The sequence below is a fragment of the Chiloscyllium punctatum genome, chromosome 32, assembly GCF_047496795.1.
Source record: "Chiloscyllium punctatum isolate Juve2018m chromosome 32, sChiPun1.3, whole genome shotgun sequence".
Taxonomy (NCBI): domain Eukaryota; kingdom Metazoa; phylum Chordata; class Chondrichthyes; order Orectolobiformes; family Hemiscylliidae; genus Chiloscyllium; species Chiloscyllium punctatum.
The window spans coordinates 27,295,557-27,439,735 of record NC_092770.1 but is presented as its reverse complement, the minus strand read 5'-3'; the positions used below and the strand labels follow the sequence as shown (position 1 = coordinate 27,439,735).

Sequence of the window (144,179 nt, the reverse complement as noted above, 5' to 3'; positions counted from 1 at the left end):
GTATGTTTTCTGCAAGTTGTCTGTGGTCTTCATTGAAGTGTTGTGAGGTTTTTTAGTGGCTGGAAGGTATCACATTCTCACCACACTGTTCAAAAATAGCTTCTGACCTCTTAAGAAAATGTTACCTTCACAGAAGTAAAACCAAAAATGTTTCCCGCTAAACTGAAAATTTCCAAATGGTTGTATTGTATATAAAACTTTATCATAACAGTAAAATAGCTATGCTTGATAAATAAAGGTTGTCTTCCTGGCTCTATGAAAATCTGGCTGTTTTCATTAAAGAATCAGATCTTTTAAGATTGTTCAATGCTGTTTTCTCTCAGAGAGTTGTGAGTCTTAGGAATTCCCTTCCTCAAAAAGGAGTGGGTGCAGAATCTGTAAACATTTTTAAGGCAGAAGTAGATAGATTTGTGATATTCACGAGGATAAGAGATTATTTGAGAGACACAGGAACATAGAGTTGAGATTAAGATCAGATCAGCCATGATCTGGTTGAATTGCAAAGCAGGCTCGATGGGTGAGTGGCCTACTTTCCCTCTTGAAAGTGTTTTATACATTGAACTCCCAGGAAAAGAGGCACACTTTGCTTTCAAATGAAAAATAAATTGAAATTGGAGTCACTATTGTTGCTTCTAATGCATGAAGTCCTGGGAAGTCCATGGGATAAGGTGATTGGAATGTCAGATGCCAACAATCAGAGGAGCAAACTGACTGCCCTTAAAGCAGCACCTTGTGTTCTGTTTGCTGAGCTATGGGGCATTTAGAATTCATTGAAGAATTGCCCACTTGGAAACTTAGCCCATATGAAAAAAGAAGTGAGCAATCAAGGGGGGTGTAAGTTTGCATTCTGCAACAGGAGGTGAGTGAGTGCCTATTTCCATTTGTGTGTTTTACTGATGCTCACAGGAGCACTAGCAAAAATATACAGTTGTGGCTTAAATATTGCCAAATTTAAGATTGTTGCACTTTGAAACTAAAAGTTTGAATTTTACTGAGATTAAATATTCCTGTTCTGAAAATTTGTGTTAGCAATGGAAATCTGATGTGAAAATTAACTTGGATATGGGCTGTAATGGTTCCTGAAGGCAATTCACCACCATATTCTTAAGGCGAAAGTGAGGACTGCGGATGCTGGAGATCAGAGTCAAGATTAGAGTGGTGCTGGAAAAGCACAGCAGGTCAGGTGGCATCCAAGGAGCAGGAAAATCGATGTTTTGGGCAAAGGCCCTTCATCAGGAACCTGATGAGTTCCTGATGAAGGGCTTTTGCCCGTGTTGTGGGAAGAAACACCAGTCTTGGAGTCAGAGTCGGGGTTCAATGACAGAGTTTATTGCACAAGGAAATACCGGAGCTGACGGGAGAGCAAGACACCAACAGCACAGTGATCAACTGCGAGTCTTCTCTCGACCGAAGCACATGTCAAGAAACTCATACATCTTGTGATATAACAGGTCAGTGATGAGATTATTGCCAGTTTCAATGTCTGTGTGGGAGTGGCTATTAGCATTTCGTATTGAGTCTGTATCAAGCTGTTAGCATTTCTATCAGAGGTGTTGGCTGGACCCAGACACTGCGGCGGGCAGTATTCGTTACTCATGTGTATTCTCTCCCCCACCCACCTTAAGCTAATCAGCTGGGTTGTTAGTGCATTGTGCTGGCATTTTGGTGCCCCCGGGCAGTGTCTGTAACTGCTCTGCTGTTTCTCTCCATATTGAGATCCGGTGGCCATCTAGTGTGTCAAGTTGGCCAACTGATGACTCGGCAGCCATCTTGTGTGTCCGTGTGCCTAGTGTCACCCTGCCTCATGCTATCTTCCTCTTCAGTCCCCCCTTTGTGGTTAAGGACGCAACTTCGGAGATCTCCTGCAGACCACCCAATTTACATGTAGAGGTAGGTTATCTCCAGGAGCTCCCCCTCCCAAGAGTCATCATGGAGTGCCAATTTCATTGTGGGCTCTTCTGTGGTGACACTCGCTGCTGGTAAAGTTCTCATCAGTAGTGCCTTACAACAGAGCTTTAAACACGCGAGGCCCACATAGAATACCAGCATGAGTGCAATGAGGAGACCTATCCCATGTGCCAAATGGGGTCCCCAAGATTTAACTAGTAACCAATTTAGCCAGCTGTCTGTAATCGTGGTTCCCTTTCAAAAACTGTCCAGCTGGTCTCGGATATTCTTGATGGTTTCTGTATTATTATAACAGGCATCAATAACATGGGTGATACAACTGTCGCCAATAATTGTACAAAGTCCCCCTTGCTGTGCTCATTGATAATCCGCTGAGCAACGTGTAGAGTCTGAGTTCAGCCAGCTCTGTGTTAATTGCTTCTGGAGCTTTCGAGGTACTGTTGTCTTGGATAGTCTGGCCACATACAGGATCATTTCGGTTTTTAAGTGCTGACGACTCCTGCTGTGCCCCATATCCCAGCGGTGACCCCAAAGTGGTGGGGGCCTGCCAGTCAGCACAGAACTCCTGACTGATGGGACGGGTCACTATCTTTCTCCGAATATGTCCCCTGCTAGGGCATGGTACAGTAAGGGGTGCGATTGTCCCTACTGCGAACAGTTTTGGGAGTTCTGGGGTATCTGTCATGTAAGTCCCATTAAATAGGAAAACAAATTCCATCGCTGCTCGGAAACAGACATTGCCCTGTCCTTCTGTTTATCTGTCCACCCTGTCACCCCCTATCCCCCGTTGCTGGTGAGTATCAAAAGGGTATGTCCATGAGGCAGAGCTGACATGGGTGCCATTGCACTGACCACATATGAACTGTCTGCCCGCGGTCACATTCAAGCATGCCTGCTCACTGCAGGTGCAGGTAAACTATCCCCAGGTGACTGTACAGTGCTGATAAGTGCACTGGGTCTGGACGCATGAGTTGTTTTTGGGAACCAAGACATAAACACACCCCATTCCTGCCCTGTGAAACAGAATGAGTAGTTACTGGGTTTTAAATGGTCTTCCCTTCCCTAGGCTGGGGGGCCCAGCCCCATGGGCTGGTGGTCCTGCCCCGCTGCACACATCTACCCTGGAGTCCCCGCTTGTATTTCCCTATCTGCCCTTTACATGGGTCTCCCGAGGTGTCTACAGTACACAGGTCGACAGGGGTCCACACTGAGGTAGCCACAAATAGGCATTCCACTGATCGCGCCAGTGGGGAGCAGACAATTCATCTCTCATTGCAAGCTTAGGTGGATTTTATACAAGAGGTTATCCTTAAAACCTGACATGTTCCCAACAGTTGTGACACTCAAATATGATGAAATACAGATAAATACCTATTTGTTGCTGTTAAAATAGAGTTAACAGTTAAAGTCTTTGCTCCCGATAGGAGGTGCAGTTATGCCTTGTTCTGTTGTGTTTTCGGTACTCTCCCCGGGATGACTGTCTTGTCCACCTTTGCTGCTTGCACCTGGGGAATGGTCAATGACATTAGTTTGCTCGCAGGAGTCTTTAAGTAGTTTTAGTTGGGTCCAGTACTTCTACGTGCCTTTCCCTTTAAGGTCCAGGCAGGCACAGGGTGCCCCCACTTATTGCTTCCTGCTGCTGGGACCTCAGGGAAGATTCCGAGTTTCCCTGCCCTGCTTATCAAGTACAGATTTCCGCATCCCTTTCAATAGGGCTCTTAATTCTATGACATATCGTCAAATTTTGTCTTTTCGTGGACCCACATCGGTGCCACCTGTGATTATTGTCTCTGGCAATTGCATTGCTCGCCCGGTCATTAATATGGTATTGGCCCGGTTGCCTGATTCATGGTGGCTGTTAATCTCATTAGTTTGGTTGGCAGCACTTCAGCCCATGTTCTGCGTGAGGTTTGTATAGGCTTAGCTAAAGCATTTTTGAGCATTCTATTCATTCTCTCTACCATCCCTGAGCTCTGCGGGTAATAGGGAATGTGGAATTTTTGTCTAATGCCAAGCAATTGGCATACAGTCTTCATGACTTTTCCTGCAAAATGTAATCCTTGGTCGGAGTCGAACTGGAGGGGCACCCCCCCCCACCTCGGGATTACCTCCTCTGCTAATATTCTGGCTACAGTGGTTGCAGTGCAGCTTTTGGTTGGAAATGCTTCTACCCATCACGTGAATTGGTCTTTTATGACATGTACATTTTCCCACAGAAAGCTGGTAATGGCCCTGTAAAATCTATCTGAAGGTGTTCCCAGGGTCCCCTAGGGCTGGGCTGGTGTCCCATCCTAACCTTTATGGGTGTCCCTGGGTTATGTTGTGCACAAATCATGCATCTGCGGCAGTACTTGGCCACGTCTCTTCCCATTCCCTTCCACCACCACTCTTTCCCTAGGCTTGCTATCATGGGAGAGCACATGGTGCAGTTCCAACAATGTGTTCTGTATACACGCTGGTGCTACCACCTTGTCTGCTCACCTCCAGACACTATCCTCCCCTTTGAACGTCCCCTGCAATTTCCATTGTTCTCTCTCTTCCTGCAGGGTGTCCTCCTGTAGCTATTGAATTTGGATAGTGTCTTTTGCTAATTCAGTAGTGGCTATTGCAGTCTCTTTAATGGCTTTTTGTTCTTGCTTGGTCTGTTGCTTGGTTTCCTTTGAATTGTAGCCAATTTGGGCTCTCTTTTACTGGCTCTTTTTGATGGGCCTTTATTTTTATTACTGCAGCCTCTTTTGGCTGTTCACTGGCACGCAATAATGCCTGAGTTCTTAATTGGTGCCTGATAGGAGATCCCCTGCAGTGATGAACCGTCTTCTGCCCCATGCCATCATGTAGTCATGGACTACACCAAAGGCATATTGACTGTCCATGTATATATATCTACACACACAGTTTTCCTCTTGCTAGGTCCAGTGCTTTATTGAGTGCTACCAGTTCTGTTACCTGTGTGGACTGACTTCTGTCAATCCTTCCGAACATAAATGTTTCTAACTTATCATTTACCACAGCCCATCCTGTTCGGGGTGACCCTGCTACGTATTGTCATGACTCATCCATGAAGAGGGTCTCCTGGACTGTGTCTAGGGGGGTATTTTTTACTTGCCCCCACCCCCGTCCTCATTCCCATCTATTTTCCCACAGTTGTGCGGTTCCCCTGTGTCTAGAATTCCCTCAGCTGGGTTTTCTCCCGCATCCCTGAGTATTACCATGGGCTGACTTGGGGGTGAAAGAACTGTCTCCCATGTTGCCCTTCTCATATTGGAAACGCCCGTCAGTTTCCCTGTGTTTAACATTTCTACTAGGGTGTGTTTAGTATGGAGGATGACATTCCCAATCATTACTATGGGCTTGCTGACCCTAGCGACCCAAGTAGCACAGTCTACGGTTGCTAAGCACCTGGGCAACCCGGTGACTACTGTCCCTTCTGCAGTTAAATAGTACCCTACGGGCCTTCTCCCACTACCGTGGTCTTGGTCACCACTGCAGAGTAAAATCCTCCCTCGTTATTACAGTGGATGTGAAAATCCTTGCTGGGATCTGGCAGCCCTAGCTCGGGGGCAAAATTCATAAAGCCAAAGTACAAAGGGATCTGGGAAAGCGAGTCCAGGATTCTCTAAAGGTTGACTCGCAGGTTGAGTCCGTGGTTAAGAAAGCAAATGTAATGTTGTCATTTATCTCAAGGGTTGCAGTGTAAAAGCACTGATGTGCTACTGAGACTTTATAAAGCTCTGGTTACGCCCCATTTAGAATACTGTGTCCAATTCTGGGCCCCACACCTCAGGAAGGACATACTGTCACTGGAGCGTGTTCAGCGGCGATTCACATGGATGATCCCTGGAATGGTAGGCCTAACATACGATGAATGGCTGAGGATCCTGAGATTGTATTCATTAGAGTTTAGAAGGTTGAGGAGAGATCTAATAGAAACCTACAAGATAATGCATGGCTTAGAAATTGTTGGGAAATTGTTTCCATCAGGTGGGGATACTAGGACTCATGGGCACAGCCTTAGAATTAGAGAGGATCAATTTAAAACGGAAATGAGGAAACATTTCTTCAGCCAGAGAGTGGTGGGTCTGTGGAATGCATTGCCATGGAGTGCAGTGGAGGCTGGGACGTTGGATGTCTTCAAGGCATAGGTCGATAAATTCTTAATCTCACGAGGAATTAAGGGTTACGAGGAGAGTGCGGGTAAGTGGCGTTGAAATGCCCATCAGCCATGATTGAGTGGTGGAGTGGACTCTATGGGCCAAATGGTCTAACTTCCACTCTATTTCTTATGGTTCTCATGTCTTATGAGCTGAGTTTTAAGCTGACTGTATGCCTCCTCCTATCCTGGCCCCCAGGTTACAGGTTCCAAGGTGGGCTTGCCTCCTTTAGTTAATCTCTGGATCGGTTCAGTCAATTTTGTGAACTCAAGTATAAAGCTCCGACTATAGTTGAATAGCCCCAAGACCTTTCTGACTCCCCTGACAGTGGCAGGTCATGGCATCGGTTGGATTGCTTTCTTGTAGTCATTGGGCATTCCTATGAGTCCCTGGGATATAAGGTGTCCCAGATATAAGACTTGTGTTTTGCCAATCTGTGCCTTTGTTGGGCTGACTTTTAACCCTGCGGTTGCCATTTCCTGTAATACTAGCCCTAAAGCTTCCTGGTGTCCTGACTCGGACTCTGAGGCAATTTGGATATTGTCTACATGTTGGAGGGCAGTACTAACCTCTGGTAAATCTACTGTCTTTAGGATGTCGCTCATCACCCTGTGAAAAATAGTGGGGCTGTTGTTGAACCCTTGTGGCAGGCGAGTCCATGTGTACTGTCTGCCCCTTACTGTAAAAGCAAATTTGTTCTGAACACATTGGCTATGTCTAAAGCAGTAAAAATCTTGATACTTGGGAGCCAAGCCGTTTAAAGTGGTGGAGGGCTCTGCTACAATGGGGTGCAATTTGGGGGTGACCTTATTTAGTCCTGGAAAATCAATGGTGAGCCTGTAGCTCCCGTCAGGCTTTACTACTGGCCATGTCAGGAAATTAGTTATATTTGTGGTTTCTTTCAGGATTCCCTGCCTCACGAGTCCTTGCACTGTCTCCACAGCTGCTTGTTCTGCTTTGGATTTTATTGGGTATTGCTGGTGGGGCTTAAGCTCTGGTCTGGGAACCCTTATCGGGTCTATGTTAACGTGACTTGTGTCTAACTTTGTTTCTGCCCATGCTCCAAGGATGGAGGCTCAGATGGCTCCAAATCCCTCTCCCCCCTCCCCGCCCCCCATCTTTTCGAGGTTGAAGTCCCGTACTGTAGCCACTTTAATAGTTTCAAGGTGAGTTGTAAGTTTCCCAACCTCAGTCTTCCGACTGTCCTGTCTGGGCCAAATCAATTTCTCTTTTACACAATTGATTAGGACATTATATTCTTTCATGGGACCATTGACCATTATGGTCCCCTCGTTATTTTGGCATACATAGAATCTCATGGGGATATATATATTGTTTATTTCTACAAAGGTAGTTTCACTTAGGTAAGCTGATGTTTTATCCCATCCTGCCCATTTAAGTGAATCATTTTGTTTGTGTGGGGTAAGGGTAGGTTTTTGATGGATACAGCGGCTCCTGTGTCCACTAGCATTTCACATTTCCTCCCTCCTATTACTGTGGGTACGTAAATTCTCCGCTCTCCCTTATCCTCACCAATGGGAGCAGCTGGTTGTCAGCTCTGCTGACCTCAGGACTCCCACGGTTCTGTGATGTTCCTGGTGGTATTTGGGGGTGCCCCATGCTTTTCCCAGCACACTGCTTCTGTGTGTCCTGTTCTTTTGCAGTGGCTGCAGTATTTTACATTGTTCCCTGGTCTATCTCCTGCTCATGGGACCCTACATTCTCTAGCAACGTGTCAGCCACAGTTATAACAGGATCGTTTTACTCTATTCACGCTTCCATTCCGGTTGGCTGTTTTGTCAAGTCTTGCCTTTATTGCAGGAGCTTCTGCCTCCTGCACCCTGCTAGCCCATTTGACTGGGTCACCATAATCCTGGGACATTATTACTCTCATTTTCAGGATGGCTTGGTGGGTGTTAGAGAGCACATCTTTAAAAGCTTGGTCCCCCTGATCTGGGTTTGCTTGCCCTGAGCATTCCTGATAGACCCTCAATAATCATTCCCCAGACACCGAGGCTCCTTCCCCTTTAAGTTGCTTCGTGTTCATGATCCTGCTCCAGTTTGTGGGAGCATTTCCTCACACCCTCTGGATTTCTTCTTTAAAGTGGGTGAAGGGGGCCTGCTGGGCATCTACCTCAGCTGTGAGGGCAATGGCATGTGTGCAGCATCCTCCCCTAAAGTCTCGGGCTACTATGACATCAGGTCGGCCAGCTACCTGCCCACACTTATCTGCTGGGCAATCTGCCCAGACCAGCTGGTGTATGTTCCTCAGGTGTAGTTGGTGCCCTACCCATACACTATCCAGCTCTCCCCAGAATCTGGTGCTTGCACTCTGGGGCTGTCATTTGCCCAGGGAGACTATAATCTGCTGCCTCTCCCCTGGGGTGAGGGGTTTATCATTCGCTTTAGGTGCCTCCTCTGGTAGCGGGTGCTAAGTTGTACTCCTGCACAGTTTGTCCAACAGAGGAAGCAGTTGGCTCCTTCTGGACAGTTTTGTAGGAGGGGAGATAGTCTATTTCTCTCCCCCCTTACATTTTTTCTAAGGTGAATCCTAAATTTTTTATTCCGCCCTTAAGTTCTCTAACTTGCTCCTGGTCCTTTCTCCACCTACTCATGGAGGCGCTCACTTGTTCAATTGCTAATTGGTGAACTAACATTACCCGTATCTTTTTAGTTTTATTCCGAAGCTGCTTATCTATCCACTCTCTCTGTTGTGCTAATGTCTGGGATGCATCCCAACCACTTTTCTTCATTTGCTCTGTCAGCCCTTGTCTGTCTGCCTTGTATTTCTCAATAAGGGAACCTGCAGTCTCTCCCTTAGAACTGTAGTCTGCCATTTAGCAGATTGTGTACCCCCAGATATTACCAACAGTAAAGTGTTCCCAATTTAATGGGGACTTCTCTACCCCTGGCCAATAATACTGTCCCAGCACTGTACGGTCGTAATAGGCTCCTAGTAAGGTGTGCTCTCTACCAGTGGGACTTCTCTACCCTCCTGGCCAACTCTACTGAGCCAATCCCTCCTGATAAGCCCATAAACCTACCTATACCTCCAGGCCACCATCATTATTCCAGCTCTGTCATTCTACTACGGACTGACAGGGTATGACGGTTACTCACAGTGTCTGCGCTCCCCACCTTGGTAACATGTGCACCACTGAGGTTTGGCTCTTGGCCAGAGTGATCAGATCCTCTTCCTCACCACAGCAGCACCCAACCTTTAACTTAAACTCTAACTGGACTCTGCATTGTTCGTCCTGATAGAGTCCAATTTTATCTGACTGTGCCACTTGTGCTTTACAACTCCAAGTGCCCTTGGGGCCTCAATTGCCACTTCAAATCCCAACCTCCATGTGGGGGAGCTACCCCTCTTAACAACTGGGCTTTTAAGACAGGCACTACCTTGTCCTCTGGCTGTTTCAGCACAAGCAGCAGGTTCTTACAACAATTAATACAGTTAAACACTTATTCTCCACAGACATGCACTTTAAAAAATTTACTTCGGTACTGTAGCGAGTTAGACATTACAATTGGTATATCTTTTAAACGATGTCTTTGGCCTGGTCTGACTCGTCCTGTTTACAGGGATAAGTTGGTTCTTACCCCAACCCCCAATTGTGGCCTTCAACCAGGGCACCAGTAATAAGCACCCTGCTCGCAGCGCCAATTGTTGTGGGGAGAAACACCAGTCTCAGAGTCAGAGTCAGGTACAACAACGGAGTTTATTGTACAAGGAGATACCGGAGCTCCAGGGAAAGAGAGAGAAAACCAACAGCACAGTGATCAGCTGTGGGTCTCCTCTCAACCGGAGCACATGTCAAGAAACTTTTGTACATCCTGTGATGTAATAGGTCAGTGATGAGGTTCTTGTCTCTGTAACATAATTTGTTTGTTGTAAACATTGCAGAATCATTGATAATTTTGACACAGTCATTGTCAGTTCCAGCGCAGCCTTTGTTAATTTCAGCATGGTCATTGTCAGTTTCAGTACAGACATTGTCAGTTTCAATGTCTGTGTGGAAGTCCATTGCTGTAGTAATGGGTGCGAATCGCTCTTCCTGAGAAGGACGATTACTGCAGCCCTGGCTATTAGCATTTTGTATTGAGTCTATACAAGCTTTTAACATTTCTATAAGAGGTGTTGGCTGGACAGTGTTCATTACTCATGTGTATTCTCTCCCCCACCCACCTTAAACTGGTCAACTAGGTTGTGGGTTGCACTAATCCCAACCTCACCATGAAGCCAGCGGATAAAGGGGGCGCAGTGGTAGTCTGGCGCACTGACCGCTACACCGCTGAAGCCAAACCCCAACTCGAGGACACCTCTTCCTACTGCTCCCTCGACCGTGACCCCACCCCCCATCACCAAACCATCATCTCCCAGACCATACAGAACCTCATCACCTCAGGAGATCTCCCACCCACAGCTTCCAACCTCATAGTCCAGGAACCCTGCACTGCCCAGTTCTACCTCCTTCCCAAGATCCACAAGCCTTACCACCCTGGCTGACCCATTGTCTCAGCATGCTCCTGCCCACTGAACTCATCTCTACCTATCTTGACACTGTCCTATCCCCCCTCATCCAGGAACTCCCCACATATGTTCGAGACACCACCCACGCCCTCCACCTCCTCCAAGACTTCCGTTTCCCCGGCCCCCAACGCCTCATCTTCACCATGGATATCCAATCCTTCTACACCTCCATCCGCCATGACCAGGGCCTCCAAGCCCTCCGTTTTTTCCTCTCCAGACGTCCCCAACAGTATCCTTCCACTGACACTCTCATTCGTTTGGCCGAACTTGTCCTCACCCTTAACAATTTCTCCTTTGAATCCTCCCACTTCCTCCAGACCAAAGGCGTAGCCATGGGCACACGTATGGGCCCCAGCTATGCCTGTCTCTTTGTTGGCTATGTAGAACAGTCAATCTTCCGTAATTACACCTGCACCACTCCCCACCTCTTCCTCCACTACATTGATGACTGCATTGGCGCCACCTCGTGCTCCCGCGAGGAGGTTGAGCAATTTATCAACTACACCAACACATTCCACCCTGACTTTAAATTTACCTGGACCATCTCTGACACCTCGCTCCCCTTCCTGGACCTCTCCATCTCCATTAGTGACGACCGACTTGACACTGACATTTTTTACAAACCCACCGACTCCCATAGCTACCTGGATTACACCTCTTCCCACCCTATCTCTTGCAAAAATGCCATCCCGTATTCCCAATTTCTCCGCCTCCGCCGGATCTGCTCCCAGGAGGACCAGTTCCACCATAGAACACACCAGATGTCCTCCTTCTTTAGAGACCGCAATTTCCCTTCCCACGTGGTTAAAGATGCCCTCCAACGCATCTCGTTCACATCCCGCACCTCCGCCCTCAGACCCCACCCCTCCAACCGTAACAAGGACAGAACGCCCCTGGTGCTCACCTTCCACCCTACAAACCTTCGCATAAACCAAATCATCCGCCAACATTTCCGCCACCTCCAAAAAGACCCCACCACCAGGGATATATTTCCCTCTCCACCCCTTTCCACCTTCCGCAAAGACTGTTCCCTCCATGACTACCTGGTCAGGTCCACACCCCCCTACGACCCACCCTCCCATTCTGGCACTTTCCCTTGCCACCGCAGGAACTGTAAAACCTGTGCCCACACCTCCTCCCTCACCTCTATCCAAGGCCCTAAAGGAGCCTTCCACATCCATCAAAGTTTTACCTGCACATCCAAAAATATCATTTATTGTATCCGTTGCTCCCGATGTGGTCTCCTCTACATTGGGGAGACTGGGCGCCTCCTAGCAGAGCGCTTTAGGGAACATCTCCGAGACACCCGCACCAATCAACCAAACCGCCCCGTGGCCCAACATTTCAACTCCCCCTCCCACTCTGCCGAGGACATGGAGGTCCTGGGCCTCCTTCACCGCCGCTCCCTCACCACCAGACGCCTGGAGGAAGAACGCCTCATCTTCCGCCTCGGAACACTTCAACCCCAGGGCATCAATGAGGACTTCAACAGCTTCCTCATTTCCCCTTCCCCCACCTCATCCTAGTTTCAAACTTCCAGCTCAGCACTGTCTCCTTGACTTGTCTGGACTTGTCCGACCTGCCTATCTTCTTTTCCACCTATCCACTCCACCCTCTCCTCCTTGACCTATCTATCACCTTCATCTCCTCCCCCACTCACCCATTGTACTCTATGCTACTCTCTTCCCACCCCCACCCTCCTCTAGCTTATCTCTCCACGCTTCAGGCTCACTGCCTTTATTCCTGATGAAGGGCTTTTGTCTGAAACGTCGATTTCGCTGCTCGTTGGATGCTGCCTGAACTGCTGTGCTCTTCCAGCACCACTAATCCAGTATTTGCTTTCCAGCATCTGCAGTCATTGTTTTTACCGCATTATGCTGGCATTCTGGTGGCCCCAGGCAGTGTCTGTATCTGCTCTGCTGTCTCTCTCCATATTGTGATCTGGTGGCGATCTTGTGTGTCAAGTTGGCCAACTGATGGCTCAGCGACCATCTTGTGTGTCCATGTGCCTCGTGTCACCCTGCCTCGTGCTATCTCCCTCTTCATCTGAAACGTCGATTTTCCTGGTCCTTGGATGCTGCCTGACCTGCTGTGCTTTTCCAGCACCACTCTAATCTTGACCATCTTCTCAAGGCCATCTAGAGACAGGCAATAAATGTTGATCCAGCCAGCAACAGTCACATAGCACAAGACAATAAAAAACCTATTCACCAAAGTCTGTTACAAATCTATTAATGAATCATATAATAGAGGAAGCACCTTGAAAGATGCTTCATTACAAACTGGAACTGAATGAGAATACAGACCAATAGTATTGAATTAGTTTTTATTAAAGCAAATAGCAATAATGCAATCTCATTTCATGGTTGGTGTGAATGGATTAAATTGAGCTGTGGGAACAGTTTACAAAATAAGTTTGAAATTAAGAATGTGCAAGGAAGATCAAAAGCTATTTGATTAGAAGACAATTAAGGGATTTTCTTTAGTAAAGTATCCCGTGGAAAATAGCTCAAGAACTACTAGAACCGTTCACTATCTTATAGAGTCGTAGAGATGTACAGCACGGAAACAAACCCATCAGTCCAATTCATCCGCACTGACCATACATCCGAATCTGACCTAATCCCATTTCTCAGCACTTGGCCCATATCCCTCAAAACGATTCCTATTCATGTATCCATCCAGATGTCTTTTAAATTTCTACCAGCCTCCACCACTTCCTCTGACAGCCCATTCCATACACACACTACTGTCCATGTGAAAAAGTTATCCCTCAGGTCCTTTTTAGATCCTTATCCTCTCATCTTAAACCTATGCCCTCAACCTATGGTCTCCCCTACCCTGGGGAAAATGATCTTGGTTATTCACCATACATATCCGCGCCCCTCATGATTTTATAAGCTCTATAAGGTCACCCGTCAGCCTCCGATGCTCCAGGGAAAATTGCCCTAGCCTATTCAACATGCTGAAAAGTAGAGTTAATCAGGGATGACCAATGTGCAATGGATTAGTTAGAATAATATAAGAACATTTTACTTTATTTACCTTGTAATGCACTGTGATGTTTGAGATTACTTCTCTATTGTAAAGTGCATTCTCACTGTTACAACACTGCGGTAGCAAATCAGACTAAAATGGTCCATTTAATAGAGGATTTGCACCACAGTGAAATTAAAACATAAAACATGACCCACAAAATTACCGAATTATTTCTATCCAGATTTTAAAAGTAACAGATGTGAAACACTTACAATTTGACAGAAATTAACAATTTATTTTTAATGCTGTAACATTATGTGTATTTAACCATTGAGATTGGTTCTTGTTAGTCAGGGGATCAAGGGTTACTGGGATAAGGGAGGAGAATAGGGTTGAGAAACATATCAGCCATAGATTTAGACAGTGGGTCAGATGCGATGGGACGAATGGCCTAACTCAGTTCTTATACCTGCCAGACTTATGGTCTAAACAATGAGTATTTCTATGATTTAAATCCTTTTTTTAAATCAAAACCCTCACTCACATAGATAGACAATTGCAGTTAAGGGATAAATTGAAAAGGAAACAAAGGGCTGTAATTTACCAAGTCATTATGAAATTCTTGAATAATGCATTATATCACAGGCACATGGGATGTATCTCACTTGAATTCCTAAGGCGATCGTCAGTGCTTCCAGTGAGCTCTAAGGAATATCACAGCAGTTTTAAAGGAATATTCACTTTTTTTTTATAAACAGAGATTCCGTTCTTAGAACTTTCAGTAATTCTTTAACTGGATATAAAACTAGAGAGAATAATAGTCAAATGCTACAGTTTCCCAGTCCACAGCTTCTGAACACATCATTTCTACCTAAAAACAGTCCAAACCAGTAACACACCCAGGCGCTGAAGCAACTATAATGTTCTCCGGACAATAATTAGCCCGTGATTATCTTTCCAGGCCAATTCCTGTAAACAAACATCAATTTGTTGCTCTCTCTCTCATTCAAACACAAGCTGTGCTGCTTAATATTTGATTCTCTTCAGCTCACAGTCCCAAATCAAAAGTGAGAAACAGAACGAGAAACAGTTTGGGTTTCAACACTGGTCACAACACTGTCATATGAATGATCATGGTCTCATAATCAATTGTGCAGCAAGAATTGATAAACAATAAACACAGAGTCCTTAAAGGTGAACTCTCCTAAATGTGTCATGATTTGGAGATACCGGTGTTGGACTGGGGTGTACAAAGTTAAAAATCACACAACACCAGGTTATAATCCAACAGGTTTAATTGGAAATTAAATGCAATAACATTCACCATAGACACAGCGGCTTGACACTATCTTTGCTCTTGGTCGGGTCAATGGGGTTCTGCTTCACTGTGTGGAAGAGTTAAAAAAACACCTGATAGCCCAATGAGAAGAAGTTTTTGTCTTAAAGTAGTCATAACTTATTCTATAACAGTAACTAAGTACAAGTCATATTGGCATGATGGGCATTGTTACTGAAACTATAAGAGAGATCTCAAAGTTAATCCTTAGATCATCAAACCCAAGTCAACATAACATTATCATTTTGGATGGCGATTAATGCACCCTCAGCATTAACCCTTTACACCACATCTTCCCCGAGCCTTTTTCTCGTTATTAGCATTATTATATATTTGGGCACAGAATTACATTTGCTATTATCCCATCTCCTCCAAAGTATCAACTTCACAAATTCATGTGATCTGGAAGTTCAACTCTTTTCCCAAAATACATCTCCTTGAATCTGGAAGAACAGTAGGTCTCTAGTTTGAGGAGTGTTGATGATGTTGATTCTCTTCTTGACAGTGTGAGGTCTATAAGTACCTTTAAACTGGAGAACCACTTCCCTTGTGGATGTCCTTCACTGAGGATATCTTCCTTGCTGGGACAGGTAGAACACTTAACATAGCTAATCAGGCAACATAATCCACCAGGGAAGATTTACTTCCACCACACTCTTTTGTGGTCAGGATTTACATGGCGCTGTTTTGAAAAATGCTACAGTATGGAAAGTGGCCAATCGGCCCATTGAGTCTGTACTGACCCTCCAAAGGATACCTTACCCAGACCCAGCCTCCTACCCTCATAACTTCATATTCACCATGGCCAATCTACCTAACTTGCACATTCTTAGATGTGAAAGCAAGTCAGAGCAACCGGATTAAACCCACGCCTACCCAGACAGAACATGCAAGCTCTACACAGACAGCCACCCAAGACTGGAATCAAACCTGGGTCCCGAGGGCCATGAGGCAACAGTGCTAACCACTGAGCTGCTGTGTCACCCCCACAGGGAAGACACCTGAATGATACAAGGCTCTTGCCGTAAACAAGGTGTAGTTTATTACATTACAGCAACTGGGTACAAACTGCAGTAACATGATTAACATTAGCCCAGATTTTCTATTAGCCAGCCTGTCATTTCCGTGGTATGGACTGGGCCTGTTCATTAGAAATCAGAGTCAGTGCAGACTCGATGGGCCGAATGGCTGCTTTCCACACTGTAGTAACATCTGAGACCCGCCCAGGAAATTGGCAATTTTGATGGGCAAATCTCCTGTGGCCAGAAACTACTGAGAATGTCTCTTCAAATAGAAGCCAGAAGATTTGGAAGGTGACAACTCCTTTAAGCTTATTAACTACCCAGAAGATGTTACTGGGTCACTCCTAAATTAAAACCCTGACTCACTACTAACTTTATCCTTCCAGTTTTACCTTTACCCTTTGTCACCCTGCCCACCCGTGACAGATGACACCTCACAAACAAACTGACACTCCTCAGAAGTCACACCCTCCCTGCCAGGCCTAACACTGTCCCGTCACTGACCTTTCAACGTACCCAAATTACTTATCCACCAACTTGGCATCCTACCCACTCAGTCACCGGGCCCCTCACTCGCCTTCCACTCTAACCCTCTTACCCCTTCTGCCAATATACCCTTCATTCCATTCCTTTGACCAATTCCCATCTTATGCGCACAGTTATCTTACATAACTACCCTTTCCCAGTTCAAACAAAAAACCCAAAAACTGCAGATGTCGGAAACCATAAACTAAACCAGAACTTGCTGGAAAAATTAGTGGGTCTGGCAGCATCTGTGGAGAGAAAGCAGAGTTAATGCTCAGGTCAAGTGAAGCTAAGGGTCACTGAACTCGAAATGTTAACTCTGCTTTCTCTCCAAAGATGCTGCCAGACCCGCTGAGTTTTTGCAGCAACTCCTGATTTTGTTACCCTTTCACAGTAGCTGTCTAAGTGGCTGGCTGAACATTTAAACTTCAGAGCACTGCTGAAAAGGGACAGCATGGTTTTGATGATGATTTTCTCATCTGCTAGTTCCAATATTTCCTGGACAGATCTGTGCAAAGGCTCCTGTCCAGAAATCTGCAGAGCAAAACGTATCTAAAACGCCATGGATACATTTTAGCCCATGCAGGTTAGGAAATAAGATTTCTCAATCTGATGGGAATATGTGGACCAGTGTTACTGAGATGATGAGGGAGAACGCAGGGGAAGTGAGGTCTAACTCCCTTGAGATCCAAAGCTGCTCTCCTGCCCAAGACCGTGTGACAACACCATATTGACATTTAATGCATTCCTCAGCATTAACTCTTGCAAATCCTTACAATCTATGACAATTTTCCCTTCGGAAAATTAATAACGGTGGGAGAGCATTCCATTCAAAGAGTGGGAGAATTACCATCAAGAAAATATCCTTTTCATCAAAACATTCTTAACCAGCACATGGGGATATTCTTCAAGTGGAAACATTCCAGCAATGATACGTTTATTCTCCATGACTAGAACCTATGTGCTGTACTCCAAATTTCCAAGCTAAGTTTGAAGCATTACCCTTGCAATGAAGCTCAGCGCAAATTAAAACACATTTATTATAAATGAATGGCCACATTACCAATCTGTTGTCTTTATGCAAATGACTTCCCAGAAACACATCCAGGGACGTTATTTTGATGGAACTGAGAAATATGAAAGGGATAATCACTTTATTGGGATTGTATTATAGACCACCTAATAGTCAGAGGAAAATTGAGAAACAAATTTGTAAGGAGATCTCAGTTATCTGTAAGAATAATATGATGGTTCTGGTAGGGGATTTTAACTTTCCAAACATAGACCGGGACTACCATAGTGTTGAGGGTTTAGATAGAGAGGAATTTGTTAAGTGTACACAGAAAATGTTTTGAGTCAGTATGTGGATGTACCTACTAGAGAAGGTGCAAAACTTGACCTACTCTTGAGAAATAAGTCACGGCAGGTGACTGAGGTGTCAGTGGGGGAGCACTTTGGAGCCAGCGACCATAATTCTATTACTTTTAAAATAGTGATGGAAAAGAATAGACCAGATCAAAAAGTTGAAGTTCTAAATTGAAGGAAGGGTAATTTTTATGGGATTAGGCAAGAACTTTCAAAAGCTGATTGGGGACAGATGCTCGCAGGTAAAGGGATGGCTGGAAAATGGGAAGCCTTCAGAAATGAGATAACGAGAATCCAGAGACAGTATATTCCTGTTAGGGTGAAAGGAAAGGCTGGTAGATATAGGAAATGCTGGATGATGAGAGAAATTGAGGGTTTGGTTAAGTATATGTCAGGTATAGACAGGATAGATCAAGTGAATCTTTAGAAGAGTATAAAGGCAGTAGGAGTATACTTAAGAGGGAAATCAGGAGGCAAAAAGGGGACATGGGATAGCTTTTGCAAATAGGATTAAGGAGAATCCAAAGAGTTTTTACAAATACATTAAGGACAAAAGGATAAGTAGTGAGAGAATAGGGCCCCTCAAAGATCAGCAAGGTGGCCTTTGTTGGAGCGGCAGGAGATGGGGGAGATACTAAATGAATATTTTGCATCAGTATTTACTGTGGAGAAGGATATGAAAGATATAGACTGTAGGGAAATAGATGGTGACATCTTGAAAAATGTCCATATTACAGAAGAGGAAGTGCTGGATGTGCTGAAATGCATAAAAGTGGATAAGTCCCCAGGACCTGATCAGGTATACTCTGGAACGCTGTGGGTAGCTAAGGAAGTGATTGCTGGGCCCCTTGCTGAGATATGTATATTGTCGATAGTCACAGGTAAGGATCCGTAAGACTGGAGGTTGGCAAACATGGTGCCACTCTTTAAGAAGGGTAGTAAGGTAGTAAGGTGGTGGGCAAAGTTGTTGGAAGGAATCCTGAGGGATAGGATGTACATGCATTTGGAAAGGCAAGGACTGATTAGGGATAGTCAACATGGCTTTGTGCATGGGAAATCATGTCTCACAAACTTGTTTGAGGTTTTTGAAGAAGTAACAAAGAGGATTGATGAGGGCAGAGCAGTAGACGTGATCCTTATAGACTTCAGTAAGGCATTTGAGAAGATTCCCCACGGGAGACTGGTTAGCAAGGTTAGATCTCAAGAAATACATGGAGAACTAGCCATTTGGATACAGAACTGGCTCAAAGATAGAAGAGAGACGGTGGTGGTGGAGGGTTGTTTTTCAGACTGGAGGCCTGTGACCAGTGGAGTGCTACAAGGATCGGTGCTGGGTCCTCTACTTTTTGTCATTTACATAAATGATTTGGATGTGAGCATAAGAGGTATAGTTAGTAAGTTTACAGATGACACCAAAATTGGAGGTGTAGTGGACAGCGAAGAAGTTTACCTCAGATTACAACAGGATTTTGATCAGATTGGCCAATGGGCTGAGGAATGGCAGATGGAGCCCAATTTAGATAAATGCGAGGTGCTGCATTTTGGAAAAGCAAATCTTAGCAGGACTTATACACTTAATGGCAAGGTCCAAGTATGTGTTGCTGAACAAAGAGACCTTGGAGTGCAGGGTCATAGCTCCTTGAAAGTGGAATCGCAGATAGATAGGATAGTGAAGGCGGCATTTGGTATGCTTTCCTTTATTAGTCAGACTATTGAGTACAGTTGGGGATCAAGAGTGTGATGCTGGAAAAGCAGAGCAGGTCCGACAGCATCCGAGGAGCAGGTGAATCAAGGTTTTGGGCATTATCCCTTCATCCTGATGAAGGGCTTATGCCCAGAACGTCAATTCTCCTGCTCCTCGGATGCTGCCTGACCTGCTGTGCTTTTACAGCACCACACTCTTGACTCTGATCTCCAGCATCTGCAGTCTTCACTTTCTCCTATAGGAATTGGGAGGTCATGTTGTGGCTGTACAGAACATTGGTTAGGCCACTTTTGGAATATTTTATGCAATTCTGGTCTGCTTCCTATCGGAAAGATGTTGTGAAACTTGAAAGGGTTCAGAAAAGATTTACAAGGATGTTGCCAGGGTTGGAGATATTTGAGCTATAGGGAGAGGTTGAACAGGCTGGGGCTGTTTTCCCTGGAGCGTTGGAAACTGAGGGGTGACCTTATAGAGGTTTACAAAATTATGAGAGGCATGGATAGGGTAAATGGACAAGGACTTTTCCTTGCAATTGTGGAGTCCAGAACTAGTGGGGAATAGGTTTAGGGTGACAGCGGAAAGATATAAAAGAGACCTAAGGGCAACTTTTTCACTCAGAGTGTGGTATGTGGTATGGAATGAGCTGCCAGAGGAAGTGGTGGAGGCTGGTACAATTGCAACATTTAAAAGGCATCTGGATGGGTATATGAATAGGAAGGGTTTAGAGGGATATGGGCCGGGTGCTGGCAGATGGGACTAGATTGGATTGGGATATCTGGTTGGCATGGACGAGTTGGACCGAAGGGTCTGTTTCTGTGCTGTACATCTCTATGGCTCTATGACTGCATGACACTGCGCAAGAATCACAATGCAGGGGTGTTCCCTCCCAGTCAGGGAACACTTCAGCGAACAGGGACATTTGGCCTCAGACCTCCGGGTGATCGTCTACAAGGTGGACTTCGGGATGCGCAACAACACAGCGTTGCTGAGCAGAGGCTGATAGCCAAGTTCGGTACCCATGGAAATGGCGTCAACCGGGACCTTGGGTCCATGTCATTCTACAGGTAACCCCACTACACTATTCTCTCTCTCTCTCTTTCTCTCTCACACACACACATTTGCACACACAACTAAGTCTACGGGATGAATTTGCAGAATTGTGTTTGTAGATACATTCTATTTTGTTCAAAAAGCACACAATTTGTAGGCAGTCAGTCCATGTAACATTTTATAAATTCCTACTTTGGAATAGAACCAGTCTGCCTCAAGGTTAGGATACAGACAGACTCTAACCTCGCACCTGTCATGCATTATCTGGGCTGAGATGTCACTTTTTTTTATATAAAACTGTAAGTTATCTCGGGAACATGACTTGAAAGAAGTTCTGGAATTTACATATTAATGAATTGAAAGCTGCAACCCATTCTAAAAGATGAAAGACTTAATAGCAATCTAGGTTTGTTCAATACATCGCATCAGTTGTATGACAGTATGATCCTTCGCTATAAATCCTGTGTCACACGATCCTGTCCCACTAGCTACCTGATGAAGGAGCAGCACTCTGAAAGCTTGTACTTCCAAATAAACCTGTTGGACTCTAACCTTGGGTTTTGTGTGATTTTTAACTTTGTCCATCTCAGTCCAACACCAGCACCTCCACATCATTGATCACAATAAACATCTTGTAAGTGATTGGAAAAACGTCTAGAAAATGTGTGTGGAATAATTAAGTTGTTGTCTGAGCCAATAGCATACAAAATTAGAAACAAAAAAACAAAAAAACAGAAGTTGTCGGTCAGGAAGGGTCACCTGATCCAAAACGTTAGCTCTGAGTTTTCTTCACAGATGCTGCCAGATCTGCTGAGCTTTTCCAGCAACTTCTGTTTTTGTTTCTGATCTACAGCATTGACAGCTCTTTCAGTTTTTAATATAGAAAATTACATTTCTAAATATTTTATACAAAAATTAGGGAAGAGCTTTATTAATTGGACTTAAACAGATTCAGATTATTGAACTAAAAGATTTATTTTCCAATTTAGCATTGCTTTATTCCTTGCCTTAACTACAGTAAACAGAATTACTTAAGAAATTAAATACGTAATTCGGAGGCATATCTCCCATTTTCGATATTAGCGGATTTAAAGTTGGGTGAAATTCACAGACAATAAAACACAACACCCATGGGGAGTGTTGCTGTAGTTGTGTCCCTATCTCTGAGCCAGGAGACGCATTTACCCGGTTGTGTGGAATAACAATTCTGAATATGTTGATTAGGAAATATCTACACCGGCCAGCATTGCTAATATTACTTTAAAGCAGTTTTAGCACTTGGAAAGGAGTGGCAATGTGAGGTTATCTGAATTAACTCTGCACTAGTTACATAATGACTCATACTGCTCTATCCTTCTATCTTATGTTTGAAAGCCCTTGCCATTCTAACCTGTGGAATTATTTGGCTTCAGGGAAAATCCCACACTCTCTGGAATTGTTTTCTCCATGTGAGGAGTGATCTTTTGGATGACATTGTAAACATCCTTTGACTCCAATTTTCACATCTTGAAGGGTATCCAAACCTACACTGTAATCTGGATAGCATTCACAGATCTACACTGCTCTTACACCAGCTACGCTGTACCTGTACCTCAGCAACTGATGTAACATCAACACACACAGAGATCATGAAGTTGTAAAACCGCCAACTAGATATCCATATCAAAGAAGTATGAATTTGTAACATCAGAATTACCTTCATCACTGTCAAACAAACAAGCTGGACCCTACAAATGATTCCATCAGAATTGAACCGTTGAGTCATAGAGATGTACAGTATGGAAACAGACCCTTTCTTCTAACTCATTCAGGCAACCAGCTATCCTTAATAAATCTAGTCTTAATTGCATGTTTTTAGCGCATATCCCTCTAAACCCTTTCTATTTATTATTTTCAATGTTGTAGTTGTACCAGCCTCTGCCAGTTCCTCTTGCTCCATACATGCACCACAGTTTGTGTAAAAAACTTGTCCCTTAGGTCACTTTCAAATCTTTCCCCTCTCACCTTACACCTATGCTCTTTAGTTTTAGATGCCCCCACCCTGGGGAAAAGTCCTTGTCTATTTACCCTATTCAGGATGTAGAGGTGTTGGACTGAGTTAAAAATCACGCAACATCAGGTTATAGTCCAACAGGTTTATTTAAAAGTACTAGTTTTTGGGGTGCTGCTCCTTCATGAAATGCTCTGAATGCTTGTACTTTCAAATAAAACTGTTGGACTATAACCTGATGCTGTGTGATTTTTAACTATCCCTTACCTGTGTCCCTCATGATTTTATAAACCGCTTTGTTAGATAATTTTAATAAAATTACACTTCATTTCTACCTTTAACTTTTTCAATTCCAATATTTTCCCTTTCTATTATGTGAGCTGTACATTATTTTATATTGGATTAAATCTTGAGATTCAGGTTTCCACCTTTCGACTTTGTGTGTCTCAGTGAAAATTGATCAGTTCTGATAGCATGAAGAGATTTGCTGTTGTATTGTCTGCTGATGCTCTATAGGGGGCAGTACACTGACAAGGTTCTCCAAGAACTGCAAGGCCTCATGTTAATCAGGTGCCGATGCTTCATTATTGACTACAAAGTGCATGTCAAATGTAAGCTCAAAACACCCCAAGAATAAACCCACAATTCCCCCAATACTTGTTAAAATTTGGCCGACTTGCTTAGTGATTTCATTTCTCTCCATTTTGTTTCTGTTTCTGTTTTTACCATTGGAGATAATGAAATTTGTCATCAAAGGCCATACGATCGATTTCTGATTATTAAGCTTTCATTCACAGGATTTCATCAGCACTGAATGGCTTTATCAGTCACCCGGATTAAGGAGATTAAGGTTTGCAGCATTTGCACATCGCATTTTCCCAAATGTGCTACAAAAATAGCTTGATAAATCTGGTGGCAATTATGATGAAAATGCCCCAAAGCATACTTGCTTTCTAACTATCATTGTATAACCCTACGTGACCAAATAGAAATGACATGGGCACATGCCACTTTGTTCTGCAGTTCACAAGAGCCCCAGGCAAATGTTCTGGTAATAAGAATGAAGATATTAACATGGTGAACGTATCTGTGACTAAGGCTGAAACATTACCAAATAAAAATTCCACACCTTACAGCAATTGTTTGACAGTAAACATTGTCCATCCTCAATCTATAATAAAATGCAATTCAGGAACTAAAATAAGTCATTATGTAATTTGATCATTTGGTCATGGGAAGGTAAGCTTGCTTTTGAAAACACTTTATAGCTTGGTTTATTGTTAATGGAAAATTATAGGTATTACTTAGTTTTTGTTATAGAGAAACCTCATTTGAAAACATGATACTTTGCTTGTGCATTATTTTATGGGCATTACCATCTGTACCCATCCAAAAGTACCTTCCTGAAACAGTTCCTGCTTTTTTAATGTGATTGCAGCTCCTTCTCTGGAGATGGTTTTGAATGCCTGTTAAAACAAAACAAGAACATTCAACTCAGTAATTCAAGTCCTGTTTGGCTGACCTTCATTAAACCTTTCAGTTAGCACAACGGTTCCACATTCTGCATTCATCAAACGCCATTTTGAAAGCTCTTGTCATTATCTTTTGTGAATAGTGTCCCTGCATTTTACTTGATTACTTCGAAACAAATCATCGCCTATCATGTGCTCATGTCGCGCAGTCCCTCAGGCAATGGTTTTGAACAGCAACACAAGCCTTTCTAGCAAAGCACTTTCTAATCAATGCTATTTAACTCTTTCTTTCCAATTCAGTTTCCACCAAAGCAAAATAGAGCCATATAGTCATACAGCGTGGAAACAGACCCATCAGTCCAACCTGTCCATGCTAACCAAATTTCCCAAACTAAACTGCTCCCATTTGCCTGAGTTTATCCCATCTCCCTCTAAACCTTGGAGAAAAATCAGAGTTAACATTTCAGGTCGAATGACCCTTCCTCAGAGCCCACTGTCAGACCTGCTGAGCTTCTCCAGCAATTTCTATTTTTCTCTTTGATTTACAGCATTCATGGTGCTTTCAATTTTTATTTAGTATTTCCCTTTAATTCTTTCCTGTTTGTTTACCTGTCCAAGTGTCTTCAAATGTTGTAACCGAACCTGCATCTACTGCTTTCTCTTGCAGTTCATTTGTGTAAAATGTTGTCCCTCATGTCCTTTTAAAATCTTTCTTTCCTCACCTTAAAATTATGCCCCTGAGTTTTGAACTCCCCAACTCTACAGAAAAAAAGCCTTTGCTGTTTACTTTATTGATGACCGTCATGATTTTAAAAATCTCTTTCAGGTCACCCCCTAACCTCTTATGCTACAGTGAAAAAAATCCTCTCCCTATTAGTCAAACCTTCCAGTCCCAGTAACATACTGGTAAATTTTTTCTGAACCCTCTCCAATTTAATAATATCCTTACTATAGCAGGGCAGCGAGAACTGCACACAGTACTCCAAAAATGGCCTCACCATCATCCTGTACAACCCATGATGTCCTAACTCTTATATTCAAAGATGTGAGCCACGAAGGCAAGCATGCCAAATGCCTTCTCTACTCTGTCTACCTGTGACACAACATTCAACGAACTGTGTCCCTGAACCCTTAGGTGTCTCTGTTCTACACCACTCCCCAGGACCGTGCTATTAACTATCCTGCTAAGTCCTGCCCTTCGTTTTTTAGCAAAATGCAAAACTAAACTAAAGTCCCAACTAAAGTCCATCTGCTACTCCGAGGCCCTTCGGCCCAATGGATCAAGATCCTGTTGTAATCTTAGATAATGACAAATGATACCTTGTTCTTTTAAAGCCAGCATTGCCAAAGTAAAGGATCTTCTCTTTCATTGTTTTGATTTTCAATGGGCAAATACTTAATCCTATGGAAATATGTGAAGCTTCGAGATCGATTCCAGGAAGAAATTGTTGTAAAGACTTTGCAATCTTAGCAGATCTTTTGAACAGTAATAAAAAATTGCAAAAAAGCAGAAACCCCCTTAAGAAAGAATGAAGAATGACTTTTTTTATTAGCAAGGGGATTAAGGGTTATGAGGAGAAGGCAGGAGAATGGTGTTGAGAAACATATGAGCCATGATTGAATGATGAAGCAGAAACCAGGAGATAAATGGTCTAATTCTGCTCCTATACCTTATAGAGTCATAGAGATGTACAGCATGGAAACAGACCCTTCGGTCCAACACGTCCATGCTGACCAGATATCCCAACCCATTCTAGTCCCACCTGCCATCATCTGGCCCATATCCCTCCAAACCCTTCCTATCTTACTTATCTCAAGAGGGTTGGAATATAAAAGGACCATTGTGCTACTGAGACTTTATAAAGCTCTGGTTAGGCCCCATTTGGAATACTATGTCCAGTTTTGGTCCCCATACCTCAGGAAGGACATACTGGCACTGGAACGTGTCCAGCGGAGATTCACACGGATGATCCCTGGAATGGTAGGTCTAACATATGAGGAACGGCTGAGGATCTTGGGATTGTATTCATTGGAGTTTAGAAGATTAAGGGGAGACTTAATAGATACGTACAAGATAATACATGGCTTGGAAAGGGTGGATGCTAGGAAATTGTTTCCGTTAGGTGAGGAGACTAGGACCCGTGGACACAGCCTTAGAATTAGAGGGGATAAATTCAGAACAGAAATGCGGAGACATTTCTTCAGCCAGAGAGTGGTGGGCCTGTGGAATTCATTGCCGCAGAGTGCAGTGGAGGCCGGGACGCTAAATGTCTTCAAGGCAAGATCAATTGATAGATTCTTGTTGTCTCAGGGAATTAAGGGCTATGGGGAGAATGCGGGTAAGTGGAGTTGAAGTGCCCATCAGCCATGATTGAATGGAGGAGTGGACTTGAAGGGCTGAATGGCCTTACTTCCACTCCTATGTCTTATGGTCTTATGGTTTATTCATATACCCATCCAAATGCCTCTTAAATGTTGCAATTGTACCAGCCTGCACCACATCCTCTGGCAGCTCATTCCATACACGTGAAAAAGTTGCCCCTTAGGTCTCTTTTATATCTTTCCCCTCTCACCCTAAACCTATGGCCTCTAATTCTGGATTCCCCGACCCCAGGGAAAAGAATTTGTCTATTTATCCTACCCATGCCCCTCATAATTTTGTAAACCTTTATAAGGTCACCCCTCAGCCTCCGACACTTCAGGGAAAACAGCCCCAGCTGTTCAGCCTCTCCCTGTAGCTCAAATCCTCCAACCCTGGCAACATCCTTGTAACTCCTTTCTGAACCCTTTCAAGTTTTGCACCATCTTTCCGATAGGAAGAAGACAAGAATTGCACGAAATATTCCAACAGTGGCCTAACCAATGTCCTGTACAGCTGCAACATGACCTCCCAACTCCTGTACTCAATACTCTGACCAATAAAGGAAAGCATACCAAACACCTTCTTCACTATCCTATCTACCTGCGACTCCACTTTCAAGGAGCTATGAACCTGCACTCCAAGGTCCCTTTGTTCAGCAACACTTCCTAGGACCTTACCATTAAGTGTATAAGTCTTGCTAAGATTTGCTTTCCCAAAATGCAGCACCTCGCATTTATCTGAATTAAACTCCATCTGCCACTTATCAGCCCATTGGCCCATCTAGTCCAGATCCTGTTGTAATCTGAGGTAACCCTCTTCGCTGTCCACTACACCTCTAATTTTGGTGTCATCTGCAAACTTACTAACTGTACCTCTTATGCTCAGATCCAAATCATTTATGTAAATGACAAAAAGTAGTGGACCCAACACCGATCCTTGTGGCACTCCACTGGTCACAGGCCTCCAGTCTGAAAAACAACCGTCCACCACCACCCTCTGTCTTCTACCTTTGAGCCAGTTCTTTATCCAAATGGCTAGTTCTCCCTGTATTCCATGAGATCTAACCTTGTTAATCATTCTCCCATGGGGAACCTTGTCAAACGCCTTACTGAAGTCCATATAGATCACATCTACTGCTCTGCCCTCATCAATCTTCTCTTTTACTTCTTCAAAAAACTCAATCAACTGGTTACACAACCAACTGGTGTTACTCACATGTGGTAGGAGTGGTAGGCCATTGTTCAAATTAATTCTCAGCCATTGAAAGTTTTGTTTTATGCACTTATGCAGATTTTGCTAGCTAGGACAACATTTTGTGTCTATCCCTAACTGCCCAGGAGGAGGTGGTAGTGAGCTTCTTTGTTGAGCTGCTGTAGTCACTGGAGTGTAGGGATACACATTGTGCTGGATAGACGTGAGTGTCAGGATTCTGACCGAGCAACGGTGAATGAACTGGAATACACCTCAAGTCAGAATGGTGAATGTTTCAGAGAAGAACTTGCAGGTAATGGTGTTCCCAAGCATCTGCTGCTCTCATCCCTGTTTGTGATAGAGATTTTGGGTTTGAAAGTTGATGGATGAGGAACATTGATGCATTTCTGCAGTGAAGCTTGTTATTGGGATGTAGACTGCTGTTATTGAGTACCAATGGTGAAGGCAATAAATGTTGAAGGTGGTGGATACAGTGCCAATCAAGTGGGCTGCTTTGGCCTGAATGGTGTTAAGCTTCTTGAGTGTTGTTGGAACTGCACCCATCCAGGCAATTGGGGAGTTTCTATCACGCTCCTGATTTGTGCCTTGGTGATGGTGGACAGGCACTGGGGAGACAGAAAACAATTTACTTGCACAGAACTCCCTGACTGGCTCTTGTACGCTCAGAATTATATGGATGATCCAGTTCAGTTTCAGGTCAATGGCAACCCTTAGAATGTTGAAAAGGCTAATTGTTTCCTCAACTCCAACCTAAGCTGAATGCAATGTCTCCGGCCTATGCAGAGGGGAGGGAAAGAAGAACTTTCATTTTGGGCTACCAGTTTAGTAGATAAAACATAGAACAGAACAGCACAGGATCAGGCCATTCAGCCCACCATGTCTGTGCCAGCCATGATGTCATTCAAAATTAATTCTATTTGTGCAAGATCCATATCCCTCTATATCTTGCCTGTTCATGTATCGGTCTTAAATATTGCCGTTGGATCTGATGTTTACTAAGTCAATGTGCTGAGCTCAATAACACCGCTATTACAATGTAGTTCATTAAGTGAAGCTTCTCTCCACTGACATCCCACATGGTCAAGAAAGCACTCAACTTGTAAAAAGGAGATGGAGGGGTCTTCTGACCGCTGCTTGAGGAGCTATCTTATTCTGCCCCTCAGCTTTTTCCTTTGGGAATCACTGGCTTGACCAACATTTAGATTAGATTCTCTATAGTATGGAAACAGACCATTTGGCCCAACAAGTCCACACTGACCATCCAAAGAGTTACCCACCCAGACCCACTCCCTATATTTACCCCTGACTAATGCACCTAACATTATGGCAAATTGTCATGGCCAATTCACTTGACCTGCACATTTTTGGACAGTGGGGAGAAACCAGAGCACCCAGAGGAAACCTACGCAGACACGGGGAGAATGTGCAAACTCCACACAGAGAGTCGCCCAAGGTCGGAATCGAACCTGAGGTGCCTGGCACTGTGAGGCAGCATTGCTAACCACTGAGCCACGATGCCACCCACCCCTAACTGCCTAGATGGCACTTAAGAGTCAACCACATTGCTGTGTGCCTGGAGTCACATGTGGGCCAGACCAGATGAGGATGGTAGTTTCCTTCCCGAAAGGGCATCAGTGAACCAGATGAGTTTCTTGTTCCGACAATTGACAATGGTTTCATGACCATCGCTAGATTATTAATTCCAGATTTTAAAAAAAAATTACATTCAAATTCCACTATCTGCCATGCTGAGATTTCAATCTGGGTCCTCAGAACGTTTCCTGGGCCTCTGGATTAATAGTCTAACGCTAATACCTCTAGACCATCATCTCTCCTAAAGCTAAATCAGTTCATTATAAGCCCCATTCCTGATGAGGAGCTTATGGTCTAAACATCGTCTCTCCAGCTGCCTGACCGGCTGTCCTTTTCCAGCACCGGCACTTTTTAACTCATTATAATGAGTATCCATCTCCTCGGTCAGGAGTGCGAAAGGACATTAGCTGACAAATATAAGCAGTTTAAATCTCCAGGGAGAAATTGTGCTTTCGAACTGACAAAGGAATTTGCAACTGGATAGCATTTCCTCTTGAACAGGCCTGCAATCAAATTGGATGAAGCCAAAATGGTTTACACTGATTCTATACAGAAACGGTCAATGTGCTTCAAGAACAGACGCTAGATAGGTTAGGTAAAGGACGATAGACAGGTATAAACACCAAATAAAAAGAAATAGAAGCTAATTCAGGAATTTGTAATAAATAGAAGAATAAGACAGATGTGTGAAATGCATTTATTTCAATTATATTTACATACTCAATTGCACCCAGTTTGTGTTATTTCTACCTCCAGTGTTATAGTATTTCAAATCTATCTAAACTATCTTAATTTGCCTTCAGGATTGAATTATTGGTCAGAATTTGCTGCTGCTGCTATTTGTAGCTGCTGCCCTCTGCTTTGCCTTTCTAGAAGAGATCTGTCAAACCTTTAGCTCTAACCAAACATATTGACATTTTCTTGGCTGAATATCAATTTTTAAGAGTCCTTTCTTGTAAATATATAGTTGCAAAATATGGAGTTTTAAGCGCCACAATGATAATGAGTCCACACTGTAGGGACTCTATTCTATAATCAGTCAAAACCTCTTTGAAGAGACCAGAGTGAAGACTGATGTGGATGTTGTCACTGTGAAGAAAGTAATTAAGTTTGTCTACTTAGGAAAATATGATAAAACAAAAAGATGATGTGATGTCAAAATCAGAAAGATAGATAGAGCCAGAAATAGTTTTGCCAAGTGGAAGGATGTGTTAACAATATTAAAACTCAAATGTAATGACAAAAATGCAGAAGATGCTGGATCTTCCTTATATGCCTCAGAAGTTTAAACGACATACAACTACCTGTGGAGACATGCTGCCTGACCTTATGCTCACATCAAGTGGTCAATTATGGTCCATATTTTCACGTAGCTTAAAATTCAATGCAAACTCAGGGGTTGTCAGACAAATGTTTTTTTTCTAACAAAGTCAGCATTGCAAAACAGGGCTAAATTCCCAGGGATATGTTACTTCAGCACAAATTGAGCATTGCTATTTCAAGAAGAGATCATGTTGGCTAGTGCAGGGGATAAAAGAATAAACTGCAAGCTATTCATCTGAAATTAAAGAACACTATTGGACCTGGGTTTGATCCCAACCTTGGTTGACTGTCTGTATGGAGTTTGCACATTCTCCCTGTGTCTGTGTGGGTTTCCTCCGGGTGCTCCAGTTTCTTCCCACAGTCCAAAGATGTGCGAGTTAGGTGGACTGGCCATGCTAAATTGCCCACAGTGTTTAGGGTGAGAGGGGAAACATAATAAAAGGGACCTGAGGGGCAACATTTTCACACAGAGAGTGGTGCGTGTATGGAATGAGCTGCCAGAGGACGTGGTGGAGGTTGGTACAATTGCAACATTTAAAAGGCATCTGGATGGATATATGAATAGGAAGGGTTTAGAGGGATATGGACCCAAGTACTGGCAAATGGGACTAGACTTATATGGGATATCTGGTTGGACCGATGGATCTATTTTCTGTACTGTATATTTCTACAACTCTATAATTCTCTGATGCCACCCTCTGTTCACTTTTGATATTCAGAATTCTTCCAGAAGAGCTGCAAAATGGTATAGGGTTTGAGGTAGAGGATGCAAACATATGGTAAGGATATCTAACATTAGAATCACTTTCCAATGGATGTGACACCACAAAGACATCTGATACATTTGGGTTTTGTTACTCTCTGTGGTTCCGAAGAAAGAGTGAAAAGGTCTCAGCATAAATGTTAGAGACTCTGAGTCAATAAAGTGTAGCGCTGGAAAAAACACAGAAGGTCAGGCACCATCTGAGGAACAAGAGTCAAAGCTTAACCTTTAGTCCTGACGGAGGATTATACCCAAAACGTCGACTGTCTTACTCCTCAGATGCTGCCTGACCCTCTGTGCTTTTTCCAGTGCTACACTTTGTTGACTCTGACTCTTCAGCATCTGCAGTCCTCACTATCTATGAGTTGCTGGAAACTCTGAACAAGACAAGTAAAGGACAGAAGGTGAGGGAATCAGGAAGAATGGTGTCACACCATTCATCTCTCTGAACAACCTGCAGATTAAAGACATGAAGGAAGACCATGTTCAATAGTTCTAGGTCTCAGTCTCTGGCTGAAGTCTTGAGAAAAGGAAACTATAAATCATGGGTATTGTCAAAATGGCAAGGATATAAAGGGCAGCAAAACTGAGACACAGCCAGCAGCAGATAGTGGGGTCTGGAACAGATAAGGCTTGTCTTTGGAATTCCCTTCCTCAGAAGACAGTGGATATAGAATCTTTAAGAATTTCTAAGGCAGAGGCAGATAGATTCTTGATTATTACCAAGGGGTGAAAAGATTATTGGGGATATGCAGGAATGAGGAGTTGAGTTGATCAGACATGATCTTGTTGCATGGTGAGCAGGCTCAAAGGGCCAAGCAGTCTACTCTTATTCCCTTGTTTCTACATTCAATATTAATAAAAAGACAGGAAGTTACATAAAGAAGTCTGGACATAAGGCAGGTTCATCAGTCTAAGTATTTAAGTCTTATTCCAGGAGTACAAGCATTGTCTACACACAATAAGGGCACAGAGTATCCAAATCCAAAAGTTTCCTACTGCGAATCATAGAATCCCTACACTGTGTCAGGAGGCCATTTGGGCCATCAACTGTGCACCAATCCACTAATGGCTAATCCAGCTAACCTACATATCACTGGATACTATGGACAATTAGCATTGCCAATTCACCTAACCAGAGTGAGGACTGCAGATGCTGGAGATCAGAGTCAAAACGTATGGTGCTGGAAAAGCACAGAAGGTCAGGCAGACTCTCCTGCTCCTCGGATGCTGCCTTATCGGCTGTGCTTTTCCAGCACCATACTTTTTGATTCCAATTCACCTAACTTGCACATCTTTGAACCATGGGAAGAAACCAGAGCACCCAGATGAAACCCACACAGACTCGGGGAGAGTGGGCAAACTGCACACAGACAGTGGCCTGAAGTTAGATTCTCCAGTCAGCTTCCAGCTCCTTGCAGCAGTAGGGTACAGTCTGGTGAACTAGGGTGTCCTTTCAATGGCAGCTGGGAGGATGGTTGCTCCAAATAGGATTGGGGAGGCCATTGCTCACCGTAACCAGCAGTGGCCTAGCCGTGACAAACTTGTCCTTTGTTTTAAAAGTGTAAGAAACAATTGAATGGGGAGTGCCTCCATTTTAAGGTGCCCTTTCAAATCTGAATTATATCCTACTGCTGCTTTTCAGCTGGAAAGCTCTCTGATTGTTTCTCCCATGTGTACACACTATTCTGCATTGGATGGCAAAGACTAGAATCTGCTAGCAATCAGTTAATTCAGGGAAAATCTCAGCAAGTGACCATTTCCCAGATAGGTGTTTCAAATATCAATACTGAAACTAGCACCCCTGTCACCTACTAATATTTAGTAGCAACTAAAGCTTATGTGTTTTATTTTTTTTCCTGTTTATAATATTTTATTAAACAAATTACAAAACAGTTTACAAAAAACAGTTAATATTTACAGCTGTACACAACAGCAATTTTACAAGGGAGAGGAGCAGCAAAGCTCGGTCCCAAAACCCAGTTTACAGGGAAATGAGGACAAACCACAAATCCCAGTTTCAAATATAAAATGACAGCAACAATGACCTTTATACATAAGACAATCCAGTTACATTAAAAAAAAGTGCACACAATACAGACACAGCAAGCCCCCGTCCCTCCCACCTTCTGACCACTCTAAGGCAGCCCACCCCTACGCACCTTCTGGCTCTAGATCCACCCCATGCCCCTTCCAGTTCTCTGTCCACCCTGACACACCTTTCGACCACCTCTAGGACAGCCTGCCCCAGGACCTGCCCAGGGTGATAGCCGTCAGGACGGCCTACCCACCTTCCGGCTTTACTAACCACTTTCAGTACCTTTCGACCACCTCTGGGGCAGCCCGCCCTGGTACCTGCCTGGGGTGACAGCGCTGAGGACCAGCATTTATTGCCCATGGTAAGGTGAACTTGAGAGCTACCTTCTTGAAACCACAGCAGTCCACATGCTGTAGGTGAACCCACAATGTTTTGGGGAGGGAATTCCACAATTTTGACCCAGTGATCCTAACGGAATGTTGATACATTTCTTATTGAGGATGGTGAATGGCTCTGAGGGAAAATTGGAGATAGTGGTGCTTCCTAACCTTATGTGCTGCCCTTGTCCTTGTAGATAGCAGTGGTTGTGGGTTTGGAAGGTGCTAAGAATCATTGGTGAATTTCTGCAGCGCATCTTGTAGATGGTACACACTGCTACTGGTTGTTATTGGTTGAGGGAGTGGATGTTTGTGGATATGGTGTTAATCAAGAAGGCTGCGTTGTCTTGGATAGTGTCAAGCTTCTCAAATGTTACTGGAGCTGCATCCATCCTGGCAAGTGGGGAGCATTCCATCACACTCCTGACTTGTGCCTTATAGATGTTGGACAGGCTCTGAAGAGTCAGGAAGCATAGTGTTATTCACTACAGTATTCTTAGCCTCCGTTCTGCCCTTCTAGCCAGACTATTTGGCTGATCCAGTTGAGTTCGCCAGTAGTATCGTTCAAAATATTGATAGTGGAGGATTCAGTGATAATCGTACCATTGAATGCGATGGCTAGATTGTCTCTTGTTGGAGTTGGTCATTGTTTGGCATTTCTGTGGCACAAGTATTACCTGCCACTTGTCAGCCCTTAACCAGATATTATCCTGCTCTTGATGTATTTGAGCATGCTGCTTGACTCTAGCTTTACTTTGGCTCCTTGATACCACTGCATTTGACACCCATCACTTTTTGGAATTTAGCTCCTTTGTTTACATTTGAATCATGTCTGTAATGAGGTCAGGAGCTGTATGGCCTTGGCAGAAGCCCTACTGACTACCAGTGAGCAGTTTATGTTAAGTATTTAAGTGAAGTTTGTTAACAAGATGCATTCAAAGATAAAAGTGATTCTGAATTGCCAACGTAAGCCTCTCACTTGGAATTTTGTGATTCTGGGTTCCCTCAAGTATCAGGAATTTATATACAACTAATAGATTAACAGTATTAACTCAAGGAGAAAGTGAGGACTGCAGATGCTGGAGATCAGAGCTGAAAATGTGTTGCTGAAAAAGTGCAGCAGGTCAGGCAGCATCCAAGGAACAGGAGAATCAACGGGGACCCGAAACGTCGATTCTCCTGTTCCTTGGATGCTGCCTGACCTGTTGCGCTTTTCCAGCAACACATTTTCAGTATTAACTCAAGAACAGAACTGAAACTGGGTTTTGTTAGATAATATTACATGTTGCTTGTAGGAAATGGTCATTGCATGACATTTGTATAATGCAGCTGCTCCTTGCTACCTTTCAGTCCAAGACGACATATTGTCTAAGTCTTGCTGCACTTGGATATGGTCTGCTTCAGTCAATGATGAGGGCCTTAGAGCAGGAGTTACATGTGTGCACAGAGGGATGCAGCATAAGCAAATGAAATAAATTGGCAGATTGAGGTGGTACCTATTCTGGAACTTGAACATTCTCTTCAACATATCACAGTATTCAGCAGCGTGAAGGTCACCCTCCCAAGATACTTTTAAATAATCATTAAGAATTTGTAGCTTATTAATTAACTACCTTCTATTTGTTCAGAGCTTGTGCTGAGAGTTTGGAGTTGGTAACGCTTGTAGCAAGTGATGATGTATGTGGGGAGGGTGTGCCAGCCAGATCTCTTAGTACTCCACTTGTTCCCAGAAATGGGTACATTAGTGACAACTCAAGTTGAAGGAAGCGATAGAGACAGTACACAGCCACAAGTAAGATGACAAGCTGTTATAACAGAACTTCACCATCATCCACAGTGAAATTTAAACTCCTGCCCCTGGAGCACTAACCTGAGGCTCTTTGGATTACCAGACCAGTGACACTACCACTTCTCCATAAATGACTGCAGATGCTGGAGATCAGAGTCAAAAAGGTGCTGGAAAAGCACAGCAGGTCAGGCAGCACCCAAGGAGCAAGAGAATCACGTTTCAAGCATAGGTTCTTCATCAGGGGGCTGAGAGATAAATGGGACGGAGTGTGGGGGCAGCTAAGATTGCGATAGATAGATGTAAGTCGGGGTAAGGCGATGGTGCTAGGTCAGAGCAGAGGGTGGAGTAGATAGAAGCAAGATGGACAGGTAGGATGGTTCAAGAAGGTGGTGCCAAGTTGGAGAGTTGGATCTGGGATAAGGTGGGGAGGGGTGATGAGCAAACTGGAGAAATTGACATTGATTCTCTGTGGTTGGAGGATGCTGAGGTGTGGTGTCCTCAACACTGAAGAGACAGGACACAAACTCACGGAACATTTCAGAGAACATCTCTGGGACACATGCACTAAACAACCCACCACCCTCTGGCTGACCACTTCAACTCCCCCTCCGACTCCGCCAAAGACATTCAAGTCCTCGGCCTCCTCCACTACCAAATCCTAGCCACACGATGACTGGAGGAAGAATGCCTCATTTTCTGCCTTGGGACACTAACTACATGGCATCAATGTCGATTTCACCAGTTTCTTCCTTTCCCCTCCCCCTCCGCCTCCGCCCCCCCCCCCCCCGCCCCCCCCGCCCACCCCCCATGCCCCCGCCCCCCCCACGCCCCCGCCCCCCCCACTTAGCTAACTCGGCACCACTGTCTTGAACTGTCCATCCTCATTCTCACCTATCCACTTCTATCCATCACCATCGCCCCCCCCACCTTCATCTATAACATTCCTATCTACCTTTATCCCAGCCCCACTCGCCACCCATTTATCTCTCAGCCCTGCCCCCAACATTCCTGATGAAGAACAGAAATTTGTGAATGATGCAAAGTTTTTCAAAGATGTTTTTACAGTGGCTGCAAGCTGAGATCAGAGCTTGTGGCATTGAGCAATGGGGGTGCATGAGATTGATATTTTGAATGCAAGGTACTAGTTATGGTTCAGAGCTAATAGGTTGACAAATGACCAGAATGAGGGCAAATGGGGAAGTGTGTAAGATTTGTGCTAAAGTTCATAAGCAATGAGATTTGAAGACACAATCACTGAGCTGGATATTTGTGTGCACTCATACAACTCATCTGTGCCCAGTTCCTCAGGTCACCTTGGACGTTACTGCAATTGTTCACCTACTCCCACTGCCTTCTCAGTTATTTTGTGGAGGGTGTTTCAGACCCCTGAGAAAAGAGGCCCTCCTTCCATTATCCACCTGCAGGCTCCCAGCACAGTTTGAGTCTCAGGGGATACTAATTGGCCTGTTGTGTGACTTTAATCCTGGTCTTCCATTCTTCTTGAGCTTATCTTGCTCTTACTGCACGACTGAGAAAGAACATCTTACCTTTAGGAAGGGCCTACTGGCTCCAGGGAATACTAGTGATCTTCAAGCGATGGTTACCTGGCATAAACTTGCAAGACCTTGAGTTGTGCTAGCAAGCTGCATGATGTTTAATAGGCATGAGGACAATCATGTCATGATCTTCCTGCCCCATTGTAGATGCTACCAAATTCAGCTCCTGCGAATTTCCAATAACTGTTTCAGTTATGTATTGAATTAATTGTATTTAGATTCCTGGTACTTGAGAACAACCCAGAATTACAAACTAACAAGTCCAAGGACAGTTAACAATTCAGATTCACTGTCAACTTAGAGAGTACCTTAGCTAACTAAGTTCACGCAAATACTTAAACTGAGTACCAATGACCAGGTTAAGTTCTGCCATGGCCACTCAGCTCCTGACCTCATTACAGTCTTGGCTCAAACTGGACAAAGGATCTAAATGCCAGAGGTGAGGACAAAGTCACTACCCTGAATACAGAGATACATTGATGGAATGTGACATCAAGGAGCCCAATCAAAACTACAGTCAATGTGAATGCTCAAACGCAGCAAGGTGTAAACAATATTCAGATAAGTGCTAAGAAATGCCAAATAATGTTTGTGCTGCAGACATGCAAAGCAATGGCTATCTCCATTACCAGCAAATCTAACCATCTAATATTGATACTTAATAGCACTACCACCGCAGATACTTGGTAGCATCAACATGTAATATCTCAAAGATGCACCGCAGATATTATCAAGGCTCCTTAGACACAGTCTTTTTCAAAGCATGAGCACTACCATTTTCAATGCTAGGTCTTCAATTGCCTTGAGTCCATATAATTTTGACAGCAGCATGACAGTTATTACTGACCCAAGCCTGACACTCAAGACCATCTCCAACAAGAGCAAATCTAACACTGCCCCTTGACATCACTGAATCCCCTAATGCTGACATGTAGGGAGTTACCATTGACCAGGAACTCTGGACTCACCATGTAAATGCAGAGGCTACAAGAGCAGGACAGAAGCTAGGAATAATTCAATGAATAACTCATCTGTTGACTCTCCAAAATCTACAAGGCACAAATCAGCAGTGTGATGGCGTACTGCTCAATTGCCAGGATTGGTGCAGCTCCAACACCACTCATGAAGCTTGACACTATCCAGAACAAAGCAGCCCGCTTGATTTGCGCTGCATCTAAACACCCACGCCCTCCACCAAATACACTCAGTAACAGCAGTGTGTACCACCTACAGGATGTACTGCAGAAATTCACCAAAAGTTATGAGACAGCGCCTTCCAAATCCAAGATTACTACCATCTAGAAATATAAGGGCAGCAGATGCATGGAAACACCACCATCAGCAAGTTCCCCTAAGAGCCCTGCCAGTAGCAGTGGTGGACTCTCCCTCTTTATGGTCATTTAAGCCGGCATTGGACAAGCATATGGACGTTATTGGGCTAGTGTAGGTTAGGTAGGCTTCGGTCGGTGCAACATCGAGGGCCGAAGGGCCTGTACTGCGCTGTATTTTTCTATGTTCTATGTTCACCATCCTGACTTGGAAGCATATTGCCATTCCACCGTGTTGCTGGGTCTAAATCTTGGAATTCCCTCCCTAATGGCATTATGGATCTACCTACAGCACGTGGGTCAAGAATGCAGCTTAGTACATCCTTTGACAGGCAACTAGGAACATTAAATGCTGGCTAGCTAGCCATTCCCATGTCCCACAAGACAATAAAAGAAATTGCAAAAACCTATCAGTCAGCAAGTAGCACAGAGAACTTGAATACTGCTGAAAAGGGAGACTTAATGGTGAGGATTTTCAACTTGCACTGATCAGGGCAAATCCAAGAATGGGCGGCACGGTGGCACCGTGGTTAGCACTGCTGCCTCACAGCGCCTGAGACCCGGGTTCAATTCCCGCCTCAGGCGACTGACTGTGTGGAGTTTGCACGTTCTCCCCGTGTCTGCGTGGGTTTCCTCCGGGTGCTCCGGTTTCCTCCCACAGTCCAAAGATGTGCAGGCCAGGTGAATTGGCCATGCTAAATTGCCCGTAGTGTTAGGTAAGGGGTAGATGTAGATGTAGGGGTATGGGTGGGTTACGCTTCGGCGGGGCGGTGTGGACTTGTTGGGCCGAAGGGCCTGTTTCCACACTGTAAGTAATCTAATCTAATCTAATGCCAAATTTCAAACAATCGGAACAATTTATAATAAAGAGAAAAGAGTTCTGACTGACAAGTCTCAGCTACAGCCTTTGCAACTGTCCCAACAAGTTGGAGCTTTCACTTTTATTTGTATAAAATAATTATCAGGACACCTGATAATATCAGACAAAAAAATCTTTGAGACAAGTTTATTTGCAATTATTTTGACTAGTCTCTCAAAAACAGTGAAAATAATTGAAGATCTCACACAAATCTGTACATGGAAAAAAACAAATGAAACGGAAAAGAAAAAAAAATCAAAATTGTATTTTATTTGCCAAGGAAAACTTAACTAAGGAAATCTGACCCTCAAATTAATGCCATCAAGGCTCTCCCCAAGACAAGTTCCACAATCTTAGCTGCATTTGAGATCGAAGACAAATGTTGTTATGTAATGTCAAAAACAACTTTCCCAAACTGATTATTAACAGCGATAAAAAACTATAAAGCACTGATGACATATGCAAAATAGCCAAGAAGGGAAACTGCTCATGAGAAATATTGTACATACATGGTACAACTTTACATTAAAATAATTATATTTGAGGAAAATACTATACAAGAGAGGTTTAGGCTAATTATATAAACTGGAATACAATTTTTCCTCTTTACTATACTTATGTCCAGGCCAGAAGCATGTTTCAAACATTGTATCTGCTCTTCAATGATTTAAGTGAATCTTCTTCAACGTCAGATTTCAATAGATGATCAAATAGGTCCTTTACAACTGGAAAAGGGAATCAGACATAGAAGAAAAACATTAATCTTATATTTTATGTTGATAATCATTAAGCAGTGACAAAGCTTAAGCATTTCAGCAGTTCCACAAGGTATCAAATGTTTGACTACTTATGACCTGGTGCAATTGATTAAATCATGAGGCTATAAATAAATTCTTAATAATGTAAAACAAAGCACTTCTACTAAGCTTTCAAATGCAGATAATTGCCCTGTAACACATTAAAAAAAATTCTCAGATTATTGGCACCACTGGCAAGACCAATATTTACTACCCATTCCTGCTCATTATGCAGTATGACTAATACTGGAAGATATTCATGATGCAGCTCGATTTTACTCAATCAGGTGAGTTTTGCCACAATCATGCTCGTTACCAATAATGTCAGTCTTTCATTTGGAAATGGAATGCAAATTCTAAAACTGCTGCTTTGATTATGTTCTTTCAACAACTAGTAATAAAAGCTCCTGAGTTTTTGTACGATTTACAATGGAACAAAAATGAACTTGATACAGAGACAAAAATAAGAGATAGTCGAAGCTGGCCCTATTCGGCAAATGATGCTACAGAATTTCTACAATGCTTTTGATATCTCTATCAACCAATGGGCTAATGCTGATCTGCAAAACAGAAATGTCTTCAAATGATGTGCTACATAAAGGCAAAACCCAGAAAATAATCACGGCATAATACAAGACCATGTTGACTAGAATCTTCAGCCTTATTCCTGTGAATTCCCAGTTCTGTTACTAAAATTATTTCTATTGTACAGAAAACAAATGAGTGAAGTTAGGGTAATAAGTTAAGTACTATCAATATGAGATCTGCTATATAGAGCACAGGCTATAGTTTGCTGCTACTTTTCCTCTGTAACAATTAAAGAGTTTTACATGCAGGTACCAATCCTCCACCAACACCCACTTTTTATTTAGAGACAACACAGGTGAGGGCACCTGCTTCTTTGCAACATTCGCAAAGTTCTCAAGGAGTCCAATGGTCCCATATATTCCTTCATGACAATGAGGCACTGTGTCTGTAGCTATGCTTCAAATTGCTTGATTATAGTGCATACTAGTTGTAATCCAGAGGGTGCAATTTTCAGTTCACGTGAAGTGGTCTAAATAAAAACAAAACTGCTACCTAGTGGACAAAAGTCTTCTCACATTTTCTAAGCGTGTGGAATTGATTTCTGTCCCCTCACATTGAAAGCCTCTTCTGTAATCGTGCACTTGAGGGTGATAAAGGTCAGATGGCTATGGGAAAAGTCTAAGACTTGTGACCAAATAATCAAAGAAGATTCCAGGATTAAAAGCACATGGTTGAAAGAATTATAGTTTAATCCAATCATCATAAAAGAATACAAGTGAATCATAATAAGGACTGTACCTGCTAAGTATAGCTTACCTTTCCTTTCTGATTCCGACATAAACATTACCGCCATATCAAACCTTTTCACATTTGCTAAGTTCCTTAGGACATTTAGAATGAGGGATGGCTCCTCGAACCTACATAATCCAATGGAAGAAAAACAAGGTTTTCTTAATTTGATTTATCATTGTGATTAGTTTCAACTTCAGGAGCATAAAGTAACACTTCATCATTGAAATAATATTCAACGAATTTAAAAGACGTTCCATGATTACATTAGAATGGCGTTAGGAATCAAAGTTGAGTATTATTTTTGACGGTTGAAAAATGTATTCAGTTCATCACGCCTTCTGGATATTGGAGCATCTCACTTCATTAATATATTGACTTTATGCAGCACTTAATATAAACTTTATTTTCCCTTGCTGAAGAAATAGAGCCCTCAAGGCCAACTACAGTATCTTGTGGGGTAAAGGCTTATATAATGGTTTTATGGCCACAGTATACAATACCTTTCAAATTTAAAACTGTAATTTGTTCTCCCAAATTTTATGAAAGGCCTAAGGATAGTTGTCTGGGTCATGCGGAAATGAAAGGTGTAAAGATTCTATTAAAACATGCACAAAGCCTGGGTAAAACAGTGAAAGAACTGTACATCAGCATGCAATGTGTGTGGCATGTATACATTATTCAGAAAAAAACTGCAAAAAATTCAAAATTGCACATTTCATAAGAATTTTCTGTTGATAAAACCAAAGAGTGAGTGAGCAAGTAGGGCTGGGAGAGGAGGGCAGTGGAAGATATGATAGAGTGAAGGCATTTGGATCTGATTATTTTGATTGATAGGTTCAGTTTGCATTTTGTCTTGTACTCATCAGGACAATTAACAAGAGATACCTCGATTAAGGGATAAACCTTTTATACTGAGTGAGAAGATAGTGTTGATTGATATTATACCAGAACCTCTGTTACATGCTTTCAGTTAATTAACAGAATTTGTGCAAAATAAAGTTGAATTTGAACACAATTTCTGTAGAACAAAACATTTCAGGAACAACTGTGATACCAATTTTGTCCAATGCTTTCCACTATATTTCCACACTTCACAACGATTGTTTTTGTTGTTTCTTTAGAATGAAATCGCCAATCTAATGCTACCTTACAGGAGGTGTGTCATGTGAATTTGTGCTCTTTTCAGGATGGGCAAATAAAATGTAATTTTATGTAATTACAATGTAATTTAAAAAGTAAAATCATAATAACACTAGAATAAATCAATAATAATTACCTGGAAAAGATAATTCTTAAATGTATAACTTAAATAAAGGCAGAGAGGGAGAAAACTAAGAATTACACATCAGTTTGCCCAACGTCAATAACAGGGAAAATAAACATGAGCAAGGAAGACACATCACAGCTGTACAAGGCCTTTGTGAGACCATAAATGGTTTTCTGTGTGCCTTTTTGGTGTCCTTACCCAAAAGATAATAGGCTTGGATCTCCTGATGGCCAGTCAGTTATTATTCTAGTGTAGATAGCAGCTGGGCATGGGGTCTCTCCATCGTAGCACTCTCCAGGATAACTGCCTGGGAAACTGAATTTTACACTGAACAATTCTACTGTGCCCCACCCCTTTTGAAAATTTCCATTCAAATCAGTGACTTTGGATGGTTTTGATGAAATGGAGTAAAATAGTTACTCAGGAGAATTACAACTATTAAATACATGATCTGTCTATTCAATTGATTCTCACCTTTCATAGTCCCTGCCAGGAGTTTATACTCCCAGAGTGGACCTGCCAACCACCACCCCCAATCAGTTAACCCTGCCTCTCCAACCTCAGTTATTGCCCCACCCACCCTAAACACTGTATCCTTGTCATTGGCTCTCTATCCTCCACCTATCTGGTTTTGCTTATAATAAGTGCATATTGGACTTTTTCCCCTTTGTACTTTGCTGATAATATTTTCATTGTCATTAAACCACTGACTTGCAATTAGCCGGAATAAAACCAGGGAGATCTGATCAAAAGCATCAAATTAACAGCCAACTGAAATTATAGTTGATCAAGTGAAAGGAATTCCAGTAGCTGGAATTGTACACGGGAACTATCTGAGGATTTATTGTGATGTTCAAGAAAGCAACTATCAACTCAGAGCAATTGGTTATGAGGATTTCTTTAAGTCTTCCCTTTGATGCAGCTGCTGATTTAGCAAGTGGTTATTAACTGTAAACAAAATTTCACATTAAAATCATACAACTATTTAACTACTGAAGTGACTTACATATCATCTTCTAGAATGATGCAATATCTTTTCATAGCACAGTGCAAGAAATCAGCCCCAAATTACGATATTGTGTTAAATTAATATACTGCTACATCTCAATCTGATGAAGTTTCATGTTTTGGCAATAAAATCTAATACCAGATTATAAAAATAGGTTCTCAAAAAAAACCAATTCTCATTATTGTAGACTAAATGCAATGATTTATAATGCATTGCAACAGGAAATGTTTGGCTGCACGCATCCAAGAATGTGTAAGAACAAACTGCAACAGTTTACATTCACGCAGAGATTGTAACACAGAAGTTGTCCCAAGAGATGCTGAAACTAAGCATAACAAATCAAAAACTAGATGCCAAACCCATGAAGGATATATCAGGGTGATTAATAGTTTGGTCAAAGACTGGGATTTTCATTAAGAAAGAAGGCAACAATACTACATTAAGTGGAAAAGTAGTATTCAGATGCATCATAGAATATCAGCATTTTTCCAAACAATCCAAGTGCATTTATTAAGCAACATGGTTTCTTAGTTACCACCATTCACAGCATGATAGCCAACTAGGCGGAATGGTAAGCTGCAAACTTAAATATTGCTTACCTGATGTATGAATCATGAATAATTCTTAAAATGTGATTTAGAATGTCAGGTTCCAAAGACTTTTGAAATAGTTGTGGATAGACAGAGGGCTCAATTTGCTATTTGTAGGAGCAATAAAAACAAGGAAAAACAAAAATCAGAATATTACCCCGTATCAGAACTAAAAACTTTTACTTTAGCTCTAAAACTAAATCTTTGAACCAAACTTTAATTTTTAAAACAAAAGTTCAAATCATGCTCACAGAAAAGAAAAGCTCACCAGTTGAAATCATAAACACTTGGCAATTTGAATGGTCATCAAATTCTCACATGAACAGCTCAGTCCCAAAGAGGGGCTCAAGATCTAATCTGTAGTTCTTCAGTTAGAGGTGGAAGTTATGAATCTCTCTGCTCTCAGTGGATGGCATGGTGGCTCAGTGGTTAGCATGACTGCCTAACAGTACCAGGGACCCAGGCTTGATTCCAGCCTTGCGTGACTGTGTGGGTTTGCACATTCTCCCTGGGTATGTGCAAGTTTCCGCTGTGTGCTCCAGTTTCCTCCACAGCCCAAACTTGTGCGCGTTAGGTGGATTGGCCATAACAAAATTGCCCCATCATGTCCAGGGATGCTCAGATTAACCATGATAAAAATGAAGTGATTACAGAGGACTGAAGGGTTGAAGTGATTACAGAGGACTGAAAATGAAGGGTTACAGAGATAGGGTGGGTTGGGATGGGATGCTCTTCAGATGTTTAGCAAATTCTCAATGGCGCAAATGGCTATGCTCTGCTCTATAGGGATTTTACAATTCCATGATTCTGATAGCCATTCAGATAACCACTCCAGAAGGTGTTTACATTGGATATAAAATGAGGTTTAAACTGTGTTCTGCTGTGACCTAACACACTCCTTGCCTTCCATAATACCCTGTAATCATTCACAACTAAGGCTCACATACAAATTTTGTTGTGGGTATGGACAGGTCTGAAACTCAATGTGGAAAAACCCTTCACAGAGATAATGGATTAGTTGGCATACTGCTAATGAGCAATTATTGTCCATGGAAAAATTCCTGCACTGGGTCAGTAGGTTGAAAATGTGTTGCTGGAAAAGCGCAGTAAGTCAGGCGGCATCCAAGGAGCAGGAGAATCGACGTTTCGGGCATGAGCCCTTCTGCAGGAATTCCTGAAGAAGGGCTCATGCCCGAAACGTCGATTCTCCTGCTCCTTGGATGCTGCCTGACCTGCTGCGCTTTTCCAGCAACACATTTTCAGCTCTGAACTCCAGCATCTGCAGTCCTCATTTTCTCCTGGGTCAATAGGTTGTCAAGAGAAAATTTGTTGAAGGGGAAAAATAAATCCTAATGATCATTCAGGAAACAAGTTCTTCATATTGGAATACAATGTCGAATTCCTTCAACCCATCCAGCCAAAGCAAAAATTCTTGTTCAAAACAGAAGTTACAATGTTGAATTGCAAAATTAACTCATAACAAAACATTAACTATAATGATTAGTACACATAATTATCAAATAAACTAAATCATCCTTAACATCTAAACAAAATACTCAGCAGAAGAAGAAATCCCAAATAGGTCAATCGAATTGGATGGTGGGGATGGAGGGAGGTTAAGGAACAGTTAAAAGAAGAGGGTGATTTTTAAAGACAGGGAGGGAAGTGGCGAGTGACAACATGGATATGTTGAAGAAAAGATCTCTAGACAACTGAGTTCTTGCAGATACAGTGGCAGCCACTGACTTGCAAAGCATGAAACCTGCTAGCCGGCTTGTCAGAGGAGCACAGAATGTGCACAGGACCATGAAGCAATAACAGATTGATGAGATCTGCCAGGGAAAGTCAATGGAGGCATTTGACAGTGAGAACAAACATTTCACAAGTCTGGGGCATTGGGAGCTTCTCAAACTCCATGAAAACAATCTTAGTGTGGCAATGAACAAAAACATAATCATTAACTGTTTTTCTTCCTCAAAGTAACTTGCTTCCCAGAAGTCCTTCATTAAAACTGTCAAGCTCTGAACAGAACTGCTGATTTGCAGTATTCATCAACGTGCTTTGGTGTTGGCTGATCTACATTACCTTAGGAATTATCACATGAATCTAAAAACAGTAATTCCCCAATAGTGAAATCAATTTAAGACAAGGATATATGAGCACAGGCATATTAAGCAGGTCAGTATTCATTTTTGCTACAAGTGGCAGTTTCACCTGGCAGCCTGATATTTTCACGCAACTCACATGTCACCTGACAGGCACGCCACAAAGCAACCTTTCTAATCTATATATTTCTGTGTTCTCTTTATATTTGCTCACAGAACATGGGTGTTGCTGGTTGCCCAGCATTTATCATTGGACCTTAGTTGCCCCTTTAGTAAGTGGTGGTAAGATGTCTTCATGAACTGCTGCAGTTCATGTGCTGCAGGTTGACCCCCCCACCCCCAATGCCTTGAAGGAGGGAATTCCACGATTTTAACCCAGCAACAATCATATCTGATAACACATACTAAAATTCTCTGAATTAGAAAAATATCCCCTTTGAGTACCAATTCTACATTTATGTGCAATTGTTACCAAGTGAATGCAACTGTTTGCTGTTCATTTTCACAAACCTCTTTATAATGTTGATAGCCTTCTGTTAAATGGCCTTAGTCTCTTCCAAAACAAATACATTTTAAAATAAGACATATGCAGACATTTCTTGAATAATTACTGCTGAATGATTTTCAAGTTAAAATGAATACCACACCAGGGTCAGATAGGGTGGCATGGTGGCTCAGTGGTTAGCACTGTTGCCTTACAGCACCAGGGTTCCAGGTTCAATTCCAGCCTTGGGTCACTGTCTGTGCGGAGTTTGCACTTTCTTCCCGTGTCTGTGTGGGTTTCCTCCCACAGTGTTTAGGCGCATTAGTCAGATGGAAATGAGTCTGGGTGGGTTGCTGTTCAGACGGGCGGTGTGGACTTGATAGGCTGAAGGGCCTGTTTCCACATTGTAGGGAATCTAATCTAAACACTTCCAGATTTACCTTTATGTATTTATATAACATCTCTGGATAGTTTTTCAGTTTGCGGAGGTCTGCTTCAAGTTGAAAGGAATTGGCAGGAGCTTGAGGGACAATCACAGAATGGGAAAAAAGAGATGCCGCAGCTTTCTTCCTTTCTGCTGATTTCTCTACAGTAGCAGCTGTAACGGATTGCTTGTCTGACATGACATGATGTTCCCTGAAAAAGATACAGTTTTATTGAGCAAAACTGTTTAAAAGTCAATACAATCCATTAATGTACTGCAGATGCTGGAGGTCTAAAATGAAAACAAGCAATTGTGTTTCTCTTAAGCAGGTGGTGAATACCAATATCTAAAAACAGATCACTTGATTGGAACCCCATTAATCACCTCAAACACTCAGTTCCTTTATCATCATCCCAAAGCAGCAGCCCACACCATCTTCCTCAAAAACATACCAAAACAAAAACAAAACTCTAAGTCACAAAGTATCCTGACTTGAGAATAGATCACTAGTCTTTTACAGTTACTGGTTCAAAATCCTGGAACTCCAATCAAACAGCACTTTGACCACACTGTTACCACACTGACTGCAGTGGTTCAGTAAGGAAACACACTGTTACCATATAGGACAATTCAGGATTGGCAATAAAAGCTAACTATGCCAAGCATTCATATCTAATGATTACAATGAATATAAAATTGTAGTAGCTCTGCGTTGTCATGAAGGACCTCAAGATCACCAATTGTTATTGTAAATACGAAAATCTAATCAGACTTCTTCAGCAAAGCAAATACCATAAACTTTGAAAGTTTCTGGTAGAACAAGACACTTACTGCCCAAAGCATGCATTGGATATTTTTATGTCATATTTTTTTTTGGTGGGGGGAGATATATGGAGAGATAGGCAGCAAGGAGAAAGAGCACTGCTAATGCGTGCAAAGGTGAATGGGCATGAGAAGGCTTTTGTAGTCAGAAAGCTGAGATTTCTTGTCTGGAACTAGGTTTATGCATACTGCAATGGAAGAGACCGCCTGGGTGACTTCAGGCCCTTTCAATGATGTGGCAAAGCATCCAAGATGTATTCAGAAGCGCAGGTAATTCTTTTTATTTATTATACACACTTCACTGAAAGACCATTGCTCAGCATCCATTTTTGAAGAAAAAAAGGATTAATTAATGATTGTTGGAAATGTATGATAAATCAGACTGAATGAATTCTCAAATATAGCTGACGGTGTATCCAAATAAAATAAGGCATTTTTCAGAAAACTTTCATGATATTAATTTCCCATAGGATAGAACCCTCATGTAGCTGGAAGACTACATTAAATTTTAAATGTTACCAATGGGGCCTCTAAATACAATGTTCAAAAGGCAGCTTCTGATCAAAGAATGCAACCATATGCTTAACATTTATTTAAAATAGCATTTTAGATTCTGAAACAATTACCCATTACAAAAATTTCAAAAAGGAGACTACTGTATAATAGACCCGTTGAAATGAATTTAATTAAAACAGCTGAGATAATTTGTGTAAGTAATACCAGCATGTGGTATTTCCAAGGAAGCTTAACACATTATCGACCCTTGCAAATTGAGAAATAATTCAATTTTAAGACCATGAGGCCCTGCAGTAAATCCATCAATAGCGGGAAAAACATTGATAAATCATAATGAAAGGTCATTGATCTAAAATATTAACTATTTTTCCTCCTGCCACCGATATTGCTTCTGAATATCTCCAGCTTTTCCAGTTTTATTTCATATTGCCAGGATCAGCAATGCTCTGCTTTTAATTTATTAATAGATCTGAGCCACCATTTTCAAAAGAGGCTTTATAATACATTGGGTAGTATCCCTGCCGCTAAGCTAGAAGCACAGCATTAAGTCCCACTCCATGACTCTGACAAAAGCAAGTGCATTGTTATGGACTAGGCCAGACTACTCAAAATGTTCTTAAGCAGGCAGCCCACACTGTAACTTTGCAATTTGTTTCGGTAAGTGTACAGTGAAAATTATCCGGAGTAAGTTAGCTAGGTTGACAACCAAGTTTTAAAACAGACAAAAACTTTTTCACAAAATTACGGAATGAAACACAACGAACAGAATATAGAATACCCACAGAGCTCAGTCTATCCAAACTAGGCTTAATTATGCTGCTCCAAAAATATACAACAGTCCCAATAAACAAACCCCTTAAACACTAAAAAATGAAACAGTGGCTTACAGGTCGAGATTAAAAGGGCAGAAGGAGAGAGAGAGAAGTTCTACTCTCAACTGACTGACTTCAGCAGCCTTTCCCCCATACACCACTGCTGAACTGAACTAAAAACAAGAATTCAGCTTTCAGGACTGACCACTCCCCTTTCATTACACAGGTTACTTCTAAAACATAAAAGCTTTGGCCTGAAGACCCAGTTATTTATGTATAAACAAAAAGGTCTCCCAAAACCCTTTCCATCTCTTTACCACTTCAGCCGATTCGGAGTCTGAGCTGTTATATGACCCCTCTGAGAAAACATCATGGAGACAGTATCCTTAAGAAAAGGGACAGCCTTTTTAAAAAATATGGACCAGCTTTGTGACTCCTCCCCCTTAAAAAATACCATCAATATCCAAAGATGGCTTTGTTTTTAAAATCTCTCAAAAACAAAACTGGTTAGTACTCTAAAACACACATATACACTACACTGGCTATACACATGCAAGCATGCATAACCACATTCGAATTCAGGCCGTGGTACACCCACTACCAAACGCCTCCGTATCTCATTCGAGACTCGACAACGCATCAACCACCACCTTTTCGCGGCCTGCCACATGCACAGTTGTCAAATTGAATGGCTACAACAACAGGCTCCATCTAAACAGTCTGGCATTTTTGACCTTAAATTTCACTACAAATGTCAATGGGTGTACAATTGTCTCAGATGCATTGCTGGTAATATAAACACTGAAATGTTGTAATGCCAACACCAAGCTCAAAGTCTCTTCCTCAACTGTTGAATATTTCTGTTGATGAATGTTCAACTTCCTGGAAAAGTACCCGATGGGTCTTTCTATCCCCTCGTTCTCCTCCTGCAGGAGAACTGCACTAACACCCACGTCACTGACATCAATAGACACTTTGAAAAGCTTTGCATAATCCATTGTGGCTGATACTGGGGCAGTGATAAAAACAAACAAACAGTCTTCAGGCTGTCAAACAGCTTCTGACTGTCCGCTGTCCACTGAAACTTCTTGCCCTTTTTTAACAATTCGGTGAATGGAGCAGCCACACTGCTAAAATTCGGCACAAACTTTCAGTAAAATCCACTCTATTTTAGGAACTGTTGTACTGTTCTTTTCGACGACGGTGTGAGAAATTCCCTAATTACTTTCGTTTTCGCATCCCGTGAGGCCATTTGTCGGTGTCCAATAACATGGCCCAGGAAGGTGACTTGGGCTTTGGCAAATTCACTTTTAGCTAGGTTTACCACCAAGATTGCCTTCCAAAGTCAATAGATCAAGTCCAATAAATGCTGTAAATATTCCTTCCATGAGTGACTAAAAATCACCAGGTCATCAAAATACACAATACAGTTGGGTAATCCAGCAATTACCTTATTAGTCAGTCTCTGAAATGTGGCTGGAGTGCTTTTCATACAAAATGGCATGACTTTAAACTGATATAATCCATTCAGCGGTATGAAAGCCAAAATTGCCTTTGTTCGTTCTGACAAAGGTACCTGTTAGTAGCCTCTGAGCAATTCCAGCTTAGAAATATAAGATGCTTGTCTCACCTTTTTGACATAGTCCTCCAACTGCAGAATTGGATATGCATCAATCTTTGTAATGGCATTGACTTTGCAATAGATCCACACATAACCACTGGGTACCATCTGGCTTTGGCACCTTTACTATGGGCGAACTCCAGTCACTTTGATTATGCCATCTTGGAACATGTGTTCTATTTCCTTTTGAACCTGCGTCAACCTGTCTATAAAGATGTTACTTAATCGGAACAGCATCTCCTATATCTCCATCATGCCGAGTTAGATTAGTACCTCCCAGTTTATTTCTGCAAATCTCCCCATATGATAGTAATAACTCTTTCAAGTTATTTCAATTTTCTTGTGGAAGGTAGCTCAATAAAGTATCCCAATCTTTGAGAACTTCCTTACTGTCCAATTTAATTTGAGGAATGTCCAACTCAGAATCTTCTGAACTTGGTTCTTCTTTCTGTGTTGTAATCATTAACACCCTCTCCTCTTCCTATCCTTCCCTAACAAAATACCTTTTGAGCATATTTACACGACACATTCTGTGAGATTTCTTCCGGTCTGGAGTCCTTATCAAGTAGTTCACTTCACTCAATTTCTTCTCGATTTGATAAGGTCCACTTAACCTTGCTTTTAAAGGTTCGCCTATTACTGGAACTAACATCAATACTTTATCCCCAATGGCAAAATTGTGAATTTTTGATTTCTTGCCTGCTTCCTGTTTCATTGTATGCTGCGATACTTTTAAATGCTGTCTAGCCAAATGGGTGGTCTCTGAATTCTGATTTATTAATTTCCCCTTAATCAATTTTAACAGTCCTCTTAGATCATGCCCAAAAATTAATTCAAATGGACTGAATTTGGTTGATTAATTTGATGCTTCTCTGATTGCAAAAAGCACAAACAGAATTCCATTATCCCAATCATCTGGATAGTCCTGACCATAAGCCCTCAACATGGTCTTTTGTGTTTGATGCCATTTTTCCAGCGCTCCCTGCGATGGTACGCAGTAGATTTGAATTGCTTTATTCCCAAGCTATCCATAACCTCCTTGAATAGTTTGGATGTGAAATTTGACCCTTGATCTGACTGGATCTCTCTTGGTAGTCTGTATCTCGTATAAAATTTGTCTAATTCTTCTACAAACCTTTTAGCTGTGATGTTGCGTAATGGGATTGCCTCTGGAAATCTAGTCGACACATGCATTATTGTTAATAAATACTTATTCCCACTTTTTATTTGAGTGGGGAACCTCAGCTATCAATCAAGACTCTTGTGAAAGGTTCCTCAAATGCTGAAATAGGTATTAAAGGTGCAGGTTTTATAGTTGCCTGCGGTTTTCCAGTTAGCTGACATTAGGGCAGCACGGTGGCACAGTGGTTAGCACTGCTGCCTCACAGCGCCAGGGACCTGGGTTCAATTCCCGCCTCAGGCGACTGACTGTGTGGAGTTTGCACATTCACCCCGTGTCTGCGTGGGTTTCCTCCGGGTGCTCCGGTTTCCTCCCACAGTCCAAAGATGTGCAGGTCAGGTGAATTGGCCATGCTAAATTGCCCGTAGTGTTAGGGGTATGGGTGGGTTGCGCTTCGGCGGGGCGGTGTGGACTTGTTGGGCCGAAGGGCTTGTTTCCACACTAAGTAATCTAATCTAAATGTATGACAAGTTTGGCAAAATTCAACTACATCCTTGTGTAGTCCAGTCCAGTAAAAATGTTTTTGTATTTTCAGTTGTGCTTTTCTCACTCCTAAATTACCTCCAAGTAGTAGCTCATGCACCACTTACAGACCTCCTCTCTATAACTTACTGGCAAAACAATTTGATGAACGTCAGCCCATTTCTTATCTTCTTCAATGTGTGATGATCTCCATTTCCTCATCAAGACATCATTTGTTAAATAATAATAAGGATGCTTTCACTCTCCTTCCATGTATACGCCTTTTGATGCAACTGCTTCAAGTTCTCATCTGTTTCCTTTAACTCAATAAGCTTAGCAGAGTTAAATATACTTGCATTTTTAACATTTGGCTCCTACGCTGTCTCACTTACCTGATCAAAAAAAGTCTTTGATGATGCTATTTCATCATCCTTATTCTGTGCCTTTCGATCTCTCCTGCTTCAGCTTGTGACTCTGTGTCTTAACAAGATTGCAATCTGGGAAGATTCCTGGATAAACATCCTGTGTTGCCTCAGCTGCCTACATCTCCACTGGCTTTTCAACCACAGTAGGCAGCTGTATCATTTGCAAGGACAAATTGTATTCCTGAAGCTGAGAGTTTGCCCAGTACTCCTACCACAAATTCTCCACTCGTTTCTGGACACTCTTGCCTCACTTTACATAATCGACGCTTTTTGTCTCACCATGAATTCCTGTTACTCATACTTTTTCCGGCAATAGTCCTTCAGGAGTACATAATTCCTCATCCTTCAGCATCATAGACTGATGGGATCCTGTGTCCCTTAATATTGTAACCTTTTTACCTACTACTCCTGGCCTATGTGAATAAACTTTACCTTTGCAGGTATATTTTGTGAGCAGATCTGCACTTCCTCCTTAATCAAACTCTGATCAACTTGTGCACTCTGATACAGCTTTCTAGCTTCTACTGTGCTTTCTGTTACCATGCCAACAAAACTTCCAGGCTTGTCCTGTTTTCTTACATCGGGCTTTCTCCTAGCCCACCAACGCTGATTTCATGTGGCCCATTTTATTATAATGAAAACACAAGAGCTTTTCATCTTCTTTGCCCCATTGAAGGGTTTCCTTTTTACCCTGTTGTAAGTTCACCTTCTGATCTTCACGGAGATCTACCTTTCCCTTTCCATGTGAGGATTTCTCTTTGCCCCAATTTCTATCCTGCATGGACTGAAATTGATTATGGAAGCCAAATTGGGTTTGGCTCTTCAGCTTTCTCCAGCTGCTAGCCTTGCCGTTTAACTCTCTGCTCTTCCACATCAGTGTGTGCTGCTTCAGGCAGTAAATTTTTGAATTCCTCCAAAATAATTACCTCTCTAAGGTAATTGTAGGTTTGCTCTATTTTTAAAGTTTTTATCCATCTATCAAAATTACTTTCTTTGATCCTTTCAAACTCAATGTGGGTTTGACTAGGGTCCCTCCTTAGATTCCTGAAATATTGCCTATAGACTTCTGGTACAAGCTCATATGCCCTTAGAATGACTTTTTTCATGTCCTCACACCCCCAGATATGTCCTCTGATGGTGATGTGAAGACCTCACCAGCCCTACCTACAAGCTTGTTTGGATCAACAAAACCCACATGGTCACTGGGCACTGTATTTGTGAAGCCATTTTTTCAAATGAGATGAAAAAGACTTCTACATCCTTCTCATCAAATCTCAGCAATGCTTGAACATACTTAAACAGTTTCTCATCAGGCTTTCGCCCACCATGGGTTTGCTTATCCCCATTCTCTTCCTCATTAGATTTGCCTTCAGCCTTCATCACCACACTTTTAAGCTGGCTTTCCTTTCTAAGGGTCAGTTTTTGAAGTTCAAACTCTCTTTCTTTTTCTTTCTCTTCTGCTAAAGCCCTTCATTCTTTTTTTCTTTCTCTTCTGCCAAGGCCACTTGTTCTTTTTCTTTTTCTTCTGCTTTTAACAGTAAATCAAACTGTTTCAGTTCTGCTGCCCTTTCCTTTTCTCAAGCTGCTTCAACTGCATTTGAATTTTTGCCATTTCTACAGATTCTGATGGATTTTCCAGCAAGTTTAAATGCTGGGCTATTGCTGTAATTATCTGTCCTTTCTTCACAGAAGGAGGCAGCTCCAACCGCTGCTTGTCTGCTAATTCCAGCAGCCTGGCCTTAACCACCTTTTGTAAAACTACCAATTTCACCTCGTCCACTGCCAGAAACCTTTTGGCGACTGAAACAGCCATTGCTATCCCCAAGCTTTGTCTGTCCAATCAAACCAACAGCTGAAATAAAGACATTAGCACCTACCACTCGCTGTTTAAATCCTGCAAAAAACCCCCAATCTGCTATGGACTAGGCCAGACCACTCAAAACATTCTTAAGCAGGCAGCCCCAGACCGTAACTTTGCTATTTGTTTTGATAAGTGTACAGTGAAAACTACCCGGAGTACATTAGCTAGGTTGACAACCAGGTTTTAAAACAGACAAAAATTTATTCACAAAATTACGGAATGAAACACAAAGAACATAATATAGAATACCCACAGAACTCAATCTATCCAAACTAGACTTAATTATGCTGTTCTGAAAATATACAACAGTCCTAATAAACAAACCCCTTAAATACAGAGTAAAAATTAAACAGAGATTAAAAGGGCAGAAGGAGAGAGAGAGAAGTTCTACTCTCAACTGATTGGCTTCAGCAGCCTTTCCCCCATACACCACTGCTGAACTGAACTAAAAACAAGAATTCAGCTTTCAGGACTGACCACTCCCCTTTCATTACACAGGTTACTTCTAAAACATAAAAGCTTTGGCCAGAAGACCCAATTTTTAATGTATAAACAATATAAGGCTTCCCAACATCTCTGTACCATTTCAGCCGATTCGGAGCCTGGGCTGTTCTATGACCCCTCTGAAAAAAAATCAAGGACACAATATCCTTGAGAAAAGGAACAGCTTTTTAAAAAAAGTATGGACCGGCTTGGTGACAACATACCAAAATAAGTTAGCAATCAATCTGAAAATCCTTCCAACACCATGGCAGGGGCAAAAACTGGAGCGAGCCGGGTCAGTCAGGTGGTGGAAAGAATTTAGCAGCCTCTACATTACTATCCTTTTCAAGATGCAAAGAGAAGACTGGCAAAGGTAGTGCTTCTATTTGGTTATGTTTTAGAGATACTAATAAGCAAACCATTCGGATTACACAATGCTGCATTTCAAAAAAACAATGAATAATCATTAATGAAAAGAACCTCTACTGAAAATTATACGTACCCCTATTTTTAAGACAAATTACATGCAAATATACACACAATATTTACATTCATTATGCTCTGAATCCTTATCATTTGCTTAAATCTGCATCTTATAGCACTGAACTAAAATATATGAATACACATTTGTGAATTTAATTCAAATTTTTAAACTGAATGTGTTACTTTAAAAGAACAGAAAACAAAAGGAATTCACACTATAAGTTCTATCAATGCCCTCTGTGGGAAAACTGCATTCAATAAAAGGAATTTTAAAATCTGTTTCTTTTCCCTCTCATGAGGAGCCACCCTTGCCTGAACACCACCTATTTATCGTTCTTGACAAACATCAGGAAGTCAGTTGAATGATAAACTGGGGAGAGAGGGTGATGATTACCTGTTGCACTCAATTCTAGCAAGAGCTGAAGACTTCAATAAGTTATCAACTGTATCAAAGTTTCTTTTATAAATGTCAACATACCTCTCTTCAACTTTAAGTATTTTGGCATTGGGTGCTTCAACAGTTGGCACAGAGCAGTCACCAGGTGTGTTTTCCTCCTGAATTCTATTAGTTTCTTCAACTGCTGGTACCATAGTTGGTGTTTTCGCTGCAAGATCAAAAGGGAAACTGACTGCTGCTGCTTCCTTCTTAGTATTAATCATTGTATCTTCAACTTCTTCAATAGCAACTCTTATAAGGGGTTTCTTGAAAAGAACATACACAAAACATATTAAGAGAAATTAAAAGAATTTAACCTGAACTTGCAATGAAAAGCATTTTTCCTGCAATAATAAAATAGAAGATTACTTCCTCTCTATTGATACAAGATACTCAGGTTTCTGGAAGATATCCCCTTGTTATCTTAATGGTAAAAGGCCTTTAACATTGGAAAAATCACTTAACACCAGGTTATAGTCCAACAGGTTTAATTGGAATCACACTAGCTTTCAGAGCGCCGCTCCTGCATCAGGTGGTTCAGAAGGAGCGGCGCTCTGAAAGCTAGTGCTTCCAATTAAACCTGTTGGACTATAACCTGATGTTGTGTCATTTTTAACTTTGTTACACCCCAGTCCAACACCAGCATCTCCAAATCATGTTTAACATTGGAGTTCTTGTGGTTTAGGGAGGTGACCTGACCTGTGGGTTAAAAGTTCCAGGTACCCAGTCTTCTGTGCATCACCAAAAGTCAGACTCAATCACTATCTTTACAATGTAAAACTGAAGCCTCTTTCAATTTAAATAAAAATCTATGTCCAGATTCCTTGGGACTGGATGCTCTGCTCTGCATCCTCCCCAATGCATATACACGTTCATTTTCCAGTTCTCAAATGTATGGTACCAGGTTCAAACACCCTTACTAATGCAGAAAGAAGGAACCTTGTGACATTGTCTACAAGGTAATTCAACTTCACACAACACTCAAGTTGCTTTTTCATGAGCTTACAGGAAAATAAACTCTAAAACATATTAGCCTCAGTTTGAGTCATGGTTGATTCACATTTAAAGGCAGTATGTCATTTCAAATTTCTCTAATGAAACTTGCAATAATCATATATCTTTTTCATTTTCTCCACTTACTCTTCACATTAGATTTTGCTTTCACAAATGCCAATTCCCCTGCAGTGAATCACTCAACAAATAACAGGAGGCAGGAGACACACATCCTCATCCTCAACAACAGAGCACAGTATAGCATTGCAAAAGACAAGGGTGAAGCATCTGCAACGATCTTAAGCCAGAAGTGCTGAGTGGATGACACATTTTGCCTCATTCCACCATCATGGATGCTAGTTTTCAGCTAACAAGACTCATTCCTTGTGATGGAGAAAGTGAGGACTGCAGATGCTGGAGATCAGAGCTGAAAATGTGTTGCTGGAAAAGCGTAGCAGGTCAGGCAGCATCCAAGGAACAGGAGAATCGACGTTTCGGGCATAAGCCCTTCTCCAGGAATCGATTCCTGAAGAAGGGCTTATGCCTGAAACATCAATTCTCCTGTTCCTTAGATGCTGCCTGACCTGCTGCGCTTTTCCAGCAACACATTTTCAGCTCATTCCTTGTGATACCAAGCACAGGTTGAAGATGCTGAATACGAGGCTCTGATTCTGGTGGTAGAAATGAAGACTTACACCCCAGAACCAGCTGTGAATGTAGGCAAGCTATTCCATGAGTGGGGTGAACACTGGCATCAACCCAGCAATGTAGAAAAGGTAAACAGGTATGTCACATTTTTTTGGACAAGACAAATTCAACCCAGTTAATTACAGTCTATTCTTGATCATCAAAGTAAATAGAGGGTTTGTAAACAGAGGGTTTGTCCATAGGCCAGCTCCTCATAAATAATGTGTTTACTATGGTTCAGTTTGGGTTCCTCAGAGCCACTCATTGTCTTATAGTCATACAGTACAGAAACAGACCCTTTGGTCGAACCAGTCCATGCCGAACATAGTCCCAAACTAAACTAGTCCCACCTGCCTATACAGTCATGGGGTCATCTCCAGATCTTATAACAGCATTAGACCAAACACAGACAAAGTAACTAAATTCCAAAGGTGATGCTAGAGTAGAGTAATGTGAGTAGTTGAGTTTGGTATCAAGGAGTTCGAGCAAAACTGGACTGAACAGGAATTGTGAGGAAAAACCATCTACTGGTTAGAGTCATACCTAGCACAAAAAAAAATAGGGGTGGCTGTTGTAGGTCAACCAACTAAATCTCAGGGCATTACTGCAGCGGTTCCTTAGGCTAGTGCCCTAGGTCCTAACATCTTCAGCAACTTCAATGACCTTCATGCTATCATTCTGTCATGAACATCCACACTTCAGACAAGTGCACATAATCAGCAGCATTCACAACTCCTCAGACACTAAAACAGTCCGTTACATATGCAGCAAGACATGGACAACGTCTAAGCTGGTAAGTGGAAAATAACACTGACACTAGAGGTGGCAGACCAGTGTGAACAAGAGGGAATCTAACCATGTGCTCTTAACATTCAATGGTGTCACCATTGCTAAATCTTCCAGCCATATAAACACTATCGCCATCAACAGCTGGTCAGGTTAGGAATTTTCTAACAAGAAACTCACCTACTGGCTCCCCAGTGCCTGTCCACCATTCATAAGGCACAAATCAAGACTGCAATGGATTATTTGGGTGCAGCTCCAAAGACATTCATAAATCAACACTATCCAATGTGAAACAACCCACCTTACAGGGACCCCATTCATCACCTTCAATATTCATCACCTTCAACACGGACACACAATGACAGCTGGGTGTTTCATATTCAAGATGCACTTCAGCAACTCACTCTGGCTCCTTTGACAGCACCTTCCAAACCTGCAGCTTTTACTATCTAGAAGGACAAGGACAGCAGATGCATGGCAACACCATTACCTGCAAGTTCAACTCTGAGCCACAGTCTCTCTGACTTGGACCAATATCACTATTCCATCACAGTCCCTAGCCCAAATCGATGGAACTTCCATCCAAACAGAATTGTGGATGTCCCAACACCCAAAGGACAACAACAGTCAAGAAGGCAGCTTACCTTCAGCTTCTTCAGCCTGATTAGAATATGCAATAAATGCTGGTCCAGTCAGGGACACCCACATCCCATTAACAATTTTAAAAAAAACTCAACTATTCTTCAAGAAGGGCCTAGGTAGCAATTATTAGTTGATCACATAATCGGTCAACAATTGGCTAGGACATACATAACCTTATCCTTGCCAGCTGTTTGGTTACATTTTTCAACAAACAGCAGTATCCTAGATAGTAAACTCAAGTCTAGAGATGACCCTACTCCTTAGCAGTAATGTTGTTCAGATTTGTAAGGTTCAATTCACCTGCTGCTGGCGTTTGTAAATGTCAACTGAATTCCTGCAATCACACACAGTAAAGGTTGAAAGCAAATAAAAATCAACTCTTTCCTACCATTCCCAAATTGTTATGATAGCAGTATTACAACAAAGACAAGAAAATTACAATGTGTAGAACTATCTATATATCTGTGTGAACACGTACAGCAAACCTGCAGCTTCAAGCAGAGGCACACACTTTTCACATTCATTTCAACAAAAGACCGTGTGATATTTGTTCAGATTGCCACCAGCAACACGTCATTGTATCATCCACCTCTGCTACTATGTGGTAAGTGGTAAGAGTTGTTTTAAAGACTGCCACCAATCCCTGTTTGTCTGTATTGGGTCAAGGACTGCTTTACAATCAATAGCTGAGCTCCAAACAGTAAAAATATTACACCTCAGTTAATAAATTGATTTATTGCATGATAGAAAAATAACTTACATCAGGCATAATTACAGAACGCATCCGATTTCTATGAATGCTAATATGCAACTTAACTGGCTGCACCCAAAGGATGGAAGTAATGCAACTTCTTCATTAACTCTTTCAGACTATTACTTTACATAACAAATAAGCTCTGCGGATTTTCACAGTAAGTGTCTTTCTTTGTTGTAACTTGGGATACAAGACAATTCAACTATAAATTTAGGCTGCTTAAGGTGGCACGATGGCTCAGTGGTTAGTACTGCAGCCTCACAGCATCAGGGACTTGGGTTCGATTCCGGTCTCGGGCTGTGTGGAGTTTGCACATTCTCCCAGTGTCTGAGTGGGTTTCCTCTAGGTGCACCGGCTTCCCCTGACAGTCCAAAGATGTGCAGGTTAGGTGGACTAGCAATGCTAAATTGACTATAGTGTTCAGGGCTGTGTAGATTAGGTGCATGAGTCAGGGGTAAACGTACAGCAATAGGGCAAGGGAACAGGGCTGGGTGGGATACTCTTCGGAGAGACGGTGTGGACTTGTTGGGCCAAATGGTCTGTTTCCACACTGTAGGAATTCTATGATTCTATGAAAGGGAAAGCAGATTGTCATTGTTGCGAGAGATCTTTCAAAATTTAAAATATAGAAGAATATCAATAAGACATGTGACATTAGACCATATGACACAGGGGTGAAAGTAAGGCCATTCGGTCCATTGAGTCCACTCCACCATTCAGTCATGGCTGACGGGCACTTCAATGTTACTTACCCATACTCTCCTCATAGCCCTTAATGCCTTGCAAGATTAAGAATTTATCAATCTCTGCCTTGAAGACATTTAACGTCCCGGCCTCCACTGCGCTCCGTGGTAATGAATTCCACAGGCCCACCACTCTCTGGCTGAAGAAATCTCTCTTCATTTCCATTCTAAATTGACTCCCTCTAATTCTAAGGCTGTGTCCATGGGTCCTACTATCCCTGCCTGACGGAAACAATTTCCCAGCGTCCACCCTTTCTAAGCCATGCATTATCTTGTAAGTTTCTAATAGATCTCCCCTCAACCTTCTGAACTCTAATTAATACAATACCAGGATCCTCAGTCGTTCATTGTATGTTAGGCCTACCATTCCAGAGATCATTTGTGTGAATCTCTGCTGGACATGCTCCAGTGCCAGTAAGTCCTTCCTGAGGTGTGGGACCCAAAACTGGACACAGTATTCTAAATAGGGCCTAACCAGAGCTTTATAAAGTTTCAGTAGCACATCGCTGCTTTTACATGCCAACCCTCTTGAGATAAATGACAACATTACATTTGCTTTCTTAACCACGGACTCGACCTGCGAGTCAACCTTTAGAGAATTCTAGACTAGCATTCCCAGATCCCTTTGTACTTTGGCTTTAGAAATTTTCTCACCGTTTAGAAAATAGTCCATCCCTGTATTCTTTTTTCCGAAGTGCAAGACTTCGCAATTGCTCACATGTTAACCTTTTAGATATGCCAAGGCATTGATCGAGTTTACCAAGGAAAGTATGTAAGCATTTACAGACAAGTATCAGGAGTAAAAATGCACAATATTCATTTAACTGAATAAACTCTACAGCAATGAAAATAAATTTGTTGTAACTGTCATACTGAAACAGGCCACATAGCAAAGTGAAAGTAACTCTCTCTAGCACTGATAATTCCAGCGGCGGTGATACCGGATAAGTTAGATTCCAGAGTAAAGCCTGCTTTATTTTTCATTTTGTTTCCTGTGGAGATCAGTCAATAAATATATTCATAAGAGGCTGCCAATGTACTTTTAACAAAATCACTTACATTTAGTACACGGAAGACAAAACACAAATGATGTTATACTATACAAAACTATCAAGATGATTTTATTACAGACATTAGAAAGGAAGATTCATCATTTTTACCCCAGCAAAACCCTTACAGACATGCAACCCTACCACCAAGCCAAAACATTCGGATGAGGAGCAAGTTTGGTAATTGGCTATTTTTGGACAGATTTTTGTGCATTAAAACAATACTATTTTCAAGTCATTCTCTCCCCCAGAGTACCTTGAAACAAATTGCTGACTTTGCTCTCTCATGAACCTAGGTTCTTTCACATCATAACTTCAACAGTTTTGTAGATGCCTTCCTCTCTGATGCCCCACAACTTCTGCTTGTAGAGATTGCTTCCATCCTCACTTCGAATTCTCAGAACTGCTTAGAGACTGCTCTTAGAAACCTCTCTGCATGAATCGATTTCTGACTACCACTCTCTCAGTTGCAAAACTCAAGTCAGCAAACATCTCCGCAAATACCACCCCAGCCATCTTGCTGGTCATTTAACTAAAATCACACAACTTCTTGATCATGCTGTTTTGAACTTACTGTTCAAAATTACCTTCTGCCTTTTAAAAAAGTCAGACCTTTACAGAACTCCACTTTGTTTCCTCTACAAGTTCCCAAACGACATTGCAAACGTCCATCACACATTTCACCATGATACGCACAATTCTGATCTCTCGTTCTCTGCGAAACTTCTTAACTACATAGTAACAGTAGCACAGACAGTATATCAAATGGGTTCAGAAAAGATTCACAAGGATGTTGCCAGAGGTGGAGGATTTGACCTATAGGGAGAGGTTGAATAGGCTAGGGCTATCTTCCCTGGAGCATCGGAGGCTGAGGGGTGACTTTATAGAGGTTTATAAAATCATGAGAAGCATGGATAGGATAAACAGACAAAGTATTTTCCCTGGGATGGTGGAGACCAGAACTAGGCGGCACAGGTTTAGGGTGAGAGGGTAAAGATATGAAAGAGATCCAAGGGGGAACATTTTCACGCAGAGGTGGTACATGTATGGAATGGGCTGCCAGAGGAAGTGGTGGAGGCTGGTACAATTGCAACATTTAAAGGTATCTGGATGGGTATATGAATAGGAAGGGTTTGGAGGGATATGGGCCAGGTGCTGGCAGATGGGTCTAGATTGGGTTGGGATCTGTGGTCAGCATGGACGGGTTGGACCAAAGGGTCTGTTTCTGTGCTGTACATCTCTATGATTCTATGACTCTATATTTCTTTTGTTAAACCCATGAAGTGATAAATTCACTGTTGTTGCTCAATTTCCTATGGGAGCATTGAATCGGCTCACCCCAGAGGACATGGTTGAGAAATCCCTGGGCTCTATTCAGTGGTGGAACAGCTGAACTATATTCAGCTGAATTCATATTGGCTACAATATGAATTGGTCAGTGTTGCTCTGTTCTGGAACTAAATTCTACATTCCAAATGGGAATCTCTAGTCTTGTGATAAATGAGGAATTATCACTTGCAGAAGAGAATCAAAGGTGCAAGATCAGAAGGTGCTGCAATCCAAAAATGTCATTAGGTCACCAAAGAGATATTTGTTGAACAGACACTGAAAATAATGGAAAGCAAATGGAACACAGGCCTTTAAAACAAGTGGAGTACAAGGATGTTGTAGTTATGCAATATCCTGGTTAGACCTCACTTGGACACTGACACTTGCTCTGCGCATCACAGCTTAGAAAAGAATAACTGGCCTGAGGGGGGAGTACAATGATTCCTGTACTTCAAGGATTAAGTTATGAAGACAGATTGCATAAATTAGGCCTGCATTCTCAAGAATTGAGAAGGCTAAGGGGTGATCAATCAAAGTTGTCAAGATACTAAATAGTAAAAAGCAGGATAGATAAACTATTTTCACTGGTTCTAGATTTAGGGGACATAGTCTGAGAATTAGGGCCAGTTCATTCAGGAGGGACATTAGGATGCAACGGGTATATACACAGGGTAGTAGAGGTTTGGAAATCTCTTCCACAAGCAACAGTTGAATCTACCTCAGTTTATTCAGAGTTTTTGTTTTGTTTAGTAAAGGTATTAAATGATATATGCAGTTAAGCCACAATTTCACTGAACAGTGGAATGGGCTTGAGGGACTGAATTGCCTACTCCCATTTCTATGTTCCTAATTTTGTGCAATGAGTAATCTGGAGGGAGAGTACACTGCTGAAGTAATTACAGAAAGAGTGAAACAAACAGTGAGCGTGATCTGGAAACTAAATCCGAGGGAACCCTACATTAGAGATTGGAATAAGAGAGCTTATTTGTGAACTGAATGAGAAAAATGCTTTTATAGAAGAACGTCATTGAATAGCTTCTGTAGCAAGTTGGACCAGGAGGGAACTGTTGAGAAAGATTTGGAGTCAATGGCAGTCTAATGAATGCAGAAAGCCCCAAATATTTTACATTCTTAATGTCACACGACAAATATAAATTTTGAAATTAGAAAACGTTTTTAAAGGAAAGACATATTCTGTAAAAATATATCATTAATTGGCACTATGGGGTTTGCAGTGCAATCAGTGTTTCTGACTATGTGCATAATTCTGTAATACTGCATGGGCTCCTCACACAATCAGACAAGTACAATGCTATCCGCCTACGTATCCTTCCCATGAACGAGTAATACTAGGAATTTCAATGGAAGACCTTGGGTTAAAGACAAGAATTCAAGTGTACCAAAGTTAGCTGTTGCTGATTTTGGAATAGCAGCGGAGGAGGGAAAACACTCCTTAATTAGCAATCAAAAGAAATTAATTAAATACAAACTATTATGCATTTTTCTATTGCTAACTTGCATTGCAGCATAATTATAACTATTTATATATCTCAACTCTTTTTCTGCTTGCATAAACAAAACCTAATCTTACACTTCAAGAGCAGAAGAAAACTGCTAGGAAAAGGAAGGAAATCATTATGTGCTTCGAAGGGTTTAAAAATAATGCACTATTTCAATGTTAGCTTTCCATAATTATGAGTAATTTTACTTAGATTTTCTCTGAAAATTGTGTCAGAATGCTTTATACTTCTTACTAACTGAACTAGAAATGAAACATTAAATGCAATTTAAAAGAAGTTGAATAAACACCAAACGCTAGCCCACATACATGCAATATGTGCATATATAAACTATAATTGACAACTAACATTGAACACCCGCTGATAATAAACTTAGATGGTTCAAAACTTACAGTAGATCTCAAATGAGGTGGTTTATCGATTGGTTTGATTATTCGTTGACCTTTGTTGCTTTTTGAAGATGTCTGTTGTGTTGAAACTCCTTGCAAAGCCAATTCCTTCAATATAGAAGGTAAATATTTGAAATTCACCTTACACCTCAGTTTGATTTTTACTACAATCCCAACAATTGTCTCAGCCATTTTTGGCATTGGTCCACTATTTATCAGATTTATCACATTCAACTTGACAACATGCTAAAATGGATTTAAATTCAAATTTCTGCATTGCTAATCCAGTACTGCTATCATTCGGCTTTCACACAAGTTTAATCTATTACATTTAGATCTTAAGTTTTCTATTGGGAGTTTTGTTTTTGTTAACCTAACTTACACGAGTCAACACAATACCAAAAACCAAAACAATCATGAAAGACAATCAATGAACACCAACCTCTCAACCTGTCAACTTGGGTAGTCCAGGAAAATTAACATAAGTTCACTGAAAAAAGTTAATCTTCTCATGTTCCTAATGAATTTAATGGATCATTATCACTTTCATTTGGATGGGTATATGAATAGGAAGGGTTTGGAGGGATATGGGCCAGGTGCTGGCAGGTGGGACTAGATTGGGTAGGGATATCTGGTCGGCATGGATAGATTGGACCGAAGGGTCTGTTTCCATGCTGTACATCTCTATGACTCTATTTTCACCAATTAACATCTCACATTTATGTAACATTATTAAATATCCTGGAGTCCGTAAAGTAGAGCATAATAGAACAAAAGATGACATTGATCCACATGAGATATTAGGTCAGAGGAATTCTGAAGAGTTTCTATCTGTTCACTGTGTTTAATCTTTTTTTCTCTTTGTCTGTATTAATTTTAATTGAGCATCCTATTTCTAATCTGATGAAGCAGTTTTAACTTTATATCACTGTCTGTATATCAGAAGTATGCATTCCCCAGACAACTACCTTAACATACAGTGAAGGAATGGACAGGGGTGATGCTTTTCCTTTAAGTGGGACTTTACATCAGGCCAGTGGGTGCTGTGGACAGAAACAAAACAGCTTTTTCTCCCACTCAGTCCCTGCTGTGGTTTAATGTGTACTGGGCTATAAGTATCTCAAGGCAAGACTTCTGCTCCCATATAAGGAAGTGCTCAAGGACTGCTGGCCATATTTGGTCCAGATTGTGCCACTGACAAATTGGAGGAATGGTGATCTCACCAAGGGCAGTTTGCAAGCCTTCAGTGATGATGGGCAGGATGGAGAAAGCAATTTAGCAGAATTAATAGGTTGATTTCCAATACATCAGCCTCAGCTGATGAAACAGTGGCAGGAGCAGGGAGCAGCTATGAACCAAACACTTCAGGGTCACAATTAGCACAACAGTGGGCAGGTAGTCTGAAACCTTCACTACTGTACGTAAATGTGCAGAGGAGTGGAGTGGCTGGACAGGTACCAGGAAAGGTGCTCATGACAATTTATAGCGCCCCATGTCTTACCCCACCCACAAACTTACTTGGGAATGTAAAATTCTGTTTTACTGAATTCCCAATGTACTCAATAGATTCATATTGCTCCTTATTTTACAGTAACAGGTATAGGTTTGCAAACTGCTCGCTTGAAGTGATTTTATTCTCCCATGTAATCTTTATCCAACGATACGCCCATACTTACTTTGTTTATTTTTGCAAGTTCAGTTAAAGCTTGTTTGTTTCCTGGTTCCAGCAACAGTACCATTTCAAAATCTAACATGAGGGAAAAGACAATGCAAGAATAAACTGTCAACATTATTGATATACAAAAATGTAAAGGGCATAAATCTTTTGTTCATTTAAATAAGATGCCAATACATGCTAGTAAGGTGTGCCAGCGCAGATATGATGGATTGAATAATCTACGTCTGTGCAAAGGTATCTCTCTCCAAGTTCTAATAACGCGAGGGCACCACTCGCTAAACTTGGACCAAAGTGAGAAGGACAGACCTCCAGAAATGTCTGCAGCTCATTCAGGGACTGAGCTCATAACAATGGTGTTATCGCAAGCCAACTCAGCCAACTGACTCCCATCCTTCACAAAGAAATACTTCATCAATTATTAATGAACTAAATATTAATGAATAAATTGAAACAAAACTCACAAAGCAAAATAACAACAAAATGCTACTAACATCTGAGAAAGTGATCAAGAAAAAAATAAGAAAATCATTAGGAACTTGAGATTTAGAGGTGTTAACAGTGAACACAACAGAAAATTATAGTTGCAACCAGGCTGAGTATATTATCATGTTTATAAAAATACGGGGCAGATTTTAAGCTAGTTGTATGAAAGGAGCAAAATAATCATCCTCTGAATGATTTATCATGATTTACAATTATAAATTGATGGTCTTAGGTTATTTCATGGAGAGTTCAGACACATTAAAAGAAACATATTAACAGCAAAAAAAGTATGACTGCTAATGGATATGCAGGAGGATTTTCAGCTCAAAAATATCATCAGCATTTAGGCTTTGGCAAGATGTGCATTGTTCATGTGTCATTCTGTAGACATCAGTCCACGCTTGACAGCTGAGAGAGCATGGAAGCATAAAGTCAGTTTCAATTAGTCTCAAAATAATACCAAATGAGAACTGGTGCAGTGTAACAGCATTTATTTCAAAGCACCTATCTTCTTCTGATTATTATCTCCTATCCCCATTGCACCAGCCTTAGATACAATGTAAGATAGGCCCCTTGACAACCTCCTGTACAAGAAAATAAATAAAGTTACAAACGCCACACACTTTTCTCTAACAAATAAAACAAGATTCTGCCCTGCAAGTTTTTTTAGTAATCTCACCTTCTTTTGCTTCCTTCATCTTCCCTAGGCACATTTTAGCAGTTCCCCTTCGTGCAAATGCCTTGGAGTAAGTATTATCCAGTGAGATAGCCAGGCTGCAGTCAGCTTCTGCCTCTGCAAATCTAAAATATTTATAACTGTTTCAGAACTGTCATCAACAACAATGTTTTAAAACATACTGCTTTCATTAACTTTACATTAGGGACATGTTGCATTTGCTAAGGCAGGCCATTTCAGTATTTATCAGGTTTTGTTTGCTCTGTGATGTTCTAGTGCTTACTGCCCTTTTAAGACCTAAATGTAACTTTGTTCATTACTGAGGGACAATTAGCCTTCCTCAGAAATTTAATCATATCATACCGAAGTGTTTATGTGATCTGTGGTTGCTTTGGGGGGTGACTGGCAACAAGCAAATGGGAAAGAGACAGTTAACTGTGAGATTGAAATATCCCTGATCTCAAGAAGCTGTTCAGAGAAGACCTGGTGAAAAGCAGAAAGTAATCTTTGAAAATGGCACGAGGACTTTGTTGGAAAGGAAAGAGCCAAAGACATGAACAGGAAGTGGGATGGGACAATGTTGCTGTTATAATTTGGCCAAAGCCAACCAAATCATTTAAAGAGATCAGTGAAGGAGTCTCTGAGGATTCCGGTCATCATGGAATCATAAAATCTCTACAGCACAGAAAGAAGTAATGCGGCCCATTAAGTGTACACTGACCTTCTGAAGCTCATCCCCCCCAGACCCAGATCCCCACTCTATCCCCATAACCCCACATTTCCCTTGGCCAATCCACCTAACCTGCACATCTATGGATTATGTGAAAACCCAGAACACCTGGTGAAACCCAGGTGGTCACAGGGAGAATGTGCAAACTCCACACAGACAGTTGCCAGAGGGTAGAATCGAACATGGGTCCCTGGTGTTGTGAGGCAGCAGTACTGACCACTGAACCACTGAGCCGCCATGCCACTCCATCATGACTGTTGTGAACCTAGCTAAGTAAGGTCTGCAGGGCTGTACTGTTTGGGCATCAACTGAGTATCTGGGAAATTCACACTGGGAAGTAATAAATGCTACACAGTGGAGGAGGCAAAGATAAAATGACTGTTGAGATTGTACATGGTGCAATTTTCTTGCCAGAAATGATGTGACTATGCAAGATGTATTTTTGGTGTTACCCATTATTTAAAATGAAACTTACCTTCTTATTTCAAGTAGGTTTTGCCACTTTATTTGAATATTACTGTAGAAATTTTAAAAAGTGAAATCACCAAGTGATCCCAATGCAAAGGTGAGGGCAAGATGGAGCCATCAGGCTGAGTGGAGAGAAAGGATTCAGCCTCAAAGACAGGCGTTGGCTTTCAGTGGATCTCTCAGTCAGGCAAAGTGTCTGCTAAGTAATGCAGACCTCCTCCTGCGTACTTCCGATCTCCTCTTCTTCTTTCCAAGTACTTTCAGTTCTTTACTGCAAACACAGGAGAGTTGGCACACCAGTGGTTCAATCTCAGTCACCAGTTGAAAGGCAAATGGTGACTGAGCGTAGAGAGGCTGTCTTTTCAGATTCTGAAGGCTTTCTGACCCTGTATTCTTCACCAAAAGGCTGCCCATCTGCTCAGAAACCTGTCATGTTGATGACTCCTGACCTACACATGGTTCTGATTGAAAAATCATTCAAAAGGCTGTCTCTGAGCAAAACTGTCCTGAATACATACACATGCTCACAGCAGATGAGTCCTGTAACCAGCCACCTACAACTGCTTGAACATAACAAAAGTTAAAATACAACACAAATAATTTCAGTAACTAGTATTAAAACTGCAATATTTCTTTACACAGTTTTTTTGGCCTAAATAGTATCCTTTTCCCATTTGGTTCATGGTGCAAAAATGAAGAAAAGTACAAAGATGTTGTCCTCACACAAGATTTTCCTTTGCAAATTCATCAGCTGGTGAGTATCCCATCCATTACTAATTGAATATCAGTGGCTGCAGGAGGAGGCTCTTAAAGCGACATTTACTATCTTCTACAATTCCTCATCCCAGACCTAGTCAGTGCCAAGACAGAAAGGCAACAAGGTCCCACCTCATAGAACCCATCTGATTAAATGGCTTTCCACTTCCAAAGCCATCTCAGGGGAGGATATTAAAATCTGTCTTTGGCTTACAATATCAACAATTGTAATGGTACATGTTTTATGATTAAAATCTACCTTGCTTGGAATAATGATTATTATTTGAATTCCAAATCAAAACATGGACAAGTTGGGCCCATTTGAGGGAGTAGAACTCGTTTAAGTTCTAATTTAGACACAGAACCTGCTTTCCATTTTCTGTATCTTCTCCCAGTTAAAAATCACACAACACCAGGTTATAGTTTACCTGACTATACCTGACTAAGCAGCAGTGCTCCAAAAGCTTGTAGTTCCAAATAAGCCTGTTGGACTATAACTTGGTGTTGTGTAATTTTTAACTTTGTCTACTCCAGTCCAACACCAACACCCAAACTATTTTCTCCCAAACTACCAACTCCAATTGCAAATTATACAAAGAAATTAAACTGGCTCAGAGATGCATGTGCTGATTTATGCAAATGCTTAAAACATACTTAAAGAAATATCTATTAATAATCATTCAAGACTTGACTGGAATATAATATAAAGACCACTTTGCTTTCAGACTATGGACAAAAAGTGAAAAAGAATACTGCTTTAAACTAATAGACCAAGAGCAAGTTTACTGTATTAAAGACAGGTTACTGGAACACATTGTGAGCTGCATCTACAATGTTGCCCTTTTCAACCAGTGAGGAAGCAATCCAAACAGAACTGCCTGTGTGTGTCCAGAGGAATTTTCACCGCATGGTCTTTTAATTTGTATTTTTTTAAACCACAGCCAGCTATTGTCAGTTAAGGAAGGCTCAGCATAGTAACAAGCACTTGACTGGTTCCTGGACAGTAGCCTTGGATATGGACAATGCAATAGAAATGTCCAGGCTATGAAGAGAACGTACCATCTATCTAACTCCTCCTAGGGAACTAAGAGAAAATACTTAATAGCTAGTTGCTGTCCCTCACCTAAGTTGTTCCCTCTGCAATTTCCTGTTGAAAGGGAAAAGGGGAAAAAAAAACCTTCAAAAGGCACTGAAAGGGTGAATCCTCAGCCAGTGAATGAAAAACTTAGTAACAGTGTTCCCACACCTCTCACCATTGGTAAAGATTCCGATGGAGTTGAAACAGTATCAAATGAAAACAACTCATTGACGTCTGTGATCTGGGCTGGTGCCAGAATAGTGTTTCTGACTGTTCTTTCCCCATTCATCACTCACAATATTTGCTTTCATCGCTTTGTGTGTCTGTTTGCATGTCAATGGGAAGTTTAAGAAAGGCATACAGTTTTAGATTATCAGATCAACTTGCCTTTTTTTTGCTATTACTTAAAAAGGTTTAATTACTGTAAATTGTTAGTTCCTTGTTAATGGAAAAAATCCTTGTGTATATTATTTTGAGCTGAATTAGACAGTTTGATAAAGTTGTACAATTCTATTGTTTAATCAATTTTCACATTTGTGACAGTGTGGAGCTTGATTTTCAATGCATGACTACAGTGAGTCACGGCAATAGTACCAGGTTATTAACACAACTTAATATTACAAATAAGCAGCGTGCTTAAATTGTTTTCATGACCTCAGCTACATAAATGCTATTGCTATTAATAAAATATATTTATTTGACACATAATTAAAATTCAGCAATATTGTGCACCTTCAAAAAAACTTACTTCTCAAGCTTAAGGTAAGCCATGGCCCTGTTGGCAGGTAAAAGTGCATTGGTGCCATCTGCTGCCATCCCTCTAGTATAGCATTCAATTGCTTCCAAATACTTTCCTTCTTTAAAGAACTCATTGCCCTGTCAATGAAAGGATTCAAAAACTATAAAACAGAACTGAAAACTACAAAAACTTTAAAGATCAATTTTTACCAATGGGAATGAACAATGTACATCAGGCCAAATCAACATCATACAATAGAACATAGAACATGAGAGCGCAGTACAGGACCTTCAGCCCTCGATGTTGTGAAAATAATCTGATGCCCATCTAACCTACACAGTTCCATTATTATCCAAATGTATGTCCAATGCCTATTCAAATGCCCTTAACATCAGCGAGTCCACTACTGCTACATACAGGCTATTTCACATCCCTACTACTCTGAGTAAAGAAACTACCCCTAATATCTGCCCTAAATCTATCACCCCTCAATTTAAAGCTATGTCCTCTCGTGTTAGCCTTCACCATCCGAGAAAAAAGGCTCTCACTGTTCATCCCATCTAACCCTCTGATTATCTTATATGTCTCGATTAAGTCACCTCTCAACCTTCTTCTCTAACGAAAACAGCCTCAGTTCCCTCAGCCTTTCCTCATAAGATCTTCTTTCCATACCAGGCAACATCCTAGTAAATCCCCTCTGAACCTTTTCCAAAGCTTCCACATCTTTCCTAGAATGCGGTAATTAAAACTGCATGCAACACTCCAGGTCTGCGGCCTTACCAGCGTCTTGTAAGCTGAGGCATGACGTCAGGGCTCCGAAACTCAATCCCCCTACCAATAACCGCTAACACACCATATGTCTTCTTACAACCCTATCAACCTGGGCGGCAACTTTCAGGGATTTATGCACTAGTTGACACTTCCTAAGGATGCTATTAATTGTTTTAACTGTCCAGGCTTTGCTACAGCTACAATTATGACTCTTGTTATAGTAGATCAAGACTCATTAAAATTTGATAGGGTCCATGCACACATTAAGGGTAGTCTAGTGGAACTAAGTACCATGTAATTTGATGCCTGAAGTTAACATGAACCTTGCTTCAAAGCTAGCTACCTCTGGGAAAGCGTCATGAACAGTCCACAGCACTGTCTTCCCCATGACTGAGATCAAATCCAATCTTCTTCTCTTGAGCCTAGAACTGGTCCACAGTGGACATTAGATGAAGCTATAGCCAAGTGTAGTCTAGCTGAAGTGTCATCAACTTGAAACATTAACTGTTCTCTCCATAGATGCTCCATGACATGCTAAGTATTTCCAGCAATTTGTTTCATTTCTGAGCTAGGTAGTCCACAACAAAATGCAGCAAAGTCCATGCTTCACAAGTTAACACAAATTTTTTTATCAGTTTCTGACTAACATTTTGAATGTCTTGGTTACTTGTCACAGACATACCAAGTCTTTCTCAAAAATTGCCTCCTGTTTTGCTTGGGCCTCAGTCAGTTTCTTTTCATCACTGGTATCCATTTGTTCATCTTTGCTTGATTGGTTCTGATCTTTCTGATCTGGTGCAAGAGCCTGACAAGACAAGTAAATACATTAATCAATTTGCATAAAAAGGCTAACTTTAAAAAAACATGTGCAAACATTATAAATGCACACTTAACACATGAGGGAAAGAAAGGATGATTCAAGCGAGGGCTGAGGGTTGCTAAGTCTATTTAAAGCTACCATAATGAAAGGAAAATAGTTGACACAAACTCATTTGGTCTGTGCGCATAATTATCACCCATCCATTATGGAGGTCAATGATTTCAGTTTGCTGACTGCTGGTTTGCGATGTACAGTGATGCCAAAAATGCGGGTTCAATTCCTGCACCGGCTGAGGTTACCATGAAAGACTCTTGTTCTCAACCCCTCCCCTCACCCACCGATTAAACTACCACCAGTCATCTCTCTCTGATGAGAGAGCAGCCCAATGATCCTGCTGAATTACAGCAACTTTGTCTTTTTTCAGCATACACATATGGATAAGCTACTAGGGAACTATTTTGGATATTGCAAAAAGTGATTATTGGTGACCTTTACAACTTAAGTTTTTCACTGCAGCTTTGGCGTTACTAGCTTACCAATGTGGCCCAATTACTTTGCCAGAATTTACTTGTATTGCTTAAAGTGGAATCTCAACAACACTACGGGCAACTATTAAAACATTTTGTAAGTTCCAGATATCCTTCAGCGGATATAAGCAGTATCCAGTCAAGAGTGTTGCGTAGGAAAAGCACACAGGTCAGGCAGCATCAGAGGAGCAGGAAAATCGACGTTTCAGGCAAAAGCTCTTCATTAGTCCATTTGCCCGAAACTTCGATTTTCCTGCTCCTTGGATACTGCCTGAGCTGCTGTGCTTTTCCAGCAACACACTCTCGATGCTAATCTCCAGCATTACTCACTTTCGCCCATAAACAGTATCCAGAAGAGCCCTAGGCAGAACAGCCCAAATCCTCAATTTTCTGGCTATGCCAGATGAGCTAATGTCATCCCAGAAAACAGGAGATGTGCTGAGGAATTACTTCTTAGATATCTTATATTAGGGAGAAAGCATGGAGAATGATATTTGCCCTCCTTCCTAATCATCATTCAGTGGGATGAGCTTCAGGTGCCAAGTAATGTTTAGGATTGGAGCGAAGTTGAAACTTTTCATGGTGAAATCGTAAGTGTAAAAATGGAAAAAGCAAAGTAATGTGCCTCATAAAAAGAAGTTGGGAGGGTGGGTTGAAAAAAATTTTCAATCAGAAATTTTTCATCCAATTTGAATTTCCAGCTGAAGATGGTTAAAAACATTTCAGTGTCTCTATTGCCACTGATGTGCCAGGATCTCCCATCAATGAAAATGGGGATAACTGTGGAGCTTCCTCCTTCAGCGATTTGTTTAATCGTCCATGACTATCCATGACTGGACACAGCAGGACTGCAGAGCTTAGATCCAATTTGTTAGCAATGGAATTGCTTCGATTTGTTTATCGCATTCTGCTGAATGGCATGCAAGTAATCCTTTGTTTTTAGCTTTGCAGAGTTGGCAATTCACTGTTCGATATGATTGACCCTGCTCCTAGCATGCCGTCCTGCATGCTTCACTAAATCAATGTTGATCATAGAATCATAAAGCTTGGAAACAGACCCTTCAGTCCAACTAATCCATGTTGACCATGTTCCCAAACTAAACTAGTTGCACCTGCCTGCACATGGCCCATTTGCCTCCAAACGTTTCCGATTCATGTACTTATCCAAATATCTTTCAAATGTCTTGTTTTACCACTCACTTCACTTTCAATAACAAGACCTACAGACAAACCAACTGGACACCCTCGGGTGTCCAATGCATGTACCAATTTTCATTTGATAAGTTTAACATTCCTCTGCGTTTAATTGAAAAACATACAATCTTTTTAAGAATTAATTTTTTTTTAAATGTACATAGTAGTAGGCCTTTGAAATATGGATGGAAAGTCTGAATGAATTAAATTTTTACCTCATTTACTTTTCTGAGTTCATTCTGTGCTTCAAAGTTTTGTGCATCCAGGTTTAGCACCATTTCAAAGTCTGAAGTGTTAGAAGTAAACAGATAAACTTACAAGTAGAAAAAGCATGAAAATGTTTAAGGACTGTGCAACTTTTTAATAAATATGATGAACTGAAAATTAAAATCTGAATGGTGGTTTTAAAGAGGAAGCAAATAATACTTCAGGTCTCATAAGATTAAAGCTTCTCCTGTTCTATTCACTATTTAAGACACTTCTAATGTTTATCAAATTTGTTCAAAATCACTAACCTTCTTTTGCACCCTGAAAGTTTTTTAGTTTCATACGAGCAGCGCCTCGTCGAAGGTATGCTTTCAAGAAGGATCTATCCAGCGCAATAGCCAAATTGCAATCTGATTCTGCAACAGCATACCTGTGGAAAGGAAAAACAGGTACTGTCCACAAGTTGTTTATTAAAATAAAATAAAAAGCTCATAAAGCAAGTGAGGCCACACGGTGATACTGCTCCCAAATGTCACCACACTGTAATGTACTCAATTCCCTGTGCAGCATGTTGTTAATCAGATGCACAGCATTAAGGGAGGACAATATAGAAGAGTATTTAAAAAGCAAAATAAAAGCATCTTATCACATGTACAAGTAGCCTGTAAGTCAACAATATTGGCAGAGATCTTGAAGCAGGTTAATGGAATGTTATGATATGGGGAGGTATAAGAAATGGTGAAGAAAAACAAAAACACAAAAAAAAAGTAATATGGATAAAATTCAATCAATAATTTGCAAAATGATGAAAGGGGAAATTCAATTAGCTCAAGAGGAAAAAGCTTACTTGTAATGATCTGGTCCAATAATTAAAATTGGTTATACACATTTCTGCATTGCTTTTAGCATAGTGCAAATATTGAAAATGTTTCCAGAGCTGAAAATAATACCAAGCAATTATGGAAGTCTGCATTAACTGAAAAGAATGGTTTTAAAACTTGGGAAGATGTTTAAATGAGCAAATCTTATTTTATCTACTTTTCTGAGTTAATTAGTCATTGATCCAAAAGGAGAAATAAAAATTAGTAATCTTTTTAAAATGTCTGTAGAAGATGCAATTTTTAAAAATGCTTGAAAATGACTTTGAAGAGGTTTGCATCAATTGTAAAGGGACAATTGCATCTCTCCTGAATAATAGGAAATGCTGGTCAATATGACCTGGTAACCCTTGACTGGAAACAGTACAAACAAGGAGGAGGATAACATATAAAGAAGTCACATTACCAAGGCACAAGGGAAAATTTTCGAGGAGAAAGTGAGGACTGCAGATGCTGGAGATCAGAGCTGAAAATGTGTTGCTGGAAAAGCATAGCAGGTCAGGCAGCATCCAAGGAACAGGAGAATCGACGTTTCGGGCATGAGCCCTTCTTCAGGAATGAGGAAAGTGTGTCCAGCAGGCTAAGATAAAAGGTAGGGAGGAGGGACTTGGGGGAGGGGCGTTGGAAATGCGATAGGTGGAAGGAGGTCAAGGTGAAGGTGATAGGCCGGACTGGGGTGGGGGCGGAGAGGTCAGGAAGAAGATTGCAGGTTAGGAAGGTGGTGCTGAGTTCGAGGGATTTGACTGAGACAAGGTGGGGGAGGGGAAATAAGGAAACTGGAGAAATCGGAGTTCATCCCTTGTGGTTGGAGGGTTCCGAGGCGGAAGATAAGGCGCTCTTCCTCCAACCGTCGTGTTGCTATGGTCTGGCGATGGAGGAGTCCAAGGACCTGCATGTCCTTGGTGGAGCGGGAGGGGGAGTTGAAGTGTTGGGTTGGGTTGGTTGGTCGGTCCGGGTATCCCAGAGGTGTTCTCTGAAACGTTCCGCAAGAAGGCGGCCTGTCTCCTCAATATAGAGGAGGCCACGTTGGGTGCAGCAGATGCAATAAATGATGTGTGTGGAGGTGCAGGTGAATTTGTGGCGGATATGGAAGGATCCCTTGGGGCCTTGGAGGGAAGTAAGGGGGGAGGTGTGGGCGCAAGTTTTGCATTTCTTGCAGTTGCAGGGGAAGGTGCTGTGAGTGGAGGTTGGGTTGGTGGGGGGTGTGGACCTGACGAGGGAGTCACAGAGGGAGTGGTCTTTTCGGAACGCTGATAGGGGAGGGGAGGGAAATATATCCCTGGTGGTGGGGTCCGTTTGGAGGTGGCGGAAATGACGATGGATGATACGCTGTGTATGGAGATTGGTGGGGTGCTAGGTGAGGACCAGTGGGGTTCTGTCCTGGTGGCGATTGGAGGGGCAGGGCTCAAGGGCGGAGGAGTGGGAAGTGGAGGGTATCGTCGATCATATCTGGGGGGAAATTACAACAAAGGAAAATTACAAACCAAGGGACTGGAGAGTGAAGAGACAGATGCAGACTATAAAATCGTGAGGGGCATGGATAGGATAAACAGACAAAGTCGCTTCCCTGGAGTGGGGGTGTCCAGAACTAGAGGGCATAGGTTGAGGGTGAGAGGGGAAAGATATAAAAGAGACCTACAGGGCAACTTTTTCCACACAGTGGCTGGTGCATGTATGGAATGTGCTGCCAGAGGAAGTGGTGGAGGCTAGTACAATTGCAACATTTAAAAGGCATCTGGATGGGTATATGAATAGGAAGGGTTTGGAGGGATATGGGCCAGGCGTTGCAGGTGGGACTAGATTGGGTTGGGATATCTGGCTGGCATGGATGAGTTGGACTGAAGGGTCTGTTTCCGTGCTGTCTATCGCTATGACTAATTGAGAGAGAAAGTAAATCATTCTGAGGAAGAAGCTTGTTTTAAAGGATAGGCTGGGACCTTTTCTTTTAACTGCACCATAGGAGGTTGAGGGGTAACCTTATAAGAAATTTATAAAATCACGAAGGACATAGATAAGCTGAATAACAAAGGTCTTTTCTCTAGGTTAGAGGAGTTCAAAACTAGAAGGCATATTTTAAAGGTGAGAGTAGAAAGACTTAAAAGGATCTGATGGTTAAACTTTTTCGCACAGAGGATGGTTCATGTTTGAAATGACTGCCAGAGGGAGTGGTAGATGTGGGTACAAATACAACATTTTAAAGACACTTGGACAGGTACATGAATAGGAAAGGTTTAGAGGAATATGGTCCAAATGTAGACAAATGGCACTAGTTTAGTTTGGGAAACTTGATCGGCATAGCCTAATTGGACCGAAAGGTTTGGTTCCATGCTGTGTGACAGTAAGGGAGGCAGGTGCTCTTTGAGACAATGTGCTAGCTGACTAAAAAAGCTTGGAAAGCTAAATAGTTCAGAAATATGAATGAGGTAGATGTTTGTCCCAAACTGTTAACCGGGTGTTATTAATTGGTCAATTAAGCTGGTCAGAAAATCTACACCATCAGGTCTGTCATGACCCAAGAGGCTTAGGGCTTATGCAAGTGTAACTTACTGAGGATAATCGTACCTGTTAAACATAAATGTGCAAGTTGTCATCTGATCGGACTCTTGCCCTAACTCACATGAATAAAGGGCAGGATATTGTGGAACTGTGTCTTGCACAGTGCCATATTTGTGCAGGGGGTGATGTAAATACTTGCTGTTGCCCAAAATTGTATCAATTATTTAAAGAGAAATTTACTTTTTCTTTTCAAACCTAATTTTTGTCAATTCTTCTGTAGTTTACTGTGGTTATATATGAACATACAAATGAGAAACAGTCAGCCATTCAACCCCTTGAACCTGCTCTGACATCCAACAAGAACTTGGAATTTCTGATCGCAACCATAAATCTGCATTCCAGCTGACCCAACAACCCTTCACCCCATTGCTTAACAAGATTTGGTGGTGCCAGTGTTGGACTGGGGTGTACAAAGTTAAAAATCACACCACACCAGGTTATAGTCCAACTGGTTTATTTGGAAGCACTAGATTTCGGAGCTCTGGTGGTTGTGGACCATCTGATGAAGGAGCCGTGCTCCGAAAGCTAGGGCTTCCAAATAAACCTGTTGGACTATAACCTGGTGTGGTGTGATCTTTAACTTTGCTTAACAAGAAACTACTTGTGCTTTAAAAATATTCAAGGACTCAACTTCCACCATCTTTTCAGGTAGCATTCCAAAGACTCTCAGAGAAAACATTTTGCCACATAAATTATTTTAAGTGGGCAATCCCTGATTTTTAAAACAACCCCTAGTTCTAGATTCTCCCACAACAGGAAACATTTTCTCTACACCCAACCTATCAATTTCTAATATCTTACATGTTTCAATCAAATAATTTCTTACAATTCTTAACTGCAGCAGATACAAGCCTAACCTATCGTATCATTCCTCGTAAGACAACCACCTCCACTTTATTCCAGGTATTAGCCAAGCAAACTTCATTTTCTGTTTACATCTTTTCGTAAATAAGATGACCAATACTGTGCACAGTATACCAGATTTAGTGTCACCAGCGTCCTGTGCAACTGATACCAGGTTATAGTCCAACAGGTTTATTTGAAATCACATTCTTTCAATGTGGTGACCCTCAGGTGAAACCACCAGTCTTCTTTTCTCTCTAATGAGAGTGTAGCCCTATGGCAACTTTATCTTACCTTAATGCATTTACTACATCTCTGTCAACTTATTTAACCAACCTTTTCTTTTGTAGTTTTGCATCCTCTTCATAACTTACTTTATCTATCTGTGTCATCAGCAAATTTGGCAATCATGCCTTCCATTCACTCAGCCAAGTCACTGACATGAATTATAAACTGTTAAGGCCCTGATACATATCCCTGTGGCACACTAATCATTACATCTTGCATCCTGAAAAAAACCATTTATGCACACTGTCTGTTTTCTGTTAGATGATTAATCTTCTATCCACATCAATATACCATTCTTTACATCATAAACTTTCATGTTCTGCAATAACCTTTAATGATCACCTTATAAGATACCTTCTGAAAATCTAAGCACAGAAATTCACTGGTTCCCCTGTATTTTCAGCACATTACCTCTTTAAAGAACTCCAAAGGTTTGGTCAAACATGATTGTCATTTCACAAAAGCATGTTGTCTGTGCCTGATTACCATGACCATATTCAAGGGACCTGCAATAACCTCTTCAATAGTGGCTAGCATTGTCCCTGTAACAAACGTTAAGGTAACTATCCTGTACTTCTGATTAGTGTTGAAGTAAAATCTACTAAAGGTGGAATGTCATTGGTAACTTCACGAGAGGCATCATTAAGCAAACTTGATTATTTTGGTTTAATTTCCTACAGGGATCCTAACAATTACTTACTTCTAAAGGAGATAAGCAAAAATATGGCAGAATGGATAAGTTTTCAATGTGTATTAAAAGATTGCTAGATTAGTGACAAGACTCAAAGTGTCTCTGGCCATTAATAACTGACAAAGACGGAAATAAGTGAGGGATCAAAAGGCAAAAATGACAATAATGCCAGAGCCAAAACCACACAATTGCATATAGGGGTACAGAGGAGAGTACGGTGAGACTATAGCTTTTTTTAAACTAGGTCAGCAACTTGAAATCAAAAATATCTAGAGAAATACATCAGGGACCTCAACAACGGCAAAAGTAATGGAAGGTGAAATTGTTCCCAGATAGAATGCAGGTTTTGAACAATATAGAATGCTTATGGCAGACAAGGGACAATCAGGAATGACAAACACTGAATACATAAAGGAAAAGACCAAGATGGAGATTTCACCCAAGTAAGTCTACTGCAAGCAGGAAATATTGCAAGATCTTTATGTTTAAACATTCTAGCAAGGTCTCTCAGAAGGCAAGGATTTCTACACTGGGATTCAGTTTACACAGACTTAAATAACAAAGAACATGCACACTGGAACTTTTTTTTTGACAAAATTTAATTATGTCAGTCTTTATTGAAAAATAACTCAAATCATTTAAGAAAACATTATTTAAGCTTACAGCAGGTCACTTGAACATTGTTAACGTAATCAGGCAGTGAAGATGTTTATTTCATTGGTTTTTAACCGTTAAAGAGAAAGCATGTTACTCCAAAGACTCCTGAGGTCTTAATGGAAATTTGTTTATTGTGCAAAGGCTTATGACAAGAGAGAGAAAACATGCAGCCATTAGCTTTAGCAAAATCTAGGATGAGCAAGGTTTAAGAAAGCTAGGTTCAAACTCTGATTAATCAAAGCTGAGAAAGAAGCCTCTAGAGGTGCAGTAATACATAGAAACATAGGGGCATTATGTAATTCTATCAGTGTCCCTACTGGTACAGTGGCTCAGTAGTTAGCACTGCTGCCTCACGGGACCTGAGTTCAATTCCAATCTCGAGCAATTACCTGTGTGGAGCTTCCACATTCTCCCCATGTCTACTTTGGTTTCTGCTGGGTGCTCTGGTTTCCTCCCACAGTCCAAAGATGTGCAAGTTAGGTGGGTTGGCCACGCTAAATTGCCCATACTGTTCAGGGATGTGTGGGTTAGCCAGGGAAAGTTGAGGGCTGCAGGGACAGGCTAGGGGGATGGGTCAGGTGTGGTGCACTTCAGAGATCGGTGTGGATTTGTTAGGCCGAATGGCCTGTTTTCACAATGTGTGGATTCTACATATGATTCTAGCCCTCGACCGGGAAGCCTGGGTTCAAGTCCCATCTATTCCAGAGATGTGTAATAACATCTCTGAACAGGGTGATGAGAAAAAATAGTTTCAAAGCAGAGAAGGCTCAGTTGAGAGAGCATTTAGTAAAGAAGTTTCACAGCACTCAGTACAGGCACCGAAAAGAAGCAGTTAGGCAAACCTACAGACTGAAAAATGTGGTGCTGGAAAAACACAGCAGGCCAGGCGGCATTCGAGGAGCAGGAGAATCGACGTTTTGGGCATAAGCCCTTCTTCAGGAATGAGGCTGGTGTGCCAAGCGGGCTGAGATAAAAGGTAGGGGGGGGTGGAGGGAATTTGGGGGAAGGGCGCTGGGAATACCATAGGTGGAAGGAGGTGAGGGTGAGGGTGATAGGCCGGAGGGGGGGTGGAGGCGGAGAGGTCGGGAAGAAGATTGCAGGTCAAGAGGGCGGTGCTGAATCCAAGGGTTGGGATTGAGATAAGGTGGGGGGAGGGGAAAATGAGGAAGCTGGAGAAATCTACATTCATCCCGTGTGATTGGAGGGTTCCTAGGCGGAAGATGAGGCGCTCTTCCTCCAGGCGTTGTGTGGCCAGGGTCTGGCGATGGAAGAGGCCAAGGACCTGTATGTCCTTGGCAGAGTGGGAGGGGGAGTTAAGCCACGGGGCGGTTGGGTTGGTTGGTCCGGGTGTCCCAGAGGTGTTCCCTGAAACGTTCTGCAAGTAGACGGCCTATCTCCCCAATGTAGAGGAGACCACATCGGGTGCAGCGGATACAGTAAATGATGTGTGTGGAGGTGCAGGTGAATTTGCGACGGATATAGAAGGATCCATTGGGGCCTTGGAGGGAGGTGAGGGGGGAGGTGTGGGCGCAAGTTTTGCACTTTTTGCGGTTGCAGGGGAAGGTGCCGGGAGTGGAGGTTGGGTTGATGGGATCTAAACCTACAGACTGGATAATGAAGGAGATCTCTCTGGATTTTGATTAACTGTAAAACAATGGTGTTAGAGAGCAGATGGGATTATGTTTTGGATTCTTTAAAAGAGTTCTATTTTCGAAAGGTTTTATTTTGAGTAATAAACTTCTGTTTCATTGTTAAAATCAAATCTGCAGCCCAACATATTTATGTTTCAATGAAAGATTGCTACATTAAAATGAGAAAGAAAAATATAATCTATCAAGCTAGATTTCATTCTGGGATCAGACTTGTCCAGTAGTAAGGAAAGCTGGGCTCATAACAATACTCTTATAACTATACTTACTTTTTTAATTTTAAGAAAGTTGATGCACGATTTGTAGGGAAGGCTGGGTTATATGGATCCATAGTCATGGCTCTGGTATAACATTCTATTGCTTCATCATATTTCCCTTGTTTGAAGTAATTATTACCCTGTCATGAACAAAATCAAATAAACTTATCACCAGATCCCATTTGATCAACTCATGGGAAGATAACAATGATACTATCTCTCCTTTTGAAGTGATGACTAAACTGATCTATTCACATCCAGGTGCTAACTGCAATTTAGAATTATTGCTTTTTCTTCTGACCCGACAGGAATTAATTTAGATTTTTCAAGCATCAAGAAATAGAAAACAGACCACTGTAGAAAAGATTTTGGGCAATTTTAGTGCCATCATAACTTCAAACAAAATGTAGTGCCTGATACTATTATTCAAAAACAATTCTAATATCATATTCCATATCAAAACATGCATTGGGAAATCAGATTCTGTTAAAATATAATCAACACAATCTTTGATATCTTTTAGACAGTGAGTTGGCTCAATAATCTAAAGGGTTTCCAGTTTAGTGGTTTCTGATGATGTAGATGCTTAAAAATCACTCCCAATAAAACAAGAAAAAAAGTCAATAGTTTCTGACTTTCTTTGTCCTAGTTCTCTTCGGGTGACCCGAAATGACAATCATTTAAATCTATGGGAACGCTCAGTGATAACAGGAAAATCTTCAGGAGGGCAATGGTTTAATGGCCCAATAAAATCTGAAGTTCAATCTATCGATACAGGGATGCTAACTCAAGAACTTGGTTTTTGTTTAGCTGATAAATTGGTGTTCTTTTTGCAAACAATTGAGATGCCGGAGTAACAGACAGTAATGCACAGCTGCCACAGAGAGTTTAAGTGCCTTAACTAGCTGGGCAGTGCATCAAAATACATGGTTAAAAATCACACAACACCAGGTTATAGTCCAACAGGTTTAATTGGAAGCACACTAGCTTTCGGAGCGACGCTCATTCATCAGGTGATGAAGAAGCATTGATTCGAAAGCTAGTGTGCTTCCAATTAAACCTGTTGGACTATAACCTAGTGTTGTGTGATTTTTAACTTTGTACAGCCCAGTCCAACATCGGCATCTCCAAATCAAAATACACGAGCCTCCATCTTACCATATACAGTGAAATGAGTAATTGAAAGATCTAGGGTGCTACTAGAGCTAAAGGAGAGATTACGGGTTAGCCATAAACCAAAGACCTATAAGATGTCACTCCACTGTGTAGAAATAGCATGTAACAACAGTTTAAGCAACACGAGGTTATAGGTATAATAACGAATATACATGATTGTTGATTCTTGCCCCTCACCTAGTATTAATTCTGATAAAATAGTTTATACTTGAAGAAATTTGATGTTTTCGAAGCAAAGAGAGTGCAATATCTCAAACAGAATACTTCAGTTAACAGATTGTCACCACTTGCACGCTTGCCTTGCATATCACTAAATTGCAAAACTCTTTTGAAATCCATTTCCTGACAGTCTTAATTGATGGTTTGAAACTCCAAATTCGCTTTCAAAAGATTTTGTTTACTTTAACTGGTATCACATATGTTTGGTTTCAGGTGACAAACAAGGCTCCTTGAAGGCCCAAGTTGTTTGAGCATTGAAATCCTGCTGGACATTTCTGGATTATTAGATTAGATTAGATTACTTACAGTGTGGAAACAGGCCCTTCGGCCCAACAAGTCCACACCGCCCCGCCGAAGCGTAACCCACCCATACCCCTACATCTACATCTACCCCTTACCTAACACTACAGGCAATTTAGCATGGCCAATTCACCTGACCTGCACATCTTTGGACTGTGGGAGGAAACCGGAGCACCCGGAGGAAACCCACGCAGACACGGGGAGAACGTGCAAACTCCACACAGTCAGTCGCCTGAGGCGGGAATTGAACCCGGGTCTCTGGCGCTGTGAGGCATCAGTGCTAACCACTGTGCCACCGTGCCGCCCACTAAAGCATCTATAGTTGAAGACCGAAGTATAATGACTGCTTGTGTTTTGGGACCTCCTAACATGATAGGGCACAAGATAAAACACAAGTACATATTTAGTATTTATTTACAAAACAGTATCTTAATGATCACTTTGAAATTATCTTTTGGGAAGGTCACCTCACCTCAACTCCCCCCCCTCCACCCCCCCAATGAATAACAACCCTAGCAGGGAAATTGCAGGGAATAAATTTGGAAGAAACAACATTAATCTTTCCTGTCACATCCAGAAAATCTTACATATTAAGTTCTCCAACTCTCAGAATACTGTTTAGCTGTGGCAGATCACCTGCCTGAAATTTGTCAGCAAAACTTTCTCTAATTTTGGCTTATTATAAGTAACACTCTCATCTTGCAAAAGTATGTGGACTCAAACCTTATTCTTCAATACACAATCTAGATTGGCACTTTAGTATTATGGGGAGGCTTTTGGCATTCAGATGAGATATTAGACCATGCCATGCCTGCCCTCTGAAGTGATATGTAAAACCAATAAACGTGTTTAAGAAAAGCAGAATAGTTCTGCTGGATTTCTTTGCCAATATTTAGCCCTCAAACAAACCCAGCACTATGAATGACAGATTAAAACCTTATTGCTGACAGTAGTGCACATGGCCTTTGAGTATAATACAATAGTGATGACACTTCATTGTCCACAAGTGTGTAATGAGACCACCCAGTAATGCAAAACGTTATGTATAAATGCAGTTTTCTGTTTATTTCTAACTTATGAATTATTTGCAGAAGCAACTAGCTTATGCCCGATATGTCAATTCTCCTGCTTGAATGCTACCTGACCTGCTGTGCTTTTCCTGAACCACATTCTCGACTCTGACCTCCAGCATCTGCTGTCCTCACTTTCTCCTAAGCTTTGTTAAAATCACTTCTTACTAAGTTTCTTAAAGCTTATTTATTACATCATCCATAGTAAGTAAAGCATGAGCATTTTATGGGACTTTTAGTTATTGTTCCCTTCCCAAAAGGACTTGGTTTGAGTCAAACGGCAAGTGTAGATTATATTCATTTCATTTTAAATTTTAATAGAGTAAGCTACATTAATTTATAATCCTAATTGATCAAATTATTCCTAACAAATATTTCACAGAACATAAAGCAGACATGGAGGAGACAATGGTCTAGAGTGGTATTATCGCTGGACTGTTAATCTAGAGACACAGGTAATATTCTGGGTACCCAGAATCTTGCCATGGCAGATGGTGGAATTTGAACTCAATTTTTAAAAAAATCTGAATGCCAAAAGACTAATGATGACTATTGTCAATTGTCAGGATCATCAATGTACTTTTGGAAAGGAAACTGCCATCCTTACCTGGTCTGGCTTACATGTGACTCCAGAGCCAGAGCAATGTGGTTGATTCTTTAAAGGGGCAATAAATGCTGGTCCAGCTAGCAATGCCCTCCTCCCATGAATGAATAAGGAAATGTGTGACATTACAGATGAAATTCATTCAACAAAATCGCATTTGCCCTCATCTGACTGTTGGGAGATCTTTGTTACATACCTTTTCTTTCTCTGAAAGAGCTTTCTCTACGTCTATTTCCTCATCTTCTGTGTCAGGCTCTGGAGAACTGTCATTTTTGTCCAGTTCTTCCAATACTTTTTCCTAACATAAAAGGAGAAATGCAAGATGAATTTAATCAATATTTACTTCTTACACTTTATTCCAGCTATTTATCTTTTTATTCACAATAACTGAAAACTACAACAATGTTTAAAAACAAAACTCATTACAAATGTTAGTATATTTGACATTTTATATTTTTAATTCCTTGATGCATAAATACATTTTGTAACATAGTGCTGACAAAATGAGCCAGGACAATTTCAGGTTTGATCCTTGACACAGGAGGAGCAGCACTGCTGGGCTCAGCCTTCCAGTGTTGCTGGATATGGAGAATGGGGGGGGAGATAAAATGAAATCATAAAGTTTGCTTCCTGTCTATGGAGCAGTATTTTCGAAAACGCACCGGCATCGGTGACAATCAAGAGTTTTTTCCTCAATATGATTCACCTATCATTCAGTCCCTGGGCTCAGGACAAATAAAATTCCACTTCCAAAGTTCCTGATCACGAAACATACTGCAGAAGATATAAAGATGCTCACATGGAGCTCCCAAGGACCATGTCTTGTATCAGGAGTTACAGCATGAATGCTAAGTCTAGCTTTAGTCTCAGAAAATGTACAAAAATAAAAAGTATTTGCTTTCAAAGACAGAAGTTATTTTAAAATTCTGTAAACAAACGATCCAAACTATAATATTTACAGTCATGGAGTCATAGAGTTGTACAACACAGAAACAGACCCTCCGGTTCAACCCGTCCATTTCGACCAGATATCCCAACCCAATCTAGTCCCACCTGCCAGCACGCGCACCCATATCCCTCCAAACCCTTCATATTCATATACCCATCCAGATGCCTTTAAATGCTGCAGTTGTACTAGCCTCCTTCACTTCCTCTGACAGCTCATTCCATACACGTACCACCCTCTGCGTGAAGAAGTTGCCCCTCTCACTCTAAACCTATGCCTTCTAGTTCCGCATTCCTCCACCCAGGGAAGAGGTTGTTATTGTGGTTCTGTTCGCCGAGCTGGGAAGTTGTGTTGCAGACGTTTTGTCCCCTGTCTAGGTGACATCCTCAGTGCTTGGGAGCCTCCTGTGAAGCGCTTCTGTGATCTTTCCTCCGGCATTTATAGTAGTTTGTCTCAGCCCCTTCCGGTTGTCAGTTCCAGCTGTCCATTGCAGTGGTCGGTATATTGGGTCCAGGTTGATGTGCTTATTGATTGAATCTGTGGATGAGTGCCATGCCTCTAGGAATTCCCTGGCTGTTCTCTGTTTGGCTTGTCCTAAAATAGTTGTGTTGTCCCAGTCGAACTCATGTTGCTTGTCATCTGCGTGTGTGGCTACTAAGGATAGCTGGTCGTGTCGTTTCGTGGCCAGTTGGTGTTCATGGATGCAGATCGTTAGCTGTCTTCCTGTTTGTCCTATGTAGTGTTTTGTGTAGTCCTTGCATGGGATTTTGTACAGTACATTGGTTTTGCTCATGCTGGGTATTGGGTCCTTCGTTCTGGCGAGTTGTCTGAGAGTGGCTGTTGGTTCGTGTGCTGTTATGAGTCCTAGTGGTCACAGTAGTCTGGCTGTCAGTTCGGAAATGTTCTTGATGTATGGTAGCGTGGCTAGTCCTTTGGGTTGTGGCATGTCCTCATTCCGTTGTCTTTCCCTTTGGCATCTGTTGATGAAATTGCAGGGGTATCCGTTTTTGGCATAGAAATAGAGAACACACACCGGATCATCAACGCCACACTCACAGGAATCCGATTCACTAGAGAGGAAGAAAAGGACAACCAGCTCCCATTCCTAGACGTGATGGTACAGAGAACACTGAATGGAGAATTCACCACAAAGGTATACAGGTAGGCCACACACACAGACCAAGTCCAATGAACTACGAAAGCAACCACCCCAACACACGCAAAAGAAGTTGCATCAAGACACTTTTCAAAAAGGCCACAACACACTGCAGTACACCAGAACTGCAAAAACAGAAAGAACACCTATACAATGTATTCGCCAAAAACGGATGCCCCCGCAATTTCATCAACAGATGCCGAAGGGAAAGACAACGGAATGAGGACATGCCACAACCCAAAGGACTAGCCACACTACCATACATCAAGAGCATTTCCGAACTGACAGCCAGACTACTGTGACCACTAGGACTCATAACAGCACACGAACCAACAGCCACTCTCAGACAACTCACCAGAACGAAGGACCCAATACCCAGCATGAGCAAAACCAATGTAGTGTATAAAACCCCAAGCAAGGACTGCACAAAACACTACATAGGACAAACAGGAAGACAGCTAACGATCCGCATCCATGAACACCAACTAGCCACGAAACAACACAACCAGCTATCCTTAGTAGCCACACACGCAGATGACAAGCAACATGAGTTCATCTGGGACAACACTACTATTATAGGACAAGCCAAACAGAGAACAGCCAGGGAATTCCTAGAGGCATGGCACTCATCCACAGATTCAATCAATAAGCACATCGTCCTCGACCCAATATACCGACCACTGCAACGGACAGCTGGAATTGACAACCGGAAGCGGAAGAGACAAACCACCATAAATGCCGGAGGAAAGATCACAGAAGTGCTTCACAGGAGGCCCCCAAGCACTGAGGATGTAACCTGGACAGGGGACGATACGTCTGCAACACAAATTCCCAGCTCGGTGAACAGAACCACAACAACAAGCACCTGAGCTACAAATCTTCTCACAAACGTTGTCTTTTTATCTTATCCATGCCCCTCATGATTTTATAAACCTCTATAAGATCACCCCTCAGCCTTCGATGCTCCAGGGAAAACAGCCCCAGCCTGTTCAGCCTCTCCCGATAGCTCAAATCCTCCAACCTTGGCAACATCCTTGTAATTCTTCTCTGAACCCTTTCAAGTTTCTTAACATCCTTCTGTTTATAATATAATATTTATTCTATAGTTTAAACAAATACAATAAAATGTAACTGGGGTTTTCTGCTCCATAATCTATCCCACTGCACATTAAAGGGGACCATTTCCATGAAAGACAAATGCAAAACAAACTAACTATTGGCAAATACGATACAAGATGAAAGAATAAAACTGAGAAATGTATACTGAAAACTTACCACATCAAACTTTTCCCAAGACTTATAGTCATAAGATTTTATCCGTGTTGGTTTATTTTCTTTGTTCTTTTTATTGTTCTGAGAAACAGTCTTTTTATTTGTTCTTTTCTTGTAATTCCTATTTCTTACAGGTGGCAAAGTCTGTAAATTTGAAATGGGCAATCAGCCATATTGAACCAAATATACAAACGACTTATTTTTACATCTTTAAATGGAAGTATTTCTGTTGTGTTATGTTCGCCGAGCTGGGAATTTGTCTTGCAAACGTTTCGTCCCCTGTCTAGGTGACATCCTCAGTGCTTGGGAGCCTCCCGTGAAGCGCTTCTGTGCTGTTTCCTCCGGCATTTATAGTGGCCTGTCTCTGCCGCTTCCGGTTGTCAGTTCCAGCTGTCCACTGTAGTGGGTGGTATATTGGGTCCAGGTCGATGTGTTTGTTGATAGAGTCTGTGGATGAGTGCCATGCCTCTAGGAATTCCCTGGCTGTTCTCTGTTTGGCATGCCCTATAATGGTAGTGTTGTCCCAGTCGAATTCACTACCACTACCATTATAGGGCAAGCCAAACAGAGAACAGCCAGGGAATTACTAGAGGCATGGCGCTCATCTACAGACTCTATCAACAAACACATCGACCTGGACCCAATATACCACCCACTACAGTGGACAGCTGGAACTGACAACCGGAAGCGGCAGAGACAGGCCACTATAAATGCCGGAGGAAACAGCACAGAAGCGCTTCACGGGAGGCTCCCAAGCACTGAGGATGTCACCTAGACAGGGGACGAAACGTTTGCAAGACAAATTCCCAGCTCGGTGAACAGAACCACAACAACGAGCACCCGAGCTACAAATCATCTCCCAAACTTTGGATGTATTTCTGTTTTGGTTTTGCATTGATATACAACGACCATAATGTCAAAGAGATGTACAGCACAGAAACAGACCCTTCGGTCCAACTCATCCATGCCAGCCAGATATCCCAGCCCAATCTAGTCCCACCTACCTGCACCCGGCCCATATCCTTCCAAACCCTTCCTATTCATATACCCATCCAGATGCCTTTTAAATGTTGCAATTGTACTAGCCTCCACCACTTCCTCTGGCAGCTCATTCCATACGCATACCACACTCTGCGTGAAACAGTTGCCCCTGGGGTCTCTTTTATATCTTTCCTCTTTCACCCTAAACCTATGCCCTCTAGTTCTGGACTCCCCCACCCCAGGGAAAAGACATTGTCTATTTATCCTATCCATGCCCCTCATGATTTTATAAACCTCTGTAAGGTCACCCCTCAGCCTCCGATGCTCCAGGGAAAACAGCCCTAGCCTATTCAACATGTCCCTATAGGTCAAATCCTCCAACCCCAGCAACATCCTTACAAATCTTTTCTGAAACCTTTCAAGTTTCATAACATCTTTCCAATAGGAAGAAGACCAGAACTGCACGCAATATTCCAAGTGGCCTAACCAATGTCCTGTAGAGCCACAACATGACCTCCCAACTTCTGTACTCAATACTCAGACCAATAAAGGAAAGCATACCAAACGCCTTCTTCACGATCCTATCTACCTGCGACTCCACTTTCAAGGAGCTATGAACCTGCAGTCCAAGGTCTCTTTGTTCAGCAACACTCCCATTACCATTAAGTGTATAAGTCCTGCTAAGATTTGCTTTCCCAAAATGCAGCACCTCGCATTTATCTGAATTAAACTCCATCTGCCACTTCTCTGCCCATTGGCCCGTCTGATCAAGATCCCGTTGTAATCTGAGGTAACCTTCTTCACTGTCCACTACACCTCCAATTTTGGTGACATCTGCAAACTTACTAACTATACCTCTTATGCTCACATCCAAATCATTTACATAAATGATGAAAAATAGTGGACCCAACACCGATCCTTGTGGCACTCCACTGGTCACAGGCCTCCAGTCTGAAAACAACCCTCCACCACCACCCTCTGCCTTAGACCACTGAGTCAGTTCTGTATCCAAATAGCAAGTTCTCCCTGTATTCCATGAGATCTAACCTTGCTTAGCAGTCTCCCATGGGAAACCTTGTCGAATGTCTTACTGAAGTCCATATAAATCACATCTACCGCTGTGCCCTCATCAATCCTCTTTGTTACTTCTTCAAAAAAATTCAATCAAGCTTGTAAGACATGATTTCCCATGTATAAAGCCATGTTGACTATCCCTAATCAGTCCTTGCCTTTTGAAATACGTGTGCATCCTGTCCCTCAGGATTCCCGCTGACAACTTGCCCACCATCAACATCACCATGTCACTCATTGATTCCCAAAGCTTTTAAGGAACAAATCATCCTTATAGTTATTGACTTATCTGTTAAATGCAATTTAAATACCAGTGTTCAAACTAAAACTCATTGGAACCAGACACAGGTACTCTCCCTCTCTCTCTCTGTCTCTCATGAATGGGCATTTTTGGAGGCGGAGATGTGGAGGGGAGAGTGTTCTCAAGCAAGGGATGTCGAGGTAGAGGGGGTTTGATTGAAGGTGACAGTGAAGAGGAGTGTTCCCGAGAAGGGGTTGAAAATGGAGAGAGTGTTTCTGAGAACGGAACAGTGCGTGGGATAGGGTGGGGTCCAAGGAATGGTTTGGAGGGATAGGATCCTGGAGAAAAGGATCAGGGGGTGGAATTGTGGACAGAGAGAGCAGGGGGTGTGATCCTGGAGAGAGTGATTAAGACTGGGAACAGGAGTGGGATCTTGGAGTGAGGAATCAGGGGGTAGGATCCAGGGGACTGGGATCAGGAATGGGATCCTGGAGTGAGGAATCAGGGGGTGGGATCCAGGAGACTGGGATCAGGAATGGGATCCTGGAGTGAGGAATCAGGGGGTGGGATCCAGGAGACTGGGATCAGGAATGGGATCCTGGAGTGAGGAATCAGGGGGTGGGATCCAGGAGACTGGGATCAGGAATGGGATCCTGGAGTGAGGAATCAGGGGGTGGGATCCAGGAGACTGGGATCAGGGGGTGGGATCATGGAGGGTGGAGCCGGGCTGTCCACCCCCCGGTTACCCACCGGGTCCAGGGCCGGGGCCTGGCCGCTCTGCCTCCGGAGCTCGTCATCCTTCTTCTTGATGTCCTTCTCCCAGCCGTCCAGCTCCCTCATGAAATCCTGCAGCTCCTCCGTCTGGTGCCGCACCTGCAGCTGCAGTTCCACCGACTTGTTGGCAACCGACATGGCGGGGGCGGCGGCGGCGGCGGCGCCTGGAACCTTCTCCCGGTTCCCGGCCCAGGTGCCAGCGCTACCGGATACACTTCACCCGCCGGAAGTTGTGTCCGCCATCTTGGTGAGGGTTGGTGTTGCCTTCCCGCCATCTTGGTAAAGGCCAGGCGTTGCAGTTAACAGAATGCTGTCCAGGAAACCAGCCACCAACACAAACAAGAAATCGTTGGCGAAATTCAGCAGGTCTGGTGGCATCTGTGGACAGGGAAAACAGAATTAACGTTTCAAATCTAGTCACACTTCAGGGTTACTGGATTTGAAACATTACCTCTTGTTTTCTCTGACAAATGCTACCAGACCTGTTGAGTCTCTCCAGCAATTTATGTCTTTGCTTGTTGAATTAAACATGAAAAAGATTCGAACTGAAACTTTTCTATAGCTCTGCCCGTTTGAGATATTGATAACTGTTTCTGGAAGGATCTACTTAAGGAGTAATATTTAATTGAGAACACTTCTTTTCCGCAGGTATCACAAGACCCTATGAACTTCTCCAGTAATACTTGTCTTTATTTTAGTTCTTTACTTGTAGCATTATCTCTATTGTTAACTATTATGTAACTTACATTAGCGTAGAATTGCTTACGAGATAGCAATATCACAGAGACTGGTTAGAGTCTGGAATGAACTGCCTGATTTGTGGTGGAGGCATTTTCAATCACGATTGAGGAATACTATTCAATATCTGTAAACAAAAGTGTCGAGCGACAGCAACAAAGCAGTTGTGCCATTAGTGTTCTGAAGGGTCACTGAACATGAAGCGTTTACTCTGATTTCTCTCCACAAATGCTGAGCGATTTCTGTTTTCATGTCTCCAATTGTACCTTCAATGAGCCAGCATGACACAATGGGGCAATTTCCATGATTCCTTCATTCTAACAGGCTTAATACACTTAATTGTGTACACCTTTTCATTAATTCCTCTGATATTGCAGATTTCTTAAAGTACTAGGCTGTCACCAATTTACCTAAATGACGATTTAGAGTCATATAGTCACAGAGCTGTACAGCACGGAAATAGATCCTTCAGTCCAAATTGTCCATGCTGACCAGATATCCCAACCCAATCTAGTCCCTTCTGCCAGCACTCCAAAGCCCTCCAAAACCTTCATATTCATGGAACCATCCAGGTGCCTTTTAAATGTTGCAGTTGTACTAGCCTCCACCACTTCCTCTGGCAGCTCATTCCATACACATACCACACTCTGCGTGAAAAAGTTGCCCCTGAGGTCTCTTTTATATCTTTCCTCTTTCACCCTAAACCTATGCCCTCTAGTTCTGGACAACCTCCACAGTGAAAAAAAATTGTCTTTTTATCCTAACTATGTCCCTCATGATTTTATTAACCTCTGTAAGGTCATCCCTCAGCCTCCAATGCTCCAGGGAAAAAAGCCTCAGCTTATTCAACCTCTCGTTATAGCTCAAATCCTCCAATCCTGGCAACAACCTCATAAACCTTTTCTGAACCCTTTCAAGTTTCACAACATCATTCCGATAGGAAGGAGACCAGAATTGCATGCAATATTCCAACAGTGGCCTAACCAATGTCCTGTACAGCCGCCACATGACCTCTCAACTGCTGTACTCAATAATTTGACCAATAAAGGAAAGCATACTAAACATCTTTTTCACTATCCTATCTAGCTGAGACTCCACTTTCAAGGAGCTATGAACCTGCACTCCAAGGCCTCTTTAGTCAGCAACACTCCCTAGGACCTTACCATTAAGTGTATAAGTCCTACTAAGATTTGCTTTCCCAAAATGCAGCACCTTGCATTTATCTAAATTAAACTCCGTCTGCCACCTCTCGGCCCATTGGCCCATCTGATCAAGATCCTATTGTAATCTGAGGTAACCTTCTTCACTGTCCACTACACCTCCAATTTTGGTGTCATCTGCAAATTTACTAACTGTACCTCTTATGCTCACATCCAAATCATTTATATAAATGATGAAAAGAAGTGGACCCAGCACCAATCCTTGTGGCACTCCACTGGTCACAGGCCTCCAGTCTGAAAAACAACCCTCCACCACCACCCTCTATCTTCTCCCTTTGAGCCAGTTCTGTATCCAAGTGGCTAGTTCTCCTTTTATTCCATGAGATCCAACCTTGCTTAGCAGTCTCCCATGGGGAACCTTGTCAAACGCCTTACTGAGGGCCATATCAATCACGTCTATCGCTCTGCCCTCATCAATCCTCTTTGTTACTTCTTCAAAAAACTTGATCAGGTTTGTGAGATATGATTTCCCACACACAAAGTCATGTTGACTATTGCAAATCAATCTTTGCCTTTCCAAATATATGTACATCCTGTCCCTCCAGATTCCCTTCAAGAACTTGCCCACAGCCGACATCAGGCTCACTGGTCTATAGTTCCCTGGCTTGTCCTTACCGCCTTTCTTAAACAGTGGCACCACTTTAGCCAACCTCCAGTCTTCTGGCACCTCACCTGTGACTATCCATGATACAAATATCTCAGCAAGAGGCCCAGCAGTCACTTCTCTAGCTTCCCACAGAGTTCTAGGGTACACCTGATCAGGTCCTGGAGATTTATCCACTTTCATGTGTTTCAAGATATCCAGCAATTCCTCCTCTGTAATATGGACATTTTTCAAGATGTCACCATTTATTTCCCTACATTCTACGTTTTTCATTTCCTTTTTCAAAGTAAATACTGATGCAAAATATTCATTTAGTATCTCCCCCATTTTCTGTGGCTCCACACAAAGGCCGCCTTGCTGATCTTTGAGGGGTCCTATTCTCTCCCTAGTTACCCTTTTGTCCTTAATATATTTGTAAAAACCCTTTGGATTCTCCTTAATTCTATTTGCCAAAGCTATCTCATGTCCCCTTTTTGCCATCCTGATTTCTCTCTTAAGTATACATCTACTGCCTTTATACTCTTCTAAGGTGTCACTCGATCTATCCTCTATACTTGACATATGCTTCCTTCTTTTTCTTAACCAAACCCTCAATTTCTTTAGTCATCCAGCATTCTCTATACTTACCAGCCTTTCCTTTCACCCTGACAGGAATATACTTTCTCTGGCTTCTCGGTATCTCATTTCTGAAGGCTTCCCATTTTCCAGCCGTCCCTTTACCTGCGAACATCTGCCTCCAATCAGCTTTTGAAAGTTCTTGCCTAATACTGTCAAAATTGGCCTTTCTCTAATTTAGAACTTCAAATTTTAGATCTGGTCTATCCTTTTCCATGACTATTTTAAACTTAATAGAATTACGGTTGCTCATTTCAAAGTGCTCCCCCATTGACACCTCAGTCACCTGCCCTGCCTTATTTCCCAAGAGTAGGTCAAGTTTTGCACCTTCTCTAGTAGGTACATCCATATACTGAATCAGAAAACTTTCTTGTACACACTTAACAAATTCCTCTCCACCTGAACTCTTAACACTATGGCAGTCCCAGTCTATGTTTGGAAAGTTAAAATCCCCTACCATAACCACCCTATTATTCTTACAGATAACGGAGATCTCCTTACAAATTTGTTTCTCAATTTCCCTCTGACTATCATATAATCCCAATAAGTTGACCATCCCTTTCTTATTTCTCAGTTCCACGCAAGTAACTTTCTTTTTTTTTGCATGGCTATCTCGAATGTTAACATTTGTCACATTTCTGAAAGGCACAATTTATCAATCAGCTGGAATGAGTCCTTTTACCTTAAAGCATCAATCAAATATCTAAGTCACGCAACTATGGATATAAAAGATATAAAACTCCTGAAGAAGATGCACAGAACGTGTATTTCCTCCAGTAAGGCAATACTCATAAATTCACCTTTAGGAACATGAGCAATTTCAAATATCACTATATTTAGCTGAGTGTGAAGTAGATACTCAAGACTTTGAAAGACCCTTAGGGCAAGAATTTTATGCATAGTGTACAAAATTTACATTTTTAAGAATTTGTACCATGCAACTGCTGATTGACAGATAAAGGATCATCAGTTCGTAATGGAATTGGAAGCAAACAGGCTAGGTATTAAACTTGTTATAATGTGGAGAGGTGGGAACGGTTTGGTTGTATATCTTTAAAGAAGGCATCAAGAGATCAGTGATGCAGAACGAAGATTTCATCAGATTATCCATAGCTCAACAGTGCCACTAGTGGGATATCAGTCTTATTGCAGCTGTTCAATGAACAGAGAATGAATGATTAAACCCCCAAGAGGAAAATACCGTGGATGCTGGAAACCTGATTTTTTTTTAGGTATCTCGGATTGGAAATACTCAGCAGGTTAGACATTATTTTTCAAGAAGAACAGTGTTAATATTTCAGCTCTGAGGAACATCATCAAGCAGAAACGTAGAGCCATCGAGAGCTACAGCACAGAAAAAGTCAAAAACAACCAGCTAACTAGTCTAATCCCCTCTTCAAAAATCTAGCTCTTAACCTTGCATGCCATGGCATCACAAATGCTAAATTCTTCTTGATTGTTACCAGGGTCTAAGACTCTACCACCCTTACAGGCAGTGAGTTCCTGATTCCCACCACTCTTTGGGGTGAAAATGTTTTTCCTTATATCTCCTCAAAACCTTCTGTCATTTACCTTCAATGTATGGCCCTAGTTATTGATCCCTCTGTCAAGGCTAAAAGTTTCTTTCTATCTATCTCTCCCACTCTGCTCTATAGCCTCGGTAAGATGAGCTGAATTTCTCCTTTCTGCTGTGGGAAGGTGATGGCCGAGGTGTATGATTGCTGGACTGTTAATCCAGAGACCAAAGTAGTATTCTGGGGGTCAGTGTTTGAATCCTGTCATATCAGGTGGAATTTGAAATCGATAAAATAAATTCTGGAATACAGGGTCTAATGGTGATCATGAAGCCATTGTCAATTGTTGGAAAAACCCATCCAGTTCACAAATGCCATTTAGGGAAGGAAACTGCTATCCTTATCTGGCCTGGCCTACATGTGAGTCCTGACCCACAGCAATGGATAGAATAAATAGACAAAGTCTTTTCCCTGGGAAGTGGGAGTCCAGAACTAGACAACATAGATTTAGGGTGAGAGGGGAAAGATTTAAAAGGAACCTAAAGGGCAATCTTTTCACAGAAAGGGTGGTATGTGTATGGAATGAACTGCCAGAAGCAATGGTGGAAGCTGGTGCAATTACAACATTTACAATGTATCTGGACGGAAGTATGAATAAGAAGGGCTTAGCGATATGGATCAAGAGTGTGGTGCTGGAAGAGCCCAGCAGGTCAGGCAGCATCCAAGGTCCAGGAGAATCGACATTTCAGGCAGAAGCCTTTCATCAGGAATGAGGCTTGTGGGCCGGGTGGGTGCTGAGAGATAAATGGGAGAAGTTTGGAGCTGGGTGCAAGGTAGCTGGGAATGTGATAGGTAGATAGGTTCATTGTGACCACCTGATGAAGGGGCAGCACTCTAAAAGCCACTGCTTCCAATTAAACCTGTTGGACTATAATCTGGTGTTTTGTGATTTTTAAATTTGTACTTCCCAGTCCAACACCGGCATCTCCAAATCATATCTCTACTGGTGGGATATGCCTCCTCACCCCTATCTGTATTTTGTGGAGACTATTCTGAAACATCCATTCTCCTGCTTCTTGAATGCTGCCTTTTCCAACATCACAGCCTCGACTCTGATCTGCAGCATCTGCAGTCTTCACTTTCCATTTTGAGGGATATTGGCCAAGAGCTGGCAAGTGGGATTGGATTAATTTAAGATATTCGGTCAGCGTGGTCAAGTTAGACTGAAGGATCGGTTTCCATGCTGTATATCTCTATGACTCTGGGCACTTAAGGGTCATAGAATCATAGAATTCCTACAGTGGGGAAACAGACTATTTGGCCAAACAAGTCTACATCGACCTTCTGAAGAGTAACCCACCCAGACCCATTCCCCTACCCTATTACTCTACATTTCCCACGACTAATGCACCTAACCAAAACATCTCTGGCCACTAGGAGCAATTTAACATAGCCAATTCACCTAACCTACACATCTATGGCATGCGGGAGGAACCCAGAATACCTGGAGGAAACCCACACAGACCCACAGAGAATGCTGCAAATTCCACACAGACAATTACCCGAGGCAGGAATCAAACCTGGTCATCCCTGGTGCCATGGGGCAACATTGCTAATCACTGATCCCCCGTGGCTACCTTACTTTATTAATAATTTTAGTTGAGGTTGATATGTTCACTGAAACAACAGATGAGTTGTCTTCACAATCATCAGCACACAAAAATATACCATACCACAAATGCTGCAGTGAAGACATTTCCTTTTGTCATTAGTGATTCTTCAAATTCGATTTTATTTGGAATACATTGTAACTGAATAAATGTATTTGTAAACTAGTGATCTGTTACTACTTACAGTTATGTAGTTAGACAATCACTGTTATCTTTTTAGTAAATAAACTTGACAAACATGGGCATTAATTGAGATAAATAAAAAAAAAATCCATAGATGCAGTGGTAGCAAGTACACGTTCTCAAAAAAGCCAAAAAAAAGATATGAACTGTCCAGTCAGGGTCTAAACTGGAAATTGGCTTTCTTGGATAGTTTCCTTACCCGGCATGCTCAGCAGGAGATGTCATCCTAAAACCGCTCTATGAAGGGAACTGTACGTGACGTCACTAGACCACGTACCAACCCGCGCTTGTCCCGAAACACCACACACGCATGCGCATCAACAAAACGGCTTTTTAGAAAATACATAATATCAAAGTAAATGTATATATATTTTCAAATACACACTTTTGGATCAGAGGGAAGGATAATAACTAAATTAATCGATAATGTGTTTGTTTTGTTCCAGAAATACAGAAGTTCAGGATGACCTTTCACCCTTCAGTTCAATGGCGCGAGGTGGGGGAGGCTCGTGGAGAATTGGTCAATAAGAAAAACAAACTAATTATCTGGCGATGGGCAACACTGAGCCCGATAGGGACCGTCAGCAGCAGGGGAAGGAGGATTATGGTTACGGTCTGTTCCCTGAGCATCAGAGCGGGAAGGCGAGGAAAGGCCTGTTGGCGGAAAGTCTCTTCACCTTCAACCACAAATGTCGCCTGATGCTGCAGGTGACTCTGGACACGAGTGAGTGAGGGGGGGGGGGGAAAGAGATTGGAGTGAGTGAGGGGGGGGGGGGAAAGAGATTGGAGTGAGTGAGGGGGGGGGGAAAGATTGGGGTGAGTGAGGGGGGGGGAAAGATTGGGGTGAGTGAGGGGGGGGGGGGGGTATTAACAAATCGTACCTTGTCATTTCTGCCACCTCCAAACAAATCTTCCCTTACATCTGTCATATCCTGCTTAACCTTCATCACTTGGAGCTGGTGAGGACTGCAGATGCTGGAAACTTGGAGTTGATCAAGTCTAGGGGGGAAAAAACAGTCAGTCAAGCAGCATCAGAGGAGCAGGAGAATTGTTTCACGTCAGAACCCTTCTTGACAAAGGGTCTTGACCTGAAACATTGGCCCTGTATTGACTCTTCACCCTTAATTACCCCTAACCAACCTACATGCTCCTATTTATGCAGGCATAGAACATAGAACATAGAACAATACAGCACAGAACAGGCCCTTCGGCCCACGATGTTGTGCCGAACTTCTATCCTAGATTAAGCACCCATCCATGTACCTATCCAAATGCCGCTTAAAGGTCGCCAATGAATCTGACTCTACCACTCCCTCGGGCAGCGCATTCCATGCCCCCACCACTCTCTGGGTAAAGAACCCACCCCTGACATCTCCCCTATACCTTCCACCCTTCACCTTAAATTTATGTCCCCTTGTAACACTCTGTTGGACCCGGGGAAAAAGTTTCTGACTGTCTACTCTATCTATTCGTCTGATCATCTTATAAACCTCTATCAAGTCACCCCTCATCCTTCGCCGTTCCAACGAGAAAAGGCCGAGAACTCTCAACCTATCCTCGTACGACCTACTCTCCATTCCAGGCAGCATCCTGGTAAATCTTCTCTGCACCCTCTCCAAAGCTTCCACATCTTTCCTAAGGTGAGGCGACCAGAACTGCACACAGTACTCCAAATGTGGCCTAACCAAAGTCCTGTACAGCTGCAACATCACCTCACGACTCTTGAATTCAATCCCTCTGCTAATGAACGATAATACTCCATAGGCCTTCTTACAAACTCTATCCACCTGAGTGGCAACCTTCAAAGATCTATGTACATAGATCCCAAGATCCCTCTGTTCCTCCACCTGACCAAGAACCCTACCATTAACCCTGTATTCCGCATTCTTATTTGTTCTTCCAAAATGGACAACCTCACACTTGGCAGGGTTGAACTCCATCTGCCACTCCTCAGCCCAGCTCTGCATCATATCTAAGTCCCTCTGCAGCCGACAACAGCCCTCTTCACTGTCCACAACTCCACCTATCTTTGTATCATCTGCAAATTTACTGACCCACCCTTCGACTCCCTCCTCTATGTCATTAATAAAAATTACAAACAGCAGAGGACCCAGAACTGATCTCTGCGGAACTCCACTTGTAACTGGACTCCATGCTGAATATTTACCATCTACCACCACTCTCTGACTTCGACCGGTTAGCCAGTTTTCTATCCAATTGGCCAAATTTCCCTCTATCCCATGCCTCCTGACTTTCCACATAAGCCTACCATGGGGAACCTTATCAAATGCCTTACTAAAATCCATGTACACTACATCCACTGCTCTACCCTCATCCACATGCTTGGTCACCTCCTCGAAGAATTCAATAAGACTTGTAAGGCAAGACCTACCCTTCACAAATCCGTGCTGGCTGTCCCTAATCAAGCAGTGTCTTTCCAGATACTCGTAAATCCTATCCCTCAGTACCCTTTCCATTACTTTGCCTACCACAGAAGTAAGACTAACTGGCCTGTAATTCCCGGGGTTATCCCTATTCCCTTTTTTGAACAGGGGCACAACATTCGCTACTCTCCAGTCCCCTGGTACCACCCCAGTTGCCAGTGAAGACGAGAAGATCATTGCCAACGGTACTGCAATTTCCTCTCTTGCTTCCCACATAATCCTAGGATATATCCCGTCAGGCCCGGGGGACTTGTCTATCCTCAAGTTGTTCAAAATGTCCAACACATCTTCCTTCCTAACAGGTATCTCTTCTAGCTTATCAGTCCGTTTCACACTCTCCTCTTCAACAATACGGTCCCTCTCGTTCGTAAATACTGAAGAGAAGTACTTATTCAAGACCTCTCCTATCTCTTCCGACTCAATACACAGTCTCCCACCACTGTCCTTGATCGGACCTACCCTCCTTCTCGTCATTCTCAGGTTTCTCACATACGCATAGAATGCCTTGGGGTTATCCTTGATCCTATCCGCCAGGGATTTTTCATGCCCTCTCTTAGCTCTCCTAATCCCTTTCTTCAGGTCCCTTCTGGCTATCCTGTATCCCTCCACTGCTCTGTCTGAACCTTGTTTCCTCAACCTTATGTAAGCCTCCTTCTTCCTCTTTACTAGACATTCAACCTCCCTCGTCAACCAAGGCTCCCTCACACGACCATTTCTTTCCTGCCTGATCGGTACATACATATCAAGGACACGTCGTATCTGCTCCTTGAAAAAGTCCCACATTTCCACCACATCCTTCCCTGACAGCCTATGCTCCCAACATATGCTCCTCAAATCCTGTATTACAGCATCGTAATTTCCCTTCCCCCAATTGTAAAAACTTCCTTGTTGTGCGCACCTATCTCTCTCCATAACCAAGGTGAAAGTCACAGAATTGTGGTCGCCATCACCAAAATGTTCACCCACTAACAAGCCCACCACTTGTCCCGGTTCGTTACCGAGTACCAAATCCAATATGGCCTCCCCTCTGGTTGGACAATCTACATACTGCGTTAGAAAAGCTTCCTGGACACACTGCACAAACACCGCCCCATCCAATCTACTTGATCTAAAGAGCTTCCAATCAATATTTGGGAAGTTGAAGTCGCCCATGACTACGACCCTGTGGCTTCTGCACCTTTCCAAAATCTGTTTCCCAATCTGTTTCTCCACATCTCTGCTGCTATTGGGGGGCCTATAATAAACACCCAACAAGGTGACTGCACCTTTCCTATTTCTGACTTCAGCCCATACTACCTCCAGAGGCAGATCCCCCTCAAACTTCCTTTCTGCAGCCGTTATACCATTTCTAATTAGCAATGCCACCCCCCCTCCTTTTTTACCACCCTCCCTAATCTTACTGAAACATCTGTAACCAGGAACCTCCAACAGCCATTCCTGTCCCTCATCTATCCATGTTTCCGTGATGGCCACAACATCGTAGTCCCAGGTACCGATCCACGCCTTAAGTTCACCCACCTTATTTCTGATACTCCCTGCATTGAAGTATACGCACTTGAGCCCATCTCTGTGTCCGCAAGTAGTCCCTGTCAGTGCTACCTTCTCCACAGCCTCCCTACAGTCTTGGACATCCTGACACACAGCTAGCTTACTTGCTGGACTACAAGTCCGGATCCCATCCCCCTGCCAAATTAGTTTAAACCCTCCCGAAGAGTGCTAGTAAACCTACCCCCCAGGATATTGGTGCCCTTCTGGTTCAGGTGCAACCCGTCCTGTTTATACAGGTCCCACCTTCCCCAGAATGCAGTCCAATTGTCCAAATATCTGAAGCCCTCCCTCCTACACCATCCTTGCAGCCACGTGTTCAACTGCACTCTCTCCCTATTCTTTGCCTCTCTGTCACGTGGCACCGGCAACAACCCAGAGATGACGACTCTGTCTGTCCTAGCTTTTAGCTTCCAGCCTAACTCCTTGAGCTCTTGAATGACCTCCCCACCCCTCTTCCCACCTATGTCGTTGGTGCCAATGTGTACCACGACTTCTGGCTGCACACCCTCCCCCTTAAGGATTCTGAAGACACGGTCCGAGACGTCTCGGACCCTAGCACCTGGGAGGCAACAAACCATCCGAGAGTCTCGCCCATGTCCACAGAACCGCCTGTCCGTCCCTCTAACTAGAGAGTCCCCTATAACTAGCGCTCTCCTCTTCTCCCCCTTTCCCTTCTGAATCTCAGAGCCACAGACCCCTTCACTGCAGCTTACACCTGCAAGGCTGTCCCCCCCAACAGTTTCCAAAGCTGCATACTTATTTTTTAGGGGAACGACCACAGGGGAACCCTGCACTGCCTGTTTCTTCCCCTTCCCACCTCTAACTGTTACCCAGCTACCTCTGTTCTCTGGCGTAACTATGTCCCTGTAGCTTCTATCGATCACCCTCTCAGCCTCTCGAATAATCCTCAGCTCATCCAGCTCCAGTTCCAGTTCCCTAACTCGTTCGGTGAGGATCAGGATCTGACTGCATTTCCTGCACACGAAGTCGGCAGGAGTATCGGTGGTCACCCCTACCTCAAACATCCTGCAGGAGGAACATTCCACCGCCTGCGCTGCCATGACTGTACACTGTCTCCAAAAACAAGAACACTGAGTCAATAACCTGTGGACTTTAAAGTTAGGTTAGAGAAGGAGGGTGGGAGGGAGGCCCTATGGAAGTAGGACCTGGGGTCTAGAACACACCCACTCAAATACTAATCACTTACCTTCCCGCCCAGCTATGCGCTCCAACCTCACTTCCGCTGCCCGCTACAGGTAAGTAATTTTGAAACAAACTGTCTTACCTTAGCTGTAGTCTCCCGGGTTCGTTTTTCCTCGGCCGCTGCTCCCACTCAAATGACCGTTGGTGATTAAAGGGGGAGTATTTATACTCACCGTTCTCCTTCCCGGCTGCCCCTCTGTTTACCGTCACTTCCTCTGCTGCTCCCGCTCTTTTTGTGAAGAGAGAGAAAAAAAAAACCGCTGCCCGCTACAGGTAAGTAATTTTGAAACAAACCGTCTTACCTTAGCTGTAGTCTCCCGGGTTCGTTTTTCCTCGGCCGCTGCTCCCACTCAAAAAAGGCATTGCAATAGATTCTCTCACTGTGACACTATAACTCATGGGACGTGGGCATCACTGCCTATGCCAGCATTTGTTGCTCATCCCATTTTCCCTGAAGTTGGTGATGGTGACCTGCTGCCTTGAACCAATGCAATCCACGAAGTGTGAGTGCACCCACTATTCCCTGAGGAAAGGGGTTCCAGGATTTTGACCCAGCAGCAGTAAAGGAATAATAAGATAGTTCCAGGTCAAGATGGTATGAACTTTGGAGGGGAGCTTGCAGGTGGTGGCATCCCCACATATCTTTTACCCCTTGCCCTTCTGAATGGGAGTGGTTGTAGGTTTGGAACATACTGACTGAGGAGTTGTTGCATCTTATCAATGGTACACAGTTGTATACTGTTGCTTCTGTACATGGTGGTGAATACTGTATTTGGTAAATGGAGTGCCTATCAGATACTGTTTTATCCTGGATGACGCTGAACTTTATTTTATTCACTCATGAGATGATTGCATCACTGTAATTGCCTGCCCTTAGTTGCCATTTTTTTAGATTAGATTAGATTACTTACAGTGTGGAAACAGGCCCTTTGGCCCAACAAGTCCACACCGCCCCGCCGAAGCGCAACCCACCCATACCCCTACATCTACATCTACCCCTTACCTAACACTACGGGCAATTTAGCATGGCCAATTCACCTGACCTGCACATCTTTGGACTGTGGGAGGAAACTGGAGCACCCGGAGGAAACCCACGCAGACACGGGGAGAACGTGCAAACTCCACACAGTCAGTCGCCTGAGGCGGGAATTGAACCCAGGTCCCTGGCGCTGTGAGGGAGCGACGGATACAATAAATGATATTAGTGGATGTGCAGGTAAAACTTTGATAGATGTGGAAGGCTCCTTTTAGGGCCTTGGATAGAGGTGAGGGAGGAGGTGTGGGCACAGGTTTTACAGTTCCTGCGGTGGCAGGGGAAAGTGCCAGAATGGGAGTGTGTGTCGTAGGGGGGTGTGGACCTGACCAGGTAGTCGCGGAGTGAATGGTCTTTGCGGAAAGGGGTGGGGAGGGAAATATATCCCTGGTGGTGGGGTCTTTTTGGAGGTGGCGGAAATGTCGGTGGATGATTTGGTTTATGCGAAGTTTTGTAGGGTGGAAGGTGAGCACCAGGGGCGTTCTGTCCTTGTTACGGTTGGAGGGGTGGGGTTTGAGGGCAGAGGTGCGGGATGTGGGCGAGATGCGTTGGAGGGCATCTTTAACCACGTGGGAAGGGAAATTGCGGTCTCTAAAGAAGGAGGCCATCTGGTGTGTTCTATGGTGGAACTGGTCCTCTTGGGAGCAGATACGGCGGAGGCGGAGAAATTGGGAATACGGATGGCATTTTTGCAAGAGATAGGGTGGGAAGAGGTGTAATCCAGGTAGTTGTGGGAGTCGGTGGGTTTGTAAAAAATGTCAGTGTCAAGTCGGTCGTCACTAATGGAGATGGAGAGGTCCAGAAAGGGGAGCGAGGTGTCAGAGATGGTCCAGGTAAATTTAAGGTCAGGGTGGAATGTGTTGGTGAAGTTGATGAATTGCTCAACCTCCTCGCGGGAGCACGAGGTGGCGCCAATGCAGTCATCAATGTAGTGGAGGAAGAGGTGGGGATTGGTGCCGGTGCAATTACGGAAGATCAACTGTTCTACATAGCCAACAAAGAGACAGGCATAGCTGGGGCCCATACGTGTGCCCATGGTTACGCCTTTGGTCTGGAGGAAGTGGGAGGATTCAAAGGTGAAATTGTTAAGGGTGAGGACCAGTTCAGCCAAACGAATGAGAGTGTCAGTGGAAGGGTACTGTTGGAGACGTCTGGAGAGGAAAAAACGGAGGGCTTGGAGGCCCTGGTCATGGCGGATGGAGGTGTAGAGGGATTGGATATCCATGGTGAAGATGAGGCATTGGGGGCCAGGGAAACGGAAGTCTTGGAGGAGGTGGAGGGCGTGGGTGGTGCCTCGAACGTATGTGGAGAGTTTCTGGACTCGGGGGGGGGGGGGGGGGGGGGATAGGACAGTGTCGAGGTAGGTAGAGATGAGTTCAGTGGGGCAGGAGCATGCTGAGACAATGGGTCGGCCAGGGTGGTCAGGCTTTGGATCTTGGGAAGGAGGTAGAACCGGGCAGTGTAGGGTTCCTGGACTATGAGGTTGGAAGCTGTGGGTGGGAGATCTCCTGAGGTGATGAGGTTCTGTATGGTCTGGGAGATGATGGTTTGGTGATGGGGGGTGGGGTCATGGTCGAGGGGGCAGTAGGAAGAGGTGTCCTCGAGTTGGCGTTTGGCTTCAGCGGTGTAGAGGTCAGTGCGCCAGACTACCATTGCGCCCCCTTTATCCGCTGGCTTAATGGTGAGGTTGTGATTGGAGCAGAGGGATTGGAGGGCTGCGCGTTGAGGGTGAGAGGTTGGAGTGGGGAGGGGGTCGACAGGTTGAGGCGGTTAATGTCCCGGTGGCAGTTGGAAATGAAGAGGTCGAGGCCAGGTAATTGGCCAGCGCGGGGTGTCCAGATGGATGCAGTGTGTTGGAGGTGGGCGAAGGGGTCCTCGGAAGGTGGGCGGGAGTCCTGATTGTGAAAGTAAGCTCGGAGGCGGAGGCGACGGAAGAATTGTTTGATGTCACGGCGTGTATTAAATTCATTGATGCGTGGACGGAGGGGGATGAAGGTGAGTCCTTTGCTGAGGACTGATCGTTCGTCCTCAGTGAGTGGGAGGTCTGGGGGGATGGTGAAAACTTGGCAGGGCCGGGAGCTGGGATCTGGTGTGGGTGTGGAGCTGGGAGTGGGGTCGGAGCCAGTACCGGGAGTGGGGTCGGAGCCAGTACCTGGAGTGGGTGTGATGGTGGGTGGAATGGGGGTAGAGGCATGAGTAATACAGACAGCATAGATGCAAAAGGCTTTTAGTTCAGAATGGCATTGCGTGCTGGTGAAGTCTTGGTGTACTGAAGGGCCTGTTCCTGTGCTGTACTGTTCTTTGTGCTGTAAGTAGACTCTCAGTGCTGTTAGGAAGGGAATTCTGGGACTTTGATCCAGCGACAGTGAAGGAACGGCAATATATTTCCAAATCAGGATGGTTGTTGGCTTGGTGGGGAACTTGCATATGATTGTATTCCTACTTATCTGTTGACTTTGTCCTTCTTTTGAAAATGGTCATGAATTTGGAAGGTGCTGTCTAAGGAGCCCTGATGAATTGCTGCAATGCATTTCGTATTCACTGAGCAACAATGGTGGAGGAAGTGAATGTTTGTGGATGAGGTGAATGTTGTTGGAGCTGCACTTATCCAGACAAGTGGAGACTGTTCCATCACATTCTTGACTTGAGCCTTGTAGACGGTACTCAGGCTTTGGGAAGCCAGTAAGTGAGTTATTCCCTGCAGTACTCCTCGCCTCTGACCTGCTCTTGCAGCCACTGTATTATACAGTCTTAGAATCTTAGAGTCATACAACATGAAAACAGACCATTCGGTCCAAATCGTCCATATTGACCTATGTTCCCAAGGCAAGCTAGTCCTATTTGCCTGCTTTTGGCCCATTTCCCTCTCAACCTCTCCTGTTCATGTACCTATCCAAATATCTATTAAATGGTGTAACTGTACCTGCGTCTAGCACTTCCTCTGGCAGTTCATTTTGCATATGAACCACTCTGTGTGAAAAGGTTGCTCCTTGAATCCCTTTTAAGTCTTTCTCCTCCCTCCTTTAAAATTATGCCCTCTAGTTTCGAACTCCCCACATCTAAGGGGGGGTGCTATTCATGTTATCTGTGAGCCTCAAGATTTCATCGACTTCTTTCATCCCTCAACCTCTTACACTCCAGTGGAGTAAGTCCCAGCTTATCCAGCCTCCTCTTATAACTCAAATGCCCCAAACACAGTAACATCTTTGTCAATCTTTTTCTGTACTCTTTACAATTTAGTAGTATCTTTCGTGTCGTGGAGTGGCTAGAACTGAACACTGCATGCCAAAGTGGCCTCACCAGCATCCTGTACAACTGCAGCATGATCTCCCAACTCTTATGCTGAATGGTCCAAGCAATGAAGGCAAGCATGCCAAATGCCTTATTTACCACTCTGCCTGTGACATAATTTTCAATGAACTCTGTACCTGAGCCCTAGATCTCTCTGTTCTACACTCCGTCTCTTGTCAATAGTAACCCCCCTGAATATTGATCGTGGGGGGAGGGTTCAATGATGGTAACATTATTGAATTATCACGTATTAGATTGTGTCTTATTAGAAATGTTCATTGTTTGATATTTGTGTGGGCTTAAAAATGGGTTGCTGGAAAAGCGCAGCAGGTCAGGCAGCATCAAAGGAACAGGAGAATCGATATTTCGGGCATAAGCCCTCCTTCAGGAAAATCTCCTGTTCCTTTGCTGCCTGACCTGCTGCGCTTTTCCAGCAACACATTTTTAAGCTCTGATCTGCAGTCCTCACTTTCTCCTACCTGATATTTGTGTGGCCCAAATCTAACTTGTCACTTGTCATTCCAAGCCTAGATATTGTCTAGATCGTTTGCATCTGAACATGGATTGCTTAAGTACTTGAGTGTTGTTGGTGCTCTTTACCCTTCCCACCATTGTGGTGAAGCAACAATTTACTTTGACTTATTTCCATTTAGATTACCATAGTTGTTGCAAATATTGCTGTCTTTTTTACGTTAGGAACCACAGTTTGTGTGACTGGCTTTCAGAGCATTTCTATTCTTTGAGAAAAAGTGATCCTGGGTTTCAGATCATCTTTAATTTCTGTCCACTCTATTCTAACCTCTCATGACCTTCTGAATTTTTCCAATAAAGCTCAACATCAATTCCCACTGAATTTATTAATGCCTCTCTCTTATGTTCATGGTCCCTAGTTTCCTGTTAGCTGTATGTTACCTACTAATCCTAATCCTGATCTAAACCCATTGATTTTTACTTTAACCTGAACTCCAAATCACACAACAGCAGTAGTAACCTCTGGTCATAGTATAAGCCCATGTTTTTAATATCAATCCTACTCTCATCCACGAACTACTGAAACGCAGGTCATAAAGTTTACCACTAAAGACACTTCTATTCATAAAGACAAAGAACTGGGAATGCTGGAGATGTGAAACAAACAAACAACAGAAATTAAGCAGATCTGGCAGCATCTGTGGAGAGAAAACGAGTAACCATTTTCAAGTTGAGTGACCCTTCTTCAGAATTTCGGTAGCAGGTTGATTGCATGAGTAGTAGTCAACTGTTTTGTTTGAGAATGTTTCAGAGTTTATAATTGTCCTGAACTCAGTTCATACAATCCCATTCTATCAGCTATGGCTTAAAGTGCCTATAGTGATACCTTGGGAGAAATAGGAATGTGCAAGCTACTGAGTAAAAGAAGCTCAAACTAGGATAAATGCTTATAATTCAGGTGCAGTTCAGATCAGGTTAGTGATTATTTGTATATAGTCAGTAAGGCAGAGTAGTGAATAGTTAAAAATCACTTGCAATTCTGTTAGCTTCATAGTTCTAAAACTGTTGTGTAAGATTATTTTGAAGTTTAGAAATTCACTGCTTTCTTGAAAATTCTGTGCAACTAAATGGATTCCTTAATGTTCTACCTGAACTACTGGAACAGGGAGAATAGGACATGAGCTTAACACCCCAGTAGGCTGTTCAAAAGGCCTCCAATTGAGCATTTGTCCCCTCCCAATGTCTTTGCAGTTTAAACCTCCACATTCTGGCAAAATCACTGCATGGACCAGGGCTACTTTGAGATGCTTTCACTGTTATGCTAGCAGTCAGTAGCAAAGTGGATAGGAACATCTGTCCACTCCAGAGAGCTGGAAATAGTTGTGAATCTCTACATACCAACAATTTATTTCCCCTGTACAGTCAATCTTGGTTTGATGGGCTGAGGGGAAGGAGAGTTTTGGCAGTGGAATCTGAATGGAAGATCTCTGGCTTTACTGATTTGGTGGTTTTGGCATTGACATACAAAACTTTCCCAAAACATTTACAACTGGACCTACTTGACTTTACTCCTCCATTCACCACAACACTACAGATCCACTCTGTCAGGCCTTGAATTTCCACCTTTAACGCACTTGTCCTATTATTCTCTCCAGCAATGGTCATTCCTATAAATTATAACTTCCATCTTCATTTCCTTAAGTCCTGAAGTCTAAGCAATGCAGATTTCAACGTTTACTGACATGAGCTCCTCATGTTTGTAGGAGCTAAGGGGGTTGCAGAGAGGGAATTAAGATGGTGTTTGGCTGTTGGGAACAAAGGATAGCAGCAGGTCATTAAATCCCTTGAGATAATAGTTCCATTCATGGCTGATCAGCATGTTGGTTCTAGCTTCACATTTTGTATCCTAAGCCATCATGCCCTTGGTTAACCAAAAAAAAATCAATCTTGGTTTTAAATTTTGATTGACCTCCAGCTTCCGCAGGATTTTGGGGGAAATTTCCATTTCCTTTGTATGAGGCAATTTCTGACAGCATTTCTAAAAGGCTTATCTCTAATCTTAAGATTATGCTTTCCTGTTCTGGAACAAGCAAATAAAAGTGTCACCCATAAAAGTTGTCCTCAATTTAACCTTTTGTGGACTCTCTGTAATTCTGGTCAAACAGAAGTCAGGATTACCTTTGTATGATGTAAGGATGATCCATAAGTTGTGGACTGTAAATGTTGAAATCTGCATTGCCTAGACTTGAAGTTTTCTTTCAAATTCATCCTTGGTTCTCTAAATGCCATCCAAAGTATATTTGGGCTACACAATCTTTCTTCTGAGCTCGAACACTTTACACTGCATTAAGTTGTGTCTGCTATTGTTCATTTCCCCTTCCCCCACCTCATCCTAGTTTCAAACTTCCAGCTCAGTTACTGTCTCCTTGACTTGTCCGACCTGCCTATCTTCTTTTCCACTTATCCACTCCACCCTCTCCTCCTTGACCTATCACCTTCATCTCCTCCCCCACTCACCCATTGTACTCTATGCTACTCTCTCTCCATGCTTCAGGCTCACTGCCTTTATTCCTGATGAAGGGCTTTTGCCCGAAACGTTGATTTCGCTGCTCGTTGGATGCTGCCTGAACTGCTGTGCTCTTCCAGCACCACTAATCCAGTATCTGCTATTGTTCTGTTTTGTCTAACTAATTTTGTAATTTTTTTTAAAGAATCAGTTACCAGTTTGATCAATTTTGCATAAATTTTCCAGTTCCGAGTTAATGGTCAGTATGAAATTTGTAATCTGATTTCTGCAGATCCATATGCAAAACTTCTAATAGATGCCATGAAAAGTTCAGGATGGTAAGTTTAATCCTCCCATTTAAACTTATTATTAACTATCCAGCTGTTGTATACCTACTTTATCTAAGCTTGTACTGAAATTTGTCTTTTAACCATTTGAATGGACTTTTAAAATTCATTCCTGGAATTGCTGGCTAGACCAGATTTATTGTCCATCCTAATTGCCCAGGAGTTAGTGAGAGCCAATCACATTACTGTGGGGACAGGAGTCACATGTAGGCCAGACCAGTTAAGGATGATGGTTTCTTTCCTTAAAAGACATTAGTGAACCAAATGAGTTTTTTTTCCAATAATTTGCAGTGGAGTCATGGCCATTATTAAATCTTAATTCCAGAATTTATTTTTCATTGAGTTCAAATTTCACCATCCTCTATGGTAGAAAATAATCCTTGGTCTAATATTACTGGGCTAATAGTCGAGTGATTATACCACTAGGCTGTCACCTCCCCATACTCACTAATATGTCATAACGGTAAGTATATACTGTGGAGAAGCACAGAATTGTGAAGAGAGGGGAGGGCAGGTTAACTTTAAGTTATGGATCACCAATGAACAGTACTGATATTAGATTTGGTATGTCAAAAGTGCCCCAATAATAATTTTGAGTTTCTGGATTATACTGGATGATTCCTTAGCCAGTTGGGAGAAAAACTGGTGTAAATTAATTGTTTTAAAGATGTTGAACAATTGCGAACCTTGAGAGGCAGGTATAAATAGTGGCAGTTTAGAAGAGCATTGGGAGGCCATATTCTCAACAACATATGATTGATACTACATTAACCCCCCTCTGTATATGTTACACTGTAGTCATAGTCCCTATAAACAGCTGTTACTAACTTTATTATTCAGACTGCATGTGTATACCCACCTTTATTCCTTTTAATTAATGAAAATCCTCTTCTAGAGTCATAGAGATATACAGTATGGAACAAGCCCTTTGGTCCAACTTGTCCATGACGACCATATATCCTAAACTGATCTATTCCTATTTGCAAGCATTTGGCCCATATCCCATTACCCCTCCATATGCCCTTTAAGTGTTGTAATTGTACCAGCCTCCACCACTAAATTTGGCAGCTTGTTGCATACACACACCACCCTCTGCATGAAAAAGGTGCCCATTAGTTCCCTTTTTTTAAAAAATATCTTTCTCCCCTTGCCTTAAACCTTTGGCCTCTAGCTTTGGACTCCCCTACCCAGGGAAAAAGACCTTGGCTATTCACCCCAATCTATGTCCATCATCTTATAAATCTCTATAAGGTCACCCCTCAGCCTCCGATGCTTCAGGGAAAGTAGCCCGAGCCTATTCAGCCTTTCCCTATAGCTCAAACCCTCCAATCCCAGCATCATCTTTGTATATCTTTTCTGAACTCTTTCAAGTTTTAACAACATTTTTCCTATAGCAGGGAGATGAGAATGGAATGCAGTATTTCAAAAGTGGCCTCTGCAATGTCTTATTTAATAAAGAAAACATAGATTAGATTAGATTCCCTACAGTGTGGAAGCAGGCCCTTCAGGCCAATAAGTCCACACCGACCCTGCAAAGAGTAACTCACCCAGACCCATTTCCCTCTGAATGATGCACCTAACACTGAGTAATTTAGCATGGCCAATTCACCTGACCTGCACATCTTTGGATTGTGGGAGGAAACCAGGGCACCCAGCGGAAACCCACGCAGACACAGGGAGAATGTGCAAACTCCACGCAGTCAGTTACCCGAGGCCGGAATCGAACCTGGGACCCTGGTGCTGTGAGGCAACAGTGCTAATCTAATAATACAATATAACATTGACCAGACAAATCTGTTTAGATTGTAACTTTGTACAGGAATTCTTGGAGCGGAAGAAAACCTGCTCAGTATAATAAACAAATACCTTCAGAATGTTGTCATTATTTATCCCCAGGTATACAATGAGTTAAGAGGAACTTTAAATGGTTATTTGGAATAGTCACCCCACACCAGTAACTTTCCTCTGGGTCTGAACTTGCTTAAAATTTTAGTCATCTCTAACACTGTCCAGATCTGATAAAAGGCAATTGAACTGAGTATTGGGTCAGATATAACTCTGCAAATGGATGGGTTTGAATAAGTTAAAATCTCTCCCATTAATTCTGTTTCTTCATCTGTACTGTTGAGATTTTCCAGTATTTCTGATTTTATTTGAAATTTCCAGCATGTACAGTATTTTGCTGCTGCTTTTAAAATGCTCATTTAATACATTCTATTAAATGACTATGGCAGAATAAGTAAACAATATTGTGTTTCAGTGCCATTGATAAGGATCGTCATTTTTCCTGTGAAGATTGTGATGGAACAGTCAGTGGAGGTTTTGATGCTGAAATATCACAGGTGGGAAAGTACTTGATATAGTTTATCCAGCATGGTAAGTGGCCTTTTGGGCCAGCATACTTTAGGTGCATCTTGGAAAGAGCAGTCCAATAATGAGTTCACTCCCCCAGGTCTTTGCCCCACATGCTATAAATTTATCCTCTTTAAGCATTTATCCAATTCACTTTTGATTGTTACCATTGAATCTGCTTTCACCACCCAGGCGGGCAATACATTTCGATCACAACATCATGTGCCAATCAGGTAGTTGATAGATCAGCACCATGCTTTCCCCACAAAGGGCGGCACGGTGGCTCAATGGTTAGCACTGCTGCCTCACACCGCCACAGACCCGGGTTCAATTCCCACCCAGGGCAACTATCTGTGTGAAGTTTGCACATTCTCCCCATGTCTGCATGGGTTTCCTCCAGGTGGTCCGGTTACAGTCCAAAGATGTGCAGGTCAGGCGAATTGGCCATGCTAAATTGCCTGTAGTGTTAGTTGCATTAGTCAGGGGTAAAATGTAGGGGAACAGGTCTGGGTGGGTTGCCCTTCAGAGGGTCGGTGTGGACTTATTGGGCAGAAGGGCTTGTTTCCACACTGTAGGGATTCTATGATTCTGAAGGCAGTCAGGAACTGATAAGTTACCAACTTGCCCAATCTATATGAAGTTTAGAGTCCCCATAACTGAGGTGTGTTTGCTACAAACTCCAATTATTTTTTGTTAAATTTTCTGTCCCCTAAATCCCACCAGGTTCAAAATTAAAGAATATTAAAAACTTGGAAAACAAATCTGGGCAGTGTTAAAAATTCTTTGAATCAGAGTGTTGTGAATTACTACTTTAATTTTGCAATTTTATGTAAATGAAACAAAACTTTTTCTTGTGAACCTGGCTAAGGAAGGTTTGCCTTGTGATAGCCATTTCCACCCTGGGAAAAAGTCTCTGGCTATCCACTGTATCTATGCCTCTCATCATCTTGTATACCTCTATCAAGTCACCTCTCTTTTTTTCGCTGCAATGAGAAAAGCCCTTGGTCCCTCAATCTTTCTTCATAAAACATGCCCTCCAATCCAGGCAGCATCCTAGTAAATCTCCTCTGCACCCTCTGTAAGGCTTCCGCATCCTTCCTATGATGAAGCGACCAGAACTGAACACGCTATTCCAAGTGTGGTCTAACCAGGGCTTTATACAGCTGCAGCATAACATTGTGGCTCTTAAACTCTGTACCCCTACTAATGAAAGCCAAACACCATATGCCTTCTTAATGAGCCTATTAACTTGTGTGGCAACTTTGAGTGATTTGTGGATGTGGACCCCAAAATCCTCTGTCCCTCCATAATGCCAAAAATCCTGCCTTTAAGCCTGTAATCTGCCAAACTGAATCCACTTCACACTTTTCCAGGTTGAACTGCATTTCCCATGTTTCAGCCCAGCTGTGCATCCTATCAATGTCCCACTGCAACCTACAACAACCCTCCACACTATCCAAACTCCTCCAACCTTAGTGGCACCAGCAAAATTACTAACCCACCCTTGAGGTCCCAGAACCGATCCCTGTGGAACACCACTGGTCACTGAGCTCCAGTCAGAATACTTTCCATCTACTACCACCCTCAGTCTTGTGTGGCCCATACAATTCTGTATCTGGAAGGCCAAATTTCCCTGTTTCTCATGCCTCCTTATTTACTTTCCTTCTATGGGGGGAACCTTATCATACACCTTGCTAAAATCCGTATACACCATATCCACTGCTCTACCTTCATCAATGTGTTTTATCACATCCTCTGTAAGGTTTGTGAGGCATGACCTATCCCAAACAAAGCCATGCTGTCTATCTGTAATCAAGCTATGCTTTTCCAAATAATCATAAATCCTGTCTGTCAGAATCCTCTCCAATAATTTGCCCTCCACCACTTAAGACTGATTGGTCTGTAATTCACAGGGTTATCCCTATTCCCTTTCTTGAACAAGGGAATAACATTTGCCACCCTCCAATCACATAGTTCTACTCCAGTGGGCGGTAAGGATGCGAAGATCATCGCTAAAAGCACAGCAATCTCTTCCGTAGTAAATTTGGGTATATCTTGTCCGACCCAGGGGCTTAAGTATCCTTCTGTGTTTCAAAATTTCTAGTGCGTCTTCCTTCTTAACGTCAACCTATTCGAGCATATCAGCCTGTTTCACGCTGTCCTCACAAACTACAAGGTCCCTTTCACAACTGAACACTGAAGCAAAGTATTTGTTAAGGGCGTCCCTTACCTTCTCCGACTCCAGGTGCAAGTTGCCTCTACTTATCCCTGATTGGCTCTACCTTTACTCTGGCCATCTTTTTTTGTCACTTAAGTGATGAACACCTTGGGCTTTTCCTTAATCCTACCCACCAAGGCTTTTTAATGCCGCCTCCTTACTTTCCCAAGTCCATTCTTCAATTCCTTCTTGGCTAGCTTGTAACCTTTTAGAGCCCTGTCTGATCCTTCCTTCCTCAACCTTAAGTAAGCTTCCTTCTTCTTCTTGATGAGATATTCCACATCACTTGTTTTCCAAGGTTCCTTCACCCTGGCATCCCTTCCTCAGAGGGACAAACCTGTCCAGCACTCGTAGCAAGTGCTTCCTAAACAACCTCCACATTTCTGTCCTGCATTTCTCTGAGAATATCTGTTCCCAATTTATGCTCTACAGTTCCTGCCTAAGAGCACTGTGATTCCCCTTTCTCCAGTTCAATACCTTATTTTACAATCTGCTCCTATCCCTCTCCATGACTTTGTAAAAGTCAGAATGTTATGATCACTATCAACAAAATGATATCTCACTGAGAGATCTGAGAGCTCACCTGGTTCATTGCTAAGCACCAAATCCAGTATGGCCTCCCCTCTAGTTGGCCTATCTACATACTGAGTCAGGAATCCTTTCTGGTCACATCTGACAAAATCTGCTCCATCCAAACTATTTGCACTAAGGAGGTTCCAATCAATATTAGGGAAGTTAAAGTCACTCGTGACAACACCTCTTTTCCCCCCCCTGCCCACCCGTTACTTTCTAAAATCTGCCTTCTAATCTGTTCTGTGTTGATATTGGGGGGTTCTGTAGAAAATTCCCAATAAAAGACTGATCCTTTTGTGTTTCTCTCTATCCCCCCATATTGACTCAGTAGACAGACCCTCCTTGATGACCTTCTTTTCTGCAGCTGTGATACTATCCCTGATTAGCAATGTCACTCCTCCACCTCTTTTACCTCCATCCCTATTCCTTTTGAACATTCGACAACCATTCCTGCTCCTGTGATATCCAAGTCTCCACAATGGCAACAACAATGCAGCTCCAAATACTGATCCAAGCTCTAAGTTGAACGCCCTTATTTCTGATACTTCTTGCATTAAAATAAACACACTTCAACCCATCACACTGACTGCAACGTTGCCCTATCAACTGTCTATCCTTCCTCTCAGATTTTCTGCACATTGTATTTGCCTGTTCAGCAGCTACTCCATCCTCTGATTTGTAGTTCTGATTTGCTTCCTGTTGCCAAGCTAGTTTAAGCTCTCTTGAAGAGCTCTAGCATTTTAGGATACCTGGTCGGCTTGGACAAGTTGGACTGAGGGTCTCTTTCCACGCTGTGCATCTCTATGACTCTGTGACAGTAAATTAATGGCTTTACTTTTCCTGATCTGATGAACAAGGGTTAAAGGATGATTGTTACTAGCCAGTTTGTTGAATTGATTATTAAAATGTCTGAGAATAACTTGACCATTGTTGTAATAAGTTCATTGCACCTAAAATGAACTTTGTAACTTGAACTCATCTTGTACCTTAAAACTTCTGCCACGTTTTCTTAGCTTTTCCAAACCTTTTCACATGTGGAAGCACAGTAACGTTGTCATGGGTTAGACTTTAAAAGTATGCCATTTAACAACAGGAAAGTTTATAACTAATAACAGTGAATATTCACACCTTTTTGCAGTACACCTGTTCACTCTGTATCATATATGTCTTGTCTTTGCAATCAAGATTGTTTTATGCCAGAATAACATCCATCAACAAAAACACATGAATCGGGTTGTTACCCATGAATTAATACACACGTTTGACCACTGCCGTGCACATGTCGATTGGTTCCATAATATCAAACACCTGGCTTGCTCAGAGGTAAGGAATCTCAATGGATTAAAGTTTTAGGTTATGTCAGCTATTATGAATGGTATACTTGCATTTGTCATGGTGCTGAATCCTTACCTGAGTGGCAGGGAGCTGGTCCATTAGATAGGTGGGATTTCCCCCAAGGAGGTCCATGATGGAACTAACCTGCTGTCTGCCCAAAGGCCAGTCTGATTGACAGGCTTGCCCTTCCATTGGATATTTTGAGGCTCCAGATGGTGATGGTCACTAGGACACCAGAAGAGGAGGATGTTTGTGAAAGGATAGTGGAATATTCGGGGTGTGTAATTAACATTACATTTGAGATGGCTGTAAGAGAGGAGGCATAATGGGAAGACTGCCTTGAAGCTGGAATTTTTGGGGAAGACATAGTCAGTGGGGGAGATTAAAACCCTTTTTAGGATTTGAGGGTGTGAATGGGAATGGGGGATTCGGAGGCCGATAATTGGTGGGGTGGGAATGGATGCAGCATTTAAGGGCTGGTAGGGATACAACAGCAATTGCTGTCCAGAGTGTTGTGGAATTGAAACCTGCTCTGGTTTATTCAGAGTGCAGCAACATCTTTGGAAATGTCATCCTTAATTTTTTTTGTAGCTTTTCTGTAAAACATTATCATTGTTATATTCTATTAATGGTGAACATTTCAAGACAAACATTTTCTTCTAATTGACAAACCCATAGTTGAAAGGCTGTTCTCCCTGACCTTATAGAGGTTTATAAAATCATGAAGGGCATGGTTAGAGTGAATAGTCAAGATCTTTTCCCAGGTGGGAGAGTCCAAAACTAGAGGGTATAGGTTTAAGGTGAGAGGGAAAAGATTTAAACAGGACCTAAGGGGCAACTTTTTCATGCAGAGAGTCGTGTGTGTATGGAATGAGCTGCCAGTGGAAGTGATGGAGACTGGTGCAATTACAACTTTGAAAAGGCATCTGGATGGGTATATAAATAGGAAGGGTATAGAGGGGTATGGACCAAATTACTACAGATGGAACTAGATTAATTTAGGCTATCTGGTCAGCATGACTGAGTTTGACCAAAGTGTCCGTTTCCGAGCTGCATATCTCTCTGACTCTATAAGACAGAAATTGGATCTCATGGAGAGCAGGTAACAATGGAATAGAGACTATTCTATAAGTAGGCACATCTTCAGGTGAATTAGAGTCTAATTACTGTTGGTCAGGAAATTTGTCTTAAGCAATATCTGACAAATCAAAGCCACCCTTCCTGCACATATTGAAGAGAATGGAATGATTTGGTTTCCTGATGCACTCGATTGTTTCCTGAACTCTTTTTGGCAAAGAGCAGATTACTTTTTAAAAATTCCTTCTTATGATAAGGATGTTGCTGGCTGGCCAGCATTTATTGCCCATCCATGGTTGCCGTTAAGAAGGTGGTGGTATGGTGCTGCCTTAAACTGCTGTTGTGGGCTAACCCACAATACCATAGGGAGAAAATTCAAGTGACACTGAGGGAACAGCAATATATTTTCAAGTCAAGTTGGTACGTGGCTTGGAGAGTGTCTTGCAGCTGATGGTGATTCCATGTATCTGCTGCCCTTATCCTTCTAGATGATGGTGCATGTTTGGAAAGTACCGTTGAAGGAGCCTTGGTGAATTTCTGCAGTGCATCTTGGAAATGGCTCAGACTGCTACTACTGACCAGTGGTGGAGGGATGTTTGTGGATATGGAGCTACTCATGTGGACTGCTTTGTCTGTTTGATGATTAAGTTTCTTGAGTGTTGGAGCTGCTCTAACCCATGCAAATGGGAAGTACTCCATCACACTCCTGACTTGGCCTTGTAGGTGCTGAACAGGCTTTGGAGTCAGGAGGTGAGTTACTCATTGCAGGATTCCTAGCCTCAGATACGCTCTTGTAGCCATTTTGTTTCTTGGGCTAGTCTAGTTAACAAAGTTTTTTTTGACACTAAGCATTTTTATCTAGTGTTTTGAATAATTATGCACTGGGCATATGCAGTTATGAAATATACTTTGCATATGTTATACTGATACACGTGATAGGCTTGCCAGGTGTGAGACCTCTATGGTCTGAATATTCATATAAATTATTCTATAAATTTCAACAGATCCGAGCCGCTAATCTCAGTGGTGAATGTACCTTTGGGAATGAATTGCTTCGATTCAACTTTGGTCTAAAGGAACATCATCAAGTGAGTGTTGCATGAGCTAGGTTTTCCTGATTGATCATTGTAACTATGGCAGAAATCTTGTTGCACATCTGTCTGGGGCTTTTATTGGATTGTTATGTTGGCCAAAAGGAGGGAACAATGGAGAAAATTCATGTCTATGATATTTAACATAATCCTTGTGTCTAGCTTTTCAGGATATTTGTGTTCAACACCTTCATTTAGAATGCTCTGTCTATTGTGCCATATGCATTTAGTGTTGACAAGATGAAAGATAAGTTCTCATTTCCTCTTTTGTCTCTCCATTGGTTTGTCCATGCTTAACAAGTTAAGTATCTGTTAGTCTTTGAATCATGGTATTGTCTTGGGGAGGAGAAATGTATTGCATTGCACATAAAGTTTTTAAAAAGATGGCACAACATTGGGACCATTTAATAGCCTAATTAGAAATGGGTCATCAAATAATCTGGCTGCTTGCTGTTTGGAGAAAAGGATGTCAATCAGTTACCTAGGGCCACTTTATTCATAGCTCCTGTACATCGGTTAGACCAGCAGCATGGACGCTGGTGAGATCCTCCTGGTCAAGTAACATTTTGTACTGTAGAGGGGTGAGTATGAACGTTCGAGCATTATTATGCAAATTCATAGAATTATAGAATCCCGACAGTGTGGAAACAGGCCCTTTTGGCCCAACGAGCCCATGCCAACCCTCTGAAGGATAACCCACCCAGACCCATTTCCCCCTATGTTTGCTCTGACTAATGCACCTAACCTACACATCCCTGAACACTATGGGCAATTTAGTATAGCCAATTCACCTAAACTGCACATAGTCCTACAGATGTACAGCACAGAAACAGACCCTTCGGTCCAACTCATCCATGCTGACCAGATATCCCAACCCTGCCAGCACCCAGCCCATATCCCTCCAAATTCTTCCTTTTCATATACCCATCTAGATGCCTTCTAGATGTTGCAATTGTACCAGCCTCCACCACTTCCTCTGGCAGCTCATTCCATACAGGTACCACCCTCTGTGTGAAAACGTTGCCCTGTAGGTCTCTTTTATATCTTTCCCCTCTCACCCTAAACCTATGCCCTGTAGTTCTGGACTCTCTCACCCCAGGGAAAAGACTGTGTATTTATCCTATCCATGTCCCTCATGATTTTATAAACCTCTGTAAGGTCACCCCTCAGCCTCCGACGCTCCAGGGAAAACAGCCCCAGCCTGCTCAGCCTGTCCCGATAGCTCATATCCTCCAACCCTGGCAACATCTTTGTAATTCTTTTCTGAACCCTTTCAAGTTTTGCAACATCTTTTCGACAGGAAGGAGACCAGAATTGCATGCAATATTCCAACAGTGGCCTAACCAATGTCTTGTACAGCTGCAACATGACCTCCCAATTCCTGTACTTCATACTCTGACCAATAAAGGAAAGCATACCAAACGTCGCCTTCCCTATCCTGTCTACCTGCGACTCCACTTGCAAGGAGCTATGCACCTGCACTCCAAGGTCACTTTGTTCGGCAGCACTCCCTAGGATCTTACCACTAAGTGTATAACTGCTAAGATTTGCTTTCCCAAATGCAGCACCTCACATTTATCTGAATTAAACTCCATCTGCCACTTCTCTACCCATTGGCCCATCTGGTCCAGATCCTGTTGTAATTTGAGGTAACCTTCTTCGCTGTCCACTACACCTCCAATTTTGGTGTCATTTGCAAACTTACTAACTGTACCTCCTTTGCTCGCATCTTTGGACTGTCGGAGAAAACCAGAGTACCCGGAGGAAACTCTCACAGACGCGGGGAGAATCTGCACAGACAGTTGCCCGAGCTTGGAATTGAACCCTATCCCTGGCACTGTGAGGCTGCATTGCTAACCACTGAGCCACCGTGCTGCACTTGTCTTATAATTGAGGAAGAAGAAACATGAATCTGCATATTAAATGATTTAAAAAGTGCTGCATTCCCTTCTAAAATAATGCAAAAGATTCCATTTAGTCTCCACGAAAGTGTATTAATTTCACCTCTTTTATGTGTTTAAATTATGCTGCCACGAGTTCTCTCCGATTTGATTTTAGATTTGATTGCTAACATTAACCTTTTGCTTTTTCCATGCAGAAGTGTGTGCGGGAGCGAGCCCTCCGTTCCATCCTAGCCGTTCGTGAAGTCAGTAAAGAAACTGCAACAAAAGCTGTCGATGAGGTTTTTGATACCTGTTTTAATGACCTTGAACCTTTTGGAAGAATTCCACATAATAAAAAAGATGCAAAATATGCCTATAGGGAGTTTCAAAACCGGAGTCGATATTACGCAAATATTTGAGAAAATGTTAGGCCTCCGAGTAATTGTGATAATTAATTTGTAATATTTTTAATGACGCATAAATGCTAAAAAATCAATTATTAGCGTGTTTTAAAAATGGGAGATTTTCCATGAGTACCTTTTTCAGTTAACGGAAAAGTGTAAATCCTTTTGCAATTTGTTTTGACCTTGTCAGACTTTTGTCACTTTGTTAGTTTTATTAATGTTGTTCCACGTTCAGTGTTTGTGACCATTTTGCATATTATAATTACCATAAAATAATCTGATTTATATTTGATAAATTAGTATAATTTAATTGAAAGTGACTACAGAGGACTTTCACTGTTGAAACTGCCAATCCAAACAAAGGGATATTTGTTTATTCATGTTAGTTAAAAGCTTAAACACTCATTATGTTGCCCTTTTCCAAAGACAAACCATAGTGTTGAGACAGCTCAAGGAATAACAAAGTGAGATATTGAGCTAGACTTAGGGAAAGTCCTTGTTATATTACCCTGCGCTGGCTGCATTACCTGGATTAATTTGCAGATGCAATGAGTCCAAAATTGGCTCTGGTATTTAGTCTAGTTTGCTTCTATACTTAGATTTGGGTTGAAGAGAAAAATAAATCTTTCTTGGATTTGGAGCTGCGCAAAGTGAAATGGCTGTCAATAGTGTGTTCATACTCAGCAGGGAAGAATGACGGTTCCTCAAGATACTAGAGGATTGCTCATAAAATATGAGGAATGCTCCAGGATAACAGCTATCCGAAGTGAGGACTCAGCCAAGAAAGAGCAATCTAAAACCAATGGAACAACTTGCATTAGTTGATATTTTATAGACAAACTAAAGACATATTTGAAGGTCTTTTGGATGGATACAGCTATTTTACCCAGTTGATTGCCAGTTTATGATTTATTTTGTCCATGTCTTGTTAAGTTTTGACATTCTATGTTATGCAGAACCAGAAAAGAATAAATAATTTAACTGCATACATGGCAGAAAGACTAAATTATGTATCTGTGTATGTGAACAAGCAGGTTACCAAATACCTAACAATGTCTGCTGTATGAGACATTGCAAGGATAGGTAATGTTATTTATAACTGAGCAAATGTACAATTCTAAGAAATACAACAATATTAAAACATATTTTCTTCCCAATCAGCGAGCTTTGATTGAATACTATGTCAAGCAACTATGCTACTTCTATACATCCCATTACATTGTAATCAATAGCTACTTGACACATTAGACATGCCAAAAATGTAACTTTATGTACATCTCAAGAAAAACTAATTATGGAGTTGCACACATAATATGTGGGGCTGAGTCTGGGGCTCATCCAAGCCTGTCAATTATTTTCTCTCCTCTTCCTTTTTCCTTTAGCTCTTTCTACTTTCCTTTTTCTTTTTTTTTCATTTAAGTCTAGAGATTGCTAGGTGAAGGAAGAGGCCTCCAACACCAAGATATGTGGGACACAGCTCTACCCCAGCCTGGGCGCTCTCAGCAAATGAGCAGGCCCCGGGCTGACTCCCCCAGAGGAGACCTGCGGCTAGGATTGGACACCTGAAAGTGGAGAAGTGCCGGTCTCTTGGTGTGTCGGGCTTGTCTCGGAATGGAAGTCTCATTCCAGTGTGGAGTTCTTCTTCAGCTTCCAGGTATTCCAGCATCATGTCCAGGAGTGGTGGTCTTGGCTGGCATGGTGGTCTTCTGCGACCCGGAATGGTGGTCTCATCCTGGCTGCTTCTTCAAGGTATTCCATTGTTCCTTAACCATTCCCCTTAGCCAAGATCTGTTAATTCAACTGTGATTAACTTTGTCTTAATTTTATTCTTTTCTTATTATGTATGACTTCTGTCATTGATTGTATCTATCATGTTGGGCTAACTTATAAAACTTTTCACTGTTTTTCATGTAAAAGTACATGTGACAATACATTTTTATATTCTGTATAATATTTTTCTAGTAATGTCACTTTGCTTTTGGATGGGAACATGACCACGCATTCTATCTAATTCTGTATGTCCTCTTCTATTTTATTCTTGTTTGTTACGTGTCTCGGGTTTTTTTTATATAGATGTTTTGAGCAGAAGTTTTCTTCCCAAATACCAAAATGACAGCATAACAATGCAGTGTAATATTAACAGTAGTATATATGCAAAGTGAACAACTTTGTAGTTGCCCACAGGACTGGGATAAGGTCCTTGTTCGTACATTGAGGAATAACTCACTTTTATGAAGAAACATCAGTGAAAAATGGTGAGTTTTATGCACCCAGCTAATTTCACACAGCTTTGTTGGAAAGCGAGAATCTTCTCTTGCGTTCATCAGGGCAAATGGAAAAAAAATGTCAAGTTTCAAACAGCAACTACAAAATACAAAGGAACCTCAATTATCTGGCATTCAATTATCCGAATTTCAGATTGTCTGGACAAGATCGCAAGGTCCTGATGCTTGGCTAAACTGTGTTATCCAAACAAAATATTCCCTGACCGTGTCATTTGGTTTATCCAGGTTCCTCTGTATACCACAGGATGTGAAGTGTGGTGACTGGTTAATAGGTCAAGTCTGTTTGCCCCAGGTTGCAAGATAGTTATTGTCCTGCCAGATAACTTTACACTTTGTCAAACGTTTAAAGTGAGTAAATAGTGAGACCCTATTTACAGGTTTGCTGATAGTGAACAACAACCGACACCACCCTGCACCCCACCAATCCTTGGCCACTAATTGGTTGCTAATCCCTTCCTACCAACAATTAATCTTTCAGCTCCATCAAAATCAGAACTTATGAATTAGGAGCAGATGTGAGCCATTTGGCTCCTCAAGCTCTTCAGTAAAATCATGGCTCATCTGATGTTAGTTTTGAATTCCACGTTCCCATCTACCATTTATAACCTTGGATTCCTGTGCCTCACTGGCGTGAATCTACCTCAACTTTGAATATATTTTAAAGACCCAGGCTGTGACTTCCACATCATTTGCAACAAAATAAACCCTAACTTTTAAACGTGTTGACACAATTAGGAGGAGAAAATTCTGGTATACAAATGCCCAGGAATAGTTGCTAATGAGTATTTCTAATCAAAATTGGCATTTGACAAAATCTACTGAGTTTGGAAAAAAAGCAATTAAGAAGATAGTCCAAAAAATACCACTATCTTGGATTCTCAACAACATAAGGTACAGTACTGGAAATAAATTTCTAAAGAAATTCCTGAAACAATAAAATCTTAAATATATTTAACAAGAGAATTGTACTTGTGACTATGAAGAAGTATAATCTTCAGTGGAAACCATTTTTTATTTATTTATCTAATGATAAAGTTAGCATTAAGGCACTTTACCTGAATGCTCGTAGCATTCGTAACAAAGCAGATGAACTGATGGCACAGCTCATCGTGAATAATTATGAGGTGGTAGGCATCGCAGAGACGTGATTACAGTGGGGTCAGGACTGGCAGTTAAACATCCAAGGATTTTCAACTTATCGAAAAGACAGGGAGGTGGGCAGAGGGGGTGGGGTTGCCTTGTTAGTTAAAAACAAAATTAAATCTATGGCACTGAATGACATAGCGTTGGATGATGTAGAGTCTGTGTGGGTGGAATTGAGGAACCACAAAGGCAAAAAAATCCATAGTTATGTACAGACCTCCTAACAGTGGTCAGGACCAGGGGCACAATATGTACTGGGAAATAGAGAAGGCATGTTAGAAAGGCAAGGTCATGGTGATCATGGGAGACTTCAATAAGCAGGTGGACTGGGTAAATAATGTTGCCAGTGGATCCAAAGAAAGGGCATTCATGGAATGCTTACAGGATGGCTTTTTGGAACAGCTTGTCATGGAGCCCACAAGGGAGCAGGCTATTCTGGACCTAGTGCTATATAATGAACCAGACTTTATAAAAGATCTTAAAGTAAGGGAACACTTAGGAAGCAGTGATCATAATATGGTAGAGTTCAGTCTGCAGTTTGAAAGAGAGAAGGCAAAATCGGATGTAATGGTGTTACAATTAAATAAAGGTAATTATGAGGGCATTCGAGAGGAACTGACGAAAATAGACTGGAAGCAGAGCCTAGCAGGGAAGACAGTAGAGCAAAAATGGCAGGAGTTTGTGGGTATAATTGAGGACACTGTACAGAGGTTCATCCCCAAGAAAAGAAAGATTATCCGGGGAGGGGTTAGACATCCATGGCTGACAAAGGAAGTCAGGAAATGTATTAGAGAGATCCTATAAAGTGGCCAAGAGCACTGGGAAATCAGAAGATTGGGTAGGCTACAAAAACAAACAGAGGATAACAAAGAGAGAAAAAAGGAAGGAGAGGATCAAATATGAAGGTAGGCTAGCCAGTAATATTAGAAATGATAGTAAAAGTTTCTTTTGATACGTAAGAAACAAACAACAGGCAAAAGTAGACATTGGGTCACTTCAAACTGATGCTGGAAGCCTAGTGATGGGAGATAAGGAAATAGCAGGAGAACTTAAGTACTTTGCATCAGTCTTCACAGTGGAAGACATGAGTAATATCCCAACAATTAAAGGGAGTCAGGAGGCTGAGTCGAGTATGGTTGCCATTACAAAAGAGAGAGTGCTACAAAAGGTAAAAGGTCTTAAAATTGACAAATCTCCTGGCCCCAATGGGCTACATCCTAGAGTTCTGAGGGAGGTGGCTGAGGAAATAGCGGAGGCGTTGGTTGAGATCTTTCAAAAGTCACTGGAGTCAGGGAAAGTCCCAGATGATTGGAAGATCGCTGTTGTAACCCCCTTGTTCAAGAATAGATAAAGACAAAAGATGGAAAATTATAGGCCAATTAGCCTAACCTCAGTTGTTGGTAAAATTCTAGAATCCATCATTAAGGATGAGGTTTCTAAATTCTTGGAAGAACAGGGTCTGATTAGAACAAGTCAACATGGATTTAGATAGGAGAGGTCGTGCCTGACAAACCTGTTAGAATTCTTTGAAGAGGTGACAAGTAGGTTAGACCAGAGAAACCCAGTGGATGTGGTCTATCTAGACTTCCAAAAGGCCTTTGATAAGATGCCACATGGGAGGCTGCTGCGTAAGATGAGGGCCCATGGTGTTCGAGGTGAGCTACTGGGATGGATTAAGGATCGGCTGTCTGACAGAAGGCAGAGAGTTGGGATAAAAGGTTCTTTTTTGGAATGGCAGCCGGTGACAAGCGGTGTCCCGCAGGGTTTAGTGTTGGGGCTGCAGCTGTTCATGTTATATATAAATGATCTGGATGAAGGGACTGGGGGCATTCTAGTGAGGTTTGCCGATGATACGAAGTTAGGTGGATAGGCAGGTAGTACTGAGGAAGTGGGGAGGCTGCATACGGATCTAGACAGTTTGGGAGAGTGGTCCAGGAAATGGCTGATGGAATTCAATGTGAGCAAATGCGAGGTCTTGCACTTTGGGAAAAAAAGAATACAAGCATGGACTACTTTCTAAGCGGTGAGAAAATTCATAAAGCCAAAGTACAAAGGGATCTGGGAGTGCTAGTCAAGGATTCTCTAAAAGTAAACATGCAGGTTGAGTCCGTGATTAAGAAAGCGAATGCAATGTTGTCATTTGTCTCAAGAGGGTTGGAATATAAAAGCACCGTTGTGCTACTGAGACTTTATAAAGCTCAGGTTAGGCCCCATTTGGAGTACGGTGTCCAGTTTTGGTCCCCACACCTCAGGAAGGACATACTGACACTGGAGCATGTCCAATGGAGTTTCACATGGATGATCCCTGGAATGGTAGGTCTAACGTACGAGGAACGGCTGAGGATCCTGCGATTGTATACATTGGATTTTAGAAGATTAAGGGGAGATCTAATAGAAACTTACAAGATAATACATGGCTTGGAAAGGGTGGACGCTAGGAAATTGTTTCTGTTAGGCGAGGGGACTAGGACCCATGGGCACAGCCTTAGAATTAGAGGGGGTAAATTCAGAACAGAAATGCAGAGACATTTCTTCATCCAGAGAGTGGTGGGCCTGTGGAATTCATTGCTGCAGAATGCAGTGGAGGCTGGGACGCTAAATGTCTTCAAGGCAGAAATTGATAAATTCTTGATGTCACAAGGAATTGAGGGCTATGGGGAGAATGCGGGTAAGTGGAGTTGAAATGCCCATCAGCCATGATTGAATGGCGGAGTGGACTCGATGGGCCAAATGGCCTTACTTCCGCTCCTATGTCTTATGGTCTTATTTAATGCTTCCCAAATTCATGATCTTTGAAAAGCTATAAATCCTCAGTTGTCAGGATACCTTTGCAACCATAACTTGCAATTTTTATAAATATTTATTGAAAGCAAAGCTGTAATCATGTAATTTATGTTAGTCGTATAATGATTCGTATTTAGAAATAAAACACATTTTGCTTATTACTTTAGTATGCTGTATAATTAATAGTTATACTTAGTAAGTGAAATTGGCATAATCTCACCACACCGTAGGGCTGCTGTCTCTTTAAGGGGAGAAGTTGGAAAGGAGAATCCTTCATGATAAGAATCTTTCATTCTTAGCCAGCACAAGAATTGAACCCACATCTTTGGTATCATCCTGAATCACAACCTGCTGTACAAGCAGCTGAACAAACCAACCCCATAAATTCTAATTCAAAGGCTAGGTTCAGTCTGCAATATTTGAAGCAAAGCTGCAGAGGGCGCTTTAATGCCATTTTGCTTGAAACATTATATATTGCTGATTAACACTCGAGCTTCTGTATCGGCTGAAATTACTTCGCTTGTCTGTCCAAACTGTGTAGTTAGTGTTTATGGAAATTTAGGAGCGAATAAACATTTGGCACCTGATGCCTTGCATAATAAGAGCAGTGTGGTTTTGCATGAAGCTGAATGAAGTGTCTTAATTTGTAGAATCGTAGAACTGTAGAAAAGTTCTGACACAGAAAGAGGCCAGTCAGCGCATCATGTCTGTGCTAACTGGGAGAAAATAAAAAGCGCAGTCCATTGTCATCCCACCTTTGAGCATTTGGTCTGCAGCAGGTTCTAGCTGTTTAGGTACAATTTTTAAATGAGGTGAGGGTTTCTATCTGCACCATCAAAGCAGACAGCAAATTCCAGACCTCTGTGTGAAAGATTTCTTTCCTAATGACCTCTGTTCTCTTCCTAAGAATCATCTTAAATCAGTCGCAATCATATAATTATATAAACGTATAAAATGAAGTAAAATCACTCAACTCATCCTCCCAATACTGGCTCTTTGAAAAAGCAGACCCATATTCCATCTATTTCTCTGTAATATCAAAGCACTTGGCAACCAGGCATTCCAGCTTAACTAATGTTATAACAGCTACATAACAATCTTGCTTCTGTATTCAATGCCTTGACTAATGACAGTAAATATACCATATGGGAGAAAGTGAGGACTGCAGATGCTGGAGATCAGCATTGAGTGTGTGGTGCTGGATAAGCACAGCCGGTCAGGCAGCATCCAAAGAGCTGGATAATCAACATTTCAGGCATAAGCCCTTCATCAGGAATCTTTCAGGCATAAGTCCTTCCCGTTTAAAGACATATGGATATGCACACCAAGGAGCATCTGTTCCTCTGTTCTTCCTACAGTGTTGCCATTCAACATGTTTGTGCTCCTGAAATGAATCACCTCACACTTTGTCGGATTAAATTCCATTTGGAACTGTTCAGCCCATCTGACTAGCCTGACTGTATTGTTCTTTAGACTAAGGCTTTCCTCCTTGCTGTTTATCACGCCACCAATCTTGGCATCATCTGTGAATTTAATGATCATACCTCCTGCATTCTTCCTCCTGCTCACCATTCTCTGCTTATGTACTTGTTCAAGTTTACCACACTTTTTTTGTTTTTGATTCCATTAAGATCATTGATCTTAATTACTAATTGTCTCTCTTTCCATAGATGCTGGCTGACCTGCTGAGTATTTGCAGCACCTTATGTTTTTATCTCCTTCACTTCCCTAACTCAAAATAGGCATTGACTTAAGGCTGCAAATTTCCATTTGCTTAATTCATAGAGTCATAGAAATGTACAACATGGAAACAGACCCTTTGATTCAACCTGTCCATACCAACCAGATATCCTAACTTAATCTAATCCCATTTGTCAGCATTTGGCCCATATCCCTCTAAACCCTTCCTATTCATATATCCATCCAGATGCCTTTTTAAATGTTGTAATTGTACTAGCCTCCATCACTTCCTCTGACAGCTCGTCCCAAACACAGACCACCCTATACATGAAAACATTGCTCATTAAATCCCTTTTAAATCTTTCCCCTCTTGCCCTAAACTAATGCCCTCTAGTTCTGGACTCCCCAACCCATTTGATCATTTTTCATAACTTGCCTCCAAAAAGCTTCCTCCTGTGAAACAGGTTTTGTTTACTTTAAATGGAGATTTGTTCATGAGAAACAATTTTTCGATTTTAAACAATTTACATTCGGCTTATTTTCCTTCCAGTTGGATATATGTTCTAAATTTCATTATGTTTGAAAATTGTACTTATTTCTTTTGCACGGGAATAGACATAATTTAAGTGCCTCAAAATTTGTGTGTGTATGTGCTGTGAAGCAGAAAAGGTGTTCCTGCAACATTAGTATGAGTCTGTACTTACTAATTCACATCTGACCTTGGTTTAGTTAGCATAGGACATCTTTACATCTTCAGCTGCCAAAGCCTGTGGTGTCTGTAACTGTAATGTCAGGCCTCTCAGCCAGGGAGCCCCCACCAGTCAGCAATTAGTACATTAAAATCATGTTAATCACTGACATGGGCACTGGAGTTTACATGAAAATCCAACAGTCATATTCCTTCTGGGTCTTGCAACCAGCTGGTTTATACTGATTTGACAAGCTGATATTAGAAAAAACAAATGCTTACAAATACGCTCGCCTACCCTGCAACTTCTGATATTGAATGGAATCCCTCCAGTGTGGAAGCAGGCCATTTGGCCCAACAAGTCCAAGCCAACCCTCCGAAGAGTAACCCACCCAGACGCATTCCCCTAACGTATATTTTCACCTGACTAATGCACCTAACACTACGGGCAATTTAGCATAGCCAATTCACTGACCTGCACATTTTGGATTGTGGTAGGAAACCGGAGCACCCGGAGGAAACCAACCCAGACACAGGGAGAATGTGCAAACTCCACACAGAGCCTTGAAGTGCTTATGCCCGAAATGTCGATTCTCCTGCTCCTTGGATGCTACCTGACCTGCTGTGCTTTTCCAGCAACACATTTTTCAGCTCTGAACTCCAACATCTGCAGTCCTCACTTTCTCCTAGTTCTTTCCTCCTGGAATTGCATGTGAGGCAATCTATCTTACTGAATTTGTCTTTGCCAAGGGTGTGTTATGGGATGCCACTATATTGGAACAGTTGCGGTTCAGTAGTTAAATAATCTATTATTCTGTTAAGTTTTCCAATAGAGTTAAGTTATTCCAATTCTTCTTTCTTCTGTTTATATTTTAATTTCAGAGTAAAACTGAGTAGAGTGACCAATCAAATTACATCTGGAACACAGCACCTTACACTTGCCTTTCAATAAGTAAAAGTTAGGGTCTAGGCTATCATCTTGATATAGTTTCAGGAGGGTTTGATCTGGTCCATAACATACCACACAGAAGATTTAGAAACAAAATGAGTGCATGTGAAATCAGAGATGGGCTGTCATAGTCAAAAATGTGCTGGAAAAGCACAGCAGGTCAGGTAGCATCTGAGGAGCAGCAAAGCCTTCCTAATGAAGGGCTAATGCCTGAAATGTTGACTCTCTGACTCCTTAGATGCTGCTTGACTTGTGCTTTTCCAGAACCACACTTTTCGACTCTGATCTCCAGCATCTGTAGTCCTCACTTTCTTTCATGGGTATCATATCCTAGCATGGATTGATGATTGGTTAACGGAAAGAAAGAGTAGGAACAACTGGGTCGTTCTCAGGTTGTCAGGCTGTGAGTAGTGGGTTAGCACACAGATCAGTGAGCTATTCACAATCCATATCAATGCTTCTGATTTTGGATTGAATGTAAAACTAGATTCCCTACAGTGTGGAAACAGGTCCTTCCACCCAACCAGTCCACACCGACCCTCCGAAGAGTAACACACCCAGACCCATTTCCCTCTGACTAAAGCACCTAACACTATGGGCAATTTAGCATGGCCAATTTACCTAACCTGCACATCTTTGGACTGTGGGAGGAAACCGGGGCACCTGGAGGAAACCCACACAGACACGGGGAGAATGTGCAAACTCCACACAGACAGTCACCCAAGGATGGAATTGAACCTGGGACCCTGGTGCTGAGAGGTTGCAGTGCTAACCAGTGTGCCGCCCAAATAATAATTCCAAGTTTATGGATGACACAGAAAAGAGTTGGGAATGTCTGTCATGATGATTATGCAAAGAGACTGCAAGGGATGTTTAGTTAGACTGACTTAGCGAGTAAGAACATAGCAGATAGAATATAATGTGGTTCATTATTGAAGAAGAATGGATGTGCAGATGATTTCTTGAATGGCAATAGATTGGGATGTGTTGATGCACAAAAGGCGCTAAATGATTTCTTTAAGTCACTGAAAGCTAACATGAAGGTGTTGAAACAATTAGGAAATCAAATGATATGTTACCCTTTATTGCAAGAGTTTTGTTTCAGTGAGATAGAACCTTCATGAGACTGTACCAGAGTATTGTTTATATATATTTATGGATATATAGGGAGTTCAACAAAGGTTCACCAGCTTAATTCCTACAGTGGGAGAACTATGCTACGAGAAAAGATTGAAGAAGCACAGCCTCTGGAGAAGAGTCATCCAGACTCAAAACGTTAGCTTGTTCTCCCTCTGCTGATGCTGTCTGACCCACTGTGATCTCCAGCATTTGTTGCTTTCAGAACAGATTCCAGCATCTGCAGTAAGTTGCTCCGTATTCTCTGTATTCTCTCAGGTTTAGAGTAATGAGAGATGAGGAGATCTCATTGCAACTTACACATTTCCTAAAGGGCTAGATATGGTTGATACTGAATAAATGTTTCCAGTGACTCGGGGCTCCAGAATCATGGGATACAAGTCTCACAATCTCTCGGAGCAAGCCCTTTTAGGACCCAGATGATAAAGAATTTCTTCACTCAAAGAGTAGTGAATTTTTGAAAGAAGGCTGTGGATGCTCAGCCTTTAAGTATGTTCAAAACAAAGATAAACTGGCTTCTACAAACTGATCACATCAAAGAATATGGCAATGTTGTGGGAAAGTAGCTTTCGGTTAGATGATCAGCTGCTGATCTAGAACCACATTTTAAGGGGCTGAAAGATCTAGTCCAGCTCCTGTGTTCCAAATTTCCAACCAAATCACCTTATAAAGCAGAAACTCTAGAGTTCAAGTGAAGTACCCTTTTGTAAACAAGTCTCTGCACTAAAAGATGTTCAGCAGTAGTATAAAGTCAGCATTGCATGGTTATGTGTGTATTGGAGCACATAATGAAGTAGAAATTGACAATTAACAACTGGGAATATTACACAAACTGCAAGACCCAATACTTGTTACCATCCCAATTGTTAGGATATATGCACCTTCTAAAATATTGCAGTAAACCTAGAAATACCTTATTAAATGTGACGTGGTTTATGTTCGACATAATTATGAATCATTTTCAACTCCTTGAAAATTTTCTCTTTTGATCTCAAACAGAGGATGATATTCAATGCTAGAAGCTAAGCAATGCTAGGCAAATATCAGTACGGGGGGAAACAATCTAGAAATGGCAGGTCTATTTCCATTTTCTACGAGTATAGAGAAGCAGAGAAGAACTGAGGAATGTTTTAGCCTGTCGTAGGATATAGTTCTTTTTGGAAAGAAAGCAAATGGGAATAGGGGCTGCTTTTGTGCTGAAAAATACTAGAGATAAGTACAATTTGAATGTGTGAGGGTGATGATGTTGTATATATGTAAATATGTCTGCTGAATAACAAGGAGCAGAAAAGTCAACTGGCTCTTTTGTAAAGACTGCAGAACTCCAAAGAAATAAATATGGTTTTCAGTCATAAACAAGATTGATATTTCCCATGGGTTTGTGAATTTTGATACGTGGGCCTGCATGAGTTTGAGTATTAAAAGATAATTGGAAATATACTAGTCGTAATTGGAAATAGGAAGTTTGATTGAGTGCTGAAATTTCAATTATAAATTCAGCACCAACTGATATTTGATCACACCACGAATGTGATTACATCTCTAGAGCTATTTATTTATATCTTCTTCCAAAATGCTGTGGCATTTACATAGTCTCCTTTACTGTGTTTAAGTTTAATAAAGGACCTAAATATTGTTTCAATTTCATCATACCCTTGGTCAAGCTGTTCTATTAGTAATCAGCAATTACTACTCAGTATTCAAGGTTAGCTGATTTAAACCAATAGGGAACGTAATTGATGGCAGCCAAATTTTGACTCCTTCAAAAAATCTGCCTCATTCTAATTGCAATTTAATGCCCATCTGCACACATCCTTAAGATTTAATTCAATAAGTGTATATATTATTATTGGAGAAAAGCTCAAAGCAGCCGCAAGATTTTTCATCATCTTTAGTTGACATCATTTTGGCACCTGAAACTTGATGCATTGGGATCATTACATATTCATCAGTTGGACCCTGATAACCCAACCATAGTTTTGTAAAACCTCATTCCTTATTATTTATTGTGTCTGGCAACAAAACCTAACTGATCTCAGCATAAAGCTAGCAACATCCAATCAAAAGAATGCATCCTTCAGGATATTGATGCCCAGGCAAGGCCTATCATCAAGTTATAATCCCTCATTTTTAACCCAACACTATACAAGGGTCAATATAGGATAGGTAACGAAATTAGTTTACAACAAATTTTGCAACAATTTTTTTTATTAGATTAGATTAGATTAGATTACTTACAGTGTGGAAACAGGCCCTTCGGCCCAACAAGTCCACACCGCCCCGCCGAAGCGTACCCACCCATACCCCTACATCTACATCGACCCCTTACCTAACACTACGGGCAATTTAGCATGGACAATTCACCTGACCTGCACGTCTTTGGAGTGTGGGAGGAAACCGGAGCACCCGGAGGAAACCCACGCAGACACGGGGAGAACGTGCAAACTCCACACAGTCAGTCGCCTGAGGCGGGAATTGAACCCGGGTCTCCAGCGCTATGAGTCAGCAGTGCTAACCACTGTGCCACCGTGCCGCCCACAATAATTACCTTTTATTCTCTCCACGATAATTACCTTTTGTTCATTCTCATTCCTTGTTACCTATTTTGTTCAGTCTGGAAAGCTTATATTGAACTTGAATATCAGTTCAACCTTTGTACAGGTCAAATCTAATATACAGCTGAGAAACCTACATATGCACAGCACATAGTATTTGGTTTTCTGTAGTGGGCATTGCTGACAACGTTAGCATTTACAGCTGAATCCTAATCACCTTAGAACTGACTGGATGGGGCTGTTGCAGTGTAGTGGTAGTGTCCCTACCTCTGAGTCAGGTGGTGTGGTTTTAAGTCCCACCTCCTCCAGTCGTCTCTCATGGCACCTGTAAAAAGGTTGATTATGACACAGCTACTTAGAAAAAAAACTGATTGGATGACAGATTCATTTCCAAGGATTGTTGAAGGAGCTCTAAGTTTGGAGTCACATGTTGGCCAGATCTGATCTGAATGGCAATGCACCAGGTAAGGGAGGCAGTGGTGTTGTGGTAATGTCACTGGGCTGATTAACCAAGGTGCTGAGGGTAGCAGTTCAAGCCTCACCATAAGGTAGTGAAAAATGAATTTGATTTAGACAAAAATCTAGAGTTTAAGGGGGAAAAGGATGGTTTAATTGTAACCCAGTTCTGATGAAGACTTGAACAGTTAAATCTGCTGCCAGACCTCCCTAGCTTCTCTGGAACTTTCTGTATTTATTTCCCACAGGGCAACCGTGACAATTTGTAAGTGTAGTTAATTAGCTGCAATGTTCGTTGAAACATTCCTTGCTTGTGATTGTCTTTATATAAATGTGACTCATTTTTATTTATGACAATCCACACAATCTTTGGTTCAATGCCCTTTCTCAAAAGTGATCATTCATGTCAGGGTACAATTTCATGAATGGCAAAGACCTCCAACATATAGTGCCATTCTTGAAATGTGTACAAAGATGGGGAATGGCGTATTAATCCAAATCCTGTCATCACCAGACATCCACACCTCAACAGATATCAAGAGAAGGGACTCTGATTTCCTGTGCTATCTATTCCTCTGCCTAGCAATAAGCAGCTTAATTATAATAGCCAAAGGGTCATCCAGCCTACCACGGTAGAGATTGGAATGAGGTCAGCCAGGTGGACTTCATAGAATAAGAGTTCCCTGATTGGCTGATTAACAGCCCCAATCAGGGAGCCCTGGCTGGCAGATATAAACAGCGGTTTCAGAGGTTCTACTCACTCTGAGGGAGAGAGATCAGTGTCAAGTACTATACTCATGTAAACAAAAGGTGGTTGGGTGATGGGATATTGGCCTCTGTGGAGTAATTTCAACCTGAGCAGATGATAAAACAAAAACAGAGTCACTGAATTGTTACCGTGCACAGCGAGACCATTTGGCCCATCATGTCTGTGCTGCACCATTTTATTTTTGAACAGCACCGAGTCTTTCTCTGGTTCCTACATTATAACAATAGAAATAAAATATTATAGTTGATGGTATATGAAAATGGCAAAGTGCTTTCAGCTTTAAATGTTTCTCACATTGCTCCAGCTATCTTGGTTCCCTTGCGTGTTACTTTGCAGATGATAATAAACCTGAAAGATTTGTAAAAACTGTAAGGGAAACAGTGTGGAATTCCAACAGGACATTGCCGAGTTAGTGGAGGGGGTGGATAGAGAGCAGATAAGGGTCAATGCAGAGAAGTGTGAGATGATGCATTTTGGTAGGAAGAACACTGAAAGTCAATACACAATAGGAGATACAGTTCCAAACAGAGTACAGGAGCAGAGGGATCTTGGTACATATGTGCACACAGCATGAAAGGTGGCAGGCCAAATGAAGAGAGTAATCAATACAGAACACAGTGTCCTCAGCTTTATTAATAGGGTCATAGAGTAGAAAACTGATGAGTTGATGTTGAACTTGACACAGATTATACCTCAGCTGGAGTATTGTGTACTGTTGTGGGTGCCACGTTATTGGAAAGATGTGAATGCCTTGGACAGAGTGCAGAAGGCTGGTTCGAGGAACGAGAAGCTTCAGCTGTGAGAAGAGATTGAACATGTTGGGACTGTTCTCCTTGAAGAGAAGAAGGCTGAGAGGAAATTTCATCAAGGCTTTCAAAATGGTGAGCGTGCTGGACAGAGTGGATAGGGAGAAGCTTTTCTCACTTATAAAAGAGAAAAGAATGAGAGGGCATGGATTTAAAGTGATTGTGCAAAGTAAGCAAGGGCGAAGTGAGAAAATCCTTTTCACTGAGTGAGTAGTTAGGGTCTGGAACACATTGGAAATGTGGAGGCAGGTTCATTTAAAGCATTCAAGAGGGCACTGGTTGAACATTGGGATAGAAATATTGTGCAGGGATATGGGGAAAGGGCAGCAGATTGGCACCAGGTGCAGCCATAATAGGCCAAATGGCCTCTTTCTGCCCCGTAGCAATTCTACGAGACTTCAGATGTTTGAAGTGAAAATCCATTACTTTTTGTGTTGGCCAGAAGGCAATCATAAAGGAAAAGTAACTTATTCCAGAAAGCACAAATAAAATGTTAAATTAAGTTCCGAGATGCCTCAGGAGAAAATTATGAATGATTTACCAGCCAGTTCTCATATCTTAGAATGCTTCAAAAGAAGCTTTCTAGTGGAAGTTACAGGTGACACTTTCAGATCAAAAGGATGAAATTCTGAGGAGGGAATATAGAGAGTTTGGCAGGAATTTAAAAAGTAGGCCCTCCAGAATAGTAATATCTGGATTACTTCTGTTGTCATGAGCTTGTGAGGGTAGGAATAGGAGGGTAGAGCAGATGAATGTGTGGCTGAGGAGCTGGTGCAGGGGAGAAGGGTTCACATTTTTGGATCATTGGAATCTATTCTGGGGTAGAAGTGACCTGTATAAGAAGGACAGATTGCGCCTGGAATGGAAGAGGACTAATTGGAAGGGAGATTTGCTAGAGGTGCTTGGGAGGATTTAAACTAGTAAGGTGGAGTGGGACCCAGGGAGATAGTGAGGAAAGAGATCAGTCTGAGACTGGTACCTTTGGGAAAAGGAAAAAGTTCAACAGTCAGCAGGAGCAAGGCAGAGCAAGGCAGGAGCGAGTTCAACAGGAGCAAGGCAGAGAATAAGGTAGAACTCATAAATAAAACTGCATTTATTTCAGTGCAAGAGACCTAACACGCAAGGAATTGAGTATAGATTTGGGATGTCATGTTGCGGTTGTATAGGACATTGGTTAGGCCACTTTTGGAATACTGCAGGCAATTCTGGTCTCCCTACTATAGGAAGGATGTTGCTAAACTTGAAAGGGTTCAGAAAAGGTTTACAAGGATTTTGCTGGGGTGGAGGTTTTGAGCTATAGGGAGAGGCTGAATAGGCTGAGGCTGTTTTCCCTGGAGCGTTGGAGGCTGAGAGGTGACCTTATAGAGGTTTGTAAAATCATGAGGGGCATGGATAGAGTGAATAGTCAAGGTCTTTTCCCCAGGGTGAGGGAGTCCAGAACTAGAAGACACAGGTGACAGGGGAATAGTTTAAAGGGGACCTAAGGGGCAACTTTTTCATGCAGAGGGTAGTACATGGATGGAATGAGCTGCCAGAGGAAGTGGTGGAGGCTAGTACAATTACAGCATTTAAAAGGCATCTGGTTGGGTATATGAATAGGAAGGGTTTAGAGGGTTATGGGCTGGGTGCTGGCAAATGGGGCTAGATTAATTGAGGATATCTGGTCAGCATGGACAATTTGGGCCAAAGGGTCTGTTTCCATGCTGTACCTCTCTATGACTCTATGTGGTGATTTAGATCTCTTTTTTTTTAAAGTCAATCCTGTTTGAGTTCAAGACAGAAGTCAGCAACTCCCTCCTGAGATTCTACCGAACCTTGTGCCAACACCTGATGGCTGATGGTAGTCATTTGCCTGGGAAAAAAGGAGAAACTTTCTGTTTCTTTTTTGTTGTGGAATTTGGCCCTTGCTGGCAAACTCAGCATTTATTATCCATCCCTGTCAATCCTTGGAGAAGTGGCAGGGAGCTGCTGTCTATAGTCCTTGTGTTATAAGTGCACCCACAATCCTATGAAGGAAGAGCGTCCAGGAATTTGTCCAGTGACTGGGAAGAAGCCACAAGTCAAGAGGGTGTAGGACTTGGACAGCAAAAGTAATGCTGTTGAGTGTCATTGGTTGGTGACCAGATCCTCTCTTGCTAGAGTTCTTGTCCCTGGAATACATGTAGCATGAATATTACTCACAGCCCAAGACTGAAGATTGTACCGGATTTGGCAGACATTAACTCGATATTTGATGAGTTGCCAATGGTACTGAGCATTACAAACATCAGAAAATATCCTCCCTTTGGAACAGATGTTGATGAGAAGGTCATTGATGAAGCAGTTGGGGCTTGTTGAGTCCAGGACACAGTGCTGAAAAACTGCGATGAATTGCAAAGTGCTACGCTTCCATTTTCACCCAGATAGTGATTAGTCCATGGAACTGTCTGCCACATAAAATGGTTGAGGTCAAAGCATTGAATGTTTTCATGGAGTTAGTAATAGTGTATAGTTAGATATAAATGACTTGGATGAAGAAGTGGAAGGGTTGTTTAGTAAGTTTGCCGATGATACGATGGTCAGTGGTGTTGTAGATAGTGTCAAGGGCTGTTGCAGGTTACAACAAGACATTGACAGGATGCAGAGCTGGGCTGAGAAGTGGAGATGAAGTTCAACCTGGATAAATGTGAAGTGATTCATTTTGGAAGTTTGAATTTGACTGCTGAATACAGGGTTAAACAGGATTCTTGGCAATATGGAAGAACAGCAGTATCTTGGGATCCACGTATGTAGATCCCTCAAAGTTGCACCCATTTTGTTAGGGTTGTTAAGAAGGTGTATGGTATTTTCCCTTTCAATTACAGGGGATTGAGTTTAAGAGCCATGAGATTTTGCTGCAGGTCTATAAAGCTTTGGTTAGACCGCACTTGGAATATTGTGTTCAGTTCTGGTCACCTCATTATAGGAAGGATGTAGATGCATTAGAGAGGGTGCAGAGGAGATTTACCAGGATACTGCCCTGGATTGGAGGGCTTGTCTTATGAAGAGAGGTTGAGTGAGCTCGGGCCTTTCACACTGGAGAGGATGAGAAAGAGAGGTGACTTGATAGAGGTGTACAAAGTAATGAGAGACACAGATAGAGTAGATAGCCAGAGACTTTTCCCCAGGGCAGAAATGGCTGTCATGAGGGGTCATAATTTTAAGGTGATTGGAGGAAGGTATAGGGGAGATAGGTTCTTTACACAGAGAGTGGTGGGTGTGTTGAATGCACTGCCAGTGATGGTAGCAGAGTCAGAGACATTAGGAACATTTAAGCGACTGCTGGACAAGCACATGGTTAGCAGTAAATCTTTTTTTGGGGGGGGGAAGGTGTGTAGATTACATTGATCTTAGATTAAGATAAATGCTTGGCAAACATTGTGGGCTGAAGGGCCTAAACTGTGCTATACTGTTCTATCTTCTGTAAAGAGATCAATAAGTATGTGGTGAGCGGTGTTCTGGGTTGGATGATCAGCCACGCTCATATTGAATGGCAAAACAAGTTTGAAGGGCCGAATGGCCAATCCTGAACCTCTGTTCTCACTCAACAGTGATGACAAAAAACAATCTTTGTCGTAAGTCATGTGACCCATTAATGCCTTTTAAGAAAGGAAATCTGTTGTTACTATGACTCATTGTCCCTTGATTGTTTACACAAGTTGTTCCTGGGCTCATTGTTTTCCAGGAGGTTGTCAATTTTGTCCAACTCTGCCAAGGAAATTGGGTCAACACAAGTGTGTAGGCTCAAAAGTCAGGATGTTTAACCAGGAACAACATATTCCCTTATGTGAGTCGCTCTGCAGTGTAGCATTCCGATAATTTGGTAGAATTTTATAGAATCCTAGCATTTAATAACATCATTTGCAAGTAGACCGATTGGATATAGTAGTATATTAACTTGCTCAGCTTCAGACTGAGTGCTTAATTTGGGGTGATGTATCTTACAGCTGTTGCTTTCACAATGTCCAATCTTGAGTGCTGAATACTTCTTCTTCGAGCTTGAGTTTCTGTAAAAATGTATCTTCTTCCTTTTTTTTAAATTTATGTGTTTATTCTTGTCAATGTAAAGATATTTTAAATCTGTATCATTTCAATACTGCTTATAATCTGCTGTTCTTTAAGCGTGTATGCCTGCATTCATCGGTGCTATATTAAATTCAATTACTGCGGAGCCTCCTAGACTGTACAATACTTTCTTTGCTTGACAATGCTTTTAAACAATACTTTTTGCTGAAATACTGTATGAAATTCTTCAGTAAGGATTTATATTTTATTAACTGGTCTTTAGTGATTTCCTTTCAAGTTCTTTGAACCTTTTTCCCTCTACTGCTGCAAGTTTGCACCGCTTTTTGAGATATCACACGTCTTCAGAGTTATCTCATTCAGAATGTAGCAGGGACATAGAACACTCCAACACAGGAACAGGCTCTTCGACCCACTATGTCTGTGCCGACCATGATGTCATTCTGAACTAATTCCATCTGCCTTCACATGGTCCATATCCCCGAAAACAATTCAAGTTTGTCCAGTCTCTCCTTGTAGCTACAAATCTTTCTGCTAGCTTCCTGTCTGTATTAGGATCTTCCCATCACCTGCAGCCAAGTTTTCAGCTTCTTCTCAAACAAGATTGACAATTTCCTACTTTTCATGATGTAAAAGCTGAGCATTTTCTTCTACACAAGCTTTTAAATGAAATTTTCTGGCTGCGGCCTTCATAAGGAAATTACAGTTTAATTCCTGATTACTGGTCAACTTAAATCCTTACTTTCTCCTGATTTTTCATCTTCAGCTAGAATCTTTCAATAAATTTCTTCAAATTTGCTCATGTTCAGCTTAAATAAGCTCACAGGCAGTTCTGCAGAATCAATTGAAATGTCTTTTCTGGTTCTTTTATTCTCCTTTATAGCTGTGACTCTATTTTCAATTATGATGATGATCATTGTGAGATGTGCGAACGTACTTTTACACTGTCTTGCCTCCCCTTTCCTTTCTATACACTACTTTTTGTAAAGTTATCCCCTTTTTGCTTAGGAGCCTTCTATTGTTCTTTGCAGAACTCCTTTCTCTCAGGTCTATGTCTTATTTTACATGTAACTGGAGTTCTCTATTTCCCTGTCCCATACTCCTATTCCAAACCACATCATGATGCAGCTTTGTCTTGGGAGTGTTGGGCTTGCTGTGGTATGGCTGTCATAGCTGCTGCAGGCTTTTTATGATGCCATTTGCATTTGAGCTGTTGGCCAACTTCTTAAATGGATAATGCCGTCAAAGTAGGAAATGCACTTTTTCTCAAAAAGTTCTTTCTTCAGGAATTTTCTCCAGGTGGTGGGGGTCTCTGCACGTAATTTTGTCACCATGTGGTACTTTCTCCATTTGCCGATGGAATCTCATGGTATCTTCCACCTATGCCAGGGTTGTTCGAGGTAATTTGTCTCCACCAATCTTCCTTTGTCCATCGTGTATCAGAGAACTGTCTAATTATGAGTGATGGAGGATGGACAACAGTTCAGTCTAGGCCCTTCGGCCCAACAAGTCCACACCGACCCGCCGAAGCACAATCCACCCAGACCCATTCCCCTACATTTATCCCTGCCCCTAACACTACGG

The 144,179-nt window shown here is 42.2% G+C and overlaps 2 protein-coding genes across 4 annotated transcripts; one reads left to right on the top strand and one right to left on the bottom strand.

Annotated features, from left to right (window-relative positions):
• Window positions 1-39,487: 39,487 nt before the first annotated feature.
• On the bottom strand, window positions 39,488-93,206 carry rpap3 (RNA polymerase II associated protein 3). The gene is made up of 16 exons (XM_072551932.1): window positions 92,959-93,206; window positions 89,919-90,059; window positions 86,738-86,839; window positions 83,185-83,312; window positions 75,662-75,783; window positions 75,362-75,432; window positions 73,288-73,410; window positions 71,844-71,971; window positions 68,067-68,188; window positions 66,903-66,973; window positions 65,230-65,334; window positions 56,377-56,600; window positions 47,250-47,445; window positions 44,230-44,327; window positions 41,379-41,479; window positions 39,488-39,962 (listed from the first exon to the last, which is right to left on the bottom strand). Exons 1-16 carry the CDS (start codon window positions 93,118-93,120, stop codon window positions 39,877-39,879), a joined length of 1,980 nt encoding a protein of 659 aa, XP_072408033.1. The 5' UTR covers window positions 93,121-93,206; the 3' UTR covers window positions 39,488-39,876.
• Window positions 93,207-99,983: 6,777 nt separating this feature from the next.
• On the top strand, window positions 99,984-124,459 carry atp23 (ATP23 metallopeptidase and ATP synthase assembly factor homolog). 3 transcript variants are annotated; one of them, XM_072551928.1, is made up of 6 exons: window positions 99,984-100,250; window positions 112,315-112,360; window positions 114,630-114,711; window positions 118,698-118,835; window positions 120,929-121,012; window positions 123,114-124,459. In XM_072551928.1, the coding sequence occupies exons 1-6, from the start codon at window positions 100,079-100,081 to the stop codon at window positions 123,315-123,317; spliced, it is 726 nt and encodes a 241-aa protein (XP_072408029.1). In that variant the 5' UTR covers window positions 99,984-100,078; the 3' UTR covers window positions 123,318-124,459. The 3 variants fall into 3 exon arrangements, with proteins under 3 accessions (XP_072408029.1, XP_072408030.1, XP_072408032.1); XM_072551929.1 differs by having other exon boundaries at window positions 100,045-100,234; XM_072551931.1 differs by lacking the exon at window positions 114,630-114,711 and having other exon boundaries at window positions 100,046-100,250.
• The last annotated feature ends 19,720 nt before the right edge of the window (window positions 124,460-144,179 follow it).

Coding starts and splice junctions, on each gene's coding strand:
- rpap3 (XM_072551932.1), bottom strand. CDS start 93,120: ATGTCGGTTGCCAACAAGTCGGTGGAACTGCAGCTGCAGGTGCGGCAC. Junction 75,433..75,661: donor CTTTCAGGGTGCAAAAGAAG/GTTAGTGATTTT, acceptor CTAACACTTCAG/ACTTTGAAATGGTGCTAAAC. Junction 39,963..41,378: donor GTCGGAATCAGAAAGGAAAG/GTAAGCTATACT, acceptor TCCCTTTTCCAG/TTGTAAAGGACCTATTTGAT.
- atp23 (XM_072551928.1), top strand. CDS start 100,079: ATGGGCAACACTGAGCCCGATAGGGACCGTCAGCAGCAGGGGAAGGAG. Junction 100,251..112,314: donor GCAGGTGACTCTGGACACGA/GTGAGTGAGGGG, acceptor TGATTTCTGCAG/ATCCATATGCAAAACTTCTA. Junction 112,361..114,629: donor GCCATGAAAAGTTCAGGATG/GTAAGTTTAATC, acceptor ATTGTGTTTCAG/TGCCATTGATAAGGATCGTC.